The sequence below is a fragment of the Peromyscus maniculatus genome, chromosome 1 (assembly GCF_049852395.1).
Source record: "Peromyscus maniculatus bairdii isolate BWxNUB_F1_BW_parent chromosome 1, HU_Pman_BW_mat_3.1, whole genome shotgun sequence".
Lineage (NCBI taxonomy): Eukaryota > Metazoa > Chordata > Mammalia > Rodentia > Cricetidae > Peromyscus > Peromyscus maniculatus.
The window spans coordinates 27,080,363-27,224,541 of record NC_134852.1 but is presented as its reverse complement, the minus strand read 5'-3'; the positions used below and the strand labels follow the sequence as shown (position 1 = coordinate 27,224,541).

Below are 144,179 nucleotides of genomic sequence, written 5' to 3'. Positions count from 1 at the left end.
AGAAGGGAAAATTCAACCCAAAGAAGCTAAACACATCCATGAAAAATCAAGCAATAGATAATCCCACACCAACATACACCACAGAAGAAACAAGCTGGTGTAGCTATCCTAATATCTAGAGAAAAAGGATGTTTCAAAAGAGAAGAAGTCTTGTGGCAATGCCTCAGTGGTCCAGGTAACTACCAGAACTCAGAAAAGTTGGTTGAACTTGGGATTGACTGGGAGGCCAAAGATTTAAAAATCAGAGGATTCTCTCAAGACACAAGTTGTGTGATAATAGTGTGTTTTGTGTGTGTGAATGAGAATTTGTATGAGCATATTTACCTACATTACCTTTTCAGGATGTTGAGAAAGATGCATCACAAGCACAGTCTGGAGGCTGGGGGCTAGATGGTTTTGAGGAAGAGGTCTTGGTGGACTCTTTCATAGAGCAAAGGGAAGCAATGCCTTCTTGGAAATGAGCTAAGTTTTAATCTAGTCTTTAATCTTTAAGATTAGAAGTCAAAAACAAAAATATTAAGGAAAGGAAAACCTAATTGATCTTTGAAGTATTGTTATGTGGAATTGAGTGGGACTTTTGAGGCCTTTCTTCCAGAAAACAAGGACTTGGTTGTCAGGCCTATATTAGGCCTAAACCTTGGTGTCATGTAGTTGTACTTAAATCATTTCAATGGAAAGTGTCTTAGTGATTGGAATTTCTACTGCAGTTTAGAGTTCTTCCATTTGAAAAATGTGATATTTGCATGGGATTGTTTGAATCTTGTTTTCTAGTCCCTCTCCATCACCACCCTCATAGTCTGAAGGTAGATTTTTCTCTTGATAAAGGAACAAAAAAGGTGAACATCTTGTTTGTAAACAGGTATCTAGTAACTAGTGGTAAACTTGAAACAGTAGAATTCTTTAAAGCCTAATTCTAGGTAGCCTTAAGAAAATGTATCTTAATTATTTTTGAACCTGTATTCACCTTGTTTTTTTCAAATATCTTAAGTTATATTTTCTCTTTCAGAGCTGCTTCTTATTTGGGGCTACTTTTTTTTATTAATTGAGGCATAATTCATAAAAGGGTATATTGTTTTGATGAGACTTTTTACAACTGTGGCTGGATGTCTTTCTTTAGTCTTCCAAGAAGGGCCATTTTACTTTTTTAGAGTTAATTTTTAAAGTCATGAGGTCAACAACTTGGACTACTATGCATGTAAGTGCTAATGCAAATTAAAGCCCAAGTTGACCTCTAGCTGCAGGTCATTCTATGTTGACAGTGAGAGAACACTTTGCCTGTTAGGATACTGTTACTCGTGGACTGAAATGCTGAAGAAACCCCTTCCCCTATTTTGTTTTTTGCAAAAATCAAGGTATATTCTAGGGTTTCCTGGTTGATCTCAACAGATAAACTGAGATGATAGTCTTAGTTCAGAAATGATCTGAATGTAGATTTACAGTCTACGTGTACAGCTGGCTAAGTGAGATCGCTTTCACAGTTCTTCATGTATCCCATTGGCTCCCCATTAGTCACTGAACTCTTAAAACTGGTATTGTAACATTATCACAATGATTTGCACCAATTTTATAAACTTTACAGTGCAATATGTGTTCCTTTTCTGAGGCAAACCAAAGTATATTTCTCAAGGTTCTGCTGCTATCAGCAGCGTTGATGGAGGATTCTTTATACATTTGTAATAGATAGAAATAAACCCGAAAAAAAGAAGAAAAAAAAAGTGGTGGAGGAAAAGGTGAACACTGCAAGAATACTCAAAAGGGCTGAGAGTTGCAAAAGCCAAGAATGGCTTTGCATAGTAAATGGAATAGAACAGTTCTGAACTATAGCTTACTTTTCCTGGTTTGGTCTGACAGAATGATTGAATGCTTTTGTACAAAAATCAGAGCCTTAAAAACAAGGGTTTGGTGAGATTGTAAAATGGTGTGCCACTTTGGCAAAACAGTTTGGTGGTTGGTCAAAATGCAAAACATTGTTACTCTGTTACTCAACAATTCTACCCTTAGGAATATATCCTCAAACTACTGAAAATGTGCACCTATGAAACATGTACATGAAGGTTTACAGCAGTGTGTTGCTAATAGTAAAAAAGTTAAAACAACTCAAATAGCTATCAAATACTGGAGAGAAATAAAATGTGGCTTATTCATACAATGGAATATTATTAAGACATAAAAATGAGTGAGAAACTGACAGATTAAGTGACTTTGGTGAACCTTCATAATTTCATTTGTAGATCTTTCCGTTTCTAATTTATAAATACATTTGGGGTTATAAATTATAAATGTAATGCCTCCTGTCAACATTGTATACTCCTATTTGATGATTTCTGTGTCAAACATTATATGGAAATGTTTCCAAGTATTTTCTGTATTAACTGTGAATGAATAGAACAAAATAAATTGCCTGTGATAAAAAAAAAAGAAAAAAAGAAATCACTGTCACCTCCAAATTAAAAAAAAAAATTAATGCTGTATAGATGTACCTACAAAGCATGCTGATGGAGGAAATTTCTTGAGGTTCCCCAGATATCTCTAGCTTGTCAGGTGACACCCACTAACCAGCACACCTGTTATGCAATATTGGCCATCAGGTCATTTTTAGAAAGTTCTTGTTTCTAGTTTTTGGAGGTTGGATCGTCAGTTTCTACTTGAACTTCAAGACAGCTGTCTATATGGTTAATGTGTCTAAGAGAAGCGGTGTTAACATGTAAGTTCAAAGGTAGTTCTGTTGTAAACACTACCTTGTTCCTTCACATTCCTAAATCATTCCTATATTTACTCTTCATCCTTAAGGAACCAGTGGCTCATATCAGTCATCATGAAACATATGAGTAGCATGGCTCATGTTGTGGTCCTGCTGGACCACTGAGCTGAAAGGAAGCCTGTTCCTGGTATCCTGTCTGAGGTTTCTATTTACATGTCAAGTCTGTAGGACAGACTGTGAGGCTTCCCAGTAAAGTGCAATGGAACTCTCATTACCAACTATCTGTAGCAAAGTGCAATGGAACTCTCATTACCAACTATCTGTAGGATGGCCTTAGACAGCAAAGCCTTGAAGAGCTTTGGTCCAAGCTAAGCAGTTGAGGACAGTACATCTGGAGGGACACAGCACTTCATCCTACAAGTCAGTCTTTGCTCTGTCTACCATCAAGCTCTGTAGCTCAGCTCACACATGAAAAGTCTGTGTTCGTCCCCTACTGCAAGGAGTCCCCACTACCTCTGATCTCTTAGATCTTCTTGCACCTGACTATGATTCATTTTCTTATTTATTTTCTTGTGATTCTGGTTGGCAGGGAGGTTAGTGACTAACACCCATGGAAACATGTCTTTGCAAGGGTCAGAGGTCCCACACAGGGCTATCTCCTCTCTGTTGTCTGCACAGCACTGTTTGACCTAACTACAATAATCAACTCCAGCCCAGTGGAGAGAAAGAACATGGTAGCTTTAACACCTAGATCTGAGATTCAGGATATATCCCACCCTGTGGTAGATAAACCCACAGACAAGTGTTTCTTTCAGCATCCTCCAAGAAGCTTCTTTTTGCACTGGTGGAGGCCACCAATGGAACCCAAAACTTGTCCAAATGTGGAGAACAATGAAACACCACAGCGTCCCCAGCCCAAATTGATCTTTGAATATAATGTAATCCTCTTGTTTTAGGCTCAGGTCACATCTCTGAAGAAGAGGTGGTGAAATTTAAGAGTCAGAGAACCATGTCATGTCATGTGAGATTGTGTCTTCTATATATGACAGGGAAGCTGCATCCAAGAAATGTCAACCATGTGTCCATCTAAACAGACCTGAAAATGACAACACCAATTAAAATGGCAGCATGGATAGAGATGGTCCCTCCTCTGAATGAAGAGCTGTAGGCAATTAAGTATTGAGTATTGAGAGAGGGAGATTAAGTATTTCCAGGGATGATCCTCTAGTGTGTCATCCAATCCCAGTTGTTCTGATGTAAACACATATAGAGATGAACAACACTAAATGCCCAGATGATGTTCTTTACATATTTATATAGAGACACATATGTAGTTGCTTTGGGATATATTTCTGTGTGCTGTGAATATGTATTTGTAGTTGATATTAAGCCTCTCAATGATTATTTTAAAAGTGACTGTGGGACTAGGTGGGACAGAATAGCCTATATTTACAAATGGCAACCCACATGGGGCAGGAATTCCCACATAAGACCAAAGAAAGCTTTAAAAATGTTCTAGAACACATAAATGGAGCAACAACAACAACCCCCCCAAAAAACCCAGCTTCCTAGTCTCTTATGCAGGCCACAGTACAGAGATGCTGCAGCATTTTAGCTTCAGCATAACATGACAGATTCCTGCCTACGTACACAGAGGTGTCTCCAAACCATGCAGCATGCTGCATGGTGGATTTATCATTTACTCATACAGACAAAAAAAAGGTTTGTGGGCCAGCTTCATGCTACCTGATGGCATCATGGACCTCAGAGTTAGGGGGAATAAGTGCAACTCTCCTGGATACCTCTGCCATGTTAGGAAGCTGAGCAGGGCAGAGCCAATAGCCAAAGCCACAACTTTGGTCCTTGCCTCCTTAGCAGTTTAAAGCAGTGATAAGAAAAAGATTATAGATATACAATAAAACAGATTCAGAAGGAAACATCCTCTCAATGGGTCACCTTATTTTAAAAAATGTGTGCAGACTTGAGAGAAAAAAGAGAAAGCATAGAAAGTCATAAAAAGATATATACTTTTAAAATAATAAAATAAATTCATTAAAAAGGAAATAAAATAATATAAAAAGCTACATAAAGATGGAAAATACATAGACAGTTTAGATTCTGTATATTATTATGATGTCTTGGGATTTTTAACTGCTATGAGGCATTTAGTTGTAGAGGCTGCTGGATTAAACCAACCTGTACATTTTGGAAAAATCTTGTTTGCAATGTTTAAGTCAGAAGATATGTTACTTTGAAAAAAGAGGTTCTGTTTTTGTTTACACAGGAAATGAGAAACTATAGATTTATTATGGATTAAGAAAAAATCAGATTTTATTTGGGAAGACCCCATGAAATCTTAAATACAGACATGAGAAAATAAACCTAAAGTAACTATAAGACATGTAACATATATTTTACCTGCCTCAATATAATACAAAAATTATCTTTGACTGGTTTGTATACAATACAGTTTATATTTATATTGATGCAGATACATATGCTACCTTTAGAAGTTTCTATATTTTCAGAACAAGTGGACCGGACACCAATAAAACAGATGTCCCAGATGATCCAACAATTCAATACACCTCACTTACAGTTTCTTCTGAGTTCTGCATCCAAAGCAGTTTCAATGCTTCTGGCTGAGATCGCCCAGCAGCACAAAATACCCCACTCAGGACTTTACCATAATTGTAAATTTTCTCAGGATCCCCATAAGATTACCAACACCAGCCGGGCAGTGGTGGTGCACGCCTTTAATCCCAGCACTCGGGAGGCAGAGCCAGGCGGATCTCTGTGAGTTCGAGGCCAGCCTGGGCTACCAAGTGAGTCCCAGGAAAGGTGCAAAGCTACACAGAGAAACCCTGTCTCGAAAAACCAAAAAAAAAAAAAAAAAAAAAAAAAAAAAAAATTACCAACACCCACAATCAGGAGGAAGGAGTCATGGGAACTACACCCAAATTCCCAAAGTATTGTTTATGAATGCTTGTTTTCATTGAAGGGGGGGTTGGTTATAAATGGTTAATGGTCACAGTCAGTATCTTTCTAAAGAAGAAAAGGGGATATGATATAGAAATGATGGGTAAAAGAGTAGATTATCATGATTTAAGAAAGGGTAGACTATTGAATCTACTTTAATCTTAAAAACAACTGTTAATCTCAAAATATTTTACATTGGTATGGATTTTAGTTTATTGACATAAATTTAAAGTCAATTTTGTTATACTGTCTGTATATTTCTACTTTTTTTAAGATACTATACCTATGCAGTTTTAATATATATAATCTAAAGTTCTAATATTTGAAAACTATTATTATACACTATTTAAGATATTCAAGAAATATCAGTAGTTAGTTGTCTATCATCATCAAATTTATAGATAGTTAAGTATGTTTTCAGAATCATATAGAGATATATTTTAGATAGATGGTCTTCAAATACTTCAAAGACCTATAGAATATGGCATTTAAAGTGAAAACCAGGCCGGGCGCTGGGGGCACATGCCTTTAATCCCAGCACTTGGGAGGCAGAGGCAGGAGGATCTGTGAGTTCGAGGCCAGACTGGCCTCCAAAGTGAGTTCCAGGAAAGGTGCAAAGCTACACAGAGAAACCCTGCCTTGAAAAACCAAAAAAAAAAAAAAAAATGAAAACCAGAGACATAAGCCCAACCTGCCCAGATTAGGAACAGGTAAGGCCCCATCTCTGGACTGGGCAGACCAGTTCCCTAGCCCCTAGGCCCTGGGGGCACATCCTGTACCCCTCCCCCAAGCCACTGGAGCCCCAGAGTTGGGCTAGCTGACCGTTCCTCTGCCCCCCTCACCAATAAAACAGTCCCCTGTGACACTAATGAAAACCAGACATAAGACCAATCTGCCTAGATTGGGAATAGGTAAGGCCCCATCTCTGAACTGATAACACCAGGTCTCTAGTCCCAAGCCCTGGGGGCACATCCTGTACCCCTTCCCCCACTTCATTGGAGCCCCAGAGAGTGGCCAGCTGCCCTTTCTGCAGCCCCCTCATCAAGAAAACAGCCCCCAGGAACACAAGTGAAAACTGGAGACATAAGCACACCCTACACCAATTGAGAACATGTAACCAAACGTCATAAACAATGACAATATCCAAAACTTATTAAACACCAAAAACCTCCCATCCAACCTCTTGGGAATGTGGGTGTCATTTTCTTAAAATTACTTCCTGCTTTCTGGGGGTGAAGGCATCTTTAAGGGATCCTGAAAAGAAAAGTTTTTGGGTTAATTGTCAAGTCCTGTATCATTTGTCCAGTCACTGCATAATGAGAAAGTGCAGGGCTTGTTTCTAGTCCTTGTTTAAGTAGTCTGTCAGGCTGGATCATCTCAGCTTGCCATCTCAAAATTGTTCTGAGTAGTTTGTAGTCCAAAGTCAATCTTTCCATGGTGTTAATAGATTTATCATAGTCTGTGTGGAATCGTCATTGTGGGATCCCATCAGCTTTTTGAAGATTTCAAAGTTGCTGTTAAGCATGGTCATGATTCCCTGCAGACTTTTCTTTTTGTCTACTCTGTGGTTTGGAGTAATCACAGTCTGATAAATGTCTGTCTCTCAGAACCATGAACATTCTTCCCTAGAAGAGAAAATCATGACAGCAATTTCTCCCCACCATTTGCCTTGCCAAACTTTTCCAAACTGACCTTTGTTGATGCTTTCTTGTAACATGATGGTCCTGGCAATTCTCTGAACAAGAAGCAGCAAACCCTTCGTCCCAGGTAGCAGCATCACCGCAGTCACCAACAGGATGAGAAGCAGCCAGCAACTGGGAGCGGCAGTGGCTGCATCCATGATTCCACTGCCACCTTTGTGGTTGAGCCCCAGACAAAGCTTCTCCTTAGCCAGATTCCTAGGCCAGCTTCAAACTCAGGATCCTCATGCCTCTGCCTCCTTCAGTAAATCCAGCCAGTGTGCTTCACCAAACTGGCTCAAAGTAACTCGGGTCTGAGCAGGGGCCCACAAGGCCACAGGCAAGCAGCTTTTTTGTGAATTCATACTATGAACGTTCGGAGTCAGATGTAGCAGAAATCGTAGGTCTTATTAATAAAATCAAACCTGAGGCCAGTTATTGGGGTGAACACTGGAAGATCAGAGAGACAGAACAAGCCACAGCTAACTTCACCTTGCCTGTTCCTCAGCTGATCTTGTGTCCTCAGACTGGAAACCTCTGAGTCCTCATATCTGAATGGATCTCAGCTGAACTGGTGCTAGAAGCCTAAAAGATTAACCAGCCAAATGTTTGTACTTTCTAGTCTTCACGCCTTATATATCTTTCTGGTTTTGCCATCACTCCCTGGGATTAAAGGCTCACTTCTTGAGATTAAAGGCATGTGTCACCATGCCTGGCTCTTTCCAATGTGGCCTTGAACTCACCACCATGTAGGAAGAACCACTTCTATCTGTATCTTGAGGCAAGAAGACTCACTCCTTTATGCTGGGTGTTGAGGCAGGAAAACACATTTTTAATTGGGTCATACTTTCTGCTGAAAGCTTGTAAAGACACACTAAAGATAAAGTCTTTGTGCTTTGCCTTCTTGCTCTTACCTTCCTAGCATGTTTGCCTGCTTGTTCACCTTCACTGGCATTAGAGCCTACTCCTTTTGGATTTCAGCATCTACTGAAGACCAGCTGAGACATCCAGCTTCATTGACTGAGCATCCTTTGGATGTATGGAATTTCTGTTCATAGCCATCCATTGTTGGATTAGCAGGAATACAGACAGCCTGTACATTATTCTAATAATTACACACACACACACACACACACACACACACACACACACACACACACACACACACACACTGAGAGAGAGTCTCATTCCCTTTGTTCTAGTGTGGGAATGTGTGGTAACCACCTCTCGTTGTCTTTATAGTGTCTCGCTCTCTGTGTCTCTGTGTTGCTAAGTATCTGTCTCTTATTCTCATTCTTTCTCAGTCTCATTCTCTCCATCTCGTTCTCTGTCTCTCCCTATGTGTTTGTGTAGAAGAATTTCTAAAATTGTCTTATTATATAAAACCACCCAGCCAATACAGGAGTGAAAGCCTTAGATCAGGAAAATAGGGAAAGCCACCAGAAAACCTTACCTCACCAACTCTGCAGATTCCAAATGCAAGTTACTTCCTGTTTGCCCATGCCTTTATAGCCTTGCTTTTCTGCCCTCTCATTGGCCCTCTTAGTCCAGTTCCCTCACTTCCAATTCCTACACAGCTCAGTCACCCTCTGTCTGTCTGTACAGACCTCTAGGTCTCTATAGTTGGTACTGGGAATAAAGGCGTGTGTCACCATGCTTGGCCCTGTTCCCTACCTTGAACACACAGAAACCCTGCCTGCTAAGTGATAGGATTAAGGATGTGCATTCTCTGACTTCTATGTTTACTATAGTGGCTGGCTTTCCTCTGATCTCAAGGCAAACTTAATTAAAGCACAAATAAAATATCACCACATTTCCCCTTTTTTGTCTAACTAAAATTAAGAAAATTAATAACTAATATGAGAAAAATTATATACAATAAGTACAATAACTATATATAATATGTACAAGCAAAATATAAATCAACAATGTGTAGTCCATTTGCAATTGACAAATTCAGAGAAACTGCTTCTTTATCTTTCTTATTTTGTTGAGTCCAAAATGTACCTAATTCACTTTCTATTCTATCTTGTATTACCAATAGAAAAGCATCTTATGGTGTCTTTGAAATCTATAAACTTACACCTCCTTAGTGAAATTCTTTTCTGAAATTTCTTAACAAGGAAAACTGTAACCATAAATATCTCATCTTCAACTCCCTCAGAGACCTGAGAAGGAAATAATATTAACTAGTAAAACAAGAAGTGCAAACAAGTGACTTCTAAAAAATGAGTTACTGCAAAAACAGCCAACTGCCTGGACAGTCACCTGAGGTTTCTATGCACCTTGGAGCATCATCTTTGGCCTACAGGTTTAGCATGTCTGACAGACTCATTTGTGAAGTGGGATGTACACAAGGCCTACAGCTCGATCTCACATTGGGTTTGAGTATTCCATGTACCAGATAAACGTGAATTCTGCCAGTGTCTTGTCATGATTCGGGATTTCAAATTCTGGAAATTGCTGGTGTATTTGGAATTAAGCTTCCCTGGCTTGTGGGTGACTTCATCTCCTTTATTAAACGCCAGTCTACCATTGAGAGGTTAGACTCCATCAGCCTAGTTCCTCTTTCAATAATAAATATTTCAGCTACTGTTCCACTAAACACCAGAAGCCATCGGTCCACTGCCTGTTTAGATGTCTTCAAAGAAAGGGACACTGTACCTTTTCCAGATTGCAAAGCCACTTCAGCAATGGTGCCACATTGTCCTGGCCTCAGGGGACACCTGGTGCCAAATCTGCATCCACTCTTATCTTGGCAAGGATTGGTAATCCTTTGTTTTGTTTACTGTTTGTCCATTTTGGATAGCATACTATCAGCAGTCAATGCAAGGGCACTTACTTGCACAAGGGCTAACATTTGCAATAATGAAAGTTATCTCTTTATACAGCTTTTTCAATGGCCATATCTTCTCTGAAGTAGACTGTTGCTGCTAGGAACAGAAATGTCTCACAGTCATTATAAAAGAAATAAAATCTGTGTTACCAAAACATTTTAAATGCTTTATTCTGTAGATCTCCAAAGGGTTTGAAGATGACCTGTCTATCGAAAATTTATCACTGCTTGGCCTTGAAAACATACCTAATATGATTGCAAGTTTGATTGTAATGTCTAACTACTATCTTTCCTTTCTTTATATTCTGATATTTGGTAATAATAACATCCAAGGATTGGCAAACTGCATTACATTGTTAAAGAAACTGTATAGCTACAATATCCTGACAAGATTGGAAATATATGTAGAGCATTTTCTTCTAACAATATAAATATATATATACATATATATACATATATATATATATATATATATATATATATATATATATATATATATAATTTGTATACAATATATAAAATCCAATCCAATGTATTTAAAACTAGTAGTTGGCTTTTAAAAGTAGATTCAATAATATAACTTTTTGTCTATATCATATCTATATCCTGTACTTTTTTCTTTTCAGAGTAGATTCAATAATCTACCCTTTATCCTATCATTTCTATATCTTTTTTTCAGAGTAGATTCAATAATCTATCTTATCTATATCCTCTTTTTTCTTTTTTTTCAAATAAGAATCTAAAATATAATCTTCTTTATTTAACCTCTTTCTTGGCCATTAACAATAACAACTTATAACCAACCATCCTAAACAATGACAACTATCCCAAACCCAAAACACATTGAAAAACCAAAAAGCACCCATCCCATCTATTGGGTATATGGGCGTTGTGTTCTTGAAATTACATTCTGCTGTCTTTGGCAAAGACATCTTTAGAGGATGATGAAAAGACAAATTTGGGGTTAATTGTCAAGTTCTGGAGTGGTAGATGTATCATTTGTGGTCCAGTCTCTGTATAATGCAAAAGTGCAGGGCGCCTTATCTCAAGTCTTTGTTCAAATAGTCTGTGAGGCTGGATCATCTCAGCTAGCCATCTCGAAATTGTTCTGAACAGCAGCTTGTAGTCCAAAGCTAATCTTTGGGTGATGTCAGCTTAGTGGTATTATTATTGTCCATGTGGACCCTTCATAGTAGGGCTCCATCATCTTTTTGGAGACTTCAAATTTGCTGTTAGACCTGGACATGATTCCATACATAAAACTGATAGAAACATCAACACACAAAAAAACATGTATAGGCAACTAAATGAAGCATTTTTATCACTAGAATTAGTTCATACACTATATGACAATTAATAACATAACAAAGGCTTAATATAGACATATGTATATGTATATATATAAATCTTATATTTTTGTTGTAAAATTCATACCGTAGTAAAAGTATAAAGAATCGAAATTGAACCAAAGATTTAAGATTAATGGCAATAAAATAGTTCCTTAATTTTTTGGTTTTCTACTGTCCCATATCAGATGGCTCTTTTTCCTGACATGATACACAGATTTTGCATTTTCCTTTTACCAACATGCTTGGGTTTAGAGAAGGAGAGAGCCATTCTCCATTCTAAAAACAGCTTTAATTTTTAATTGAATTGGGGCTACATAAAGTGCATTTGTGTGAAATGTATGTAGAGAAAAGCAGAAATAATTATTTAGGAAGACTTATGAAATTTTATATGTGATATACTAATAGGCCAATTTACTCCTTTTCTTGGGACATTTTTTTTCTAGAGGATATGTTTTATTTGTCCAGTGTTCTTCAGATTCCTCAGTCTTCATTCTCCTGAAAGACAAAAACAAAAACCCTGCTGGACTCATAGGAGAAGCTTGCCATGGCCAGCTGCTTCACTGTCCAAAATATGTGTGATATATCACCAGATCCCATGGGGAAGTACAGCTCAGACTACAAAATCCATCACCTCCACAGCACCAGCTGCCAAAATTAAAACAACAGCATAATAAATCAATTATGTTCTCCCCCTACAGTTTTGCTTGCTTTATTCTGGTTCTGGCTAACTCTTCTTTTTAACAGAATTGTATGAATTCAGAATATGCAATCTGTGCTTGAGAGCTACCCTAGAAAGGCTCCATGGTACAGTGGGTCCCCAAACACCCAGGGAAGTTGAAAGCCTGACAATCCAGACTTTCTATAGGATTACATCCATGTCCTAGCAGTGTTCTCTGGTAATTACCCTACATTTAGGAAGGTTCCACTGAGTTCCCAGAGACCAGAAATAGATACAGTGTGGGACTCAGAGCTCCTTGATGTAGGGATGGGTATGGAGAACAAGGCTATCTTAGGGTGTGGTCCTCCTGAGTTCCAGGCTCTCAAGACATCCTTTGCTTAATTGCTGCATTACACTTCAGAGGAATCTATTTCCACAAATGAAGGAAACAGTTTAGGAATTGTTTGGCTCTCAAGTCTTGAGGAATGTCTGGTAAAGGCACTTTCTCTGTGGTCAAACAAGAGTTGTGTGCATGGTGCCACTATCCATTGTTAAGAATTTGTGTGAGACTTCACCTGATTCTCCTTGTATGTTCATGTGTATGAACATGTGTTGGGTAATCCTTTGGTCTAGAGTGTGTGTGTGTGTGTGTGTGTGTGTGTGTGTGTGTGTGTGTGTGTCTGTGTTTCAGTTTGGTTCTATCAATTTTTTTTCCTTTAATGAACAGTTTCCCTCTCACGTAGTTGAGATTAATCAAAATCAAGGGACCAAAAAAATTGATTGATTTTTTTTTCCTGTATTGACAGTTAAGTAGTGTTGGAGCCAGACTTACAGGAAAGCCATGAGAATGGCTGAGCTGATTGAATCTGTACTTATTTGTGTCCTCTAGGCTTAGAGAGTCTCAACAAGACAGGACTAACTGGAGCGAGATGAGATGTAGGTGTTGTGCCCGAATCCTCAGACCCCAGAGCAAGACCACCACAGAGCCGATATCCAATGTGAAACACACAGGGGTTAAACAATTACAAGCAAGCCAGGGCTTGGTCTGTGTCCAACTCTCTGACACAGGGGCTGGAAGGAGGACATCCCTGAGCTCTCAGAATGGGGGTTTTTAAAGGGAAAAATTGCAAGCAGGGTGGTAAAAGGCTTTGTGTCATAGGACTAGGTCAGGGTGTGTAACCTTTGAGCTCTCTGGTTGGAGTCCAGAGGAATTTTCCAACAACGTTTATCAGAAGGACATTTGGAGTCTGCAGATGTTGTTTATCACGATTGGTTTTTGCGAGTGCTCTGCCAGGGAGGCTGGCTGGCCTAGAACATAATGGTACCCAACAGGTTGGCAAGAGTTTCCATCTAAAACCTGAGAAAAAAGATTCTAAAATGGAGCTAAAAACAGCTTCCTAGTTGTCCCTCTCAAGTTAGTGGCAGCTTGTGGGTTTGAGGTACTCCATGGGGGTTTCGTGGCATGCAGGCTTGACCTATGCTATGTTACACAGAGGTGCCTCCAAGCTGTGCACTATGCTGTGTATTGGATATAGTTTCTGCTAGTTTAGAAGAAGAAGAAGAAGAAGAAGAAGAAGAAGAAGAAGAAGAAGAAGAAGAAGAAGAAGAAGAAGAAGAAGAGGTTTCTGGCCTACATGCTGCTTTGATAGAAGCATAGAACCACTGTTTCTAAGAGTTGATGGTGGGTCCCACAGCTGGTGGTAAATGTACCACAGCCATGTTGGGAAGCTGAGGTGGGCAGAGCCACCAGCCAAAGCTGCCATTTGAGTCCTAGTAATGCTGAAGTTTAAAAACATTAGATTCACAATAAGACATATTTAGATGAAACAAGACTTTAAATGCATTACGAGGTGTGTAAAAATGTACGTGGCTTGAAAGAGAGATCAGAAGGAACATAAACAGTTATATAAAGAAATAGTTCTTAAAAATAAAGTCTTTAAAGAGACAATAAAGGTAGTATAAAAAAGCCACATGAACATGGATATTACACAGAGAATCTGGATTGTGTTGTCTTTAGGACTTTTAAATTCAGAAAAAAACATTTGATAGTAAAAGCTGTTGAGTTAAACCAATATGTACATTTTAAAGGTACCTTGACTCCAAAATTTGAATATAAGAATATGTTGCTTTGGAAAGGAGGCTCTGCTTTTGTTTCCACAGAAAGCAAGAGGCTATGGATTTATTCCAGATTAAGATTCATCAAGTTTGACCAGCCAATAACCCCTGAAACATCCCCAATGACACCATGGCCCAGATGATCTGACATCCAGACCCCCTCAGCCTCTAGGTCTGGAATAAAGGAATGTGTCTTCCTTCCTTAAAAGTCCCTATTTTCAAATAGGAGATTTCCCTACTTTCATCTTAATAATTTCTGACAGTTGTGCTCTCCATTTTGTAGTTTTGTAAATTCCAGATAGAGTCAAGTTGAGAACCAAGTTTAGCCATCACAAGTGTGTTTTATTTCTTCTCATGGTTAGTCTTCCATCAATGAGGGATCATGTCACATTTTCACAGCTACTATTTACTCTTGTATGTTGTTACAATACTTGCTGCTATAAACACCATCAAGGAAGGGGTGTTTTACTTAACTTGTCAGAGGTCTTAGTTTTCACAAGATGGATGGCAGGTAAAGAGCTCTTACATGGTGAGTGGGAAGCAGAACCAGGAGCCTCTGAAGGTGGCTTTCTTCTTCCCTGCTTTTGATTGCATCCAGACCCACAGTTCCAGGATGACTCCAGGAAACTTTAGTGGTGGTCTTTCCCTGCATCTCAAATAATCCTACTTGGAAATATTCTTCCAGATCCTTCTAAGTACATTAAGATAAACACATCAGAAAGAATAGGTCCCACTGACCAAAATGAAATCAAGATTACACATGTAATTTAAACAGATCATGAAAGGCTAATAAAAGAGCATAATCACTAAAAGGCTGCCCACAAAAAAAATCCCAGGACCAGAGAGTTTGAGGGAAGCAGTATCTGAAACTCTGACCCCAACCTCATATAAAGAAGAGTCACTGCTATTACTAGTTAGCCACCACCAAAATTTCTTAAGAGGAACCAGAAAGAAATCAGAGAAAGAAACACAGCAAAAAAAAACCACTTCAAAAGAGCCTCAAATAATATAAAATATCTTATGGAAAACAATAACAAAGCAAGTGAAAGACTTGTATAATCAAAACTTCAAGTCTTTGAGGAAGAAAGTGAAGAAGATATCAGAAAATGAAAAAAATCTCCCGTGCTCCTTGGTCAGTAGGATTAATATCTTAAAATAGCAGTCTACAGATTCAAAGCATTCTGCTTCAAAATCTCAACACAATTTTTTAAAGATCATTCTCACCTTCATATGAAAATACAAAAAGCCATTTGAGTCATAACATTGGTTAAGTCCCTTATTTCTCTGTTAAGTTTCGATTTAGCAAATCTGTCGAGTGGTGAGAGTGGGGTGTTGGAGTCTCCCACTATTGATGTGTGGGCTTTATGTGTGATTTAAACTTTACTAGTGTTTTTTTAACATATGGGGTGCCCTTGTGTTTGGAACAAAAATGTTCAGAATTGAAACTTTATCTTGGTTCATCTATGCTGTGATGCATATGTAATGTCCTTACATATGCATCTTTTGAATGATTTTAGATTGAAGTCTATTTTGTTGAACATTAGGATAGCTACACCAGCTTGCTTCTTAAGACCATTGAATTGGAAAGACTTCTCCTAGCCAGATCTGGTAGGTTTCTACCACATCTTCAAAAAAGAGATAATACCAATACTCTTTAAATTGTTCCACACAATAGAAACAGAAGGAATGTTACCAAACTCCTTCTATGAGGCTACAATTACCTGGATTTCCAAGCCAAACAAAGATGCACTACAAACCAAGAGAACTACAGACCAATCTCCCTCATGAACATTGATGCAAAAATATTCAATAAAATATCAACAAACAGACTCCAAGAATACATCAAAACAATTATCCACTATGATCAAGTAAGCTTCATCCCAGAGATGCAAGGGTGGTACTACATACAAAAGTCTATCGATGTAATACACCATATAAACAAACTGAAAGAAAAAAAAATCTTCATGATCATCTCAGTAGATGCTGAAAAGGCCTTTGACAAAATCCAACACCCCTCCATGATAAAGGTCTTGGAGAGATCAGGAATACAGGCAACATACCTAAGCATAACAAAGGCAATTTACAGCAAGCCAACAGCCAACATCAAAGAAAATGGAGAGAACCTCAAAGTGATTCCACTAAAATCAGGAACAAGACAAGGCTGTCCATTCTCCTCATAATTATTCATTATAGTACTTGAAGTTCTAGCCAGAGCAATAAGACAACAAAAGGAGATCAAGGGGATACAAATTGGAAAGGAAGAAGTCAAGCTTTTACTATTTGCAGATGACATGATAGCATACATAAATGACCCCAAAAATTCAACCAAGGAACTCATACAGCTTATAAACAACTTCAGTAATGTAGCAGGATACTAGATTAATTTAAAATAATCAGTAGTCCTCCTATATTCAAATGACAAATGGGCTGAGAAAGGAATCAGAGAAACATCACCCTTTACATGATATTAAATACCTTGGGGTAACACTAACCAAGCAAGTGAAGGAACTATAGGACAAGTCCTTGAAAAAAGAAATTGAAGAAGATGTCAAAAAATGGAAAGATCTCCCATGCTCATGGATAGGCAGGATTAACATAGTAAAAATGGCAATCTTACCAAAAGCAATTTACAGATTCCATGCAATCCCCATCAAAATTCCAACACAATTCTTCACTGACCTGGAAAGAACAATACCCAACTTCATATTTAAAAACAAAAAACTCAGGATAGCCAAAAGAATCCTATACAATAAAACTACCTCCTGCATTTTTGGGGGTGTAAAAATCCCACTTCTTCTATATTCCTGGTTATGCCCTCAACCCTGAAATTAAGGAGAAAACCTATTATGACAGAAAATAAAGCGTATTTAATTTGACTCAAAATAAATTGATTGGTGGTTTACTTTCTTTCAGTGGGAATATCACTACTCACCCTGATCGCCATTCCCTTTTTCATGTAATCAGTAAAATGCTCCCCACATCTTTCTCTGTCCAGTTCATCATGTCTGTAGGGACTCACTAAGCTTATAGTACTTGACAATACCTTCAGTGTTTCAATCCACTCAGCAATTCCCAGCCTGTGGCTCTGATGCTGCTCTTCCTTAAATCCAGGATAAATCAATCAACTGGTTTTGACCTCTGAAAGTTTGGTTCCTCATTGAAGAATGTTTGTCAGGTGCCTAACTAGTAGCCTCAGTGACTCTTCTTTATGTGTTTAGGATCAGGAGAGCAGGTGGAGCATTTATTTCAGGTAGGTGGTTCTCTGGGGGACATGGCACAGACAAAAGGATTCAGGTCCCCAACAGGAGAAGGCATAAGTCTTATGCAGCAGGGATGTCCATTCAACAGAGAAAGCCAATGGTCAATACAGCACAACAAGACTGACAATAACACTTAGAAAGTTTTGGACACACACATACACACACACACACACACACACACACACACACACACACACACGAAAGAGAGAGAGAGAGAGAGAGAGAGAGAGAGAGAGAGAGAGAGAGAGAGAGAGAGAGAGAGAGAGACTGCTTGAACATGGACTTAAGACAATAGAAAGTCTTTTTTAGCCAGCTGGCAACCACATGAGATTTTCTGGATTCTCATGCAGCAACCAGCCTTTCTCAGGGTGGGCTTTTAAGCACAAAACCATATTCTGGGTTGAGAATCTTCAGTTAACAAGAACATTTATCCAGAAGTCGCACTACAGAAGCCATAATGTTACTGTATTTCAAGCAAGATTTAAACATTTAGAGATATTCCCAGACTATGGACTTAGGTGGATTAAGCCTTCTTTTTAGTTGTGGCTGGGTTTTGCTGTGTTTTACAGAAATGCTGACTTTTTCACCTTGAATACTACTTCTGTCATGGAGACAGTTGTACTTAGGTGTGGGGCCTGCTATTGCCTGGGCCCTGTTAACAGGAGGGTCTGTGCACCATAGGCATATATGGTGGCCTCAGAGGTCAGAAGAGGCTGTCGGATCCCCTGGTAACTATATAACTGGAGTTACCAACTGTTGTCAGGTACCCTTGAATGCAGTAAATTGGATGGCAGTCTTCTGGAAAGGTATCCAGCAACGTTTACTGCTGAACCATTTCTCTATCCCATATCAGTTACTTTCTTAAAGAGGATGGAACTGAACTGATCTGAAATACTAGGTCATAACCTCATACTTTGGCATCTGAAATGTTTTAGCAGGAATTCAAGAGGTAATCATAATTTCATTTCTACATCTTTCTTCTGTTTTTGATGTCTTTCCACTCTACATGTCTGGCTCTTTTTGAATTTATTCCATGGACCAAGTGAGCTTTAGACTGACATCAGACTACTCTGATCAGTGCCATAGACTATCACATCATGCCTGGTTCATGAATTTCTATTTAATCACCAGTAACCACACTGGTAGTCTTAGACAAATGATATTGAATGGTTGCCTTTAACATAAATATAATGACTAGCAAGATCTTTTACTTGTCTCAATATTAACTAATTTGACTCAAATGTTTTGAGTTGAATTAAATAAGCATTATTTCCTGCCGTAATAGGTTTTCTACTTAATCCTTGGACTGAGAGAATAGCTAGGACAATGGAGAAATGGGGTTTTTATAACTCCAAAAATGCAAGGGTAAGAGTTTTCTGGGGGATGGGGAGAGTGTTTTAGTGTAAAACCCCGAGAAGTGGAAATAACAGCTGTGTAGGAATGGACACCATCCCTATTTTATCTAAGATGAATCACAATAAAATATACACTTGTGGTGGTTATTCTTGCTTCCCAATTTAAGAAGACATAGAATTAACTAAAACCCTAACATGGAGGGCAAAACAGTGAGAAGTGTTATGCTTCAGTTGAAGTGGGTAGATGTAGCTAGAGTTTTCCAGCCTTGCCCACAGTCAGGACAAATCTTTGTCAACCACCAGTCCCAAAGCCGCTCAGACCCAACCAAGTAAACACAGAGACTTATATTGCATACAAACTGTATGGCCGTGGCAGGCTTCTTGCTAACTGTTCTTATAGCTTAAATTAATCCATTTCCATAAATCTATACCTTGCCACGTGGCTGGTGGCTTACCGGCATCTTCACATGCTGCTGGTCATGGCGGCGGCTGCAGTGTATCTCTGCCTCAGCCTTCTGCTTCCCAGAATTCTCCTCTCTCCTTGTCCCACCTACTTCCTGCCTTGCCACTGGCCAACCAGTGTTTTATTTATTGACCAATCAGAGCAATTTGACATATAGACCGTCCCACAGCACTTCCCCTTTCTTTTTTTTTAAAAGGAAGGTTTTAACTTTTACACATCTCCAAAGTCAGCTTGGTATATTTGGGAATTTGGGCGTAGCTTCTCTTACTACTTCCTGCTGGAGGGGGGCGCTGTATCTTATAGGGACAAAAAGAAAATTTTAGTATCATGGAGTAGTCCGTGACTTGAAACGATTCTCGATGTTGGATCATCTGGGCCATGGTGTCATCGAAGACCTTTCAGGTGGTCTTGGCTGGTCAAACCTGATGTATCTTAATCTGGAACAAATCCATAGCCTCTGGCTTTCTGTGGAAACAAAAGCAGAGCCTCCTTTCCAAAGCAACATATCCTTACATCCAAATTTTGAAGTTAATGTACCTTTAAAATACACATTTTGGCATAACTCAACAGCTTTTGCAATCAAATGTTTCTCTTCAGTTACGAATATCAAAGAGAACATAATCCAGATTCTCTCTGTGGTAGCCATCTTTATGTGGCTTATGTTTTATATTACCTTGAGCCTATTGCTTTAAACTGCAGCCTTCTAAGCCTGAAACGGCGCTGTGGCTGCTGGCTCCTCCCATTTCAGCTTCCCAACATGGCGGTGGTACGTTTTCCGCCAGCTCTGGGAGCCATCGTGGGTCTGTGCTTTTATCCAAGCAGCTTGTAGCCCAGAAACCTTTTTGTTTTGTACTAGTAAAGGCTAAATCCACCACGCAGCTTAATGTGCCACTTGCAGAGGCCTTATTCCCGCCATACTGCAGATCGAGCTCGCACGCTAGGAACCTGACAGTAGCTCAAACCGGCAGGCTGCCACTCATTTGAGAGAGACAATTAGGAAGCTGTTTTTTGCTCCATTTTAGAATCTTTTCTCGGGTTTTAGGTAGAAACTTTTGCCCCACGTTGGGTGCCAGATGTTGATGTAACCAACTGTCTTATTAAATAAGAAACACAGAAACAATGTAAAAGAGAAAGCCAAGAGGTCAGAGCTCAGAGCTAAAATCTCACCCTTCCTCCTCTGTGTCCCAGCTTCTGGAAAAGAGAGCTATTTCCTGTGTGTAACTCGATTTTCCAGTCATTCTGCCTTCTCATTGGTTGTAAACCCAAACACGTGACTGCCTCGTCACTGTCTGAATGTACAGCCCCCTAGGTCTTAAAGGCATATGTCTCCAATGCTGGCTGTATCCCTGAACACACAGAGATCTATGGGATTAAAGGCGTGTGCCACCACCGCCACACTCTGTCTATGGCTCTAATAGCTCTGACCCCCGGGTAACTTTATTTATTAACATACAATCAAAATCACATTTCAGTACAATTAGAATACCACCACATTTCCCCTTTTCTATTTTAATAAAAAAAAGTGCTGTGGGACAGTCTATATGTCAAATTGCTCTGATTGGTCAATAAATAAAACACTGGTTGGCCAGTGGCCAGGCAGGAAGTAGGTGGGACAAGGAGAGAGGAGAATTCTGGGATTAAAGGCTTGAGTCACCATGCTTGGCTGTTTCCAATGTGGCCTTGAACTCACAGAGATCCAGAGGGATTAATATGGATATGATAAGATAAAAAGGGAATCTACTTTTAAAAAGGAACTGCTTGTTTTAAATAAGATAAGTAATGAAAATTTTTTGGTCTGAGTTTATCAGATGTTACTGGACTGGACATTGTTAATATATATAATGGAGTTTTTATCTGAATCTGTCAAATGTTAATGGACTAGACATCATTAATGTAATTTTTGGCTGTATATATTGTATATACTTATTGGATAGTTTTTCTTGTATTAGTTATAAGCTTTCTTTAATTTTAGACAAAAAGAGAGGAAATGTGGTGGTATTGTGTTCCCCAAAATATTGTTTACCTTAATAAACTTATCTGGGGTCAGAGAACAGAAAAACCACTAGTTAGGCAGTGATAGCACATGCCTTTAATCCTAGCATTCCAGAGACAGAAATCCCTCTGGATCTCTGTGAGTTCAAGGCCACATTGGAAACAGCCAAGCATGGTGACTCACGCCTTTAATCCCAGAAAGCCAGCCTTTAATCACAGAGAGTGGTGGTAGAAAGAAGAAAGATATATAAGGCGTGAGGACCAGAAACTAGCAGCATTTGGCTGGTTAAGTATTCAGGCTTTTAAGCAGCAGTTCAGCTGACAGTTCAGCTGAGAGCCATTGGGGTGAGGACACAGAAGCATTCAGTCTGAGGAAACAGGACCAGTGGAGGAATTGGCAAGGTGAGATAGCTGTGGCTTGTTCTGTCTCTCTGATCTACCAGCATTGACCCCAATAACTGGCCTCAGGTTTGATTTTATTAATAAGAACTTTTAAGATTCATGCTACAGGTAGATCCACTTCAAGTACATACTTTGAATGTAGAAAGACTCAAACATTTAATCTGGATCTCAGGGCCTGAAGACACCCACCTTTAATCCAGATCTTGAGGATAGAAGACACACCCTAAATTGGGCCACACCCTCTGCTGCAAGCCTATAAAAGGACATGGAAGCAGGAAACCCTTGCTATTTGATTGCTTGCCCTCAACTTGCAGCAAGTCCATCCCTCCCCTGGTGTTAGATACTATTTGCAACACCAGCACATACTGAAGACCAGTGGACACATCCAACCTCCTGGACTGAGTAAGTACTGGAATTTTGGACTTTCCCTTCACAGCTAGCCAATGTGAGATTAGCAGGACTGCAGCCCTAAGTCATTCTAATAAATCCCCTTCCTTTATACACAGAGAGATTGCTTGTATATGTTCTGTTACTCTAGAGACCATAGTATAACATTTTTTGATATGAGTGATAGAATTTTCCAGATTTTTAAACAGCTGTGTATAATTGTCAAAATCAGTTACCTATCAACCTAAGATTCAATCTAGACCAAAAATGGACTGATGTAAGAGCCCCAAGTAAGCCTAGACTGTCTTCTCTGAAACTAGTATTAAAATCTGTATAGAAAATTTCAGAGATCCAAGTTTCTAGCCCCATCAAAAAGGGAATAGACGAAAAACAAAAACTTAACATGTAATTCATGTCTATTATTGCGTCTCACAAGGTGAAGAGAAAACAATTGCTAGTTCTTCATTTTGGATCCAGTTGAACCTTCAAACTACCTGGAGGAGAAATGGCAGGAGATGGGACAGCCCAGAGATGGGACCACACACATATCAGCCTTCAGAATTTCTCCTACATGTGGACCATCAACAACTTGCGTTTTCTTGTGGAGGAAAGGACAGAAGTCATTAGAAGCCCAACTTTCTCAAGAGAAGCCAATGGCAAATGGTCTTTGACAGTAAACCCGAATGGAGTTGATGAAGTAAGTGCGGATTACCTGTCAGTTAACCTAGTTTTGCTCAGCTGTCTAAAGAGTCATGTTTGGGCAAAGTTCCAGTTCTGGATCATAACTGCCGAAGGAGAGAAAACACAAACTATGAGGAGCCCAAGAGCCATTAGGTTTGTGCCAGGCCGTGCCTGTGGATTCAAAAAGTACATCCTTCGAGATTTCCTCTTTTCAAATGCTCCTCGTCTTCTCCCAGATGACAAGCTCAGGCTGCTCTGCACTGTGAGTGTGGTCCAGGACTCCTTCAGAATCTCTGACCAGAACAGGAATCCAGGGATTCAAGTTCCCCCATGCACATTGGCAGATGAGCTAGGAGAGCTGTGGGAGAATTCCCAATTCACAGACTGCTGCCTGGTGGTATCTGGCCAGGAATTCCGGGCTCACAAGGCCATCTTAGCAGCTCGCTCTCCAGTTTTCAGAGCCATGTTTCAACATGACATGGAAGAGAGCAGAAAGAACCGCGTTGAGATCCCTGACCTGGAGCCACAAGTCTTCAAGGCAATGATGGGCTTCATTTACACTGGGAAGGTACCAGACCTGGACAGCATGGCAGATGCATTGCTAGCAGCTGCAGACAAGTATGGCCTGGAGCGTTTGAAGGTGATGTGTGAGGATGCCCTCTGCAGGGACCTCTCTGTGGAGAATGCTGCCCACACTCTCTTCCTGGCTGACCTCCACAGCTCAGGGCAGCTGAAAACCCAGGCACTGGATTTCATTACAGCTCATGCTTCTGAGGTCTCTGAGACCTCAGGCTGGAAGGCAATGGTGGGCTCATATCCCCATTTAGTGGCTGAAGCATACCGTTCCTTGGCTTCTGCTCATCTCCCTTTCTTGGAGCCCCCTTTCAAACGCTTGAAGGAATCCTAGTACCTGGTCAGCCTTGTCCTACACTTGTCTCCCAGAAGCAGCAGCTAAATGTTGTTACCAATGACATCTGTCTAGGCTATGGGATGTGTGGAACATTTCCAGTGGAACTGGGGAAAGACAGCATGGTGGCTCAGGGAAACTAGAATGAGTTGTCAGGTTAAGGGAAGGGAAGTGCTGAACTATGTGGTATACTACGCCGTTACTGTCCTGGTTTGATTTTTGTCAATGAGTTGGAAACTGGAAGTTAATTTAGTTGCTGGTCCCAAACACATTACAACAGGGTTTCTTTGGAGAAACCTGTTTGGATTGGACTGAGCAGAACTTATGGTCAAGGACTCTGGAAAGGAGAAAATAAACATGAATGTTTGCTTACAAGGGAAGTGGAAGAGAATGAAGACATTTTTTCTCCTAACTCAGTGTATGGGACTAAAGAGATGAGTCAGTTGCAAAAGCAATTTTTGCTCTTGCAGAGGACCCTTGTTCAGTCCTCCTCTTGTCTCCATCGTCACATCCATCTCTGTAAACAATATATACCCAAATAAAAAAGCAAATGAATAAAAATGTTAAAATCAGTTTGTGGATTCCAGTGGTGTTTCTTGTTAGAAGATGACCATTTTAGTCCAACCACCTGTGCTCAGCTGTGGAAGTTTATACAGTGTCTTCAATGACACACACACACACACACACACACACACACACACACACACAAATCAATGAGACAATACCTAATGAAATCCTGATACACTCAGAGATTGTTGTCTAGTTCAGTGGATATCACTTGGGATTTCTCCAACAGCTGTTGGGAGCAGATACTGAGATCCACAGCCAAACATTAAGCAGAACTCAGTGAACCTCAAGGAAGAGGGGAAGACAGGATTGTAGGAGACATCAAAGACACAAGGGGAACAGAACTCACAGTGTCAACTAAATAGGGCTCATAGGGGCTCAGAGCCTGAAGAGGCCATCACAGAGCATGCATGCATCTGTACGTAGTCCTTTGTGTACACACTGTGGTTGTTGATCTCAGGGGTTTTGTGGGAGTCCTAACAGGGTGAGTGTAGGGAAGTCTCTGACCTGTTTGTCTGAACCTGAAAACCTTTTCTTCCTTCTGGGTTGGCTTCTCTAGCCTTGATATGAGGGGTTTTGTGGTGGTATTGTGTTCCCCAAAATATTGTGCACCCTAAAAATATTATTTGGGGTCAGAAACAGAACAGCCACAATATTGAACATAGAGAATAGGCAGTGGTAGCACACGCCTTTAATCCTAGCATTGCAGAGGCAGAAATTCATGTGTTCAAGGATACAGCCAAGCATGGTGACTCACACCTTTAATCCCAGAAATCGAGACTTTAATCACAGGGAGTGATGGTAGAAAGCAGAAAGGTATATAAGGAGTAAAGACCAGAAACTAGAAGGTTTTGGCTGGTTAAGCTTTTAGGCTTTTGAGCAACAGTTCAGCTGAGATTCATTCTGGATGAGGACTCAGAGTCTTCCAGTTTGAGGAAACAGGATCAGCTGAGGAACTGGCGAGGTGAGGAAGCTGTGGCTTGTTCTGTCTCTCTGATCTTCCAGCATTCACCCCAATAACTAGCCTCAGGCTTGATTTTATTAATAAGATCTCTAAGAATCATGCTATAGGTTTTTGCCCACTATTATTACATTTTGTTTTGTTGTATTCAATTGATATCCCCAAACGACCTGTGCTTTTCTGTAGGAAAATACAGGAGTAGTACATCTCTGTGAAGTGGAGGGAGGGAAGACTGTGGTTATTTGGGACTGTATGAGACAAGAAAAAATACAAACAAAGAAGGAAATAAAGAAAAATTGGAAAGACATTTGGGGAAGAAGTATTTGGACAGATCTTCAAATCAGCAAAGAATGTGAAAATCCCTGTCCCTTGTTTGTGCTGATAAAAGATACCTTTATCAGAGGAGGATGAAGTCAATAATCAAGTAGATAAGATGACCCACTATGAAGACAGTCAGACTCTTTAACTAGCCATCCTCATTATTGCCCAATGGGCCCAAGTTCAAAGTAGCTATTGCATCAGAGATGGGGTTTATGAATGGAATTAACAACCTGGGTATCCACTCATCAAGAGTGACCTGGTTACAGCTGCTGCTGAATGCCAGCCAGGTCTTCCAACAACAGAGACCAACACAGAGCACCAGAAATGTCACCATGTCCTGGTCTGACCAGCCAACAAGGCCATGAAAAGGATGAATACATTGGACTACTTTCTCTGTGGAATGGACAACACTATGTCCATCCTGGAGTAGATACTTATTCTAGTTATATATTTGCATTTCCCGCCTGTAATGATTTTACCAAAACTACCACTCAAGGTCTAACTGCCTTCTCAACTATCATGGTGTTCCACACAGTATAGCTTTTGACCAAGATACTAAATTCTCAGACAGGGAGGTGCAACTCTGGCCCACAATCATGCATTCCACTGGTTGTACCAGGTTCACAGACTTCCTGGAGCAGCTGTTATGAACTTTGGAAGAGAAAGTTACAGAGCCAATGAAGTGGCCACAACCTGGAGGTTTGGTGTAGGATTAGTCAGGAGGCAGGTTTCTCCATAGTCCAGATCCAGGGGTCCAGGCACCAGGTGGTAGAAAAGGAAATAGTTCCAATCATTATCACTCCTATTGTCCCTTTGGGAAAAATTTTCTTCCTGTTCCCATGACCTTAAGTTCTTCTGGCCTGGAAGTTTTGATTCTTGTGTGATTGGTGATGTGGGTCAATGCTCCTGTTTTTAATAACCCCCTCTATTTTACCAAGACCACCATGGCTTAAAGATAGATTTCAACAACATCAAAATTTACAGAAAGCCTACAATTTCATGGAAACTGAATAATGCTCAAATGAATCACCAATGGATCAAGGAAGAAATAAAGAAATTAAGGACTTTCTAGAATTAAATGAAAATGTGCCCTTAATTAGCAGGAAGTAGTATAGAACACTATGATCAAACTACCAAAGTATTCTTTATAAATATTTGTTTTCATTTAAGGGGTTACAAATTGTTATTGGTCATAGTTTTAAAAAAAGGCTAAATAAAGGAGTTAAATTCAGAGATCTCTTTCTAAAAGAAGAAAGGAGGATATGATATAGAAATCATAGGATAAAAGGGTAGATTATTGAATCTACTTTAATTCAAAGAACCAACAATTAATCTTAGATATTTTACATTAGTATGAATTTTTGTTTATTTATGCAAATTTGATGTTAATTTTGTTATACTGTGTGTATATTTCTACTCTCATTTAAGGTATTATGTTTTCTGCAGTTCATTTAAAAATATAATGTACAGTTAAGAAATACCAATTAATAGTCATGTATAATAATCAAACTTTTAGTCATGTTAGGTTTTCTAGATATACAAACATATATTTCAATTACATAGGTAATCTTCAAACACTTCAAAATCTACAGAATATGGCATTTGAAATGTTTTAAGAATTTAGACTTTTCTGGACAGTGAGACACGTCTGCTCTTGGCAGTACCAATTACTTCAAAGAGGTTGCTGGGCATCATTAAGAAACTCATTATGAAGTTCATTTACAATGTGGAAAAGACTACCCATTGGGGCAAGAAACTGCTCTTGCCTGGACAGCTTGACAGTATGTTGTATGAACTGCAGAACACAGAGAAAAGTGACTGATGAACTTTGCCATTAGGCAGAACAGTCCTTGAAATTTCCTGCTTCACTGAAAAGTATGCCAGAGACTCTAGGCCTGTGAGCTGAAGATAGATTACCCAACATTGCATAAGAACTTTGGGTGACCTTCTAGGCAGTCAGATGTCTCTGTTATTTCTAGAATTTTGAAAGTTGCATACAATGTGCTTCCTATTTATTCAGATAATATTATATCCTTCTGAGGTCTATGATGGAGTTGAAGACTAGATAGTTATAATTATAGTTTTTCTTGGTTAGGATAAAAGGTAAATTAGATATGAAACTTGAGACTCACAAATATAGGATAAATGATAGAATATTTTCTTTAATTTTGTCAAATACAAATAGACTAGATATTGTAAGAGTAATTCTTGTTGGATAACTGTTTTGTTATATGTAATTTTACTATGATACAATGAAAAAGTTTCCTTTTGATTAGACAGAAAAGGGGAAGAGCTGTGGGATGGTCTTTCTGTATGCTGTGAATATGTGTTGCTACCATTGGTTAAGTAAGAAGCTGCTATGCCCAATGGCAAGGCAAAATAGAGCCAGGTATGGAATCCAAGCATAGAGACAAGGAGAAAAATGGTGGAGTCAAAGGGATGCTGACCACGACCATGGAAGCAAGATGTAATGGAACACAGGTAATACCACAAAGACACAGGGCAAAACAGCTTAATTTGAATGGGTTGAGTTAAGTTGTAAGAGGTAGCTAGCAAGAAGCTGAGCCATAGGCCATTTGGTTTGTAATTAATATAAGTCTCTGTGTATTTACTTGGGACCTAGTGGCTGAAAGAATGGGCAGGATACAGGAAAACTTCTGGTTACATTCCTATTTTCTGTAAAACTTGAAATTGACCAGGTTTTGACACACTTTTTGAAATTTGCCATTTTCCACACTCTCTCCTCTGTTCCAGCCAATCATGGTATACTCTACCTACTGCCTCTCAGACGTTCTGAGTCACTCCTGTCTCTTCCTCCTTGGGCAATCACAAGTTCAAGTCTTTTACTTACTGTTTCTAGAAAACCCCCAAATTACCCTGACCTTCATCCTTGCCCTAAAACCTGCAATCCCCCTTTCTGTCGCTTCTTCCTCTGGTACTCCCTCTCACTCTTGCCCAGAGGCTCTGGAGGCTTTATGCTTATCCCGGTCTAGTCTCTTACATTAACCCCTCACAAATGCCCAACTCTCCATCTTTGTTGATGGAAGCTCTCTTATAGACAGATAGGAAACTGCCAGGCAGGACATGCAGTGGTCACTTCTATTAAAACAGTTGAAGCGACCCACCCGCCAATGGGAACCTCTTCACAAAAGGCCAAATTATTGACCTTCAATAGAGCACTCCAAGAAGCCAAGGGTCAATGGGCTAACATATATACCAATTCTAAACATGCCTTTTTAATAGACCATATCCATCTGCTCTTTGGAGAGAAAGGGACTTTCTCACTACCAAGGGTACTCCCATAGTTAATAGTCCCCTTATAACCAAGTTTTGGAGGCCCTCTACCACTGCAGAAATAGAATCCACTGCTGAGGACATCAGCAGTAGCCTTAGGCAATGCCAAAGCAAACTAAGTAGCCCAGGGCCTGGCCTTTAGCATCTCTGGATCAACAGAACATATTTTGTTTTTGGTACCCTCCTATCAGCCCTGTTGTCAACCAGAGGAGACTGATGAACTCCTGAAAAAAATGGGGCCATGCAGAAAAGAATGGATGGTTTTACTTAAATAACTGTCTCATCCTTCCCCAGGACCAGGCACTGGTCATCATTTATTTTTTTCATTTTTTTTATTAAGAAATTTTCTTCGAGACAGGGTTTCTCTTGTGTAGCTTTGCGCCTTTCCTGGAACTCACTTGGTAGCCCAGGCTGGCCTCGAACTCACAGAGATCCGTCTGCCTCTGCCTCCTGAGTACTGGGATTAAAGGCGTGTGCCACCACTGCCTGGCCCGACATCACCCATATTTAAGCTTATATTTCACAGGTTCACTCCTCCTGCCAGAGTTGTGGTGAGGCCAACCCCCAGGTGCCCCTCCAGATATGTCATCATCTGCCCCAGCTTCGAGGACACCAATGGGGTGACAATTGGTAGATTAATTTCAGCCCCATGCCCACTCATAAAAAACTCCATTATTTCCTAACTCTTGTTGACATCTTCACAGGATAGATAGAAGTCTTCTCTACATCCAGGGAAACAGCAGATGTGGCTCAAATACTCCTGGACCACATCATCCCTTGATTTGGCCTGCCAAGACCATACATATGGACAATGGGACAGCCTTCCCTTCTAGGGTCATGGAGCTCATGTTGGAAACTCTCAACATTTCCTGGAAGCTCCACATCGCCTACCATCCACAATCTTCAGGAAAGGTTAAGAGGGCCAATGGACTCATCAAACAACCCCTCACCAAAGCTCTCCATTGAACTTAGGTTATCTTGGCCCTCCCATCTCCTCATTGCCCTTACCTGCCTCTGAGCCATCCCATGCTCTCTTACAGGCCTAAGCCCTTTGAGATCCTTTTATGGAAGGTCCTTCTTCCTCAGTCACCTACCTTCCAGCCCAAACTCCTTCACTGGCTGGGTGCCTCCCCTACCTCTCCCTTCTGAGGTCCCTTCTCCATTCACATGCTGATAGCTATCTCCCTGCCCCCACACCAATAGAATTAACTGCCCCCTGAACCTGCCCCACTCTCCCTGGGGGACCAAGTACTCCTCAAACACCTAGTACTTAAGTTTCTGGAGCCCAGATGGACAGAACCCTAACCGTGATCCTCAGCGCCCCTTTGACTGCCAAGCTCCTCGGCACTAAAGCTGGTATATCTCTCCAGGCTCAAGCGGACACCTATTCAGCATACATGATCTGTCCAGCAGCTGGGACTCCCTACCCTCCAGTTTCCCAAGATATCCCAATAAAGGGCCTATCTGCTCTTCTGCCTTGTGCATTTGACTTTGTCAGTACAACCAGGAATCTTTCTGGCAGTCATAGGGCAGGTTTTAATAATATATTTTTTCCCTAGCAACTTGACTTCTCTGCTCCCTCAAGAAACAGATGCCTGAGGGCTCCAGGATGCCAGTTAAGCAGATGCATCTTCACCCACACCTTCCAGTGACTGTGAGCCCTACTGTGTACTCAAACTGACTATTGAACCCACTTTTTATAGAACAATGTATCCATCACCATTACTGTCCTTGGACTTCCCACATAATCAACTTTTACAACCTAAACTAGTACATAACTGTAATCTTGTTATGTTCTCTTCTATGCCCCCATCCAGAACAATGCATGTGTATCATTTGCAGAAAATAGCAAACATAGAAGTTGAAAACACTCTTCTTCAATGAATATCCACCAAAACTGTTGAACACAGTAGCATTGCTGGGTAAACAATGGAGTTTATAATACTGTTTGTTGTCTGGGTGAGTTGGGGTCAGTTGAAGTTATTGGCTTAATTTCTTGTAAGACTCCACGAATGATTTCTGTAAAGTATCCCACTCCTTCCCCATGTGATTCTTCCTGAGAAGTCAATAAAAGAGAGCACAACAAAAGGGACAGACACTCACATTCACACAGGGACAGCCGCAGGGACAGACAGACACTGACAGACATAGGGACAGGCACAGACTCTGTTAAAAAACAGAGACAGGGACAGACAGACTTCTTCAGACAGGGACAGACTCAGAGTCATGTACCAGACAGATGAGGGAAGACAGGGAGCATGAAGTAGAAAATCCAAACCTGGACTTGTTTTTGGTTGAAGGACTCCAAGTGGAAGTGCGTGTCTTTCTTTCCTTAACACAGCACTGATGCACTATTGTAATCTGAGTTAATGGCTGATGCGTTGAGTCCATATAGCAGGCTCTCTATTGTTGTTTTGTTCAAACTACATGGCATCAAGCTGCCTTCTAAATACTCAGGCTTATACCTGTCCATTAGGGCAACTATCATCCCTCATCAGAGACATTTATTTATGCAGTGGGCTGTGGTGAATGCGCAGACTCACACCTGGCCAAACTTTAAAGAATGCAAAACTATGAAGTGCTCAGACCTCAACAGGATGTCTGAGTCACACACTCCAAGGATCAGGGACTACTTTGGAAGAGGGAGGCAGAGGTTGTAGATGATTTCTGTGTAAGGGTGTCCAGGACACTATGATCTTCATACAGTGAGGGGCTCATAAGGCCCCTCCCCTCAGTGAGGGACTTTGTGCAGTGAATGTATGCTGGGGGATGGGATGTCATCAAATTAAAGGAAAAGGAAATGCAGGTATGCAACCACACTAGAACTCTATGGATGTTAAGGACAATATGGCACTTTGGGGGGTGTTTTTACTTGTGTTTGAGCAGTTTGAATATGTAAACCTCAACAAGGCTGGTTTGTGACTTGGAAAATCCATTAAGATTCATTGATACCTGTTATGTCCAAAGAAAACTCCAGTTCCCAAAATTCTAAGGGCAGCCCCAACCTGGACTTTAGGAGGATTTCTGGAAGGTAGCTAGAAGCCAAGATTCCTCAAAAACTTGTGAAGCTCTACCCAAAGATGTCATTTCTCTTATGACTGGCAGTAGAGAAAATGGCTGTCTGTGGTACGTATTACCATAATGAGGCACATGCTAGCCTCCAGGCTCCTTCAGCGTCACAAGTACTTGTTATGCATTTCAAAGTCTATGCTAGTGTCCTAGGTCCTCTTCCCTCCTCCCCTCCCCTAAACTCCCTCTAGTTCACATGCATCCCTTCTCACAGCTTCTCAGTGTCTTTGTGTCTCTGTCTCCTCCTATCTCCATGTTCCTCTCCTTCTCTCTCTCTGTCTCCTCCTCTGTTTCTTTCTCTCTCTCTTCCTCTCTGATCTGTTTCTGTCTATCATTAGCCAGGTCCAGTTAGCTGACTATGTACAACCATCTTCTTCTGCTTTGGACATTCCAGATGACTCTATCTGTTCTATCTCTGTATCTATAATAAAATCCTCCCCCTTAAACACATAACTGAGAGGTCAGGTGATCAGTTTGTACAATACCAAGAAACAGCTTAAAATATTTGCATAATGCATTTTAATGGGAAATATTACAAACACTTACAGAATTCAATATATACTGTGTCACCTTTCAGATAAATATTTACATTTACAATTTCTATTTTTTATGAAATCTTCCTGACAGATTGATACTTGATGTGTTCTTCTTTTAAAGAATTAATGTTCTGCTTCAGCAGCAACTACAAAGAAAAGCAAGAATTATCAGTTGCATAAAGAACAACCCTGGTGACATGGTCAGGATCAGCAGGAGCAGTGGCATCATCAGTATAATCTTATATAGTGACATTAGTATCATTGTGTTGGAGAAGGTGTGAGAATGTAGAGCCTTATTTTGTTGGTTTTATTCTCAGATGTGGCTTCTTTTGGAGTGTTTGTTTCCAAGAAGATGCCCTCCTCATAAGTCACAGTGTATGGAAACAAAAATAGAAACTAATATTTAACAGTTATATTTCTCTGCTTAGCCATTCAGAAAACACAAGATTCACATTAGGAGTGAAAGTAATTCCCTCATTCTAGAATAGGAGACAACCATGTACCTACCAACTTTACTTGGGCAGTTTTATTGGACTAAACGGTTATTTTTTTTTTTTTATTTTTTTTCAACTGTTATTTTTATGTGATGTATTTTCAATATTATTGGAAAAAAAGAATCATTTTTTTTCTGGTGCTAGGAAATGCCTAAAAGTTCATTATAAAGCATGAAATTTATTAATCATATATACTAGTGCCAAAGATTATGAGATTTCGAGTCCAAAAATCTTCAAATATTTTAAACAATTTCTGTGGTCTAACTTACATTTCTCATTCTTTTAGTTGCTGGGAGCTCTTTGGAACACTCGGTGAATTTGGTTGAGGGGCCCCCAGCTGGAACAGACCCTCTGAATAGGTGAGACAGTTGATTGGCTTGATGAGTTTGGGAGGCAACAAGGCAGTGGGACCAAGTACTGTGCTCATTGCATGAGCAAAAAACCTTGAGTCTTAGTTCTTTATACTCATTGTGGATAACCGTTCCAAACCATGACTGCTGTTTCAGGAGTGTGGGTGCACAGATTCACATCTGACCAACACAGCATTGAGACATTTCAGACAGAATCCACTCCCCCCAAAAAAAAGAAAAGAAGTAGGGGGGGGGGAAGGAATAGTGTCTGATAATAGCATTTAACCTTCACTAAAAAATACTAACATGATCACAGATTTCACTGTGATAAATTAAGTTGAAACTTTTCAAAGTAAACAACATTAATGTGGTTTCCCTAACTAGTAGAAAATCACCAATCAAATCAGATTTCGAATGATGAACTGTTGTTTTTAAATGGGAGCTGAGCCTTACGCACACTGTTCTCTTGTTTTGTTTTGTTTTGTTTTGTTTTGTTTTGTTTTGTTTTGTTTTGTTTGGTTTTGTTTTGTTTTGTTTTGTTTTGTCTTGGTTGGAACAGTCCCTTTGCCAGCTCAGGCTATGTGCCTCTGAGTTGAAGCCAATCTTCCTCCTCTCATTTTAGTATTCCTTACTTAAAGAATTGTCACTCTCAAGAACAGGACTAAGATTGTAAAAAACAGGACACATTACCTATTTGACTCAACCTGGTCCTCCATTGAAAACTGGGCCATCTCTTGTTTTCCTTTAGAAGCCATTTTAATTGCTGTCAACCCACACTGTAAAGAAAAGAATTACACTTTATATATCAACATGCTTCTCAACTGAAAATTTATCAGAGAATCTGTAAAGAATCAGTCACAAAGGACAGATTTTCCTTCATCCCTTGCTGCAAGTTCACACACACACAGCTGGACCCTTCCTTTGGACACACCATTGCCCTGTCCAACATTGCCTGTGAGCACCCCTCCTCTCCAGAACTCTCCACAAACACTCACTGGTTCCAAGCTTCTTACCTCCATGGAGATGTGACTCTATTGCCTCAACCCCATTATGTGGCATCTAGGTTTGGTGTGCCTTTGTTCGGTAAGAGAGCTCAAGTGGCCTCTCTGGAGCAGTTTGTTAACCTATTTTTCCAAACTATGTCTTCCCTAAACTGTGAATTATTATCTCCCAACCTGAACAGCATTTCCTATACACATAGAAAATTTGAACAAATTAAATAAAAAATGTCTTCTTGGTATGTCTTCTTCAATGATCAATTTCCAAACTTGCCTGTGTGCCAGTGACCTTTCTCATTTTCCACTCCAGCCTTATCTCTGAGAATCAAGCCCCATCAGTAACTTTGTAATTGCAACAGACTTCTGTTTATTCTACAGATATTTATCTTTAAAACTAATTCATTTTTATTGTGTATGTATGGGAATTGTGTGGGGGTCTTTTTCCTTGGTTTAATTTTAAAATTAAGCCCAATTCTGAAACCAAGTAGGCTGTGTGCTGTGTTACTTTTAACTATGTATAAAAATATAAAAAACATATTTGGAGAAAAATGTTTCACTCTGAACAGATTCATTGAGACTGCTTGATCTTTGGCATGTGATGGGTGGACCTGAGTGTCATTGCTGGGTATATACTGGGGATGTCGTTGAATGCTGTTTACCTTGGTTTTTGCTTCAATATCTGCATTGTAGTCAAGCGGTTTGCTGTCAATTCTTGTGTTTCCTGGGATGATCCCTCGTCACTATTCTTGCAAGGAGAATGCACTGCTGACACTCGAGTATGTGTGAGTGTGTGTGTTTGTGTACGTGTGTGTGTGTGTGTGTGTGTGTGCGTGTGTGTGTGTGTATGAATACTAAAATATTTACAGTGAATGTATAAATCAGAGGGCCAGTGAGAGGGCTAAGGTGATAAAGGCACTTGCCAGGATGACTGACAATTGGAATTTGATCCCTGAGACTGAAATGGTGAGAGGAGAGAAATGACTGCTATAAATTATCCTTTGACCTCCACACTTCTGCTATGGCACACAGGTTTCTTGCCTTCCCTCATCCACCAAATAACTCAGGACCAGGGTGTCCTTGAATTGACAAAGACCAGCTTGCCTCTGCTTCATGAGTGCAGGGATTAAAGGTGGGCATCACCATGCCCAGCCTGCTATTGATGTTCTTCCTGCCTATATGTTCTCTGGGTTTCAATGTGTCAAACTGGCAGGCTGATGAGGACTGTTGTCTAGGGAGTAGCAGACATGTTGATGCTGGCTACTTATAACAACTTATGATATCTTGGCTTACACTCTGATCATCTGCATTACAATCATATTCATTCTGGGGTCTGGAAAGATGGCTCAGTAGTATAAACACTTATTGCTTTTGTTTCATTCTTGTAAAACCCTTGTTACTCTTGCAGAGGGCCTGGGTTTGATTCACAGCACCCACTTCTTGTCTGACAACCATGCAGAACTGCAATTCCCGGGGATCAAATGCCCTCTTGGATGTCTGTGGGCAGCACACACACACAAGGTGCACAGAGAGAATGTATGCAAAACTTTAAAACACATAAAATAAATCAATTTAAAATATACAGGTATGTTGGCTACATTCATGTTGACATGAGCTACCCGAGTCTCCATTATTTATACTCTTCATTTCTATGAGATCTTCTCTCGGTGTTGCAAGTTGCTCAACTTTTGATTTTTTTTCTCCATAGTCTAATTTACTATCACTTACCCATTAAAACAGTGATTTTCAACCTGTGGGTCAGACCCATTTGGTAATCATAGGACTCTTATTCACAGAGGTCACCTAAGACCTTCTGAAAATACAGATATTGACCTTATGAGACATAACCTTAGCAAAATTACACTTATGAAGTAGCAACGAAAATAATTTTATGGTGAGGGTCACCACAACATGAAGAACTGCATGAAATGGTCACAGCATTAGGAAGGGTGAGAACTACTGTCTTAGAAGGTCATTAGGTTGGGTGTTCCCAGAAGTGAGGGTAGAAAGGACGTGAAGGACATGTTCCAGGCTGGGTTCTTCTTCTCTGACACTATTTGCAATAATGTAGACATAGGAACACAGAAGCATCATTCCTCTCACAAGCAAATATGTTAGTTTTCAAATTAGTGGGAATTACCACTAAGTATTTTTTTTTTTTTATTTTAAAGCTATCAGTTATTACCTCTCCCAGAGAAAGGAGGTTGACTTCAGTTTTAAACTTCTTTAATGCCCAGGTCTTGCTATCATCAGAAAGATGTTTTTCTGTTTTCTGCAATGGAAAGGTAGAGGATTAACTTTCTTGGTTTGGGTCTGAAATTAATTCTTTTGTTTTGGAGTGCACAATTGTGAAACTACTTTATTCCTTAGCAGGTACTGAAAATTGAAACATGGAAAGTAGAAACTCTCACTGAAAAGTGAAATATCTTCAAATATGCTCATGTATTTACAAATTACTACAACCTCATCAAGAACTAAAAGGTAGCCGGGCGGTCGTGGCTCACGCCTTTATTCCCAGCACTCGGGAGACAGAGCCAGTCCGATATCTGTGAGTTCGAGGTCAGCCTGGGCTACCAAGTGAGTTCCGGGTCAGCCTGGGCTACCAAGTGAGTTGCAGGAAAGGTGATAAGCTACACAGAGAAACCCTGTCTCAGAAAAACCAAGAAGAAAAAGAAAAAAAAATAAAACCAAAAACCAAAACGTAATTATGCTAGCCTAGAGTAAGAGAAATCATGAGCTGAGAAACTTGGTCTTGCCCTGTTGCTGAGATTAAACTGAATTCCCTAGGTTTTAGACTTTCTGATCTTATATGACATGATTATTAATTTTAATTTGGCCTCTTCCCTCTGTGTTTCTCTATCATGGTGGGGAGGCAAAAGTACATGTTATTTTCCATTTAGAAATAAACTCTGATGTAATTACTAGTGTCTTCCATATCATAGTACCTAGGAAACTGCTTTTGTCCATTGATTGACATTCAAAAGCCATAAATATGCAACTTCTGATTCACACAAACCCTCACTCTAGTGCTCCTGGTACAAGCAAACAAGTTTCCTAACCTCCAGCAGCTCAAGGTGATGATGTCGCTTTAATATGAATAGATAAGTATCTAATTACAACCCTCCAGTATTTTAAATGTTTGCATGTGGCACAAAGAATGTAAGGTTATGTTATTTTAAAACACAGAACAAAAAATCCGGAAGTTAGAGTGGTACTATATGGTAATTGAATCTTCCCTTCTACAACTGCTGGTAAGTGGGGCAAGGATTCCTATTCTGTAACTAGGGGAAGTTGTCAACATACTCGTAGGGATTCAAATAGAAAACATGCTGTAATCTCTTCATAATGAAAAGTTTTGATGAGCCAATTACACGTGGCTAAATTTGCACTATTTCCTGCTAGTGTCAATACAGAAGCAAAGAGAGAAAGAGAGGAGAGGCTCTCATATGTGATCCTGAAGTAGGAGTGTCCATGGGAAGATAGAAGCTACCTGCCTTTATGCCAAAGGTAAAAGCACCTGGACGATTCCTAGATCACTGAAACAACTGGACCCATTAAAATGTATGCAGGTGTGTTACCACAGTCGTGTTTTCAAATCACTCTAAGGTGTATTTATTTCTGCACAACATCCTTGGTCAAACATGAAACATCTAATCCGTGAGGACTGACCTTTGTCTTCTTATCACTGTCTTTCCAGTCCATTCCTTTATTGGCTCACCACTCCCTACCAGGACTTATTGCTCACTTACAGTTGATCAAGTGATGGTTCACACCAACAAAATATTTTTCTCTGGCCATATTTTCATACAAAACTGAGGTAGGTAGACTACTGCTGCATTTTAACAACATTCATAAGAAAATGAATTTCACAAAGGATCACTTTACCATAGGGAGAGATGGAGTTCCATTATCCTCTGGGACAGGTGTGAGAGCATCACGTTTTTCAGGAAGCCTTTAGGATAAAAACATGCAATAATGGGTGGATTTGGTCCTTTGACCGACTCTGTTGAAAGATTGGTTACCTGCATATTAAGCAGCAATTTTGCATTACGGATTTCAACATACACCCAAATTTTACAGTTTTGTGTTGCTTTTGTGAATTTCAACTTAACTCAATCTATAAAACATTCAGTGAAGACTCACTCTTAGTTCTATTTAAAACTCAAAATCAAAACTGTCAGTGGCCTGGTAGAGGCCTCAGTCAATAAGAGTGCTTGATGCCCACACATAACAAACTGAGTTTGAATGATCATCAACCGCATAAAAAGCTGGGCATGGACACATGCACTTGTAACCCAGTCTTTGGGTGGAAGAGACAGGGTATCATTTGGGCTTGTTGGCTGCTAGAGCTGCTCCAGGTTCAGTCAGAGACCTTATGTCAAGTGGGTAAGTGAGAGAATGACACAAGAAACCAATATCCTCCTCTTCTCTTCATGTCGCACACAGACATAGGCAAACCAGGCAACACACATCTATGCACACTAGAGACAGGATGGTGGTTTTTGCACACACTTTGTTCTGATGGTTGCAGTAACTAACTGATGGCTTTGTGGTTGTGTGCTCTAGCACTGAATGCTCCTATTTCATTCTTTTCCCTCTACCTCTAAAGTACCACGGCCTCTTTTCTGTCAAGAAACTTTTAGGCATTTCATTGAGTCTAATCGTCTCTCCCAGGATAGTTTGGTAGAAAATGAAATACACTCTATCTCTAAGCAACAAGCTGCCAACAATCTCAGAAGTCACTCCTTTTTTGGTGCTTTGAAGCTGCTTTTTCCACCACCCCCACCCCCACACAGACAGGCACACAGGGACAAGGAAGTGGGGTTCTTCTACATCCTTTGTTCTATTTGATGCAGTAGGTATATTTTATAGTTGTATATGTACATGAACAGTTCCTTTATTACTCCTGGTTCATCCCTCCTGTCCTGATCCTATAGCACAAATTCCCTTCTCTGTTCTCTGTTATCTAAGAGATAGACTTGGTGCAACAGGAGAGCAACCCTTGCCTTTACTCTCACAAGCCAACATATGGTTGACAGGTTATAGGTGGCCTTGTATTTGTTGTTGTTGTTACCTGTTTGCTAGTAGAAGCCAGACCATCACCAAATGTTGCCTTGGACTGTTAAGTAACAGCCTGTTCTAAAACTCATGGGAGGGGAGCACAGTCTCTCTGTCTCCTGTCCTTCCTGGCTATGTCTAAGCTCTAGGTGCCTGGGGTTTGTAGTTGGAGAACTCTGATGCAATAGCTGTGTTTTTCTTGCTTCCATGTTGCGCTTCACCCAGTTGAGTGAACCTTCTCTACAGAACCATGTCTGAAGCCTACTGCTGATGGGATCCCCAGCAGAGCCAAAAACTTTGAGTCATAGTTGTTTATACTCATTGTGGATAACTGTGCCTAACCATGACTGATGTTTCAGGAGTGTGGGTGCACAGATTCACATCTGACCAACACAGCATTGAGACATTTCAGACAGAATCCACTCCCCCCAAAAAAAAGAAAAGAAGTAGCGATTAAAAAAAAAAGAATAGTGTCTGGTAATAGCATTTAACCTTCACTAAAAAATACTAAAATGATCACAAATTTCACTGTGATAAATTAAGTTGAAACTTTTCAAAGTAAACAACATTAATGTGGTTTCCCTAACTAGTAGAAAATCACCAATCAAATCAGATTTCGAATGATGAACTGTTGTTTTTAAATGGGAGCTGAGCCCTACTCACACTGTTCTCTTGTTTTGTTTTGTTTTGTTTTGTTTTGTTTTGTTTTGTTTTGTTTTGTCTTGGTTGGAACAGTCCCTTTGCCAGCTCAGGCTATGTGCCTCTGAGTTGAAGCCAATCTTCCTCCTCTCATTTTAGTATTCCTTACTTAAAGAATTGTCACTCTCAAGAACAGGACTAAGATTGTAAAAAACAGGACACATTACCTATTTGACTCAACCTGGTCCTCCATTGAAAACTGGGCCATCTCTTGTTTTCCTTTAGAAGCCATTTTAATTGCTGTCAACCCACACTGTAAAGAAAAGAATTACACTTTATATATCAACATGCTTCTCAACTGAAAATTTATCAGAGAATCTGTAAAGAATCAGTCACAAAGGACAGATTTTCCTTCATCCCTTGCTGCAAGTTCACACACACACAGCTGGACCCTTCCTTTGGACACACCATTGCCCTGTCCAACATTGCCTGTGAGCACCCCTCCTCTCCAGAACTCTCCACAAACACTCACTGGTTCCAAGCTTCTTAGCTCCATGGAGATGTGACTCTATTGCCCCAACCCCATTATGTGGCATCTAGGTTTGGTGTGCCTTTGTTCGGTAAGAGAGCTCAAGTGGCCTCTCTGGAGCAGTTTGTTAACCTATTTTTCCAAACTATGTCTTCCCTAAACTGTGAATTATTATCTCCCAACCTGAACAGCATTTCCTATACACATAGAAAATTTGAACAAATTAAATAAAAAATGTCTTCTTGGTATGTCTTCTTCAATGATCAATTTCCAAACTTGCCTGTGTGCCAGTGACCTTTCTCATTTTCCACTCCAGCCTTATCTCTGAGAATCAAGCCTCATCAGTAACTTCGTAATTGCAACAGACTTCTGTTTATTCTACAGATATTTATCTTTAAAACTAATTCATTTTTATTGTGTATGTATGGGAATTGTGTGGGGGTCTTTTTCCTTGGTTTAATTTTAAAATTAAGCCCAATTCTGAAACCAAGTAGGCTGTGTGCTGTGTTACTTTTAACTATGTATAAAAATATAAAAAACATATTTGGAGAAAAATGTTTCACTCTGAACAGATTCATTGAGACTGCTTGATCTTTGGCATGTGATGGGTGGACCTGAGTGTCATTGCTGGGTATATACTGGGGATGTCGTTGAATGCTGTTTACCTTGGTTTTTGCTTCAATATCTGCATTGTAGTCAAGCGGTTTGCTGTCAATTCTTGTGTTTCCTGGGATGATCCCTCGTCACTATTCTTGCAAGGAGAATGCACTGCTGACACTCGAGTATGTGTGAGTGTGTGTGTTTGTGTACGTGTGTGTGTGTGTGTGTGTGTGTGTGTGTGTGTGTGTGTATGAATACTAAAATATTTACAGTGAATGTATAAATCAGAGGGCCAGTGAGAGGGCTAAGGTGATAAAGGCACTTGCCAGGATGACTGACAATTGGAATTTGATCCCTGAGACTGAAATGGTGAGAGGAGAGAAATGACTGCTATAAATTATCCATTGACCTCCACACTTCTGCTATGGCACACAGGTTTCTTGCCTTCCCTCATCCACCAAATAACTCAGGACCAGGGTGTCCTCGAATTGACAAAGACCAGCTTGCCTCTACTTCATGAGTGCAGGGATTAAAGGTGGGCATCACCATGCCCAGCCTGCTATTGATGTTCTTCCTGCCTATATGTTCTCTGGGTTTCAATGTGTCAAACTGGCAGGCTGATGAGGACTGTTGTCTAGGGAGTAGCAGACATGTTGATGCTGGCTACTTATAACAACTTATGATATCTTGGCTTACACTCTGATCATCTGCATTACAATTATATTCATTCTGGGGTCTGGAAAGATGGCTCAGTAGTATAAACACTTATTGCTTTTGTTTCATTCTTGTAAAACCCTTGTTACTCTTGCAGAGGGCCTGGGTTTGATTCACAGCACCCACTTCTTGTCTGACAACCATGCAGAACTGCAATTCCCGGGGATCAAATGCCCTCTTGGATGTCTGTGGGCAGCACACACACACAAGGTGCACAGAGAGAATGTATGCAAAACTTTAAAACACATAAAATAAATCAATTTAAAATATACAGGTATGTTGGGTACATTCATGTTGACATGTGCTACCCGAGTCTCCATTATTTATACTCTTCATTTCTATGAGATCTTCTCTCGGTGTTGCAAGTTGCTCAACTTTTGATTTTTTTTCTCCATAGTCTAATTTACTATCACTTACCCATTAAAACAGTGATTTTCAACCTGTGGGTCAGACCCATTTGGTAATCATAGGACTCTTATTCATAGAGGTCACCTAAGACCTTCTGAAAATACAGATATTGACCTTATGAGACATAACCTTAGCAAAATTACACTTATGAAGTAGCAACGAAAATAATTTTATGGTGAGGGTCACCACAACATGAAGAACTGCATGAAATGGTCACAGCATTAGGAAGGGTGAGAACTACTGTCTTAGAAGGTCATTAGGTTGGGTGTTCCCAGAAGTGAGGGTAGAAAGGACGTGAAGGACATGTTCCAGGCTGGGTTCTTCTTCTCTGACACTATTTGCAATAATGTAGACATAGGAACACAGAAGCATCATTCCTCTCACAAGCAAATATGTTAGTTTTCAAATTAGTGGGAATTACCACTAAGTATTTTTTTTTTTTATTTTAAAGCTATCAGTTATTACCTCTCCCAGAGAAAGGAGGTTGACTTCAGTTTTAAACTTCTTTAATGCCCAGGTCTTGCTATCATCAGAAAGATGTTTTTCTGTTTTCTGCAATGGAAAGGTAGAGGATTAACTTTCTTGGTTTGGGTCTGAAATTAATTCTTTTGTTTTGGAGTGCACAATTGTGAAACTACTTTATTCCTTAGCAGGTACTGAAAATTGAAACATGGAAAGTAGAAACTCTCACTGAAAAGTGAAATATCTTCAAATATGCTCATGTATTTACAAATTACTACAACCTCATCAAGAACTAAAAGGTAGCCGGGCGGTCGTGGCTCACGCCTTTATTCCCAGCACTCGGGAGACAGAGCCAGTCCGATATCTGTGAGTTCGAGGTCAGCCTGGGCTACCAAGTGAGTTCCGGGTCAGCCTGGGCTACCAAGTGAGTTGCAGGAAAGGTGATAAGCTACACAGAGAAACCCTGTCTCAGAAAACCCAAGAAGAAAAAGAAAAAAAAATAAAACCAAAAACCAAAACGTAATTATGCTAGCCTAGAGTAAGAGAAATCATGAGCTGAGAAACTTGGTCTTGCCCTGTTGCTGAGATTAAACTGAATTCCCTAGGTTTTAGACTTTCTGATCTTATATGACATGATTATTAATTTTAATTTGGCCTCTTCCCTCTGTGTTTCTCTATCATGGTGGGGAGGCAAAAGTACATGTTATTTTCCATTTAGAAATAAACTCTGATGTAATTACTAGTGTCTTCCATATCATAGTACCTAGGAAACTGCTTTTGTCCATTGATTGACATTCAAAAGCCATAAATATGCAACTTCTGATTCACACAAACCCTCACTCTAGTGCTCCTGGTACAAGCAAACAAGTTTCCTAACCTCCAGCAGCTCAAGGTGATGATGTCGCTTTAATATGAATAGATAAGTATCTAATTACAACCCTCCAGTATTTTAAATGTTTGCATGTGGCACAAAGAATGTAAGGTTATGTTATTTTAAAACACAGAACAAAAAATCCGGAAGTTAGAGTGGTACTATATGGTAATTGAATCTTCCCTTCTACAACTGCTGGTAAGTGGGGCAAGGATTCCTATTCTGTAACTAGGGGAAGTTGTCAACATACTCGTAGGGATTCAAATAGAAAACATGCTGTAATCTCTTCATAATGAAAAGTTTTGATGAGCCAATTACACGTGGCTAAATTTGCACTATTTCCTGCTAGTGTCAATACAGAAGCAAAGAGAGAAAGAGAGGAGAGGCTCTCATATGTGATCCTGAAGTAGGAGTGTCCATGGGAAGATAGAAGCTACCTGCCTTTATGCCAAAGGTAAAAGCACCTGGACGATTCCTAGATCACTGAAACAACTGGACCCATTAAAATGTATGCAGGTGTGTTACCACAGTCGTGTTTTCAAATCACTCTAAGGTGTATTTATTTCTGCACAACATCCTTGGTCAAACATGAAACATCTAATCCGTGAGGACTGACCTTTGTCTTCTTATCACTGTCTTTCCAGTCCATTCCTTTATTGGCTCACCACTCCCTACCAGGACTTATTGCTCACTTACAGTTGATCAAGTGATGGTTCACACCAACAAAATATTTTTCTCTGGCCATATTTTCATACAAAACTGAGGTAGGTAGACTACTGCTGCATTTTAACAACATTCATAAGAAAATGAATTTCACAAAGGATCACTTTACCATAGGGAGAGATGGAGTTCCATTATCCTCTGGGACAGGTGTGAGAGCATCACGTTTTTCAGGAAGCCTTTAGGATAAAAACATGCAATAATGGGTGGATTTGGTCCTTTGACCGACTCTGTTGTAAGATTGGTTACCTGCATATTAAGCAGCAATTTTGCATTACGGATTTCAACATACACCCAAATTTTACAGTTTTGTGTTGCTTTTGTGAATTTCAACTTAACTCAATCTATAAAACATTCAGTGAAGACTCACTCTTAGTTCTATTTAAAACTCAAAATCAAAACTGTCAGTGGCCTGGTAGAGGCCTCAGTCAATAAGAGTGCTTGATGCCCACACATAACAAACTGAGTTTGAATGATCATCAACCGCATAAAAAGCTGGGCATGGACACATGCACTTGTAACCCAGTCTTTGGGTGGAAGAGACAGGGTATCATTTGGGCTTGTTGGCTGCTAGAGCTGCTCCAGGTTCAGTCAGAGACCTTATGTCAAGTGGGTAAGTGAGAGAATGACACAAGAAACCAATATCCTCCTCTTCTCTTCATGTCGCACACAGACATAGGCAAACCAGGCAACACACATCTATGCACACTAGAGACAGGATGGTGGTTTTTGCACACACTTTGTTCTGATGGTTGCAGTAACTAACTGATGGCTTTGTGGTTGTGTGCTCTAGCACTGAATGCTCCTATTTCATTCTTTTCCCTCTACCTCTAAAGTACCACGGCCTCTTTTCTGTCAAGAAACTTTTAGGCATTTCATTGAGTCTAATCATCTCTCCCAGGATAGTTTGGTAGAAAATGAAATACACTCTATCTCTAAGCAACAAGCTGCCAACAATCTCAGAAGTCACTCCTTTTTTGGTGCTTTGAAGCTGCTTTTTCCACCACCCCCACCCCCACACAGACAGGCACACAGGGACAAGGAAGTGGGGTTCTTCTACATCCTTTGTTCTATTTGATGCAGTAGGTATATTTTATAGTTGTATATGTACATGAACAGTTCCTTTATTACTCCTGGTTCATCCCTCCTGTCCTGATCCTATAGCACAAATTCCCTTCTCTGTTCTCTGTTATCTAAGAGATAGACTTGGTGCAACAGGAGAGCAACCCTTGCCTTTACTCTCACAAGCCAACATATGGTTGACAGGTTATAGGTGGCCTTGTATTTGTTGTTGTTGTTACCTGTTTGCTAGTAGAAGCCAGACCATCACCAAATGTTGCCTTGGACTGTTAAGTAACAGCCTGTTCTAAAACTCATGGGAGGGGAGCACAGTCTCTCTGTCTCCTGTCCTTCCTGGCTATGTCTAAGCTCTAGGTGCCTGGGGTTTGTAGTTGGAGAACTCTGATGCAATAGCTGTGTTTTTCTTGCTTCCATGTTGCGCTTCACCCAGTTGAGTGAACCTTCTCTACAGAACCATGTCTGAAGCCTACTGCTGATGGGATCCCCAGCAGAGCCAAAAACTTTGAGTCATAGTTGTTTATACTCATTGTGGATAACTGTGCCTAACCATGACTGATGTTTCAGGAGTGTGGGTGCACAGATTCACATCTGACCAACACAGCATTGAGACATTTCAGACAGAATCCACTCCCCCCAAAAAAAAGAAAAGAAGTAGCGATTAAAAAAAAAAGAATAGTGTCTGGTAATAGCATTTAACCTTCACTAAAAAATACTAAAATGATCACAAATTTCACTGTGATAAATTAAGTTGAAACTTTTCAAAGTAAACAACATTAATGTGGTTTCCCTAACTAGTAGAAAATCACCAATCAAATCAGATTTCGAATGATGAACTGTTGTTTTTAAATGGGAGCTGAGCCCTACTCACACTGTTCTCTTGTTTTGTTTTGTTTTGTTTTGTTTTGTTTTGTTTTGTTTTGTTTTGTTTTGTCTTGGTTGGAACAGTCCCTTTGCCAGCTCAGGCTATGTGCCTCTGAGTTGAAGCCAATCTTCCTCCTCTCATTTTAGTATTCCTTACTTAAAGAATTGTCACTCTCAAGAACAGGACTAAGATTGTAAAAAACAGGACACATTACCTATTTGACTCAACCTGGTCCTCCATTGAAAACTGGGCCATCTCTTGTTTTCCTTTAGAAGCCATTTTAATTGCTGTCAACCCACACTGTAAAGAAAAGAATTACACTTTATATATCAACATGCTTCTCAACTGAAAATTTATCAGAGAATCTGTAAAGAATCAGTCACAAAGGACAGATTTTCCTTCATCCCTTGCTGCAAGTTCACACACACACAGCTGGACCCTTCCTTTGGACACACCATTGCCCTGTCCAACATTGCCTGTGAGCACCCCTCCTCTCCAGAACTCTCCACAAACACTCACTGGTTCCAAGCTTCTTAGCTCCATGGAGATGTGACTCTATTGCCCCAACCCCATTATGTGGCATCTAGGTTTGGTGTGCCTTTGTTCGGTAAGAGAGCTCAAGTGGCCTCTCTGGAGCAGTTTGTTAACCTATTTTTCCAAACTATGTCTTCCCTAAACTGTGAATTATTATCTCCCAACCTGAACAGCATTTCCTATACACATAGAAAATTTGAACAAATTAAATAAAAAATGTCTTCTTGGTATGTCTTCTTCAATGATCAATTTCCAAACTTGCCTGTGTGCCAGTGACCTTTCTCATTTTCCACTCCAGCCTTATCTCTGAGAATCAAGCCCCATCAGTAACTTTGTAATTGCAACAGACTTCTGTTTATTCTACAGATATTTATCTTTAAAACTAATTCATTTTTATTGTGTATGTATGGGAATTGTGTGGGGGTCTTTTTCCTTGGTTTAATTTTAAAATTAAGCCCAATTCTGAAACCAAGTAGGCTGTGTGCTGTGTTACTTTTAACTATGTATAAAAATATAAAAAACATATTTGGAGAAAAATGTTTCACTCTGAACAGATTCATTGAGACTGCTTGATCTTTGGCATGTGATGGGTGGACCTGAGTGTCATTGCTGGGTATATACTGGGGATGTCGTTGAATGCTGTTTACCTTGGTTTTTGCTTCAATATCTGCATTGTAGTCAAGCGGTTTGCTGTCAATTCTTGTGTTTCCTGGGATGATCCCTCGTCACTATTCTTGCAAGGAGAATGCACTGCTGACACTCGAGTATGTGTGAGTGTGTGTGTTTGTGTACGTGTGTGTGTGTGTGTGTGTGTGTGTGTATGAATACTAAAATATTTACAGTGAATGTATAAATCAGAGGGCCAGTGAGAGGGCTAAGGTGATAAAGGCACTTGCCAGGATGACTGACAATTGGAATTTGATCCCTGAGACTGAAATGGTGAGAGGAGAGAAATGACTGCTATAAATTATCCTTTGACCTCCACACTTCTGCTATGGCACACAGGTTTCTTGCCTTCCCTCATCCACCAAATAACTCAGGACCAGGGTGTCCTCGAATTGACAAAGACCAGCTTGCCTCTGCTTCATGAGTGCAGGGATTAAAGGTGGGCATCACCATGCCCAGCCTGCTATTGATGTTCTTCCTGCCTATATGTTCTCTGGGTTTCAATGTGTCAAACTGGCAGGCTGATGAGGACTGTTGTCTAGGGAGTAGCAGACATGTTGATGCTGGCTACTTATAACAACTTATGATATCTTGGCTTACACTCTGATCATCTGCATTACAATCATATTCATTCTGGGGTCTGGAAAGATGGCTCAGTAGTATAAACACTTATTGCTCTTGTTTTATTCTTATAAAACCCTTGTTACTCTTGCGGAGGGCCTGGGTTTGATTCACAGCACCCACTTCTTGTCTGACAACCATGCAGAACTGCAATTCCCGGGGATCAAATGCCCTCTTGGATGTCTGTGGGCAGCACACACACACAAGGTGCACAGAGAGAATGTATGCAAAACTTTAAAACACATAAAATAAATCAATTTAAAATATACAGGTATGTTGGGTACATTCATGTTGACATGAGCTACCCGAGTCTCCATTATTTATACTCTTCATTTCTATGAGATCTTCTCTCGGTGTTGCAAGTTGCTCAACTTTTGATTTTTTTTCTCCATAGTCTAATTTACTATCACTTACCCCTTAAAACAGTGATTTTCAACATGTGGGTCAGACCCATTTGGTAATCATAGGACTCTTATTCACAGAGGTTACCTAAGACCTTCTGAAAATACAGATATTGACCTTATGAGACATAACCTTAGCAAAATTACACTTATGAAGTAGCAACGAAAATAATTTTATGGTGAGGGTCACCACAACATGAAGAACTGCATGAAATGGTCACAGCATTAGGAAGGGTGAGAACTACTGTCTTAGAAGGTCATTAGGTTGGGTGTTCCCAGAAGTGATGGTAGAAAGGACGTGAAGGACATGTTCCAGGCTGGGTTCTTCTTCTCTGACACTATTTGCAATAATGTAGACATAGGAACACAGAAGCATCATTCCTCTCACAAGCAAATATGTTAGTTTTCAAATTAGTGGGAATTACCACTAAGTATTTTTTTTTTTTTATTTTAAAGCTATCAGTTATTACCTCTCCCAGAGAAAGGAGGTTGACTTCAGTTTTAAACTTCTTTAATGCCCAGGTCTTGCTATCATCAGAAAGATGTTTTTCTGTTTTCTGCAATGGAAAGGTAGAGGATTAACTTTCTTGGTTTGGGTCTGAAATTAATTCTTTTGTTTTGGAGTGCACAATTGTGAAACTACTTTATTCCTTAGCAGGTACTGAAAATTGAAACATGGAAAGTAGAAACTCTCACTGAAAAGTGAAATATCTTCAAATATGCTCATGTATTTACAAATTACTACAACCTCATCAAGAACTAAAAGGTAGCCGGGCGGTCGTGGCTCACGCCTTTATTCCCAGCACTCGGGAGACAGAGCCAGTCCAATATCTGTGAGTTCGAGGTCAGCCTGGGCTACCAAGTGAGTTGCAGGAAAGGTGATAAGCTACACAGAGAAACCCTGTCTCAGAAAAACCAAGAAGACAAAGAAAAAAAAAAACCAAAACGTAATTATGCTAGCCTAGATTAAGAGAAAATCATGAACTGAGAAACTTGGTCTTGCCCTGTTGCTGAAATTAAACTGAATTCCCTTGGTTTTAGAGTTTCTGATCTTATATGACATGATTATTAATTTTAATTTGGCCTCTTCCCTCAGTGTTTCTCTATCATGGTGGGGAGGCAAAAGTACATGTTATTTTCCATTTAGAAATAAACTCTGATGTAATTACTAGTGTCTTCCATATCATAGTTCCTAGGAAACTGCTTTTGTCCATTGATTGACATTCAAAAGCCATAAATATGCAACTTCTGATTCACACAAACCCTCACTCTAGTGCTCCTGGTACAAGCAAACAAGTTTCCTAACCTCCAGCAGCTCAAGGTGATGATGTCGCTTTAATATGAATAGATAAGTATCTAATTACAACCCTCCAGTATTTTAAATGTTTGCATGTGGCACAAAGAATGTAAGGTTATGTTATTTTAAAACACAGAACAAAAAATCCGGAAGTTAGAGTGGTACTATATGGTAATTGAATCTTCCCTTCTACAACTGCTGGTAATTGGGGCAAGGATTCCTATTCTGTAACTAGGGGAAGTTGTCAACATACTCGTAGGGATTCAAATAGAAAACATGCTGTAATCTCTTCATAATGAAAAGTTTTGATGAGCCAATTACACGTGGCTAAATTTGCACTATTTCCTGCTAGTGTCAATACAGAAGCAAAGAGAGAAAGAGAGGAGAGGCTCTCATATGTGATCCTGAAGTAGGAGTGTCCATGGGAAGATAGAAGCTACCTGCCTTTATGCCAAAGGTAAAAGCACCTGGACGATTCCTAGATCACTGAAACAACTGGACCCATTAAAATGTATGCAGGTGTGTTACCACAGTCGTGTTTTCAAATCACTCTAAGGTGTATTTATTTCTGCACAACATCCTTGGTCAAACATGAAACATCTAATCCGTGAGGACTGACCTTTGTCTTCTTATCACTGTCTTTCCAGTCCATTCCTTTATTGGCTCACCACTCCCTACCAGGACTTATTGCTCACTTACAGTTGATCAAGTGATGGTTCACACCAACAAAATATTTTTCTCTGGCCATATTTTCATACAAAACTGAGGTAGGTAGACTACTGCTGCATTTTAACAACATTCATAAGAAAATGAATTTCACAAAGGATCACTTTACCATAGGGAGAGATGGAGTTCCATTATCCTCTGGGACAGGTGTGAGAGCATCACGTTTTTCAGGAAGCCTTTAGGATAAAAACATGCAATAATGGGTGGATTTGGTCCTTTGACCGACTCTGTTGAAAGATTGGTTACCTGCATATTAAGCAGCAATTTTGCATTACGGATTTCAACATACACCCAAATTTTACAGTTTTGTGTTGCTTTTGTGAATTTCAACTTAACTCAATCTATAAAACATTCAGTGAAGACTCACTCTTAGTTCTATTTAAAAATCAAAATCAAAACAGTCAGTGGCCTGGTAGAGGCCTCAGTCAATAAGAGTGCTTGATGCCCACACATAACAAACTGAGTTTGAATGATCATCAACCGCATAACAAGCTGGGCATGGACACATGCACTTGTAACCCAGTCTTTGGGTGGAAGAGACAGGGTATCATTTGGGCTTGTTGGCTGCTAGAGCTGCTCCAGGTTCAGTCAGAGACCTTATGTCAAGTGGGTAAGTGAGAGAATGACACAAGAAACCAATATCCTCCTCTTCTCTTCATGTCGCACACAGACATAGGCAAACCAGGCAACACACATCTATGCACACTAGAGACAGGATGGTGGTTTTTGCACACACTTTGTTCTGATGGTTGCAGTAACTAACTGATGGCTTTGTGGTTGTGTGCTCTAGCACTGAATGCTCCTATTTCATTCTTTTCCCTCTACCTCTAAAGTACCACGGCCTCTTTTCTGTCAAGAAACTTTTAGGCATTTCATTGAGTCTAATCATCTCTCCCAGGATAGTTTGGTAGAAAATGAAATACACTCTATCTCTAAGCAACAAGCTGCCAACAATCTCAGAAGTCACTCCTTTTTTGGTGCTTTGAAGCTGCTTTTTCCACCACACCCACCCCCACACAGACAGGCACACAGGGACAAGGAAGTGGGGTTCTTCTACATCCTTTGTTCTATTTGATGCAGTAGGTATATTTTATAGTTGTATATGTACATGAACAGTTCCTTTATTACTCCTGGTTCATCCCTCCTGTCCTGATCCTATAGCACAAATTCCCTTCTCTGTTCTCTGTTATCTAAGAGATAGACTTGGTGCAACAGGAGAGCAACCCTTGCCTTTACTCTCACAAGCCAACATATGGTTGACAGGTTATAGGTGGCCTTGTATTTGTTGTTGTTGTTACCTGTTTGCTAGTAGAAGCCAGACCATCACCAAATGTTGCCTTGGACTGTTAAGTAACAGCCTGTTCTAAAACTCATGGGAGGGGAGCACAGTCTCTCTGTCTCCTGTCCTTCCTGGCTATGTCTAAGCTCTAGGTGCCTGGGGTTTGTAGTTGGAGAACTCTGATGCAATAGCTGTGTTTTTCTTGCTTCCATGTTGCACTTCACCCAGTTGAGTGAACCTTCTCTACAGAACCATGTCTGAAGCCTACTGCTGATGGGATCCCCAGCAGAGCCAAAAACTTTGAGTCATAGTTGTTTATACTCATTGTGGGTAACTGTGCCTAACCATGACTGATGTTTCAGGAGTGTGGGTGCACAGATTCACATCTGACCAACACAGCATTGAGACATTTCAGACAGAATCCACTCCCCCCCAAAAAAAGAAAAGAAGTAGCGATTAAAAAAAAAAAAAAAAAGAATAGTGTCTGGTAATAGCATTTAACCTTCACTAAAAAATACTAAAATGATCACAAATTTCACTGTGATAAATTAAGTTGAAACTTTTCAAAGTAAACAACATTAATGTGGTTTCCCTAACTAGTTAAAAATCACCAATCAAATCAGATTTCGAATGATGAACTGTTGTTTTTAAATGGGAGCTGAGCCCTACGCACACTGTTCTCTTGTTTGTTTTTCTTTGTTTTTTTTTGTTTTGTTTTGTTTTGTTTTGTTTTGTTTTGTTTTGTTTTGTTTTGTCTTGGTTGGAACAGTCCCTTTGCCAGCTCAGGCTATGTGCCTCTGAGTTGACGCCAATCTTCCTCCTCTCATTTTAGTATTCCTTACTTAAAGAATTGTCACTCTCAAGAACAGGACTAAGATTGTAAAAAACAGGACACATTACCTATTTGACTCAACCTGGTCCTCCATTGAAAACTGGGCCATCTCTTGTTTTCCTTTAGAAGCCATTTTAATTGCTGTCAACCCACACTGTAAAGAAAAAAATTACACTTTATATATCAACATGCTTCTCAACTGAAAATTTATCAGAGAATCTGTAAAGAATCAGTCACAAAGGACAGATTTTCCTTCATCCCTTGCTGCAAGTTCACACACACACAGCTGGACCCTTCCTTTGGACACACCATTGCCCTGTCCAACATTGCCTGTGAGCACCCCTCCTCTCCAGAACTCTCCACAAACACTCACTGGTTCCAAGCTTCTTAGCTCCATGGAGATGTGACTCTATTGCCCCAACCCCATTATGTGGCATCTAGGTTTGGTGTGCCTTTGTTCGGTAAGAGAGCTCAAGTGGCCTCTCTGGAGCAGTTTGTTAACCTATTTTTCCAAACTATGTCTTCCCTAAACTGTGAATTATTATCTCCCAACCTGAACAGCATTTCCTATACACATAGAAAATTTGAACAAATTAAATAAAAAATGTCTTCTTGGTATGTCTTCTTCAATGATCAATTTCCAAACTTGCCTGTGTGCCAGTGACCTTTCTCATTTTCCACTCCAGCCTTATCTCTGAGAATCAAGCCCCATCAGTAACTTTGTAATTGCAACAGACTTCTGTTTATTCTACAGATATTTATCTTTAAAACTAATTCATTTTTATTGTGTATGTATGGGAATTGTGTGGGGGTCTTTTTCCTTGGTTTAATTTTAAAATTAAGCCCAATTCTGAAACCAAGTAGGCTGTGTGCTGTGTTACTTTTAACTATGTATAAAAATATAAAAAACATATTTGGAGAAAAATGTTTCACTCTGAACAGATTCATTGAGACTGCTTGATCTTTGGCATGTGATGGGTGGACCTGAGTGTCATTGCTGGGTATATACTGGGGATGTCGTTGAATGCTGTTTACCTTGGTTTTTGCTTCAATATCTGCATTGTAGTCAAGCGGTTTGCTGTCAATTCTTGTGTTTCCTGGGATGATCCCTCGTCACTATTCTTGCAAGGAGAATGCACTGCTGACACTCGAGTATGTGTGAGTGTGTGTGTTTGTGTACGTGTGTGTGTGTGTGTGTGTGTGTGTGTGTGTGTATGAATACTAAAATATTTACAGTGAATGTATAAATCAGAGGGCCAGTGAGAGGGCTAAGGTGATAAAGGCACTTGCCAGGATGACTGACAATTGGAATTTGATCCCTGAGACTGAAATGGTGAGAGGAGAGAACTGACTGCTATAAATTATCCTTTGACCTCCACACTTCTGCTATGGCACACAGGTTTCTTGCCTTCCCTCATCCACCAAATAACTCAGGACCAGGGTGTCCTCGAATTGACAAAGACCAGCTTGCCTCTGCTTCATGAGTGCAGGGATTAAAGGTGGGCATCACCATGCCCAGCCTGCTATTGATGTTCTTCCTGCCTATATGTTCTCTGGGTTTCAATGTGTCAAACTGGCAGGCTGATGAGGACTGTTGTCTAGGGAGTAGCAGACATGTTGATGCTGGCTACTTATAACAACTTATGATATCTTGGCTTACACTCTGATCATCTGCATTACAATCATATTCATTCTGGGGTCTGGAAAGATGGCTCAGTAGTATAAACACTTATTGCTTTTGTTTCATTCTTGTAAAACCCTTGTTACTCTTGCAGAGGGCCTGGGTTTGATTCACAGCACCCACTTCTTGTCTGACAACCATGCAGAACTGCAATTCCCGGGGATCAAATGCCCTCTTGGATGTCTGTGGGCAGCACACACACACAAGGTGCACAGAGAGAATGTATGCAAAACTTTAAAACACATAAAATAAATCAATTTAAAATATACAGGTATGTTGGGTACATTCATGTTGACATGAGCTACCCGAGTCTCCATTATTTATACTCTTCATTTCTATGAGATCTTCTCTCGGTGTTGCAAGTTGCTCAACTTTTGATTTTTTTTCTCCATAGTCTAATTTACTATCACTTACCCCTTAAAACAGTGATTTTCAACCTGTGGGTCAGACCCATTTGGTAATCATAGGACTCTTATTCACAGAGGTTACCTAAGACCTTCTGAAAATACAGATATTGACCTTATGAGACATAACCTTAGCAAAATTACACTTATGAAGTAGCAACGAAAATAATTTTATGGTGAGGGTCACCACAACATGAAGAACTGCATGAAATGGTCACAGCATTAGGAAGGGTGAGAACTACTGTCTTAGAAGGTCATTAGGTTGGGTGTTCCCAGAAGTGAGGGTAGAAAGGACGTGAAGGACATGTTCCAGGCTGGGTTCTTCTTCTCTGACACTATTTGCAATAATGTAGACATAGGACCACAGAAGCATCATTCCTCTCACAAGCAAATATGTTAGTTTTCAAATTAGTGGGAATTACCACTAAGTATTTTTTTTTTATTTTAAAGCTATCAGTTATTACCTCTCCCAGAGAAAGGAGGTTGACTTCAGTTTTAAACTTCTTTAATGCCCAGGTCTTGCTATCATCAGAAAGATGTTTTTCTGTTTTCTGCAATGGAAAGGTAGAGGATTAACTTTCTTGGTTTGGGTCTGAAATTAATTCTTTTGTTTTGGAGTGCACAATTGTGAAACTACTTTATTCCTTAGCAGGTACTGAAAATTGAAACATGGAAAGTAGAAACTCTCACTGAAAAGTGAAATATCTTCAAATATGCTCATGTATTTACAAATTACTACAACCTCATCAAGAACTAAAAGGTAGCCGGGCGGTCGTGGCTCACTCCTTTATTCCCAGCACTCAGGAGACAGAGCCAGTCCGATATCTGTGAGTTCGAGGTCAGCCTGGGCTACCAAGTGAGTTGCAGGAAAGGTGATAAGCTACACAGAGAAACCCTGTCTCAGAAAAACCAAGAAGACAAAGAAAAAAAAAAACCAAAACGTAATTATGCTAGCCTAGATTAAGAGAAAATCATGAACTGAGAAACTTGGTCTTGCCCTGTTGCTGAGATTAAACTGAATTCCCTTGGTTTTAGAGTTTCTGATCTTATATGACATGATTATTAATTTTAATTTGGCCTCTTCCCTCACTGTTTCTCTATCATGGTGGGGAGGCAAAAGTACATGTTATTTTCCATTTAGAAATAAACTCTGATGTAATTACTAGTGTCTTCCATATCATAGTTCCTAGGAAACTGTTTTTGTCCATTGATTGACATTCAAAAGCCATAAATATGCAACTTCTGATTCACACAAACCCTCACTCTAGTGCTCCTGGTACAAGCAAACAAGTTTCCTAACCTCCAGCAGCTCAAGGTGATGATGTCGCTTTAATATGAATAGATAAGTATCTAATTACAACCCTCCAGTATTTTAAATGTTTGCATGTGGCACAAAGAATGTAAGGTTATGTTATTTTAAAACACAGAACAAAAAATCCGGAAGTTAGAGTGGTACTATATGGTAATTGAATCTTCCCTTCTACAACTGCTGGTAATTGGGGCAAGGATTCCTATTCTGTAACTAGGGGAAGTTGTCAACATACTCGTAGGGATTCAAATAGAAAACATGCTGTAATCTCTTCATAATGAAAAGTTTTGATGAGCCAATTACACGTGGCTAAATTTGCACTATTTCCTGCTAGTGTCAATACAGAAGCAAAGAGAGAAAGAGAGGAGAGGCTCTCATATGTGATCCTGAAGTAGGAGTGTCCATGGGAAGATAGAAGCTACCTGCCTTTATGCCAAAGGTAAAAGCACCTGGACGATTCCTAGATCACTGAAACAACTGGACCCATTAAAATGTATGCAGGTGTGTTACCACAGTCGTGTTTTCAAATCACTCTAAGGTGTATTTATTTCTGCACAACATCCTTGGTCAAACATGAAACATCTAATCCGTGAGGACTGACCTTTGTCTTCTTATCACTGTCTTTCCAGTCCATTCCTTTATTGGCTCACCACTCCCTACCAGGACTTATTGCTCACTTACAGTTGATCAAGTGATGGTTCACACCAACAAAATATTTTTCTCTGGCCATATTTTCATACAAAACTGAGGTAGGTAGACTACTGCTGCATTTTAACAACATTCATAAGAAAATGAATTTCACAAAGGATCACTTTACCATAGGGAGAGATGGAGTTCCATTATCCTCTGGGACAGGTGTGAGAGCATCACGTTTTTCAGGAAGCCTTTAGGATAAAAACATGCAATAATGGGTGGATTTGGTCCTTTGACCGACTCTGTTGAAAGATTGGTTACCTGCATATTAAGCAGCAATTTTGCATTACGGATTTCAACATACACCCAAATTTTACAGTTTTGTGTTGCTTTTGTGAATTTCAACTTAACTCAATCTATAAAACATTCAGTGAAGACTCACTCTTAGTTCTATTTAAAACTCAAAATCAAAACTGTCAGTGGCCTGGTAGAGGCCTCAGTCAATAAGAGTGCTTGATGCCCACACATAACAAACTGAGTTTGAATGATCATCAACCGCATAACAAGCTGGGCATGGACACATGCACTTGTAACCCAGTCTTTGGGTGGAAGAGACAGGGTATCATTTGGGCTTGTTGGCTGCTAGAGCTGCTCCAGGTTCAGTCAGAGACCTTATGTCAAGTGGGTAAGTGAGAGAATGACACAAGAAACCAATATCCTCCTCTTCTCTTCATGTCGCACACAGACATAGGCAAACCAGGCAACACACATCTATGCACACTAGAGACAGGATGGTGGTTTTTGCACACACTTTGTTCTGATGGTTGCAGTAACTAACTGATGGCTTTGTGGTTGTGTGCTCTAGCACTGAATGCTCCTATTTCATTCTTTTCCCTCTACCTCTAAAGTACCACGGCCTCTTTTCTGTCAAGAAACTTTTAGGCATTTCATTGAGTCTAATCGTCTCTCCCAGGATAGTTTGGTAGAAAATGAAATACACTCTATCTCTAAGCAACAAGCTGCCAACAATCTCAGAAGTCACTCCTTTTTTGGTGCTTTGAAGCTGCTTTTTCCACCACCCCCACCCCCACACAGACAGGCACACAGGGACAAGGAAGTGGGGTTCTTCTACATCCTTTGTTCTATTTGATGCAGTAGGTATATTTTATAGTTGTATATGTACATGAACAGTTCCTTTATTACTCCTGGTTCATCCCTCCTGTCCTGATCCTATAGCACAAATTCCCTTCTCTGTTCTCTGTTATCTAAGAGATAGACTTGGTGCAACAGGAGAGCAACCCTTGCCTTTACTCTCACAAGCCAACATATGGTTGACAGGTTATAGGTGGCCTTGTATTTGTTGTTGTTGTTACCTGTTTGCTAGTAGAAGCCAGACCATCACCAAATGTTGCCTTGGACTGTTAAGTAACAGCCTGTTCTAAAACTCATGGGAGGGGAGCACAGTCTCTCTGTCTCCTGTCCTTCCTGGCTATGTCTAAGCTCTAGGTGCCTGGGGTTTGTAGTTGGAGAACTCTGATGCAATAGCTGTGTTTTTCTTGCTTCCATGTTGCGCTTCACCCAGTTGAGTGAACCTTCTCTACAGAACCATGTCTGAAGCCTACTGCTGATGGGATCCCCAGCAGAGCCAAAAACTTTGAGTCATAGTTGTTTATACTCATTGTGGGTAACTGTGCCTAACCATGACTGATGTTTCAGGAGTGTGGGTGCACAGATTCACATCTGACCAACACAGCATTGAGACATTTCAGACAGAATCCACTCCCCCCCAAAAAAAGAAAAGAAGTAGCGATTAAAAAAAAAAAAAAAAAGAATAGTGTCTGGTAATAGCATTTAACCTTCACTAAAAAATACTAAAATGATCACAAATTTCACTGTGATAAATTAAGTTGAAACTTTTCAAAGTAAACAACATTAATGTGGTTTCCCTAACTAGTTGAAAATCACCAATCAAATCAGATTTCGAATGATGAACTGTTGTTTTTAAATGGGAGCTGAGCCCTACGCACACTGTTCTCTTGTTTGTTTTTCTTTGTTTTTTTTTTTGTTTTGTTTTGTTTTGTTTTGTTTTGTTTTGTTTTGTTTTGTTTTGTTTTGTTTTGTTTTGTCTTGGTTGGAACAGTCCCTTTGCCAGCTCAGGCTATGTGCCTCTGAGTTGACGCCAATCTTCCTCCTCTCATTTTAGTATTCCTTACTTAAAGAATTGTCACTCTCAAGAACAGGACTAAGATTGTAAAAAACAGGACACATTACCTATTTGACTCAACCTGGTCCTCCATTGAAAACTGGGCCATCTCTTGTTTTCCTTTAGAAGCCATTTTAATTGCTGTCAACCCACACTGTAAAGAAAAAAATTACACTTTATATATCAACATGCTTCTCAACTGAAAATTTATCAGAGAATCTGTAAAGAATCAGTCACAAAGGACAGATTTTCCTTCATCCCTTGCTGCAAGTTCACACACACACAGCTGGACCCTTCCTTTGGACACACCATTGCCCTGTCCAACATTGCCTGTGAGCACCCCTCCTCTCCAGAACTCTCCACAAACACTCACTGGTTCCAAGCTTCTTAGCTCCATGGAGATGTGACTCTATTGCCCCAACCCCATTATGTGGCATCTAGGTTTGGTGTGCCTTTGTTCGGTAAGAGAGCTCAAGTGGCCTCTCTGGAGCAGTTTGTTAACCTATTTTTCCAAACTATGTCTTCCCTAAACTGTGAATTATTATCTCCCAACCTGAACAGCATTTCCTATACACATAGAAAATTTGAACAAATTAAATAAAAAATGTCTTCTTGGTATGTCTTCTTCAATGATCAATTTCCAAACTTGCCTGTGTGCCAGTGACCTTTCTCATTTTCCACTCCAGCCTTATCTCTGAGAATCAAGCCCCATCAGTAACTTTGTAATTGCAACAGACTTCTGTTTATTCTACAGATATTTATCTTTAAAACTAATTCATTTTTATTGTGTATGTATGGGAATTGTGTGGGGGTCTTTTTCCTTGGTTTAATTTTAAAATTAAGCCCAATTCTGAAACCAAGTAGGCTGTGTGCTGTGTTACTTTTAACTATGTATAAAAATATAAAAAACATATTTGGAGAAAAATGTTTCACTCTGAACAGATTCATTGAGACTGCTTGATCTTTGGCATGTGATGGGTGGACCTGAGTGTCATTGCTGGGTATATACTGGGGATGTCGTTGAATGCTGTTTACCTTGGTTTTTGCTTCAATATCTGCATTGTAGTCAAGCGGTTTGCTGTCAATTCTTGTGTTTCCTGGGATGATCCCTCGTCACTATTCTTGCAAGGAGAATGCACTGCTGACACTCGAGTATGTGTGAGTGTGTGTGTTTGTGTACGTGTGTGTGTGTGTGTGTGTGTGTGTGTATGAATACTAAAATATTTACAGTGAATGTATAAATCAGAGGGCCAGTGAGAGGGCTAAGGTGATAAAGGCACTTGCCAGGATGAATGACAATTGGAATTTGATCCCTGAGACTGAAATGGTGAGAGGAGAGAACTGACTGCTATAAATTATCCTTTGACCTCCACACTTCTGCTATGGCACACAGGTTTCTTGTCTTCCCTCATCCACCAAATAACTCAGGACCAGGATGTCCTCGAATTGACAAAGACCAGCTTGCCTCTGCTTCATGAGTGCAGGGATTAAAGGTGGGCATCACCATGCCCAGCCTGCTATTGATGTTCTTCCTGCCTATATGTTCTCTGGGTTTCAATGTGTCAAACTGGCAGGCTGATGAGGACTGTTGTCTAGGGAGTAGCAGACATGATGATGCTGGCTACTTATAACAACTTATGATATCTTGGCTTACACTCTGATCATCTGCATTACAATCATATTCATTCTGGGGTCTGGAAAGATGGCTCAGTAGTATAAACACTTATTGCTTTTGTTTCATTCTTATAAAACCCTTGTTACTCTTGCAGAGGGCCTGGGTTTGATTCACAGCACCCACTTCTTGTCTGACAACCATGCAGAACTGCAATTCCCGGGGATCAAATGCCCTCTTGGATGTCTGTGGGCAGCACACACACACAAGGTGCACAGAGAGAATGTATGCAAAATTTTAAAACACATAAAATAAATCAATTTAAAATATACAGGTATGTTGGGTACATTCATGTTGACATGAGCTACCCGAGTCTCCATTATTTATACTCTTCATTTCTATGAGATCTTCTCTTGGTGTTGCAAGATGCTCAACTTTTGATTTTTTTTCTCCATAGTCTAATTTACTATCACTTACCCATTAAAACAGTGATTTTCAACCTGTGGGTCAGACCCATTTGGTAATCATAGGACTCTTATTCACAGAGGTCACCTAAGACCTTCTGAAAATACAGATATTGACCTTATGAGACATAACCTTAGCAAAATTACACTTATGAAGTAGCAACGAAAATAATTTTATGGTGAGGGTCACCACAACATGAGGAACTGCATGAAATGGTCACAGCATTAGAAAGGATGAGAACTGCAGCCTTTGAAGGTCATTAGTTCGGGTGTTCCCAGAAGTGAGGGTTTAAAGGAGGTGAAGGACATGTTCCAGGCTGGGTTCTTCTTCTCTGACACTATTTGCAATAATGTAGACATAGGAACACAGAAGCATCATTCCTCTCACAAGCAAATATGTTAGTTTTCAAATTAGTGGGAATTACCACTAAGTATTTTTTTTTTATTTTAAAGCTCTCAGTTATTACCTCTCCCAGAGAAAGGAGGTTGACTTCAGTTTTAAACTTCTTTAATGCCCAGGTCTTGCTATCATCAGAAAGATGTTTTTCTGTTTTCTGCAATGGAAAGGTAGAGGATTAACTTTCTTGGTTTGGGTCTGAAATTAATTCTTTTGTTTTGGAGTGCACAATTGTGAAACTACTTTATTCCTTAGCAGGTACTGAAAATTGAAACATGGAAAGTAGAAACTCTCACTGAAAAGTGAAATATCTTCAAATATGCTCATGTATTTACAAATTACTACAACCTCATCAAGAACTAAAAGGTAGCCGGGCGGTCGTGGCTCACTCCTTTATTCCCAGCACTCGGGAGACAGAGCCAGTCCGATATCTGTGAGTTCGAGGTCAGCCTGGGCTACCAAGTGAGTTCCGGGTCAGCCTGGGCCACCAAGTGAGTTCCAGGAAAGGTGATAAGCTACACAGAGAAACCCTGTCTCAGAAAAACTAAGAAGAAAAAGAAAAAAAAAAAAACCAAAAACCAAAACGTAATTATGCTAGCCTAGATTAAGAGAAAATCATGAACTGAGAAACTTGGTCTTGCCCTGTTGCTGAGATTAAACTGAATTCCCTTGGTTTTAGAGTTTTTGATCTTATATGACATGATTATTAATTTTAATTTGGCCTCTTCCCTCACTGTTTCTCTATCATGGTGGGGAGGCAAAAGTACATGTTATTTTCCATTTAGAAATAAACTCTGATGTAATTACTAGTGTCTTCCATATCATAGTACCTAGGAAACTGCTTTTGTCCATTGATTGACATTCAAAAGCCATAAATATGCAACTTCTGATTCACACAAACCCTCACTCTAGTGCTCCTGGTACAAGCAAACAAGTTTCCTAACCTCCAGCAGCTCAAGGTGATGATGTCGCTTTAATATGAATAGATAAGTATCTAATTACAACCCTCCAGTATTTTAAATGTTTGCATGTGGCACAAAGAATGTAAGGTTATGTTGTTTTAAAACACAGAACAAAAAATCCGGAAGTTAGAGTGGTACTATATGGTAATTGAATCTTCCCTTCTACAACTGCTGGTAAGTGGGGCAAGGATTCCTATTATGTAACTAGGGGAAGTTGTCAACATACTTGTAGGGATTCAAATAGAAAACATGCTGTAATCTCTTCATAATGAAAAGTTTTGATGAGCCAATTACACGTGGCTAAATTTGCACTATTTCCTGCTAGTGTCAATACAGAAGCAAAGAGAGAAAGAGAGGAGAGGCTCTCATATGTGATCCTGAAGTAGGAGTGTCCATGGGAAGATAGAAGCTACCTGCCTTTATGCCAAAGGTAAAAGCACCTGGACGATTCCTAGATCACTGAAACAACTGGACCCATTAAAATGTATGCAGGTGTGTTACCACAGTCGTGTTTTCAAATCACTCTAAGGTGTATTTATTTCTGCACAACATCCTTGGTCAAACATGAAACATCTAATCCATGAGGACTGACCTTTGTCTTCTTATCACTGTCTTTCCAGTCCATTCCTTTATGGGGTCACCACTCCCTACAAGGACTTATTGCTCACTTACAATTTATCAAGTGATGGTTCACACCAACAAAATATTTTTCTCTGGCCATATTTTCATACAAAACTGAGGTAGGTAGACTACTGCTGCATTTTAACAACATTCATAAGAAAATGAATTTCACAAAGGATCACTTTACCATAGGAAGGGATGGAGTTCCATTATCCTCTGGGACAGGTGTGAGAGCATCACATTTTTCAGGGAGCCTTTAGGACAAAAACATGCAATAATGGGTGGATTTGGTCCTTTGACCGACTCTGTTGAAAGATTGGTTACCTGCATATTAAGCAACATTTTGCATTACGTATTTCAACATACAACCGAATTTTACAGTTTTTTGTTGCTTTTGTGAATTTCAACTTAACTCAATCTATAAAACATTCAGTGAAGACTCACTCTTAGTTCTATTTAAAAATCAAAATCAAAACAGTCAGTGGCCTGGTAGAGGCCTCAGTCAATAAGAGTGCTTGATGCCCACACATAACAAACTGAGTTTGAATGATCATCAACCGCATAAAAAGCTGGGCATGGACACATGCACTTGTAACCCAGTCTTTGGGTGGAAGAGACAGGGTATCATTTGGGCTTGTTGGCTGCTAGAGCTGCTCCAGGTTCAGTCAGAGACCTTATGTCAAGTGGGTAAGTGAGAGAATGACAGAAGAAGCCAATATCCTCCTCTTCTCTTCATGTCTGCACTCAGACATATGCAAAATGTACAACATACAATACACACACACACACACACACACACACACACACACACACACACACACATCTGGAAACACTAGAGGGAGGATGGTGGTTTTTCCACACACGTTTTTCTGATGATTGCAGTAACTGATGACTTTCTTGTTGCTCAAAGCACTTAAAGCTCTTATTTCATTCTTCTTCTTCTACCCCTAAAGCACCATGGCCTCTTCTCTGTCAAGAAAATTTTTAGGCATTTTAGGCATATCATTGTGTGTCATGCTCTCTCCCAAGAAATTGGTTTGGTAGAATGTGAAGTATACTCTATCTTGAAGCACCCAGCTCCAACCAATTCAGACTTTACTACATTTTTGGTGCTTCGAAATGCTTTTTGATAGTCCATTCACAAGCATATTATGAAACTGTGACAGGACTATTCTTATATTCTACAAGTGTTTCTGTTTAATGCTTAGTCTTTATGAGGCAGTGGAGAGCAACACTGTCCCCTCAGTTCTACTCCATCCAAACTACACTGAAGATCTCCACGTTTCAGGGCTTATGGTTTATAAGTTCTGGGGCAACCACTTTTTTTTCCTACCTGACACATCCCTTGGGCTTCACCCCAGTTGTGGAACTCATTGAGGGGACTATTAACCTTCTGTACAGAAGCATATCAATAAGGCCACTCTGAGGCGATCTTCAGCAAAGCCTGGGAGAGTCTTGAACCTTGCCAGTTTACTCACACTCTCTCCAGCAGACAGCTCACCCAAATGTAACAGTGAACCAAATTAATGCCCTGCAAACTAATATTGTTACACATATGTGCATGGCATGTGATGTGCAGTGTATTTGTATGTATGTGTGATTTCAGGTACATACATGCCAGTGTGCTGGTGTGGTGACTGGAATACACACATGAGCGTTGACACTCACCTTCAACCTTATTTTTGTGACTGGGTCTCTCATTAACAAATCCAAACCCCAGGCTATTTATTCATGAAACTTCAGGGGATTCTCTGTCTCCACCTCCAATCTCACCATGAGCTCCCCAGGATTATAGATGCACACAAGACCATCAAGCCTCATGTGGATTCTGGGCATCCAAACTCCCATTCTCACATATGCACAGTAAGCACCTTATCCACTGAAACATTTCCCTAGCCATGGCTTATTAACAGCATTTCATACTGTATCAGAGGTATAATCAGTCATTTCAGTATGAGTGCTCCACAAATAATTATTCAGCTTTGATTAACAAAAAAATAAAGAAGCTGAAATTGTCTTACACAGAGGAAAACATGGTTACAGTTTCTGAATTTTATATTCTCTAATTACTCAGTGTATTTTAAAATGCAGACTCTCTTACCACAGTGAAGGTCTTTCTTTAACTCTTCCAGTAACTGCAAAAGAAAAAGGCAAAATATGGTAGAAGCAACTGCAGAAAATATGGGTATTAAATGTCAAGGCCAATATTTTATTACTACTTGACACCAATTCTGTATACCCTTTAAAGTGGATATTGATTGATAAACAATAAATACATGGAGAACTCTTAATTCCCACTTCCTTGTATATTCAAATACAGAAGATGAATTTATCACAAGTTACTACTTAAAATAAACTGTTGTGTGAAATTCCTTTGACCTTGAGTACTATCAGACAGAGAAACTGGCATCTTAACCAGAATCAACATCACAAACTGAAGTGTTAAAGGGATAGCACAGTGTTGCTGCTGCTGGATTAGTCTTTGGACTAGTGGTGCTAGGAGAACTGTTAGTGAGTACACACATCCTGTATAGAAGTGAAAAGAGATTTTTCAAGGATTCAGTTGAACTTGTTCCATTGAAGATGAAAATTCCAGACACAAGGAAGCTCAGTCTACAGTGACTGCTCTTTGCAGCACAGCAGAACATAAGAAACACAAACAGACCAAGGACAACGACCTTTGCAAAGAATTTCCAGCTGCCAGTGTGGCCAAATATATACACACAGAGGTCAGTGTGTATACTCTCCTCAACTGCTTCCGAGGAGGATGCTGAAGCCTCTGGGTTCCAGCTCTGGTCTCTTGCTCATGTTCAGTGCAAAGAAGTTCACTCTCAGCTGCTATCGCCTTCCATGGTAAGAGCCATTGGAAAGACTTCTGCAGTAGTTATGCACCTGGACTCTACCTCCAGGAAGAGAAGCATAGAAGAAACGTGGGGCCAGAGCACCAATTCCAAGGGAGTAGAACCTCACAGTCTCCCAGGAAAAATAGACGCCAGGAAATTATCAAAGTGAGAGGTGAAATTAATAAAATAGAAACTAAGAGAATAATACAAAAAATTAATGAAACAAAGAGTTGGTTCTTTGAGAAAATCAACAAGATAGACAAGCCCTTATCCAAACTAATCAAAAGACAGAGAGAGAGAATCCAAATCAACAAAATCAGAAATGAAAGGGGGGACATAACAACAGACATTGAGGAAATCCAGGGAATTATCAGGTCATATTTCAAAAACCTCTACTCCACAAAACTGCAAGACCTAAAAGAAATGAACAATTTTCTGGATAGGTACCACATACCTAAGTTAAAACAAGACCAGATAAACTATTTAAATAGTCCAATAACCCCTAAGGAAATAGAAACAGTCATTAAAAGTCTCCCGACCAAAAAAAAAGCCCAGGACCAGATGGTTTCAGCGCAGAATTCTACCAGATTTTCAAAGAAGAGTTAATTCCAATACTCTCTAAATTTTCCACATAATAGAAACAGAAGGAACATTACCAAACTCCTTCTGTGAGGAAACAATTTTATTTGTTTCCACATTTAAAACTTGTAGCGAGTCAAGCTTTCACTCTATGCTAACAGTTTGCCCTCTACAAAGGAATAAAAACAATTCTTATTTCTTTTTTTCAGTTACAGTATGTAAAACTGGAGTGTAAACATCTTAGCATTGCCCATGGCTGAGGCAGAGCATTTGTCCCACCAACAAATGTGCTGAGATTGTGGCTCTATGGTAGAGCCTATGCTTGGCATGTGGGAGGCCTGCATCAACCCTCCTCACCACAAAGAAAATTCCAATGCTGAAATAATGAAGAAACTCACCCACATTACAATAATACTGACTCTTTTTACCTCACCACTTATGTGAAGAGGGTCATTCCGATTCCTCTACACTGTTCACTTGTTGCTGTGCTTTCCCAAGGCAAGGCAGCTGTGGAAGTGTCCATGGTGACAGTTGCTGAAAGCCCAAACCCTGTAGTGTTTCTCCCTCTTAGAATCTCATCCAGACTTGATGGACCAGTCAGTGCCGTCTACTACAGAACAGTGTTCTTTTCTCAGCCTCCCTCCCACTCTGGCAAATTTTTCTGGAAATAATGTCTTGTAGCATAAAAACCAAGAAGCAACATATACTACACTAACTGACAAAACTAAAGGGAAGAGGTGTTGGCAGTGTAGCCAATAGGGAGAGCACCAGCCTAGAATGCTTCTAATGGTAGTGTTGGATCCCCAGCACTGTGTCTAGAACTCAAAATCCATTCATGGTTTAAAAAGTTATTGATAAGCCTATTATTTCTTATGGCAAGGTATATTTACATTAAATGGAGGCAAATTAAAGATAAATATAAAACCATATGTGAATTGTCTAATATGTCTAAATTGAGAAATTATAGGAAGGAAAAAACCAGAAAAAGTTATATTTAGTCCCAAAAAACTTAATGAAAGTAACTGAATACTGTATTTTTTGTTTTCTTTTTACATGATCACATTTTATTGACCCTGATGTATATAAAATATGTAACATAAATACAGTGTATTTATTTTAAAAAATGAAAGAAAAATCCATTTTATAACATGTCACATGACTGTCACATGACTATAGATAACACATACTGCGGACTAGGTTAAAAAACTTTATGTAACATAAATACAGTGTATTTATTATAAAAAAATGAAAGAAAAATCCATTTTATAACATGTCACATGGCTGTCACATGACTATAGATAACACATACTGCGGACTAGGTTAGAAATCTTTTTTGTTTGTTTGTTTGTTTGTTTAAGACAGGGTATCTCTGTGTAGTTTTGGTGCCTGTCCTGGATCTCGCTCTGTAGACCAGGCTGGCCTTGAACTCACATAGATCCGCCTGGATCTGCCTCCTGAGTGCTGGGATTAAAGGCTTGCGCCACCACTGCCCAGCTTAGAAACCTTTTTATTTATATAAAGATACTAAATGCATCAGAGACTCATGTAAAATAAACATGTTTCAGATGATATAATTTGAGATTTGAAATTTCTCATAAACTATTAGTTAAATAATTCTGAATTCCAAACCATTAAAGGCATGTTCAAAAAGGATATAACTACATTTATATCTCATATCCTTAGTTCCTTCTTTGAAAGAACAAAGCATTTTTTTTTTGCAATTAGGGTAATAGCAGTGGATTATTCACCTTCAATCTTACCTGAATGGATTGGAACAGATGTCTTCAGTATTGATTTTAACGGTTGTGATGGTCTTTCTCCACTGTGGCATATTTTAAAAAGTGATATTTTAATATCCATATAAAAACATTTACCAAATTCTTTGAATTATTTGTTGCTTAATTTCCTAATATACATTGCATTTGAGATTTACCCACACCTTTTAATTTGTCTTTCAAGCGGTTAATTATTTGGTGACACTTTCCTTACAACTTAGTCTCATGTGAAAGAAAGGGAGAATTTAGTCCACAAAAATTAGCCCAATAAAAACACACATAGAGGCACACACACACACACACACACACACACACACGAAAGAAAACACTAGTTCCTCCCCAGCCCTTTTTTATGGCTACAGTAACTCATGGTTTTATATTCATGTGCTCAGTGTAATTAGTGATTTCATTTGTCATGTCATTCTGTGCACTTAGAGTACCACAGCACCTTCTCTGTCACCATACTTTGTGGAATTTTCACTGACTGTGATGTTATCTCTCAAGAGGTTGGTTTGTGGACCACGGAATAGATTCCTTCTTCTGCTAGTTAATCTTACAAGCTACCATGGCCTTGGGTATATTCAAGCTGTTCCTTAGCAGCCCATTCATGAGTGAATCCTGAAACCACAATCTGCTGTTTCTATGCCAAACAAGCAATTCTATGAACTTACCAAGATAATAACATGAGCTAACAACAATAAAACTTACTGGATAATTTCAGGTTTTTTACTGTGGAACTGTTTAGAAGTCCCAGTAGAATGTAACATGTGGTTTTTGCAAGGTGTGTCTTTAAACAGTTGTAGCTACTGGAACATTATGAATCTGCACTTTGGACATTAGCTGTGACAATTGGGGATCTTTTAACTTGGAGTAAACAAGCTATTCAATAATGTGTAGGAAATGTTTTATTGATACATAGCCCCACTAAAGAAGATGACATAATTGCCCTCTAGTATGGAAGGAATCAATCAAAAGGAACAGAGAACTGGCTTGAAATACAACCTTTAAATGTCTGCAAAACCCAAGTGTCTGAGACAGCAGATCATCAACAGGAATGGGCTTTCAACTCTATGTTCATGTCCAACCGATAGGGAAGACAAAACCCCCTTTAGAGAGAGATAAATAACAGTCATCTGTGGTGTGGCTCTCTACGTTGAGATCATCTCTTGAGATTCAGAGATTTCATTGCTGGGCACTCTGGAAGACAGAAGGCCTGGGGTCTTCCGCCGTCCGGGAAAGGGTGCTACACCTGACAAAAAGTGCCTCTGCACATGGAGATGGTGTCCAAAGAGGAAAGTAATTTGTGGGCTCCATGTAATACTTTCTGAAAACTCAGAATGATCCCCAATTCTGTAAGCTCTCAGAAAAGATAAAGGCCTCAAACTAGACCTCCTAATGAAGGTCTAGTTCAAAAGTTGATTTCAGAAAGGTTTTGAAAAGGTAAGGGGTATCAAATGGACATCAGTGTGTATGGATAACACAAGGAGCCTCATTTTCTAATACACAGAGTTGCTACTTGGGAAATGCTGGTTGAGTATAAACCTCATGGCCATATGAACTAAAAAGAACAACTTTTTAGTCTAAAATATAGTGATAATACTGTGGGTACTGTAACACAAAGCAAAAATTCAGTATATAAAATTGTGTCTATCTGAGAGTACATCCAAGAAATAACTTAGTTATTTTTGGATTTCCCTAGGATTAGTGTATTGTTAAACCTTACCTGCAAAGAGGCCGTGGGTCAGTATTATAATGTATTTCTAAAAATAAAAACAAAATGCATTTTATTTCAACTCTAGAAAAATATAGCATATAAAAATGATTAGACTCATTGTTAGCATCAATTTCTTCAAGACCAATCTAGAGATTATTCTAGAGAAAATATTCATCTCTAGGCAATTACTTCAGGTAGAATTCTTCCATTTTCTGTATATTTCACATCAAAGAAGACATAAATTCATCAAGCATAATACCTAAAAATAAACACCCATACACAACTGTGATGATCTTAATGAGCTCTCTCAGACTGATGGGGAGCAGCATCCTTACCAGTAAAAGTATCACCAATTGACTGTGTCACAAAATAGCTTCTTGGGGTTCTTGTTTGACTTTGGGCTAATGATACTAGAAAAAATGTCTAGACTGGGTGTGGTGGCACCCAACTTTAATCCCAGCATTTGAGAGGCAAAGGCAGGTGGATCCTTATGACTTCCAGGACCAGGACAGCCAGAATGTAATAGTGAGATTGTGTCTCAAAAATAAAACAACAAACAAAATAGAGAGCCAAAAAGGAAAAAATATCTATGAGCCTATACATACTTTTTCTTCAGGAAAACAAAGTATCTTGTTCAGCTTTTTAGTTGGAACTGTTCATGTTAGGATGCAAATTCCTACCACTAGGACTAGATGTTGGCTACTGTCCTTTGTATCATAATGAAACCTCACAGAAAGAAACAGAAGATGGACAAAGATCTTCAAGGAGCAGCATGAGTGAGGACAACATCCTTACTCTCCTCAACCCTCTGAGAGAAGAAGCTCCTCAGATCTAGTTGTGTTCTCAGCCTTATGTGCAGCTTCAAGGATGCCCATGAAAACATCCATCATCTCTCCTGAAAAGAATGATTTGAAAGATCCCTCCCTTGGTAGTAATGCATCCTGAGCTCTGCCTCAGGTGAGAGGGCAGCAGAGAAGCACCTGTGGGGCTGGAGCAGCAGATTCCGTGGGTCATCTTCTGACATGGAGTCATTGTGCATGTTTACATACATGAACTATAAACTCACTCATGCCCTCACTGTACACCTGCACTTTGCTTTTATTTTAATAAAACTTTCATTTTTTGGTCTTGTTTAAATTGAGAGAAACTTAGTGCATCTTCTTTGCATTCCCCATGACTTAGGAAGGGCATTTGTCCCACCAACTAGTGGGCTGCAATTGTGGCTCAGTAGTAAAGCCTATGCTTATCAGGCAGGAGCCCTCAGTCAGTCCTCACCACCACAAATGACAGGAAAGGCAAATTTCATACTAAAGTGATACAAAATGTTGCCTGCATTACAATAATATCGACTCTCTTCATCTTACCTCTAGAGAGAAGAAGGTCATTTGGATTCAGTACCTAGTGTGATTGTCAATTGCAAGTTAGGTATAAAAGACAGCATGAAACAGTTGCTGATGCACAAACTCAGCATAGTGCCCCTTCCATTGCAACAGAGTCTCTCTAGACTCCATGGAAGAGCAGCTAATTCTCTGAAATATAGAACAATGTCATTTTCTCAACTCTCTTTTTGTGTCTATTGTTTTTTTCTGGAAACCATGTGTTGCAGCAGGTAAGTGATGTATCATCTTACTCAGATCTATTTAACAAAAACTAAAGGGAAAAAGTACTAGAGGTAGAGTTAATAGGTAGGGTGCTTGCCTAGAATGCTCACAAAGCCTTGTGTTCAACCCCTACCACCCCAGAAAACTAAAACCATCAACCAACAAAACAAACAAAAAAGAAAAGAAAAGAAACAAAAGAAAAGAAAAGAAAGAAGGAAAGGGAAAGAAAAGAAAAACATGTCAGGATTGACAAGTTTTCCTAAAATGTATTACATTCACTATAGCACAACACTTCCATCCTAAAACAGGAGATTACTAAAAAAAAAAAAAAAAAAAAAAAAAAAAAAAAAAAAAAAAAAAAAAAAAAAAAAAAAAAAAAAACAACAACAGGGGGTAGGTGAAAACTCTCTAAATCGAGAAAGAAATTGCAAAGAAATTTAAAAAGTCAGACGGTTTTAATTACATCATTAGGTCAGAAATTAATTAATGAAAGTGATTGATTATTGAAGTTTTGTTTGTGCACAATTGCATGTTAGTGGTACTGAACTATGGAACCGTGTGAGGTAGAAAACACAAGGCATTTTTTGTTATAAAAACAAAAGGAAAAGCCATATTTCCGACATTCCAATTTACTACAATGTGACATGGAGGACATGTGCCAGGTTCATAAGTTTTATTCTCATTTATCCAAAAACAGTACATGGATCAATATTAAAATCAAATAAGCAACGTTTTGACAATATATTTTCACAGTTAAAAGTACTGAGAAATAATTCCTTAATTCTCACTTTCCCAAATATTAGGAAATGAATATGAAAACCGTGTAAACGCATTTATACTTGATTTCCTTAACTCCTTTTGGGGAGCTAAAATCCTTACTCTTACTTATTTTATTCAGGGTTGACAGGACCAGATAGAGTAGTTCACTACACAAATCTTACCTTGATTGAACTTGACGCGCTTTTTCTTATTGTGTTTTGCCCTCTCTGAAGATGCGTGTTCACTGTGACATATGTTTAAAAGTGATCATTATTTTATTGTTTGTATGAAGAACACTTAGCATGTTTTCCAAATTCTTTATTTTTAAGTTCCTAAGATACCTTACATTAGATATTTACAAATAACATTTTATTTTTTGAAACAAGATCTCGCTCTGGAGCCCAGCTGACTTTACACCTACTATATGAACTATGTTGGCCTTGAAATAACAGAGATCTCTCTGTCTCCTGCCTCCCAAGTTGTGGAATTAAAGGCATGAGAAAACAGGCCTAGCCAAATGACTTTGAATTTATTCTTCAGCACTTGATTATGATTAGTGACTGCTGTCCTTCTACCTTTTCTCTTTTGCAAAAACTCGGGCCCCAATTAAATCACCACCACCACACAGGCATGCACACAGGGACAGGGAGAGGGGGTTCTTCCACATTCTTTGTTCTAATGGTGGCAGTAAGTAAGTATATTTTATAGTTCCATATGTACATGACCAGTTCAATTATTACTCCTAGTTCATCCCTCCTCTCCTGAACCTACAGCACACAGTCCCTTCTCTGTTCTCTGTAGCAGGAATCTTAACAGGCGTTAGTAATAAAATCAAACCTGAGGCCAGTTATTAGGGTGAAAGCTGGAAGATCAGAGAAGCAGAACAAACCACAGCCACCTCAACTTGCCAATTCCTCAGCTGATTCTTTTTCCTCAGACTGGAAGCCTCTGAGTCCTCATCCGAATGGATCTCAGCTGAACTGCTGCACAAAAGCCTGAAGCTTAACCAGCTAAAAGCTTCTAGTTTCTGGTCCTCACGCCTTATATACCTTTCTGCTTTCTGCCATCACTCCTTGGGATTAAAGGCTGACTTTCTGGGATTAAAGGCGTGAGTCACCATGCTTGGCTGTATCCTTGAACACATGGATTTCTGCCTCTAGAATGCTAGGATTAAAGACGTGGGCTACCACTGCCTATCCTCTATGTTTAATGTTGTGGCTGTTCTCTTCTCTGACCCCAGATAAGTTTATTAGTGGGCACAATATTTTCGGGAATACAATACCACCACAGTTCTCCCAAGAGATGGATTTGGTGGAACAGGACAGCAACTCTTGCCTTTACTCTCACAAGCCAACATATGGTTGACAGGTTATAGGTGGCCTTGTATTTGTTGTTGTTGTTGTTACCTGTGTGCTAGTAGATGCCAAATCATCACCAAATGTTGCCGTGTAATGTAAAGTCACAGCCTGTTTCAAAACTCATGGGAGGGGAGCACAGTCTCTCTGTCTCCTTTCCTTCCTGGCTAAGGCTAAGATCTAGGTACCTGGGGTTTTTAGTTCGTGAACTCTGATGCAATAGCTGTGCTTTTCTTGCGTCCATGTTGGGCTCACCCAGTTGTGTGAACCTTCTCTACAGAAACATGTCCAAAGGTACTGCTGATGGGATCCCCAGCAGAGCCAACCTTGATTCTTATTTCTTTATACTCATTGTGGACAACTGTCCCTAACCATGACTGCTGTTTCAGGAGTGTGGGTTCACAGATTCACATCTGACCAACACAGTTTCAAGACATTTCAGACAGGACAAAAAAAATGAATGGAATGGGGTAATAGCATCTAACTGTCATGATTGTTCAAAAGCCATTTAAAGCAGAGTGAGTGATCAAAGAGACAACATGATTTTCAAAAACTATGTTAAACATAAACATTTTAAAGGAAAATATATAAGAAACAATGAAAATACTAAAATGATGACAAATTTCACTGTTAAAAATAATTAAAGGTGAAACTCTTCAAAGTAAACATTAATGTGGTTTCCTTAACTAATAGAAAATCACCAATCAAATCAGATTTTGAATGATGAACTGTTGTTTTTAAATGGGAAGCTGAGCCCTGATGCACACTCTTCTTTTGTTTCAGTTGGAACAGTCCCTTTTTCTAGCTCCCACTCACTATGTGCCTCTGAGTTGAACCCAATCTTCCTCCTATCACTTTAGTATTCCTTACTTAAAGAATTGTCACTCTCAAGAACAGGACTAAGATTGTAAACAAGAAGAAACATTACCTATATGACTGAAGCTCCAAAGGTTCATTTGCTCCATTCAGTATTAAGAATTGTGCCATTTCCTCTTGTTGTTCAAATAATGCTATTTTCAATGGTGTCAAGCCATACTGTAAAAAAAAATTACACTTTATAAATCAACATGCTTCTCAACTGAAAATTTATCACAGATTCTGCAAACAATCAGTCACAAAGGACAGATTTTCCTTCATCCCTTGCTGCACATTGACACACACACACACCGCTGGCCTCTTCCTGTTGACACACCATTGCCCTGTCCAACACTGCCTGTGAGTACCCCTCTTTCCAGAACTCTCCACAAACACTCACTGGTTCCAAGATTCTTAGCTCCATGGAGATGTGACTCCATTGCCCCAACCCCATCATGTGGCATCTAGGTTTGGTGTGCCTTTGTTCAATGAGTGATACAAGTGGCCTCTCTGGAGCACTTGGTTAATCTGTTTTTCCAAATTATTTCTTCCCTAAACTGAGAATTACTATCTGTTTATTCTACAGACATTTTCTTTAAAATTAATTTATTTTTAGTGTGTGTGTGTGTGTGTGTGTGTGTGTGTGTGTGTGTGTAGTATGTGTGGGCCCAAATCCTTTATCTGTTTAAAGGATTTTAAAATTAAGCCCTATTCTAAAACAAAATAGGCTGTGCTGTGCTCCTTTAAACTACGTATAAAAATATAAAAAACATATTTGGAGAAATGTTTTACTCTGAACAGATTCATTGACACTGCTTGAGCTTTGGCATGTGATCGGTGAATCTGAGTGTCATTGCTCGAAGCATACTGGGGATGTCGTTGAATGATGTTTACCTCGGTTTTTGCTTCTATGTCTGACTTGAAATCCAAAAGTGTTCTTACAGTTGACTTGTTGCCCCTTGAAACAGCGTGGTGCAGGGCTGTGTTCCCATTGGAATCACGCAGGTGGGGATCTGCACCCTCAAAGAGTAATATGGACATACACTCCACGTTGTCCCTCTGTGTGGCCTGTGGGTATTGTATAAAGAAAGAGATATTCAGTTCAAGAAAGTCAAGATAGATATTTCTAAAATTTCATTGAATATTAACCCTTAGATCAGACAAATTGCTTAGGTTATGAATATTATCCCTCTGTTTTTGAGACAGGTCTTCTTAAGAACGCCAGGCTTGCCTAAACTCATAATCTCCCCACCAAAGTTTTTCAAGTGGTAGAATTTCAGGGCTATGCCACAACACCTAGATATTGAAGTATCTCATTAGTACTAGTTGGTTATTGTTGTAGTGAGGGTGGTTGCTTGTTCATTTGTTTTGCTAACTTGACACAGTCTGAAGACTCCTGGAAAGACGGATCCTTGTTTGAGGAATTACCTCTATCAGATTGGACTGTGGGAAAGTCTGTGGAACATTTTCTTGATTGAGGCTCATGTGGGAGGGTACATCTTCCTATAGGTGGTGGCACAACTGGGCAGGTAGTCCAGAGTAGTATAAGAAAGCTGAGCAAGCCTTGGAAAAAGCCATGGAAAAGCAGCATTCCCCCCATGATCTCTGTTTCTGTTCCTGCCTCTGGTTCCTGATTTGAGCTCCTGCCCTGCTTTCCCTTCATGATGGACTGGACTTTGATGTGGAATTGTAGGCCAAATAAACATTTCCTCTTCCAAGTTGGTTTTGGTCAGTGTTTTATCACAGCAACAAAAAAACAAACAAGAACAAGATCTAATCCAATTTATACCCAAACTGCTGTCCTATAGCTACCTTAATCAAAGGTGTGCAGCCTTCATCATCCCGGACATCTATTAAGGCCTTTTTGCTTAACAGCAGTTTTACCACGTCTGGGTGGTTGTGGGCACACGCGTAATGGAGTGACGTCCTACAAATTGAGAGGACATTTTAGGAAATTACAGATTATCATAGAAGGCACATTCAACTCTAAATACTAGATAGCAAACTTCATTTCCTTCTAATGTAAGAGAAGTAACTGGGATTTTATTATGTACTTATTTTTCTACTCAAGTGTTCATTTGATATGCTAGGGATACAGTGCATGGCCGTCCCATTTCAGGTAAGTGCTCTAGCACAAGTTTCATCCTTCCTCAGAGTAGCCCGTCTGCATAACAGAACACCCAATAGATTTAACTCAGCTTGGATTTAAATCCTACTCTAATTGCTGTTATAAACTAGGTATATATTATTATTATCCAGTAGGTAGGATTGCAGGCCAGTGCTGCTGTGCCTATCTTGCTCTTTATTTTACATTTTAGCATCACTGACATCTCTACCACTTACAATTCATGATACTTTATGACTATAATTGGCAATATTATGTTATATATTAGGCTTTCTATGTGCTCCATAACTCAATTTCCCCCATTCACAGGATAGAGGTTCAACACTGTAGCTATCTTACATCGTGCTACTGTGATGCTTCAATTCATGTCTTCAAGAGGATGGACAAGTGCTTCTAGCACCTGACAGTCAGTGTTTGGCTGTGGTGATATTTTATTTGTACTGAAATGTTATTTTAATTTTATGTTAATAAATAAAGTTGCCCTGGGGTCAGAGCTATTAGAGCCATAGTGAGAGCGTGGTGGTTAGAAGAGCTAGGTAGATTTCTGTGTGTTCAGGGATACAGCCAGTATTGGAGACATACGCCTTTAAGACCTGGAGGGCGGTACTTACAGGCAGTGATGAGGCAGTCATGTGGTTGGGTTTACAACCAATGAGAAGGCAGAACAGAAAGATTATTTAAACAGGGACACAGGAAGTACCTCCCTCTCTCGGGGAAGCTAGGAGCACTGCAGGAGGTAAGATTTTATCTCTGAGCTCTGACCTCTCGGCTTTTCTCTTTTACCTTGGCTCTGTGTCTCTTATTTTAATAATACGATTGGTTACATCTACATCTGGCGCCCAACGTGACAAGAATCCATTAAAAACTGCTTGGGGCCGGCTCCCTAGCCGGAGCAGCCGGCTCCCTAGCCCCAGCCCAGGTCTGCTTGGGCTCAGGCCGGACTGTGAGCTGCTTGCTTAAAGCCAGTGCTACAAACAGCTCAGGCCTGCCCTGCTAAACAGGGCCCCTGGCTGTAAAGCCAAGCCTTGACTCGGCTCAGAGGGAACAAGTGGCTGGCTTTAAGCTTTAGCCGGCTACCCCTTCGCTTTCACTTTCACTTTCACTTTCACTTTCGCTTTTGCTTTCTCTCTTGCTTTCTCTCTGTCTCTCTGTTTCTCTCTCTCTCTCTCTCTCTCTCTCTCTCTCTCTCTCTCTCTCTCTCTGGATTTACACCTAGGACTCTAGGTGGCTGTTTTGAAATTCGCTCGGATTTCTACTGTTCTACACAGATTTGGTAAGTCATAAAGGAAACTATTTAAAAGACAAATTTTTTCCACATTTAAAAAAATGGGTTTCCTGTGTACATTGGAAGAAAATTGGGTTTTGTTTGAAATTTTAGGCAGTCTGACAATGGAACAACTATATGAAAAGATTAGTATTATGGGAATTATGCAGTTAATCACCATGCTTATTCTCATTTTACTATTTAAAAAGATAGTCGATTTAAGTGCCAGGATAACAGCTTTAGAAAAACCTGTTAATTTTAACAGTGAAGTTGGTTCAAGTTTGGATCATAAGGTTACAGAAAGAAAGCCTGTTTTCACACAATCATCCTTAATTTATCCTGTAACCGTACAGCAGATGCCTGATCAAATGGCTACACAAAATATCTGGGCTCCAATTGAACTGATGGATTTTAAAAGGTTTAAGGAGGCAATAGTATCTTATGGCATGCATTCCCCATATGTAAAGCAAATGTTAAACTCTTGGTCAACATATAATAGGATTATACCACAGGACTGGCGGGACCTTGCACAAGCTGTTCTGGAACCCAGCCAGAGAATTCAATTTCTGACTTGGTTTAAGGAGGAAGCTAGAAACGTAGAAACACAATGGAGGGATAAAGGAATACAAGTTTGTCAGGATCAGCTTATTGGAGAAGGCCAATATGCTTCAATACAAACACAATGTTTATATGATGTTCAAACCGTAATTTTATGTCGAATGGCAGCCTTGAATGCATGGGACAGAGTTGATGAACCAGGAAAAAAACATGAGTCATTCACAAAGGTTATGCAAGGCCCTAAAGAATCTTTCACAGATTTTTTAGAAAGACTGGCTTCAGCAGTAAACAGAATGGTCTCAGGATCAGAAGCTAGTAAGGCAATAATTGAAGCTTTGGCATTTGAGAATGCGAATGCAGCATGCAAAAGAATAATCAGGCCGTTAAGGGCAAGATCTGCACCTTTGGAAGATTGGATTAGAGAAACAATTAATGTTGAGGTTGATGAGCATGATACGTGGGTAGGAGAAGTAATTTCAAAAGGTTTGAGGAGTGTTAGATGTTTTGGGTGTGGAAAGCAAGGACATTTTAAAAGGGACTGTAAACAGGTCAATCCTAGAAGCAATGTTTCTTCAAGGAACAATGGCAACAGAATGCCCCTTCCTTCTGGAGTATGCAGAAGGTGTGGTAAGGGAAAACACTGGACCAATGAATGTAGATCAACAAAGGACAGACAGGGTAATCCTTTGCCTCAGTTTTCGGGAAACTCCCGGAGGGGCCTCATGCAGGCCCCCATAGCAAAACCAGTTCAAACCTTTCCTGCAGCTGTAGAGGAAATCCCTGCTCTGAGCGATTAAATAACCAAATGACTATTGGAATAAATCAGGCTGGTCAGGATGATGAAAAAGAGAGAATAGAAAATTCAGGAGAAAACATAAAGAAAATTTTTTGGCAAACTTCTATTAATGAACAGAGACCAAAATTAACGATAAAAATAAATGGTGTTTTGTTGTCTGGTCTGGTAGACACAGGTGCGGACATTACCATAATTGCACCAGAATTTTGGCATCCAGCTTGGCCTCTTCAGGAGGTAAACGTTCAACTGTTAGGAATTGGGACATTATCTGGAGTGAAACAGAGTGCAAGATGGCTGGAATGTATAGGTCCAGAAGGACAGAGAGGAAAATTAAAACCATATGTCGCTAACATAGCTATGAACCTGTGGGGTCGAGACTTGTTGCAACAATGGAATACTCAGATTAAAATCCCTCCAATCTCAGAAACAAATCATAAACTAGCACATGTTTCTGAGAGAAATATTAGAAGGCATTATTTTGAGTGGTCACCAGCCATCCATATTATACAAGAACAGGGCACAACAACTGATAATCTTCCAAAAATACCAACAGCTCTACCTTTAAAATGGTTAACAGACAAGCCTGTATGGGTTCAGCAATGGCCTTTAACAACAGAGAAACTCCAGGCTTTAGAAGAGCTGGTAGAAGAACAGTTAAATGCTCAGCATATTGAACAGTCAACCAGCCCTTGGAATTCTCCTGTATTTGTTATTAAAAAGAAATCTGGTAAATGGAGAATGGTAACAGACCTTAGAGCAATTAACAAAGTAATTCAGCCGATGGGCTCTCTACAATCTGGAATTCCTTTGCCTACTCTGTTACCAAAAGGATGGCCTCTCATAGTTATTGATTTAAAAGACTGTTTCTTTTCAATACCCTTACAAGAAAAGGACAAAGAAAGATTTGCTTTCACAGTGCCTACTTATAATAATTCTCAACCTGTTAAAAGATTTCAATGGAGGGTCCTCCCACAGGGAATGTTAAATAGCCCAACTCTGTGCCAATATTTTGTACAACAGCCATTGGAAGTGATACGTAAAAAATTTCCTAAATCTATAATTTATCATTATATGGATGATATTTTACTAGCTGACTCAAATGCAGATACTTTAGAAAGAATGTTTGAAGAAGTAAAGAAAATTTTGCCTTGCTGGGGATTACAAATTGCTCCTGAAAAAATACAAATAGGAGATTCTATTAATTATTTAGGATATAAAATAGAGCTACAAAAAATTAGACCCCAAAAGGTGCAAATTAGGAGAGATAGACTACAGACTCTTAATGACTTTCAAAGATTATTTGGAGATATTTCTCATCTACGAACTATTGTTGGGGTAAAAAATGATGAACTGACTAATTTGTTCAAAACCTTAGAAGGTGACAAGGACTTAAATAGTCCAAGAGAATTATCACCTGAAGCTAAAAAAGAATTGGCCTTGGTAGAAAAGAAAGTACATGAAGGGCACGTGGATCGTATTGATCCAAAGCTGGATTGCATTTTGGTTATTTTACCCTCTAGGCATTCCCCTACTGGAATATTAATGCAGAGGGAAGATATTATATTGGAATGGATATTTTTACCAAATAAACCAAATAAAAAATTAAAAACTTATGGGGAAAAAATCTCTGACTTGATTTGGAAAGGAAAATTGAGACTTCGTCAATTAGCAGGAATAGACCCAGCAGAAATTGTCGTACCTTTAACTAAGGAGGACATTGAAAAATTATGGACAGAAAGTGAACCTTGGCAAAGAGCTTGCAGTAATTTTTTGGGAGAAATTAACAGCAAATATCCCAAAAGCAACAGAATTGATTTTATAAAGAGAGCTGATTGGATCTTGCCTCGAATTGTACAGCAAAAACCCATATCTGGAGTTCGTACATTTTATACAGATGCCAACAAACAAGGAAAGGCAGGTTACAAATCAGAAAATTTAAGTAAAGTGGTACAAAGTCCTTATAATTCAGTGCAAAAATCAGAATTGTATGCTATTCTGTTGGTATTAATGGATTTTTCAGAACCTCTCAACATAGTAACTGACTCTCAGTATGCTGAAAGAGTGGTATTACATATTGAGACTGCAGAATTTATCCCTGATGCTTCAGAATTAACTTCACTATTTATTCAATTACAAGATACAATCAGGAAAAGGAGTCATCCTTTATATATAACTCACATCCGATCTCATACTGGTCTGCCAGGCCCTCTAGCACAAGGCAATGATGAGATTGATAAATTATTGATAGGAAATGTGCTGGAGGCCTCAGAATTTCATAAAAAACATCATGTCAATAGTAAAGGTTTAAAAAAGGATTTTCCCATAACCTGGCAACAAGCCAAAGAAATAGTAAAGAAATGTCCTACTTGTTCCTTCTATAATCAAACGCCATTACCAGCAGGATGTAACCCAAAGGGTACTCAGAGAAATGAAATCTGGCAGATGGATGTGTTTCTCTTTGCAGAATTTGGAAATCTGAAATATGTACACCACACTATCGATACTTATTCAGGATTTCAATGGGCAACTGCTCTGAGTTCTGAAAAAGCTGATTCTGTAATCACTCATTTGCTAGAAGTTATGGCCATCATGGGTATACCTGCACAAATTAAAACTGACAATGCTCCATCATATGTCTCTGTTAAAATGAAACAGTTTTTTGCTTATTACAAAATAAAGCATATTACAGGTATACCACATAATCCTACAGGTCAAGCAGTTATAGAAAGATCAAACAGAACTCTAAAGGATATGCTAAATAAACAGAAAGGAGTAACAAAAACCCCCAGAAATAGACTGCATAATGCTCTATTAACTTTGAATTTTCTGAATGCCAATGAGAAAGGAACAACAGCTGCAGAGAGACATTGGGTAATAGAAAAAACTACAGAATTAAATCAGCCTATATACTTTAAGGATGTGCTGACCTCAGAATGGAAGCCAGGGTATGTATTACGTTGGGGACGAGGTTTTGCTTTTGTTTCTACAGGAGAAGATAAGCTGTGGGTACCATCAAAATTGATAAAGGTTCGATTTGAACAAGAAAAACCTCTGAATTAGAGGAGGTGATAGTTCATCAACCAGCATGAACATCCAATTTAAACTAACTTGTACCTGTAACATATGTCTTTTCATTTAATCAGATAATAACTTGCCAAAAAGGAACATCCCCAAAATTAGTCTTGGGGGAAGGTTTTTGTTTTTGTCTTTTAGGAGAATGAAGGTTAAGGAATCTGAAGGACACAAGACAAATGAGACAACTGAAGAAAAGGGACAAATCATCTATCCCAGGAAACAGAGTATATGGGAGTATATGGCATATGGGTATATATTATCTAAAAAAATTTTATGTCTTCTTAAATGTTTGTTTCTGCTTTTCTCTAAAGATTTAACACTATTGGTTTTCTAATAGTCCCAGTTCAATTAAAATTTAAAGCTGACTTTGGAGTTGGAGAATGGCTCTCTCCTTCTTTAAACTCAAGCATGTTGTTAAAATGAAAATACAAACTCCCTGTATCATGACAGAATAAAAGAGCCGTTTTCTGCTATGGGACAGGACAAAAGCCAAATTAATTAAGGGACTATTCTATTACTAATCTCAACTCTTTGATTCTATTCTGATTCTTTAAACTTTTCTTAAAGTATAAATTTTATATCAAAATTTACAAGATTAATATATATATACATTTTAAACTTTGTTAAGATATGAATGGTCATATAGAGTACTAACTAATTCTAGAAAAAAGGCTTCAGTTAGCTGCATATATATGTCTTTGTGTTCGAGTCTCTTATCAGTTTTCTGCAGGAAATCACGGCCAGGCCTAACATCAACTGAAGTCTCCGGAAAGAAGATGGGGCCCCACAACAACAACAACAACAACAACAACAACAACAACAACAATTCCACGTGGACAATAATAATATCACTAAGCTGACAAACATCATCTACAGATCAGCTTTGAACTACAAGGTGCTCAGAACAATTTTGAGATGACTAGCTGAGATGATCCAGTCTCAAAGACTACTTGAATAAGGACTTGAGATAAACCCTGAACTTTGGCTTTATACACAGACTGGATAATAATGAAGGATATAGTTACCTTTCCTAGAATTTGACAATTAACCTAAATTTTTCTTTCAGGATAAAGATAACTTCACCCATACCCAGCAGGAAGCAATTTTAAGAATATGACACCCACATTGCCAAAGAAGTGGTGTGGGGCGGGTGGTTTTTTGGTTCTTTTAATGGGTTTTGGGTCTGGGATAATTTTCAATTGTTTAGGGGGGTTGGTTACAAGTTGTTGTCAAGGGTTAGGAAAAAGGCTAAGCAAAGGAGATTAGATTTAAGGTTCTTGTTTAAAAAAAAAAAAAAAGAAAGAAAAGAAAAAGACAATTACTAGTTTTAAATACTTTACATTATTACCAACTATTAGGATATAAAGAAATGAAAGTTAGTAGTTAGACATTACAATAGAAATTGTAGTCATATTAGATATGTTTTAAAAATTGAGCAGATATATTTTAGACAGGTCATCTTCAAACCCTTCAGAGATCTAATGAATATGGCATTTAAAATATTTTAATAACTTAGAAATTTTTCTTTTTTGAGACATGTCAGCTCCTGGCAGTACCAGTCTACTTCAGAGAAAATATGGGCATTGAAGAAACTGCATATGGAGTTAATTTTCATTGTGGCAAAAGTTAGCCACTGGACAACAAAGTATCCTCAAATCAACAGGACAAAATGGACAGACAGAACACGAAACAAAGGACTACCGATTCCTGCCAAAACAAGTATGGTTATGGCTTTATCAGAAGGCATCTTCTGAGGCCAGGACAATATGGCACCATCCCTGAAGTGGCCTTCACAATCTGGAAAAGGTACAGTGCCCTTTTCTTTGAAGGCAGCTGAACAGGCAGTGGGCCGATGGCTTCTGTTGTGCAATGGAACAGCAACTGAAAGCTCACGCCTCTCAATAGTAGACTGGCATTTAATAGAGGGATGTGGAGAAGGGGATGCTTAGATGAAGCCATATATACACAGCCAAGAAGAATGGACAGCTGAATTCAAAAACCATCAACAATTTCCAGAATTTAAAATCCTGAATCATGACATGACACTAGTGGAATTCAGGTGTTTCTGGTACATGGACTGCTCTCACCCAATGTGAGGTTGAACTGTTGACCTTGTGTACAACCTACTTCACAAATGAGTCTGTCAGATACCATAAGCCTATAGGCTGAAGATGATGCCCCAACACTGTGGAGAAACCTCAGGTGACTGTCCAGGCAGCTGGCTGTTTCTGTCGACTCACAAAATTTTTGGAAGTTGCTTTTGTGCACTTCCTGTTTTTATTTTTGTTAGCTAATATTATTTCCTTCTTGGGTCTCTGAGGGAGTTGAAGATTAGTTAGTTATAGTTGAAGATTAATTAGGATAGAAAGTGAATTAGATACATTTTGGACTTACTAAAATAGGATAGATAAGGGAATTATTTTCTCTGATTTGTCAAATACAAATGGACTAGACATCGTTTAGGTATTTGTTACTTGTATATATTGTATATAGTTATTGTACTTTTGTATATAGTTTTTCTTTTGTTAGTTATAACCTTTTGCCTTTTTTCTTTTTATTAAAATAGAAAAGGGGAAATGTGGTGATATTTTATTTGTACTGAAATGTTATTTTAATTTTATGTTAATAAATAAAGTTGCCCTGGGGTCAGAGCTATTAGAGCCATAGTGAGAGCGTGGTGGTTAGAAGAGCTAGGTAGATTTCTGTGTGTTCAGGGATACAGCCAGTATTGGAGACATACGCCTTTAAGACCTGGAGGGCGGTACTTACAGGCAGTGATGAGGCAGTCATGTGGTTGGGTTTACAACCAATGAGAAGGCAGAACAGAAAGATTATTTAAACAGGGACACAGGAAGTACCTCCCTCTCTCGGGGAAGCTAGGAGCACTGCAGGAGGTAAGATTTTATCTCTGAGCTCTGACCTCTCGGCTTTTCTCTTTTACCTTGGCTCTGTGTCTCTTATTTTAATAATACGATTGGTTACATCTACATTTGGCGGATACAATAATGATTAGTCTTCCTACTGATAACAAACACAATATTTCAATGAAGAGAAATAACAGAATTCTACTTAATGTGCAGACACAAAATTTTTTTATTCAAATATATTTCCAAATTTTAAAACTATATTCCCCAAGATGACCTTGAACTTGGTAATTCTCCCAGTAGGTAGGATTGCAGGTCAGTGCCACTGTGCCGACCTTACTCTTTATTTTACATTTTAGCATCGCTAAAATCTATGCCATGATATTTTATGACTATAATTGGCAATATTTTTAACTTTGATACTATACAACATAAAAGCTTATCATGTAGTTCACTGTGCCTTACATTAAATGAAATATGATACGATCTACAGGCCCATGGGTGGCGCATGCCAGTAGGATTTGCTAAAGGAGGCAGAGGCAGGAGGATCCAAGTAACAGCACCAAATGAAAGGATCAATGGCACTGGTGGTGCAGCTGATTACCAGTGGAAAAGTCACAAGCCAGGGCCACAACTACCAGAGTTACAGAGAGCTTTATTGGAAGGAGGAAGGGGATAGGAAAGAGGATAGCCAGGTCTAGAGGGGGGGGGGGAGAGAGAGAGAGAGAGAGAGAGAGAGAGAGAGAGAGAGAGAGAGAGAGATGGCAGGAGGAGAGTGGAGAACAGAGCGAGAGCAAAGAAGCAGCATGGGGTCTACATCTGGCGTTTTAAGGCATGCACATAGTCACCAATGTCTCGACGACATAAGACACAAGACCCCAAGCTGCACATGTAGAGGAGTGAGGGCAGGATGCTAACAACAATATTTTTAACTTTGCTACTATACAAAATAAAAGGTTATCATGCATTCCACTGTAGCTTACATTAAGTGAAATATGATACAATCTACAGACCCATGGCAATTCTACAGGCCACTTGTATCTATGTAAATTTTAGCACTTAAGACTATGAAAGCCGGGCGGTGGTGGCGCACGCCTTTAATCCCAGCACTCGGGAGGCAGAGCCAGGCAGATCTCTGTGAGTTCGAGGCCAGCCTGGGCTACCAAGTGAGTCCCAGGAAAGGCGCAAAGCTACACAGAGAAACCCTGTCTCGAAAAATAAAAAAAAAAAGACTATGAAAGGCAAACAGGTTTAAAATAGCAGTAACAACAAACAAAAATCTAAATCCTCAGTTATCAGTACTTTGAATTTTTTTTTCATTTCTCAATACCCAAAAGTAATATTTCTATATTGCTGCCAACAGGGACACAGTCTAGTCTTCAGAAAATAGAGTGCCCATGATAATTCAGACACCAAATGGTAGCAAAGCAGGCCATTGTGCTTTGCCTTGCACCCCCAGTGTGTCCATGGACTCACACCAAAATTGGGCAAATGTCTCTATAAGGAGATAACCCATTGCATCATAGCTCCCTTGCTTTGATTTTCAAAAAGCTTTAAACCAAAAGAAACTAGAGATTCAAATGAGCATGGTTCATTGTATTCAATATTTAAATTTATAGAATGTAAGGAAAGCTAACTGGGCAGAGAAACAAAGATTTTAAGAATGAGAGAATCTTGAGATGTAGTAGAATGTGTTTTCTGTATAGTAGATAATAACTAAGTTCCATGTGGGGAATAAATGGATTGACAGAATGGACAAATACAGTTGAAAATTCAATGTTTTTAAAGAATGCGTTTGTTAAGCAAAGAATACTTTGAAAATACACTTTATTTTCATTATTTGTAGAAAGCTCTCATTTAGAAGACTAAATAACCACTCAGAACTACAGAAATTATCAAGAAGCATATGCGCTATGGCTATGGAAATTCTACTGTTGAGTGTCACTGGTTCCCCTTTAGAACACAGTGTGAAATAAGAAATAGGAAAGAAGGGCTGGGGTGGCTGGAAGAGCTCAGTTGGTAAAGCACTTGCCATGCAAGCCTGAGGGCCTGAGTTCAGAACCCCCAGCACCTTGACAATCTAGTAGAGATTTGGGTGAGAGAAACAGCCTCAAAAAATGAGGTGTAGGGACCACAAGGTGGTTCATCAGGTGGTGGGACCTGCCAGCAGACATGATGGCCTGGGTTCAACCCCCAGAACCCACAATATGGCAGAACACACAACTCTCAAATATAGCTTTCTTCTGACCTTCATACACTTACCTGCAGATATGTGGGGTACATGTGCACACACACACACACACACACACACACACACACACACACACACCTACAATTTTTTAATAAGGTGAAAAGCAATTGAGGAAGATAATGTCAACCTGTAGCCTTCACATATATATAAACACACACACACACACACATACACACACACCATGTACACATAGTTCTAGTTAAAAATGTCCTTATAAGATCCCTCAGCAAACATGGGTCCCAATGATGTAAGATTTCTTGGTGATTCTTTCTTTGGCTCAAAGTTGACATTTTATGTGAAAATTTATCTCATGTTACCATTTTCTGTGTTGTATATAACATAGTACTAAAAACATAGACATTAACGGCTGGAGAGATGGCTTGGTGTTTACAAGCTCCAGTTTCACCTGTAGAGGACCTGAGTTAGATTTCTAGCACCCACGGCTGTCGGTAACTCCAGTTCCAGGAGACCCAACACCTTCTGATGCACGTAGTGCTTTGGAAATACATGCAGGCAAAAAGATTATATACATAAATCTAAAACAAATTTAAATATACACATAAAAATAAAATGTATGTAGTTTCATTAGCTAAATCGCTTTAAAGCGCCCAATAAAGTGCTCTAAAAGAGACAATGTAAAAGGATTTGTAAATTAACTGAAATTCTTTCTTTTGCTTCTCTTAAAGAAGGCCTGTGCTGTCCTTCCAAGGTGTGCTGGTCCCAGATGCCTAGAAGCCTAAAGCAGGCACAAACCCCACTGGGCTCAGTCCTGGAAGGTGTGTTTCTCCTTAGTTGGCCCTGACTGTCGCCAACACTTCCTGTCCCTCCTGGCCCTTTCTCTTCCCCGGGCCCCATTACCTGCGCCTTGTGTCCTGTTCATTCACATAGTGTTGGTGGCAGTCGATAAATCGCTCTATTGATGTCACGTCCCCCACGCTGGCCGCCCTTTGGAGTTCCCCGACAGGGTCGTACCCGATGGAGTAGAGGGTAAATTTCGGTTGTCGTTTCCGACACGAGCACCCATGACCCAGGCATGAGGGCCACAGGCGGCTGTACCAGCGAGCCCTCTTTGGGGCTTGAATAGCAGGGGCATCGTAGTCTATGTCCTCCTGCATGTTGAGCCTTAAGGCTCCGCAGGCCCTCCCCGCCCTCCCTGCCCTACCCACCCTCCCCTTTAGCCACCCACTCCCTCCCAAACCCTAAAGTAAAAAATAGAACACTGGTACACTAAAAATTTGAAATTCGGTTAAAGTCTCGCCACTGACACACAGGACCGTCCTGCTAGCGCAGGTCCTTGGTTCAGTGTGAGCAAAACTCTGCTTCACCCTTAGCAACACAGCTGCCCTGGCATTGTGATGTGCTGTGAGCACACAATGGTGCTCAGCAGCTGTGAACCGTGAGCGCGTGCTCCGCCCATGCCCATGTCAGACTCCAGTGGCAAAAGCCTACCATGCCCAGCCCCTGTGCAAAGCACTGTCAAACGGAATTTTGGGGTAGAGCTACCTGCAGGGCCTCCATAGCAAAACACTGGGGAATGGGTTGGGTCCTTACAGTCCTGCAGCCATGAGAAAATACCTCCCTAAGACTGGCCTGATGGAGCTAGAAAAAAATTCATCCTGATGGGGCCAAGCCAGACCCAAAAAGACAAATATTGGTTTTTGGTTTTTTTTTTTCTTTTTCTTTTTCTTTTTTTTTTTTTTTTTTGTCTTTCGAGACAGGGTTTCTCTGTGTAGCTTTCATCATTTCCTAGAACTCACTCTGTAGCACAGGCTGGCCTCAAACTCACAAAGATCTGCTTGCCTCTGACTCCCCAGTGCTGGAATTAAAGGCATGTGCCACCACTGCCCGGCTTGGTTTGTTTGTTTGTTTGTTTGTTTGTTTGTTTGTTTTTGTTTTGTTTTCTTTAAAGGTTCTGCAATGGGAACTACAATCTGAATAACCACAGATGTTTGGTACCTGGTAAAGGACCAGAAGGGAGGAGAGTATCTCTCAAGGAAGGGGAAAGTGTATAGTGTTATGAAGATATAAATGAACACTAGATTAGAAGGATTTAATGAGAGAAGGATGGGATAGAAAGTTAAAGGAGAAATATGGGCAGGGACAGTCAACACTGCAAACCCTTTGAATAACTATATGGAAACTGACTACCCCAGAAGCTTACCATACATATGTGAAAGGGATCTAAATGGGCTCAAAACATAACAGGTTTGACAAGGCTCCAATTAGACATCTTATGCCACCATCTTAAACCTCCTGTGCCAGGAACAGGGTACAGCCTCTTGAGTCCCTAACCAAAGGGACCCACAGAATCCCCAAATAGCACAGGCTATTTCCAAGGCTGTTGGGGGCTCTGCAAAGCTGATGTTAAGGTCTTGTTTCTGAAGGTAACATTTCTATCATTGAACACTGAGAAGTTGAACTGATGTCTAACTAGATTCTTCACCCACTAACCAGAGTTCATGGTACTGGAAGGCAGTTTGTGCACTACTGGAGGAGAAAGGTAATCCTCAATATCTCTCAGCTACAAACCATGTGACCCACAACAGCACCCACATGGAAGCTCACAACCATCTGTAAATGCAGTTCTAGGGGATCCAGCACCCTCTTGTATCTTCACAGGCACCAGACATGCGCACAGTGTACTACATACATGTAGGCAAAACATAATACACATGAACTAAGTGTAATCTTTAGATAATAATGTAAGACACTTATGTAGTAGGTTCTCTCTATTAAAGCATACAATCCAGCAGGGTTTTCTTAGTATGTTCTTAATATTATGCAACCATCACCCTATTTGATTTTAAAATATTTTTGTTATTTGAAAAGAAACCATTTATTTATTAGTAGTTATTCTTGGTTCCTCCAGACCCCATCCCCTATCAGCTACCAATCTAACTTTCTGCTTCAGTTTTCTCATTCTGGGTGTTTAAAAGAAATCAAGCCATCTCATCGAGAACTGTCCTATGCTTCTGTCATTTTGCTTCTTTCACTGAGTTTAATGTGTGTCATGTTTTTTCATGTTGTAGGATGTAGCAGTACTCTACCCCTTTTCATGGCTAGACACTTGACCATTGTATTAACACTGCACACTTTGTTCACCCATTCATCAAGCCGTAGGTATTTGGGGTTTCTACCTTTTCTCTATTATAAATGCTGTGCATACTCTGGTGCTAGTGGCTGCATCATTTTATGGCTACAGTTCCAGCAGTAATGTAGCAGGTTCCTGTACCTCGGTTCCTTTACACTCTCACATGTGCCCCAGCACCTGTACATGCTAGACAAGTGCTCTACCCCTCACCTATATCCTCAGCATGCAACATGTACATTTCAATTTTTCTTTTTTCCCCATTATTTTACAATGATTACATATTGAAGTGACAATTACATTAAATGAAAGTAAAATACTAGCAAAATTAATTTCACTTGCTTAGTTTTACATTTACCGTAATTTATAAAGATATTTAAAATTCAGAATATGCAGCCAGAAGTGGTGGTACATTTCCTGTAATCCTAGCACGCAGCGGGTAGAGGCAGGAGCATCATCTGTTCAAGACCATCTTCACTTAAATTTGAGATTTATCCCAGTCAGGGATACATGCATTTAGAAAGCATTTTGTGTTCATAAATAACAAGGAATTTGCAGGGTGCATGTAAGATGGAAAAAGTGATTTAGGAATCCACTAAGAATGTTATATTGCAAGGGAACTAAAACAATTTTGAAGTGTGTTGAGTGTTAATTACAGATTCTCTTTTTTTTGTTTTTTGTTTTGTTTTGTTTTTTCAAGACAAGGTTTCTCTGTGTAGCTTTGTGCCTTTCCTGGAACTCGCTATGTAGACCAGGCTGGCCTCGAACTTACAGAGATCCGGCTGGCTCTGCCTCCTGAGTGCTGGGATTTTTTTTTTTTTAGTCTTCCTTTTTTTGGTTTGTTTGTTTGTTTGTTTTGTTTTGTTTTTTTATTTTATATATTTTTTTATTTTACAATACTATTCAGTTCTAAATAATAGCCACAGATTCCCTTGTTCTCTCCCTTCCTGCCCCCTTCCCCTTCCCCCCCAGCCCAACCCCAATTCCCACCTGCTCCAGATCAAGGTCTCCCCTGCGGACTGGGATCAACCTGATAGACTCAGTCCAGGCAGGTCCAGTCCCCTCCTCCCAGATTGAGCCAAGCGTCCCTGCATAAGTCCCAGGTTTCAAACAGCTAACTCATGCAACGAGCCCAGGGCCTGGTACCACTGCCTAGATGCCTCCCAAACAGATCAAGCCAATCAACTGTCTCACCTGTTCAGAGGGCCTGATCCAGTTGGGGGCCCCTCAGCCTTTGGTTCATAGTTCATGTGTTTCCATTCATTTGTTTATTTGTCCCTGTGCTTTATCCAACCTTGGTTTCAACAATTCTCACTCATATAAACCCTCCTCTTTCTCACTAATTAGACTCCCAGCGCTCCACCAGGGGCCTAGCCATGGATGTCTGCATCCAGATTCCTCAGTCCTTGGATGGGGTTTATGGCACACCTATTAGGGTGTTTGGCCATCCCATCACCAGAGTAGGTCACTCCCAGCTGTCTCTCGACCATTGCCAGCAGTCTTTTGTGGGGGTATCTTTGTGGATTTCTGTGGGCCTCTTTTGCTCTTTGTTTCTTCCTTTTCTCATGTGGTCTTCATTTACCATGGTCTCCTATTCCTTGTTCTCCCTCTCTTTTCTTGATCCAGCTAGGATCTCCCACTCTCTTTCCCTCGACTCTCGCCCTTCATTGCTCCCACTCATGTCCAGGCTTTTCATTTAGATCTCATCCATTTCTCCATGTCTTTCTTGGGGTCCCATTTGCCAGGTAGCCTCACTGGTGATGTGAGTAGCAGTCCAGTCATTCTTGTTCCACATCTAGCATCTTCCTATGAGTGAGTACATACCATATTTGTCTTTCTGAGTCTGGGTTACCTCACTCAGGATGATTTTCTCTAGATCCATCCATTTGTCTGCAAACCTCATGATGTCATTGTTTTTCTCTGAAGAGTAGTATTCCATTGTGTATATGTGCCACAATTTATTTATCCATTCTTCAGTTGAAGGGCATCTAGGTTGTTTCCAGGTTTTGGCTATTACAAACAATGCTGATATGAACATAGCTAAGCAAGTTCTCTTGTGGTATGATTGAGCATTTCTTGGGTATATGCCCAGGAGTGGTATAGCTGGATCTTGGGGGAGATTGATTCCCAATTTCTAAGAAACTGCCATATTGATTTCCAAAGTGGTTGTACAATCTTGCATTCCCTCCAACAGTGGAGGAGAGTTCCCCTAGTTCCACATCCTCTCCAGCATAAAGTGTCTTCAGTGTTTTTGATCTTAGAGCCATTCTGACTGGTATAAGGTAGTATCTCAGAGTTGTTTTGATTTGCATTTCCCTGATGATTAGGGATGTTGAACAATTCCTTAAATGTCTTTAAGCCATTTGAGTTTCCTCTGTTGAGAATTCTCTCTTTAGTTCTATAGCCCATTTCTTAATTGGACTGTTGGTCGTTTTAATGTCTAATTTCTTGAGTTCCTTATATATTCTGGATATCAGTCCTCTGTCAGATGTGGGGTTGGTGAACATCTTTTCCCATTCTGTAGGCTGTTGCTTTGCCTTGTTGACCGTATCCTTTGCTCTACAAAAGCTTCTCAGTTTCAAGAGGCCCCATTGATTGATTGTTTCTCTCAGTGCCTGTGCTACTGGTGTTATATTTAGGAAGCGATCTCCGATGCCAATGCGTTCAAGACCACTTCTTACTTGCTCTTCTAGCAGGTTCAGAGTAGCTGGATTTATGTTGAGGTCCTTGATCCACTTGGACTTAAGTTTTGTGCACAGTGACAGATATGGATCTATTTGCAGTCTTCTACATGTTGATATCCAGTTATGCCAGCATCATTTGTTGAAGATGCTTTCTTTGTTCCATTGTACACTTTTGGCTTCTTTGTCAAAAATTTTATGTTTATATGTGTGTGGGTTAATGTCAGGGTCTTCAATTCGATTCCATTGGTCCCCATGTCGGTTTTTATGCCAATACCAAGCTGTTTTTATCACTGTAGCTCTATAGTAGAGCTTGAAGTCAGGGATTGTGATGCCTCCAGAGGTTGTTTTATTGTACAGGATTCTTTTGGCTATCCTGGGTTTTTTGTTTTTCCATATGAAGTTGATTATTATTCTTTCCAGGTCTGTGAAGAATTGTGTTGGTATTTTGATGGGGATTGCATTGAATCTGCAGATTGCTTTTGGTAAAATTGCCATTTCTACTATGTTGGTCCTGCCTATCCATGAACATGGGAGATCTTTCCATTTTCTGACAAGTTCTTCAATTTCTTTTTTCAGGGACTTAAAGTTCTTGTCATATAGGTCCTTCACTTGCTTGGTTAGTGTTACTCCAAGGTATTTTATGTCATTTTTGGCTGTTGTAAAGGGTGATGTATCTCTGATTTCCTTCTCAGCTTCTTTGTCCATTGTATATAGGAGGGCTACTGATATTTTTTGAGTTGATTTTGTATCCTGCTATGTTCCTGAAGGTGTTTATAAGCTTTATCAGTTCCTGGGTGGAATCTTTGGGGTCACTCAAGTATACTATTATGTCATCTGCAAATAGGGAAAGCTTGACTTCTTCCTTTCCAATTTGTATCCCCTTAATCTCCTTATGTTGTCTTATTGCTCTGGCTAGAACTTCAAGTACTATATTGAATAAGTATGGGGAGAGTGGACAGCCTTGCCTCGTTCCTGATTTTAGTGGTATTGCTTTGAGTTTCTCTCCATTTAATTTGATGTTGGCTGTTGGCTTGCTGTAAATTGCCTTTATGAAGTTTAGGTATGTTCCCTGTATTCCGGATTGTTCCAAGACTTTTATCATGAAGGGGTGTTGGATTTTGTCAAATGCCTTTTCTGCATCTAGTGAGATGATCAGGTGGTTTTTTTTCTTTGAGTTTGTTTATATGGTGTATTACATTGATGGACTTTCATATGTTGAACCGTCCTTGCATCCCTGGGATGTAGCCTACTTGATCATGGTGGATAATTGTGTTGATGTGTTCTTGGAGTCTATTTGCCAGTATTTTATTGAGTATTTTTGCATCAATGTTCATGAGGGAGATCGGTCTGTAGTTCTCTTTCTTTGTTGTATCCTTGTTTGGTTTAGGAATCAGGGTAATTGTAGCCTCATAGAAGAAGTTTGGTAATGTTACTTCTGTTTCTATTATGTGGAAAAATATAGAGAGAATTGGTATTAACTCTTCTTTGAAGATCTGGTTGAATTCGGCGCTGAAACCATTTGGTCCTGGGCTTTTTTTGGTTGGGAGACTTTTAATGACTGTTTCTATTTCCTTAGGGGTTATTGGACTATTTAAATAGTTCATCTGGTCTTGATTTAACTTAGGTATGTGGTACCTATCTAGAAAATTGTCCATTTCTTTTAGGTTTTGCAGTTTTGTGGAGTAGAGGTTTTTGAAATATGACCTGATAATTCTCTGGATTTCCTCAATGTCTGTTGTTATTGTCCCCCTTTTCATTTCTGATTTTGTTAATTTGGATTCTCTCTCTCTGTCTTTTGGTTAGTTTGGATAAGGGCTTGTCTATCTTGTTGATTTTCTCAAAGAACCAACTCTGTTTCATTAATTTTTTGTATTATTCTCTTAGTTTCTAATTTATTAATTTCACCTCTCACTTTGATAATTTCCTGGCGTCTATTCTTCCTGGGAGACTTTGCATCTTCTTGTTCTAGAGCTTTCAGGTGTGCTGTTAAGTCACTAGTGTGAGATTTCTCCAACTTCTTTATGTGAGCATTTAGTGCTATGAATTTCCCTCTTAGCACTGCTTTCATAGTGTCCCATAAGTTTGGGTGTGTGGTGTCTTCATTTTTGCTGATCTCTAGGAAATCTTTAATTGCTTTCTTTATTTCTTCCTTAACCCATTGGTGATTCAGTTGAGCATTATTCAGTTTCTATGAGATTGTAGGTTTTCTGTAGTTTTTGTTGTTGAAATCTAACTTTAAACCATGGTGGTCTGATAAAACACAGGAGGTTATTCCAATTGTTTTGTATCTGTTAAGACTTGCTTTGTAGTCAAGTATGTGGTCGATTTTAGAGAAAGTTCCATGGGGTGCTGAGAAGGTATATTCTTTTTTGTTAGGATGGAATGTTCTGTAGATATCAATTAAGTCCATTTGAGTCATAACATCAGTTAAGTCCTTTATTTCTCTGTTAAGTTTCGATTTGGGTGATCTGTCCAGTGGTGAAAGTGGGGTGTTGAGATCTCCCACTATTAATGTGTGGGGTTTTATTTGTGGTTTAAGCTTTTAGTAATGTGCCCTTGTGTTTGGGGCATAAATGTTCAGAATTGAAACTTCATCTTGGTGGCTCTTTCCTGTGATGAGTATGTAATGCCCTTCTTGATCTCTTTTGATTGATTTTAGTTTGAAGTCTATTTTGTTGGATATCAGGATGGCTACACTCGTTTCTTAAGACCATTTGATTGGAAAGTCTTTTCCCAGCCTTTTATACTTAGGTAGTGTCTATCTTTGAATTTGAGATGTGTTTCTTGTATGCAGCAGAAAAATGGGTCCTGCTTTCGTATCCATTCTGTAAGCCTGTGTCTTTTTATAGGTGAATTAATCTGTTGATATTAAGAGATATTAATGACCAGTGATTGTTCATCCCTGTTATTTTTGGTGGTAGTTTATGTGTACTCCTCTTCTTTGGGGTTTACTGCTATGGCTTTATCTATTGCCTGGGTTTTCGAGTGTGTATATGACTTCCTTAGGTTGGAATTTTCCTTCTAGTGCTTTCTGTAGGGCTGGGTTTGTGGATAAGTATTGTGTAAATCTGGCTTTGACTGGAAATGTTTTGTTCATTCCATCTATGATGATTGAAAGTTTTGCTGGGTATATTAGTCTGGGCTGACATCTATGGGCTCTTAGTGTCTGCATTACATCTGTCCAGGTCCTTCTGGCTTTCAAAGTCTCCATTGAGAAATCGGGTGTCATTCTGATGGGTTTACCTTTATAGGTCACTTGGCCTTTTTCCTTTGCTGCTCTTAATATTCTTTCTTTATTCTGTACATTTAGTTGTTTAATTATTATGTGTTGAGGGGACTTTTTCTGGGGTCTAGTCTGTTTGGTGTTCTATAGGCTCCTTGTATCTTCATCGGCATTTCCTTCTTTATATATATATTTTTTATTTTACAATACCATTCAGTTCTACATATCAGCCATGGGTTCCCCTATTTCCCCCCCACACCCCCTCCCCTTACCCCCAGCCCACCCTCCATTCCCACCTCCTCCAGGACAAGTCCTCCCCCGAGGATTGCGATCAATTTGGTAGACTCAGTCCAGGGAGGTCCAGCCCCTTCCTCCCAGACTGAGCCAAGTGTCCCTGCATAAGTTCCAGGTTTCAAACAGCCAACTCATGCAATGAGTGAGCACAGGACTTGATCACACTACCTAGTTGCCTTCCAAACAGATCAAGCCAATCAACTGTCTCACCTATTCAGAGGGCCTGATCCAGTTGGGGGCCCCTCAGCCTTTGGTTCAGAGTTTATGTGTTTCCATTCATTTGGCTATTTTTTTAATAATTGAATAAAACTGAAATTTATTATATGCCACAGTCATCCTAGGGACCTCCATGATATATATATAGCCTCTATGGTTCTAAGGGTTGTGGTCTGATTGTTCTTTATTTTATATCTAGAATCCACCTATGAGTGAGTACATACCATAACTGTCTTTCTGGGTTTGGGTTACCTCACTCAGAATGATTTTTTCTAGTTCCATCCATTTGCCTGCAAATTTCATGCTTTCATTGTTTTTCTCTGCTGAGTAGTACTCCATTTTGTATATGTACCACATTTTTTTCCATCCATTCTTCCGTTGATGGGCATCTAGGTTGTTTCCAGGTTCTGGCTATTACAAATAGTGCTGCTATGAACATAGCTGAGCATGTATCTTTATGGTATGTATCAGCATTCTTTGGGTATATGCCCAAGAGTGGGATGGCTGGGTCTTGAGGTAGTTCGATTCCTAATTTTCTGAGAAACCGCCATACTGATTTCGACAGTGGTTGTACAAGTTTACATTCCCACCAACAGTGGAGGAGTGTTCCCTTTGCTCCACATCCACTCCAACATTGGTTGTCATTGGTGTTTTTGATTGTAGCCATTCTAACAGGTGTAAGGTGGTATGTCAGAGTCGTTTTGATTTGCATTTCTCTGATGATTAAGGATGTTGAGCATTTCTTTAAATGTCTTTCAGCCATTTGTAGTTCTTGTTTTGTGAATTCTCTGTTTAGCTCTTTAGCCCATTTTTTAATTGGACTGTTCAGTACTTTGATGTCTAGTTTCTTGAGTTTTTTATATATTGTGGAGATCAATCCTCTGTCAGATGTGGGGTTGGTGAAGATCTTTTCCCAATCTGTTGGCTGTCTTTTAGTCTTATTGACTGTGTCTTTTGCCCTGCAAAAGCTTCTCAGTTTCGAGAGGTCCCATTTATTAATTGCTGTGTTCAGGGTCTGTGCTATTGGTGTTTTATTTAGGAAATGGTCTCCGGTGCCAATGCGTTCAAGAGTGCTTCCTATTTTCTTTTCTATTAAGTTTAGAGTAACTGGATTTATGTTTAGGTCTTTGATCCACTTGGACTTGAGTTTTGTGCATGGTGACAGATATGGATCTATTTGTAATCTTTTGCATATTGAGATCCAGTTATGACAGCACCATTTGTTGAAGATACTTTCTTTGTTCCATTGTATAGTTTTGGCTCCTTTGTCAAAAACCAGGTGTTCATATGTGCATGGATTAATGTCACGGTCTTCAATTCGATTCCATTGGTCCGTATGTCGGTTTTTATACCAGTACCAAGCTGTTTTTATTACTATAGCTCTATAGTAGAGTATGAGGTCAGGGATGGTAATGCCTCCAAGATTTGCTTTATCGTATTGGATTCTTTTAGCTATCCTGGGTCTTTTGTTTTTCCATATAAAGTTGAGTATTTTTCTTTCCAAGTCTGTGAAGAATTGTGTTGGGATTTTGATGGGGATTGCATTGAATCTGTAGATTGCTTTTGGTAAGATTGCCATTTTTACTATGTTAATCCTACCTATCCATGAGCATGGGAGATCCTTCCATTTTCTGATATCTTCTTCAATTTCTTTCTTTAGAGATTTAAAGTTCTTATCAAAAAGGTCTTTCACTTGTTTAGTTAGTGTTATCCCAAGGTATTTTATATTATTTGTGGCTATTGTAAAGGGTGATGTTTCTCTGACTTCTTTCTCAGCCCTTTTATCATTTGTGTATAGGAGGGCTACGGATTTTTTTGAGTTGATCTTGTATCCTGCCACTTTACTGAAGGAATTTATCAGCTGTAGGAGTTCCCTGGTAGAGTTTTTGGGGTCACTTATGTATACTATCATATCATCTGCAAATAGTGAAAGTTTGACTTCTTCCTTGCCAATTTGTATCCCTTTGATCTCCTTTTGTTGTCTTATTGCTCCAGCTAGAACTTCTAGTACTATATTGAATAAATATGGGGAGAGTGGACAGCCTTGTCTTGTTCCTGAATTTAGTGGTATCGCTTTGAGTTTCTCTCCATTTAATTTGATGTTTGCTGTTGGCTTGCTATAAATTGCTTTTATTATGTTTAGAAATGTTCCTTGTATTCCTAATCTTTCTAAGACCTTTATCATGAAGGGGTGTTGGATTTTGTCAAAGGCTTTTTCAGCATCTAAGGAGATGATCATGTGGTTTTTTCTTTCAGTTTGTTTAGATGGTGTATTACATTGACTGATTTTCGTATGTTGAACCATTCTTGCATCCCTGGGATGAATCCTACTTGGTCGTGATGGATGATTGTTTTGATGTATTCTTGGATTTGATTTACCAATATTTTGTTGAGTATTTTTGCATCAATGTTCATGAGGGAGATTGGTCTGTAGTTCTCTTTCTTTGTTGCATCTTTGTGTGGTTTGGGTATCAGGGTAATTGTAGCCTCATAAAAAGAGTTTGGTAGTGTTCCTTCTGTTTCTATTGTGTGGAACACTTGAAGGGGATTGGTATTAGTTCTTCTTTGAAAGTCTGGTAGAATTCTGCACTGAAACCATCTGGTCCTGGGCTTTTTTTGGTTGGGAGACTTTTGATGACTGTTTCTATTTCTTTAGGGGTTATTGGTCTATTTGAATGGTTTATCTGGTCTTGATTTAATTTTGGTATGTGGTATTTATCCAGAAAATTGTCCATTTTTCCTGGTTTTCCATTTTTGTGGAGTACAGGTTTTTGAAGTATGATCTGATGATTCTCTGGATTTCCTCATTGTCTGTTGTTATGTCTCCCTTTTCATTTCTGATTTTGTGAATTTGGGTGCTCTCTCTTTGCCTTTTGGTTAATTTGGCTAGTGGTTTTTCTATCTTGTTGATTTTTTCAAAGAACCAACTCTTTGTTTCATTGATTTTTTTGTATTGTACTCTTGTTTTCTATTTCGTTGATTTCAGCCCTCAATTTAATTATTTCCTGGCGTCTATTTCTCCTGGGTGAGTTTGTTTCTTTTTGTTATAGAGCTTTCAGTTGTGCTGTTAATTCATTGGTATAGGATTGCTCCATCTTCTTTATGTGTGCATTTAGAGCTATGAATTTTCCTCTTAGCACTGCTTTCATAGTGTCCCATAAGTTTGGGTATGTTGTACTTTCATTTTCATTGAATTCTAGGAACTCTTTAATTTCTGTCTTTATTTCTTCCTTGACCCATTGATGTTTCAGGTGGGCATTATTCAGTTTCCATGAGTTTGTGGGTTTTCTATCATTTTTGTTGCTATTGAGGTCTAACTTTAAGGCATGGTGGTCTGATAAGATACAGGAGGTTATTCCAATTTTTTGTATCTGTTGAGATTTGTTTTGTGTCCAAGCATGTGGTCAATTTTTGAGAAGGTTCCATGGGGTGCTGAGAAGAAGGTATATTCTTTTGTGTTAGGATGGAATATTCTGTAGATATCTATTAGGTCCATTTGAGTCATAACATCTGTTAGGTTCTTTATTTCTTTGTTAAGCTTCAGTCTGCTAGATCTATCTTTTGGTGAGAGTGGTGTGTTAAAATCTCCCACTACTAATGTGTGGGGTTTGATGTGCGTTTTAAACTTTAGTAGTGTTTCTTTTATGAATGTGGGTGCTTTTGTATTTGGAGCATAAATGTTTAGAATCAAGACTTCATCTTGGTGGATTTTTCCTGTGATGAATATGTAATGTCCATCCTGGTCTCTTTTGATTGATTTTAGTTTGAAGTCTATTTTATTAGATATTAGGATAGCTACACCAGCTTGTTTCTTAGGTCCATTTGCTTGGAAAACCTTTTCCCAGCCCTTTACTTGGAGGTAGTGTCTGTCTTTGGAATTAAGGTATGTTTCTTTTATGCAGCAAATGGATGGGTCCTGTTTTCTTATCCATTCTGTTAGCCTGTGTCTTTTTATAGGTGAGTTGAGACCATTGATATTGATGGATATTAATGACCAGTGATTGTTAATTCCTGGTTTTTTTTTTTTTTTTTTTTTTTTGGTTTTTCGAGACAGGGTTTCTCTGTGTAGCTTTGCGCCTTTCCTGGAGCTCACTTGGTAGCCCAGGCTGGCCTCGAACTCACAGAGATCCGCCTGGCTCTGCCTCCCGAGTGCTGGGATTAAAGGCGTGTGCCACCACCACCCGGCCTGTTATTTTTTTTGGTTGTGTTGTGTTGTCCTTCTGTGGTGTTTGTTGGTGTGGGATTATCTATTGCTTGATTTTTCATGGATGTGTTTAGCTTCTTTGGGTTGAATTTTCCCTTCTAGTGCTTTCTGTAGGGCTGGGTTTGTGGACAGGTATTGATTAAATCTGGTTTTATCCTGGAATATTTTGTTTACTCCGCCTATGGTGATTGAGAGTTTTGCTGGGTATAATAGTCTGGGTTGGCATCCGTGGTCTCTTAGTGTCTGCATGAGGTTTGTCCATGATCATCTAGCTTTCATAGTCTCTATTGAGTAGTCTGGTGTTATTCTGATGGGTTTGCCTTTATATGTTACTTGGTCTTTTTCCTTTGTGGCTCTTAATATTTTTTCTTTGTTCTGTGTGTATAGTGTTTTGATTATTATGTGGCGAGGGGACTTTTTTTTTGGATCCAGCCTATTCGGTGTTCTGTAAGCTTCTTGTATCTTCATAGGTATTTCTTTCTTTAGGTTAGGAAAGTTTTCTTCTATGATTTTGTTGAATATATTTTCTGTGCCTTTGAGTTGGTATTCTTCTCCTTCTTCTATCCCTATTATTCTTAGGTTTGGTCTTTTCATGGTGTCCCAAATTTCCTGGACATTTTGTGTTACGACTTTTTTGTCTTTAGTGTTTTCTTTGACTGACAAATCTATTTTCTCTATCGTGTCTTCAGTGTCAGAGATTCTCTGTTCCATCTCTTGCAATCGGTTGGTTATGCTTGTTTCTGTAGTTCCTGTTCGTTTAGTTAGGATTTCTATTTCCAGTGTTCCCTCACCCTGTGTTTTCTTTATTGTCTCAAATTCATTTTTCAGATCTTCGAATGTTTCTTTCATCTGTTTAATTGCTTTTTCTTGACTTGATTTAATTTCTTCACATTTTTTGTTCGTTTTTTCTTCCATTTCTTTAAGGGAGTTTTTTATTTCCTCTTTAATGGAGTTTTTCATTTCCTCCTTAAGGGAAGTTTTTATTTCCTCTTTAAGGTAGTTTTTCATTTCCTCTTTAAGGAAAGCTTTTATTTCCTCTTTGAGGGAATGTTTTATTTCTTCTTTAAGGGCTTCTATCATCTTCTTAAAGTCATTTTTAGGGTTGATTTCTTCTGTTTCTTCTGTCATGGTATGTTTAGGTCTTGCAGGTGTAGAATCACTAGGTTCTGATGTTGCCATATAGGTCTTTATGTTGTTTCCTGTATTTTTGCACTGGCGTCTACTCATCTCTTCCTCTGTGCAGTGCAGGTGGTGTCTGTGTCTGAGAGTGCCTCTCTTGTTCTAATTTTTAGTCTTGGTTTAGTAGGGGTTCTTGGTTAAATTGGTGCTATTGGGCTATTTCTTCAGGGGCAGCAGATTTCAATCAGTGAATTATATACTTATGATTCTGGTGATCTGGTTTGGTGGCTGGGTAGCACCTTCTTTTGTGTTCCCAGGTCATGTTTTGTTCATTTGTCAAGTCCTCAACTGATCTTGTTTCTTCAAACTTTAAACTGTAGGCATCTGAATCCTCTCCCAGATGGGTTTCAACTGAGCATGGTAGTCTCACCAACACCTACAAGTTGTTGGGTTTCACAGGATTAGCAGCTGGGCCCTGGGTTGTCCTCAGACAGAATGTTCAGATTCGTTCTGGTTCCAACCCTCGGAGATAGCTTCTTCCCCAGGTGTTGGGGTTAGGGGCGTCCCTGTTCCAAGCTGTGTCTGCTTGTCTCCGTCCCTGGGACTGTCTACCCCTGCAGTCCACCGCTGGTCCTGTATGTCCCTGTCAGCCACTGCTGCCAGGCCCATCTACCTCTGCGGGCCGCCTCCGCGGGCCTACCTGCGTCTGCTTGTCTCCACCTCCAGGCCCATCTGCATGAATCTTAATTAGTCTTATTAATAAAAACCTGGAGTCAGATATCAGGGTAAGTGCTGAAAGATCAGAGGGACAAAGGAACAAGCCACAGCCACCTCTTACCTTACCAACTCCTCAGCTGAAAGAATTGAGCTCCTTTCTCTGCCCAGCCATATCACTTCCTCAGCATTTCCTTCTTTAAGTTGGGAAAGTTTTCTTCTATAATTTTGTTGAATATATTTTCTGGGCCTTTGAGTTGGTATTCTTCACCTTCTTCTATCCCTATAATTCGTAGGTTTGGTCTTTTCATGGTGTCCCAAATTTCTTGGACATTTTGGTTTATGACTTTGTTGGCTTTAGTATTTTCTTTGACTGATCAACCTATTTCTTCTACTGTATCTTCAATGCCAGAGATCCTCTCTTCCATCACTTGCATTCTGTTGGTTATACTTGCATCTGAAGTTCCCGATCTTTTACTCAGATTTTCCATTTCCAGCATTCCCTCTGTTTGTGTCTTCTTCATTTTTTCTATTTCCCTTTTCAGGTCTTGGAATGTTTCCTTTATTTGTTTCATTGCCTTTTCATGATTTTCTTTTAGTACTTTATTGTTTTCTTCCAGGACTTTATTGTTTTCTTCCAGGACTTTATTGTTTTCTTCCAGGACTTTATTGATTTCTTCTAGGACTTTATTGTTTTCTTCTAATTTGTTTGCCCTTTCCTCTAGTTGTTTACAGCATTCTTCCCATTTTTTGGTCTTTTCCTCTACACAAGCCTCTACCTTCTTCATGATGTTATTCATAAGGCTTTTTTCTTCTGCTTCTTCCAATTTTTGATGTTCAGGTCTAGATGTTGGAGTCGGGCTAGGTTCTGGTGATGCTGTATTGCTCTTCATTTTCTTGTATGTACTTCTGCCTTGACATCTGCCCATCTCCTTGTGGTTCTTTCTTGGTCTTATCAGTGCAATTGGTTCAGACAGAGCTGACAGATTCAGGAAGTCTCTCTCTCTTGTCCAGATGGGAGCTCTTTTGTCCAAATGGGAACTCTGGGGCAGGATGGAAGCTCTTATCTGGACAGGAAGTCTGGGGCAGGATGGGAGCTTTTTTCCAGACAGGCAGTCCAGGGTAGGATGGGCGCTCTTGTCCAGAAGGAAAGTCCAGGGCAGGATGTGTGCTCTTGTCCAGAAGGGAAGTCCAGGTCAGGATGTGAGCTCTTGTCCAGAAGGGAAGCCCTGGGCAGGATGGGAGCCCTCTCTGGTGCAGAAGGGAAGTCCAGGGCAGGAAGGGAGCTGGGGGCCGGTCTCTAAGTCTCAGGAAGTGGCTGGGGTCTCTGGCAGATGGGCGTGGGGACAGGGCATGGAAATTGCAGGGGCTGCCAGGGGGCTTGGAGAAGGGGATCCTTCCCTGTGGGGTTAGAAGGGGACCTGCCCGGTGGCCAGAACCTGGGGCCAAGTTGGGCAGGTCTTCCCCGGAGTGGCTGGTGCCCAGGGATGGAGTCCAGGCTGGGCCCGGATACTCACCTCTGGTCCACAAGGGTGTTTTTGGTTTTTTTTTTTTTAAGGGTTTCTCTGTTTAGCATTGAAGCCTTTCCTCGAAATATAGCCCAGGCTGGCTTCGAACTCACAGAGATCTGCCTGCCTCTGCCTCCTGAGTGCTGGGATTAAAGGCGTGCACCACTACTGTGTGCCCCCCCCCACTTGTTAACCACCTCCTCCCATTTATCTATCCAGAGGCTGATTTTTCCCTCTTCTTGGCTTCAAACTGAGCATGAGAGTATAACGAGATGTCTGAAAGACCCTCCCTATGCAAAAAGTAAATCAGGCAAAGAATTTGTATGTGTGGCAAGCCTATTTTCTGAGGCCCTCACACTGTCTCCCTGCCCTCTCACAACCCTTTCCAGGAAAAGATCAAACATCACCATTCACAGCTTCTTAACAAGTATTTAGTTTGGTGATCTGTACCATCATGGGCATTTTTGTTCTCTATTTAATCTCAATGGCCACAGTGAAAGGTGGAGAGTGGAGCCCTGGGAGGAGGCAAAGAATCTATGGGACCTCAAGTTTACAACCCAGACCCAACACTCTGGTTCCATCCCAGTTTTGACCACAACTCCTGTTTCTGTTTCTCTAAGAAATATCACTGTGGTCCTTCTTTTCCGTCTTCTAATTGACACAGTGTGAAAAAGGTGACCGGGTTTGATGGGCTCGCAGGGGTCAAGAAGACCCACTTTTATCCTAGGATCCACTGTCCACTGCTGACCCCATTACTTATAGATCTGATGCTCCTATCTGGGTTAAGCAATGACCTTTAAATGTTAAAATAATAATAATAATAATAATAATAATAATAATAATAATAATAATAATTATACCTGCTACCTATCTTGTAGAGGAAAAAAATGAAATATTGGGATTTAAAGCCCCAACAGCCCTTAAATCACCCCAATGTTATTTTATTTTTTATTTAGGAAAATCAGACTTATAGACTACTACAAGACCTCAACAAATTAAATAAAGTTCATTGAAACCAAGGAGAATCTCATAGCCTGGCTTACCATCTCTACCGGCCATCTCTGTATGTACATAAATATCACAATACATTTATTGTGGCCATCTCTGTATGTACATATATATCACAATACATTTATTGCATGGATGATATTATATTTATATCAAACTATAGAACTTATAAGTCTATAGATTGACAGATAGGTCTACAGGATATCCTTATACTTTCTTATGCCTGACTAACAGTTATAAATTCTCTCCCTGTGGAATCTTAACCACAAGGCCTACATCCTTATGATTTATGGCCATGTTACAAAGGTAATACAATATTTTTTTCACTGCTTTTCAATCTTAGACATGCCTAAAGCTCATACTTGGACAGAGGCCTTATATATACTCCAAGAGCTCCTAAGAATTGGTGCTTATCTTCTCATATCTCCTACTAAAGGCATTCCTTATTACCCCTAGACCAAGTCACAAACTTGCATCTAAGCCTCTAGGATCATGTTAGTGATATTTTCCAAGGTCCTGATGTTTTCATTATGTCAAATAGAGAATATGCTTACATGTTTCACAGAGCACTGACCCACCTTTATGAATCCTGGATCGCCTAGCCATGCCATATACTAGGCCTCTGCAGGACAGAGGTGCTCTATAGCGCCTTTAATTACTGACTGTTAATTATTTAGATTCTTAACATTGAGCTTTAACTTTATGAACAAAGTAATACAATTTTAGGTGATGAGCTCTGTTCATCGTTGGTATCAAACTTATAGGAATAAAATTATAAATAGTAATTCCATCCCAGATGTATTTTATCAATTCTGATCCAAAAATAAACAAGATCCAATGTGTGTGTGTGTGTATGTGTGTGTGTGTGTGTGTGTGTGTGTGTGTGTGTGTGTGTGTAATTTCAGATTTAATTCTCAGACTATACTTCTGTTTTTGTTAAGGTTCCAAGGATTCATAATTTTGCTCTGACAAAATTTACCACTGTTATGTTCCTAATATGCCTAAAGATTTTTTGTCTTTTAAGAAGGTTCTTATAAGCTTCAGGAGATCAAAATTCACCAATGCTCACAAGCCAAGAAGGGCCACTAATAAGCCAAGACAGACCAGGCAAAATGTCACCTGACTTATATAAATTTTCTTTTTCTTCTATAGGGAGGGGGTAACCTCACCTCCCCTGACCTAGAATCTGCTAACCATGCATTTAATATTCCATAGGTATACCTACAAGAAAAAGTTTCCTCTTTAAAACTCCTCAACTGCATGTCTTACCATTGACACTTATGTTTACTCCCAGCAGAAATTCTAATCACCTAAAGAGTTACAGGTTGTCATCCTCTGGACCAAGACATTCTGTCTAGCTGCAGGTCTGCACCCCATCCTCCAGCCCACATGGATGTGCTGTCCAGCTCAGCCCTGCACCCCGCCTTCCAGCCCACAGGACAGAAAATGCTGCTATACATGTGCCACAGAGCCTGAAACAGCCTGCGCTTCCTGGGTTTCCACTGCATTCTAGCCCTCAAGACTCACAGCTTCACCCCCATATCAGCAGGGAATAACCATGAGAGACTTCTATAGCCCCTTTGTTACCCCTTTTTCTGAGCTGAACTCTCCAGCCCAGGGACTGAACTACCCTTAAACAATATTCTATTACTATTATATTACTATTATATTACTAATTGTATAAATTCTGCCCATGATCCTGAAATGTATGTGCTACCAGATATTTATTTCCCCATGTACTTTCACAATTCTTTTATATGTATGTCTTACTATGTATACCCTGACACAGGTTACTACTGTCCTCTTATAACTTATGGTTTAATATTGAATTGATTACAAATTTAAATTAGGTAAACTTCAGCAGCAGCCTTGGTCCCATAGGTGATTCAGGTAACTTTATCTAACTATACCTCCTTAAAATACAGTTTAAACAAATTTATACTTGAGACTAATAGATAGAGTCAATGTTCAAGACTAATCATTTCTTTTTGATAAGTCAGAATCATAGTATTTAGACATATTTAACCTTATTATGATATACCAACTAATGATAGATTTTTATGTTATTCCTCTGCACCCCTTATTGGGATAGAGTTATTTTAATTATATACAAATATACCTATTAGATGGTTAAACTAATTCTCAGCTTGCCATTTATATAGATTATTGATTATAAATGTATTTTATAGATTATAAGTATATATTAACGATACAAATATTGATCATATATCAATATTTACTGGCCGCTACTTATTATTTATTCCAGTCATATACAAAATCAATATTCCTCCACATCATTCATTGCCCTAGAGAGAATTAAATTCCCCCCCCCTTTTTTTTAATTCAGAGCTGAGGACCGAACCCAGGGCCATGTGCTTGCTAGCTAAGTACTCTACCACTGAGCTAAATCTCCAACCCCAACTTCCCTTTTTTACTATACAAGAAAACGGGAACTCTTGTGGGCCACAAGAATATATCATAGAGATTCAGCTGTGTATTAAAGCTGAACTTTGACTGGCCAAGGGTCAAATGGATAGGCATGCCTTCAGTTCTACCATGCTAGAGGCAGAAGACAGGGATTTCATTGCTTCCAGGACAGCCTTGACTATCTAATCAGTTCCAGGTCAGCTAGATCTACATAGTGAGTTCCTCTCTCAAAAATACAAGCAAAAATAAAATGAATGGGAACACAAACAGGCAAGGGAATGGAAATGTGGAATCATACTCACTACTGGTGGGAATGTCAACTGCTGCAAAAGAGTGAATTCATTTTGGAGGTTTCAAACCACATTGTTTGTTACCTACCACAGTTCAACTGAGTTTTCACTCACAGCTCCTAATGTCTCTCACACAGAGACTTACACACACAGGGTTACTGATACATTATTCACAAGAGTCAGTTAGTAGAAAAAGCCCAGAATCAAAATGAACAGTTTCAAGGTAAAAATGACAACCATGAACCTAGTATTCAAACCAAAATAGTGAAAATGACATTGAGTGAATAACCAATGAAAAAGTGAAATCCTCCATGTTTTCTTAGGACAAATCCCATATTTCGTTTTGTCAATGTGCTTGTGGTGATAGTCCATGACTCTATACAGAAGAGTATGTGATGGGAACAAGGTCTCACAATGGAATTAAAATTAAAAATAGTGAGTATTAGAGGACTGGCAATGGTTGCATCATCAAAGGCAGGGGACACACATTTGACCTTCAGGAGTGAAGTGTACAGAGGAAGCACATGGTAACCAGGCTGTGGCCTTGAAGCAGAAGGACATCACTGTGTTCTTCATATAGCTAATGGAAGGCAAGAGTGCACAGTTTAATGACAGTGTCTCAAACTCATAGCTCAGGAAAAAAAGACTACCATCCTGATAAAGGCTAGGGTAAGACTGTGTATCCTCAGGATAAATACAGGAAATTATTTCCAACATGAACACAGTTATAATCTCTGATCAGTCACTTCCTGAAAGAAGGAGGTAGAGGCTCTAAAAGTTTCCACTATTGCATATTGATATTGGTAGAAATTACTCCCTGCGTATGACCAAACTTCCTTTAATTCTAGATGGCAGATGCAGGACATATATTTACAATGTTTTTCAGACCCTCTTAGAGAACTGAGTAATCATGTCATGGTGCAGTCTATCTTGCAAATAAATACCATGCTTTTCTTAATGTGGCCATATTACTGTCAATCCAGTTAGAGCCATTCCCAGCATTATCCAAGTAGACCATAGATGTTTCACTGAGGTAAAGTGTACTTTTCTGAGTTCCCAATACTTACACAGGAGGATCAAGCACAATCCCTACATTTGAGAGCCGAACTCTGATCTTAACTGCTGTTTTGTCTTCAGACTGGAACGGAAGTAGGGCTATCTGATGCTGCACCTAGAGACCCAGTGTATTTAGGAGGAGTGTGAAGAACTGAACAAAATGAAGTCACATAGGCTGGATCTCTGTGCCCTAACCTGGTTTTCAGACAATAAGGTAGAAGTGGAGAGAAAACAAAAGGGGGAGGTGGTGGTGTTTGTGGCCTACTTGGAAAAGTGGTTATAGCACCCTGGGTACAGTGCTTGTAGCTGAGTAATTTTTGTGCTTCTAGCTCAGTGGGCGGAGAATGTTTGTCTCAATGAGGAGAGTGTCTGTAGTTCTGTAGCAAGAGCACCTGCAGCTTCCGTGGATACAGTGCTTAGAGCTAACTGGGTCTGTTGCTTGGAGCTCACTGTGGTCAGTGCTGGAAGTTGAGTTATTACAGTGGTTGTAGCTTGATGGGTAACTGCTTTAAAGAGCTCACATTCCAGCTGAGGAAAAAAAAAAAGCACTCCAAGAAATAATCAAGATACAAAGTAGACTGCAGGCTTATACTTCATATCACTGCTCATCAGTGAAGGAAGTCAGGACAGGAACTCAACTCAAACGGGGCAGGAGCTGATCCCTAGGCCATAGAGTGGTGGTTCACAACCTGTGAGTCATGAACCTTCTGGGGTGCTGTTGAGGTCCCCTTTCATAGGGTGACACGTCAGATATCATGCATATTGGATATTTACATTACAATTCATATCAGTATCAAAATTAAAGTTATGAGTAGTGACAGAAGTAATTTTCTGGTTGGGGTCACCACAACTTGAGCCACTGTATTACTGGGCCCCAGTATTAGAGAAGTTGAGCACCATTTCCAGGGAGGAATGCTGCTGACTGGTTTGGTACCCAAGTCTTGCTCAATCTGCTTTCTTATAGAATCTAGTACTTCCATCCCTGGTACAGTACCACCCACAAGGAGCTAGAACCTCCCAAATAAATCCCCAATTAAGAAAATGCTCTACAAGCATGCCTACAACATGATCTTATGGAGGCATCTTCTTAACTGAAGTTCCCTCTTCTCAGATGACTTAAGCTTGTGTGACACAAAAATCCAGCATAGTCACTATTGCCTGGGTCCCTGCTGTGAAGGCTGAAGTTGAATCAGCATTGCAGGCACCAGCACCTGGATTCAGGCTGCTAGGGCTTCCAGGGACTGATTTAGCCACAGTCTAGAGTGGGAACAAGAGTGGAGTGTGAGGAACACAGGGAACTTTCTGCCCAGCTGGATCTTCATGGCCCCATTTACCCTGCCCTTGACTGGAAACTTCTCTTTTACCGTGGAGCAGCTAAGACCCAGAGAGGACCACGTGTTAAGTCTAAGTCTCTCTTCTCTCTTGCAGGAAGCTAGGTCATTCCTGCGCCTTTTATCTTTTAATTTCAATGTCTTTAGCTAGGACTGAGCCTCCCAGAGGTTTTCATGTGGAATAGTAGGGGAGAGGGTACAGACCTGTGGTATCAAACAGGTCTAAGAGGAACACCAAGAAAGTATACTGGTGGGGCTGGGTAGGAGGCTGTGGTAGAGTGACAGGAGCCATGAGCCATAAGCCTAAGCGACCCTTGACACACAAGCTGCCATATTTAGGCTTCTCTCCTCTTTTCTTAGATCTAGGCCTTGCTTAAGTCTCCATTGCACCAGAACCTCTTGTCACAGATACCAGAACCTCTTCTCAGCTATCAGGTGAATGAGCTGCAGTTAGGCAACTAGGCAGTTAGACGAGACTAGATAGATAACCCTCAGAACAACATTTCCTGCTGGCCGAACAGCCCATAATCAAGTCCCTTCCTGCTTGCAACCCCCATAATTAAGTCCCTTCCTGCTTGCAATCCCCATAATTAAGTCCCTTCCTGCTCTCAACCCCCTTTGCCTACCTATATATGCCTTATGAGAAAAATAAAATTTTGGAGCTTGATCAGACGTCCTGTCTTGCTCTCAATCTTTGTGTCTCTTCTCCCTCTCATTCACCAGCCCTCCCTTTAGGTCCCCGTTGAAGACCCCGCTGGCCGGGACAGTAGACACCTGACATGTCACACCTGAGTTCTATCTCTAGCAGGGTAAGAAGGAGAAAAACAAACAAACATACAAAAAGTACTAAGGATACTATCCTTTTCAAATCTTGACACAACTTATGTGTAACCTTAAATATAATATTTTATTTTTAGACATAAAAATTAGTACTTTATTGCTTTTATTTCAGTGGACAGGGTCTCACTATAAAGCTCTGGCTGTCTTGGAATTCATTTTGTAGAACAGGCTGGTTTCGAGTTCACTGAGATCCACCTGCCTCTGCTCCTCATATGCCTGTGCCACCATGTCCAGCTAAGATTTTTAAAGTTATTTTTAAATTGTGTATAAATGTGTGTGCGAGTGTGTGCATGTGAGAGCAAGTGTCCACAGATGGCACTAATGCCCAAAGGACATCAGATGCCCTGGAGCTTGAGTTACAGGTAGCTGTGAGCTGCTTGGTGTGGATGTTGGGACCTGAACCTCGGTCTTCTGCAAGGGCAGTACTCATTCTAGATAACTGAAACATCTCTCCAGGCCATGTGTACAGTTCTGATTTGTGTTATCAGGCAGGGGTGTGAGTACATGTACATGCACACATATCTACACAGAAGAAAAGTTCTATTCCAATATTTGGGAGTTGGGATGCACCTCAGTTGTTAGCACTGCTTGCCTCAAGAAACCCTGAGTTTGATCCAGGGCATCTCCTATGTCAAGTATGGTAGTACACAGCTATAATCCCAGCACTTGGGGTGAAAACAGGAAAATCAGAAGTTCAAGGTCATTCTTGAAAGTAGTGAGTTTGAAGCCAGCATGAGATACAGGAAAATTTGTCTCAAAAAAAAGAAGGAAAAAAAATTAAGTATCTTAGAGGCACCACCACTGCACCCCTGGCTATCAGCACCCTCAAAGGTAACCAGGCCCAGAAGTTGTTTCCAGTTTCCAAGGGTCTCTGAGGACCAAGCTGAGCTGGGCCATTCTTGGGCCTGACAAGGATAGCTGCTGACTGCCAAGTTTCCAGGCTGACAGCCTTGTGCCTCTTTCCCTGATATTGCTGTAAAACGCAGGAGAATGCTACTACCTGTCTTTGGTCTTTAAGCATGACTCCTGGCTCATCATCTTCATGTCCCTCTTTGAATACTCCAAACCCCTGCAGGCCACTGCATGTCTTAGACACCAACTAAGGGAATCATGACATCAGGCAGCATTTAATGAAGAGACCCAGGGGTGTCCCTAAGTATAATGAGAGATGACAATATGGGAGCCATTTAGCCTCCAAGCTGCAAGCTTCTAGTGAGGGGCACAATGCATAGGCTGTGGGTTTCAGGGGCAGTCAGTGAAAGGGCTTCCCTGTGATATTTGTCTGCCTGCCTAAAATAAAGATGGGGTGAGGCTTAAGGCCTGACTGCTGTATCATGTGATCTGATGTTCACTCTCTGTCCTTTCTTCTGTAACTGGTCTCTGTGTCTCTGTTCCTTGTCAGTTTACTGCCTTTTTTTATACTGACATAAACCAGGTCCCTTCAAAGGCCCTCTGATTAAACAAACACTCTTTCCTCTCCCCAGTTCCATGTGCGGTCCTTGGCCTAATTCCTAGACTGGACAGAAGGCTGGCACCCTGGGTCTAGAAGTTGATCATGACCCTAGTGTGGGCCTGGACATATGGGGAGTGAAGGGACACTAGCCCACTCGAGCATGTGGCTCTGGCAGCCTTGCCCTTCTCCCCAATTCCCTCTGCCTTGCTAAAAACGACTAGATTACACTCCTAAAGCTAGCCACTATTACCCTACTTGGCACTCCTACTGAGGTGACTATCAATGCCCAGCTTTCTAAAACCCAGTGGTCAAAAGCCCCCTTCGGTTCATCTAATTAACATGCCCTATTAAAATGCACATCCTAGATCTTGACCTGCCTTTTTTTTTCTTTTTCTTTTCTTTTTTTTCTTTTTTGGTTTTTCGAGACAGGGTTTCTCTGTGTAGCTTTTCATCTTTCCTGGAACTCACTCTGTAGCCCAGGCTGGCCTCAAACTCTCAGAGATCTGCCTGGCTCTGCCTCCCAAGTGCTGGGATTAAAGGCATGTGCTACCACCGCCTGGCTTTATCTTTTTTTTTCCCCATTTTTTTCTTAAGAAATTACACATGCAAGGTCATTTGCTGCTGTTTTTCTGCCTGAGCCAGAAAGCAGCCACTTTAGCTTTACTTCCCTGCTTAATAAAGCATCTCCCTGTGAAAACAGTGTTTGGATGTGGTTTTTGCCTAATCCAGGGTCCAGGTGGAAGCCCCTACTATGTGGGGTGGGGTGGGGTCTCTTCAGGAGAATGGAGCCTTTTGTTCAGAGAGGAGCTGCAGTGCCCCCTGCTGGGACCACACAGGAGGGACAGGCTTGGAGTAAAGACATCCAGATTGTGACCCTGATATATAAAGGCTATTTTTTTTCCTGCCCATTTTTTGTTTTATGAGACAAGATGTACTTGGGTATGACCTTAAACTGTTCTCCTGAACTTCACTTCTTTTTTTATAACATTTCTGAAGCCTTTATTTACAAAAGCTTTAAAAACAAATAATACCCTTTGTTTGCAAATAATGTTTAGTTTAAAAAGGACCACCCAGTTCCAGCATTTTAGTATCAAGAATATTGAATGTACAAGGGAAATGAACTATGTTGCTAACATTTGGAGACTTGCTAATATTACTGACTGAAGTGTAGCTAACACACATTACAACTTATAGTCTATCAGTTCAGGGTAGAGTTAATGATCACCAAAATCTTCCAACACATGCTCTGGTCTGGTCACATATTCTGCATGGCTAAATATTTCATGGTCTCTTGTCAATATATATAAAATAGATTGCAAAGATATACACAAAAATTAAACCAGCATTACACTCCTTAGGTAATACCATCATGTCCTAGACCCAGGTATCAAATCCAGTGCTCTGTGCATGCTAGGCAAGCACTCAGGTAACTGAACCACATCCCAGCTTTTCTTTTTTCTTTTTGGCTTGAGACAGGGTTTCTCTGTGTAGTTTTGGTGCCTCTCCTGGATCTCGCGCTGTAGACCAGGCTGGCCTCGAACTCACAGAGATCTGCCTGTCTCTGCCTCCTGAGTGCTCAGATTAAAGGCGTAAGCCACCACTGCCAGGCAGCTTTTCTTACTTATTTGAAAATACTGGAAATGAAATCAGTTTTGGATCTTTCCCTTGTACTCACTGTTTCATTCCCCTCCCCAACAAATGCTGTTTTCAGCTCGGGGAATGAATTCTGCCAAACTGGCCCACACAACACCTCGCTCCTGGCCATACTCCCCCATCCCAGGAAGAAAAAGGCTGGAGTCCCTGTTCTCCTTTACCTTAGCACCAGGCCCTGCCACGACAGTATTGGAAGAAATCACAGTAGTGCCAGTGTGGCTCCTTCCTTCACAGACAGCCAGAGAAAAGCTTCCAGCTCACACACACCGGTTCCCGCTGCTCCTCAGAAGTCCGGGGGTGGAGAGCTGCAGTTGGTCCACTGGATGCCACTCTTTTAATGCAGAGGAATCTGAGGCAGGGCCAGAGAGGAGACTCTAGTTAAAATGGAGGTCCTGGTGCATGTGGGAGAGTTTTCTTCAGTCACTCCCCATGCAGCTAAGATTTTGTGTGAGAGTCAGTCCACCACACACTCTGTCCTACTGTCAAGCCATGACAGACTGCCCCTGGTCACTCTTGAGATTCCTTCTCAAGAGCCTCACAGTGATATGATTATCTGTTGTCTCAAAGGCTCCCATCATCCGGGCAACCTATGCAAGGAACCTGGAAAGTCCCCAGCTGCTCAAGGCTGTCTGTGGTGCAAGCTTGTGGTAAGACTCCCTGGAGCGTTTAGATCAGCACCTCACAGGGTGGGGACACAGCCTTTCCTGTCCAGGTGGCCTCTCCCACTGGGAGCCTACACTGTACACAGCCATTTTTGCTGTCCCCTTCTGTCGGCAGCAGTAAGTTTGCTGCCTTCATTTTAAATGCCCTTTTTTGTCCTATCCCAGTTAAGTTGTTTGTGTGAAAAATGTGCAGTTGGGTTCGGGAGGGTGCTGGGGATCAGTTCCCCTGTGGTTTTTCCTGTTTGGAAAGCATTGTCCACCTTGCATCTGGATACAGAGTAGCCATTCCTTGACTCTGGCTGTTAGAGGGGTATATAAACCCATGTTGGTACGAATAAAGAGAGCTGCTTCCCTGACAAACTGAAACTGGGTATCTAGAGTGCTGTTTAACCTCAGCGTCCCTCACCAGATTTCCTGCTCCAGATTCGCGGGCTGCAGCACCCTTCTAGATGTGGCATCTGGGTCTTAAGCATCTGCTCACTGGTCATCTGCTCTGTACCTGAGCTTGGCCTAGTAAGGCTGGCCGGGTCACCTGTCCTGAAAACCTTTCCCAAGGTACTTGTTTGGGGGAGGGATACAGAGGTTGACAGGAATGCTTGAACCCACCGCACTTTTCCTTTCTAGATCTTTCCTGAGCTCCCAGGGGAGGAGGAGGAGAAATGGGGAAAGGGCAGGAACAGAAAGATTCTTAGGTTCCTCCTCTCCCAAGAGCTCAAGATTGTTGTGGAAGCTTCTGGGTGAAGGGTTCACAACACGGTTGCATTTACCAGGCGAACACTTCCGCCTAGCCAATTCCAGTCAGGCCAGACACCTCCGCCTAGCAAGTTCTGGCCAAGGCATCTCGAGTGACCAGAATCCATGACGTTACATGGCTATGTAAGTGCACAACGTGACCATGTGATCTATGAACACGCATGGAATAGTGACGTGACCTGGCCATGCCCCCAGCCGGTTTTTAAAGCGGAGCGCCATATTCCCAGTTCTCTCTCTTCTCTCCACGCACGTGTCTCTCCCACAGGCCTGCGCACTCTGTTCCTTTAACTCTAATAAACTCTTATAAGCGGATTCTGTCGTGTTTCGTGACATTTCCTTGCAGGGTAAGAACACAACGCAGCTAAATAACTAACACTGGGTCCCCACAGCAGTGACTAGATGCTGGGTGGTGGAAAGGTGTACAGTAACACCTCCTCCCTTGTGGTTCCTGCCCAGGCATGCTCTGCAGTGACTGGGCTGGCTGGAGAGCTTCCATCACTGTTTCACTTGTGTTGGGCCTATGCAAGTCTTCACAGAGAGCATCATGCTGGAGCTTTTACCCCACTGGCTCTTTGTCCTGATTTAATTGCCCTCTGAACACCTCCACTCCTGTGCTCTGGGGTTCCTGTTCCCTTCTGGGTGGCACTGTACAACTGTTTCATCAACTTATGCTCCTGGGGAAAAGCACAGAGAAATGGCTGCTGTTCCTCTTAGTTTTTTCTTCCCCCAAATGATGAAAAAGGTCTGTTTAACAATCTACCCACTTATAAGTACATGGGTGCTGTGTAAAGTTCTTAATCTAGTTAGCTGGATTTTTCCCCCAAGATGTACCGGCAGGTGTTGGGTTTCTGAGCCATCTAGCTGAGCTCTAACAAACAGTTCAGAGTCTGACTTTCCATTGGTTGAAAACCATTCTTTGAATATTTTCCACTCTTGATTTCCCTTCTCACTGAAGTTTCAACGACTTTTTAAAAATGTCTATTCTCATCTCTTGGGACTTAAAGCAGTATTAACTTTGCCTCTGTATAAGGCCACTTAATTGAAACAGGTGAACATTAATATTTTACAAGGTGTAGCCATTGTGGTTCATGGTATTACATGGCCTTTTCATTAATGGATGCCAGAGGAAGAGGTGGAGAACTTTGCATTTCACTCACCTCGTGTCCCTCATCATCAAGGAAAATTTCTTATAGGAGTTGTTTTTTTTTTTTTTTTTTTTTTTTTTTTTTTTTTTTTTTTTTGGTTTTTCGATACAGGGTTTCTCTGTATAGCTTTGTGCCTCTCCTGGATCTAGCTCTGTAGATTAGGCTGGCCTTGAACTCACAAAGATCCACCTGCCTCTGCCTCCCAAGTGCTGGGATTAAAGGCCAATAGAGGGAAATGTGGCTGCGCCAGCAAGTCCAGGTGCAGAGAGTTTTTTATAGGGAAAAACTGCAAGTCAGGGCTTACATGCTTTGGCATCTTGGGATTGGGTAGTAGGGATATGGGGCAAGGTGATTTTGTAAACAATTGGTCTAGATTTTCAGCGCAAAGCCACATTTGAAACCATTGGGTTAGACTTTTGGCTGGGGAACTACAACCTGCTGAACAGGATTATCTGGGCTGCTCAGCAGGATTATCTAGATATCTTCAAGGACCATAAACCACAGACAGGATGTCTGCAGGAGGATACTGCTCTGTATCTGTTAGAGTTGTCATGGCACATTCCTGAGGTCCTTCCGGAACTGAGTACAGCAGGTGGTCTGAGATGGTGGCCCTGCCCTAAGGTGGAGTCTGTATTGCCATCACAATTCATTTTTTTCTTGTTCTTCCTCTAACTTAGGACTACACTAGCAGAGGAGCATGTTGTTTGAGTCCCAGTTGTATCAGCTGTGGCTCCAGCTTCCAGGTAGGAAGAGGTAGAAGGCCTGTCCAGCCTTCAGGCAGTACACTGCTGTGGCTTCCTGAGATTTTCAGGTTATCAAAAGCCAAAAAGAAGGGTGCTTAGAAAGAGAATGAAGAGAAACTGAGATAGTGTCATGAGATGCTGCAGCAGGATCCCAGGAAAGCTGCTAGGCAGGCAGCACTCTTCCCACCAGAGCTGAAGACCAGCAGGGGACTCAGTCAGACTTCCCAGGCAGTGTGTGGTCTGAGGATGGCCAAGCTCCAAAGTTTGAGACAAGCTCTCCTAAAAACCATGCAGTGTACATAGGCTAGGAGTGGCTTAGAGGAAAAATCCATTTTCCTACTTTTTGTGGCTGTTTTACAGGTGTAAAGGATCTCATTATGTAGCTCTGCCTGTCAGGAAATTCACTGAGTAGACAAGGCTGACCTCAGACTCACATAGTCCTGCTGGCATTTACCTCCTGGATGCTGTGATTAAAGTCATGTGCATCTTGGCCCAACTGAATTCCTCCCCTCCAAGTGCTCTACCACTGAGCTAAATCCCCACCCCACCCCGTAATATTTTTATGTATGGAAAACTTCAGTTTTGCCTCTTTTTTTTTTTTTCGAGACAGGGTTTCTCTGTGTAGCTTTTCACCTTTCCTGGAACTCACTTGGTAGCCCAGGTTGGCCTTGAACTCACAGAGATCCTCCTGGTTCTGCTTCCTGAGTGCTGGGATTAACGGCGTGCGCCACCACCGCCCAGCCAGTTTTGCCTCTTAACAAAACCAAATATGTATGCTGTTATGAATTATTATGAGGTGGGGCCCCCCATGGGTATCCCGTGCACAGGGAACCATGCTGGCATGCTGGACAGATGCAGCGCAGCGGTGGCCGGCGGGCATGGCATCAGGGTGGCCCTTGGACATTGACAACCCAGAGGCTGCATCCATGTGGAAATGGTTTATTATAAAGATGCAGAGAGACAGAGGAGAGAGGGAAGGAGGAGGGGGAAGAGGAAGGGAAAGAGAGTGAGAAGGATATGGAGAGGTGCAGGGCGGGGAGAGAAGAGAAAGAAATGGGTGGAGTTATCCCTTAATAAGAGACTTCTATGTCAGGATGCAGGGCGGTCCCAAGGGGCAGGGTCAGAATATTAACATATGCCCTCCCCCCAAAAAAAAAAACCTAACACCTAGAAATGGGAGGTATACATGTATAGTTGCACATATGTGGTGAAGTTGACTGTGGACACATGCTGAGGCATGGCTCTCGGGTTTCTCACAGGCCTCACCATTCCCTTTCTTTTATCTGGTAGCTTCAGTGATTCACTCCTGTTTGGCAGTTCATGTTTGGGCTCCTGGGGCCTGACCTGTTAAAGAAACAATCTGACTGGGGCAAAATCAGCTCATGGTGCCTCAGTTGGTAAGAAGCAGCTCTGTTCTATCTCCGAAGGTTTTTTGTTTTGTTTTCTTTTGTTTTGTTTTTTTATAGAGGTGATCTCATGTAGCTTAGGCTGGCCTTGACCTTTCTGCACAGATGAAAACAATCTTTACTTTTTGACCCTCCTGACTCCATTTCCCCAGTGATGGAATAGCAGGTATATGCCACCTTATGTGGGGCTGGGAATTGAACCCAAGGCCCCTTATAGGCAAGGGAAGTACCCTGTCAACTGAGTCACATCTTAACAGTGGTCAGGGTCGGTTCCCTAGTGAAAGTACCCCTGTTATGGATGGGAGGCCATGCGGTGCAGAGCACATATCTCTTACATTCTCACCCTGGTCCTGGGGTGCCTCATTTTCCATATTCAGCAGCAGGGAGTCAGCAGCAGCCTCCCAAACAGTGGAAGTGATGCTGTTGAGGCCTCGGTCAGTTGCCAGGTACACAGGTGTGCATTCATTGAGCATGGGGTCATCTGCCTAGGGACAGCTTGGACCAGGAACTGCACCATGCTGTGCTCCTGAGCTTCCACAGCCAGGTGCAGTGCAGTCCATCCCCTGGGCCTCCTGGATAGGAATATGGATGTCAGCTATGAAGTTCAGAGGCCATACACTGAGCCTGTGCCCTGGAGATGGAGTTTCAACAGATTTGACATTGTCAGGGGACTTGTGGCTGGACCAGAAGGAGTCAGGTTGTGGACCAGGTGGCATCCTGGCTGCATTCTGAAGCAGTGACTCTATGAATGGTTGGTTCTTCTGCAATGTGGTGACTTGAAGACAGAAAAGGCCTGGGGTGGACTAGGGCAAGGAGAGTTGTTGGTCATGTACTGGTCATTTCTTCAAGGACCACCCTACCCTTCAGCCTCAAGGGACCACTGCCAACACAATTCCTCTAATCCCAAGACTATAAAAACACAACCTCCCAACACCACCCTCAGATCTGAGAAGAAAGGAACTTAAATGTTCCACCTTTCCAGCCATGTTATTGAAACTTTCATGTTTCAAGGATCAGGCTGCTGAATGGCAGTCCCCAACATACCCACTCTTCCAATGTACATTACCAACCTTGCCAGCTCTAAACTCTACCTGTCTTCCAGGCCCAGCTAGACTTCTTACATAAGCTGGCTGGTTCTCTTCATGGCCCCGATCTCTACACAGGGATTACTCCTTCCTGTATGCCCCATGACTTTAGTTTTACTCTGTTATCTCCCATATGGTCTGGATCTCCTTCTTTTCTCTAACCCTGTTTATAATGGAGATTTAGATTCCAACTTTGCAATCTAAAATCCAATTTAGATTTCATCCTTTGTCTCTTTCAAGTTTCTGTTCAAAGGTTCCTGACTCCAAGGCCTTCCCTGAACATTACTCCAGAGAAGTAGTTTTGGAGCTTGGAATTTTCTGGCTGAATCAGTTTCTCACAGTTTGAGGAGTGGGTGGTAAAGGTAGCAGAGAAGCAAAAGACTTATACCTGACAGCTACCTCAAGATATCACTTTAAAGGATAATGCTGCATCACCTACAAAAAGAGCATTTTGAACTAAAGGAAACACAAGATAAATATACGTTAAAGATCCAGAAACTAATCAATAGTAGAATCAATGCAGAATCCAGTGCCTTTTATCAAGGGGATAAAAGAAAAACTTGTAACAGGAGACAACATGATCTTGTTTGCTATGCTCAGGCAACTTTCCCTCTGGTAAACTACTGTCTTAGGGGTGAAACATTTTTGGTTCATTTGTTTTGTTTTGTTTGGAAAATACTATTATACTACCCCTTGTATTGATTATAAAGGCTAATATGGGACAGGATATATTATGCTCATTTTCCTCAGTAAATTTTTGCAATTGGTTGGTCATCAGAATTAAGAGAGCTTTTTTCCCCCTTAGAATTGTGTTGTTGTTGTTTTTTTCTTACTTTTCTTATTCTTTTTAATTTTATATGTATGACTGGTTTTTTGTTTGTTTGTTTTTCCTTTTATTTTCTTTTACAATACCATTCAGTTCTACATATCAGCCATGGATTCCCTTGTTCTCCCTCCTCCTGCCCCCTCCCCTTCCCCCCAGCCCATCCCCCATTCCGACCTCCTCCAGGGCAAAGTTTCCCCAGAGGACTGAGATCGGCCTGGTAGACTCAGTCCAGGCAGGTCCAGTCCCCTCCTCCCAGACTGAGCCAAGTGTCCCTGCATAAGCCCCAGGTCTCAAACAGCCAACTCACGCAATGAGCACAGGACCGGGTACCACTGCCTAGATGTCTCCCAAACAGATCAAGCCAATCAACTGTCTCACCTATTCAGAGGGCCTGATCCAGTTGGGGGCCCCTCAGCCTTTGGTTCATAGTTCATGTGTTTCCATTCATTTGGATATTTGTCCCTGTGCTTTATTCAACCTTGGTTTCAACAATTCTCACTCATATAAACCCTCCTCTTTCTTGCTAATTAGACTCCTGACGATCCACCCGGAGCCTAGCCATGGATCTCTGCATGCAGATCCCTCAGTCGTTGGATGGGGTTTCTGGCATGACTATTAGGGTGTTTGGCCATCCCATCACCAGAGTAGGTCAGTTCCGGCTGTCTCTCGACCATTGCCAGCAGTCTATTGAGAACAGAGAACAGAGACTCACTGGGGGTTCTAACTGATGTACTTCCTTTAAGCACAGAGGCAGAATAAGGGCAGGGAATATTGTGTTCCTTCAAAGGATTGTAATTTACATAATCACTTGTCTCACCAGCAGCTTTTACCCTCATCTCAGATCTCCTCAGCAGTAGCATTTCTGTTAAAATAGGTAACACGAGTTCTCTAGAATGCTAGCAACTATGTCTAATACCTTTTGAGCTTTCTTTAATGCCAGATAAGCTTACTCCCCTTGGGGTACATGTGGGAAACAGATGAAGTTCTCATTGAATGTGTATAGTTGACACAGGCATGGTCATACCAAGGATTTCAATGTCATACCCATGGGGATGGCAAAGTCTTCCCCTGTTCAGTCTTGAAGAAAAGCAAAAGCCGCCCTGAGGACCTATTATCAATGTTGACTGTATGTAAAACTTAGAATCTCAGCTTCCTTTCCCAGGCCAACTATAATCTGGCTTACCTTCCCTACAAAGACCTTGGACTAGGATATTACCTGCAGCTGGGGCAAACCCTGAAAGTAGGTTGGAAAGCAAGTATGTCCACTATGGTTCCTCCTATGAAGGAAGAGCAGAAACCAGTAAGAGAAAGCAATAGCAACTCAGTGCTGGCCCTCTGACATTTACCCTATTGTTCAAGGGAAGTTTGAGATAAGACTGCATCCTCTGCAGAAATGCTTGTCTATTTGCTCAGATAGAATCATCTTAGTCTCTTTCTGTAGTAGTATTTAACCTTTGTGACAACTTGTTTGCAGCTTGGGTGGCATGAAAGGGAGCTGACAGAAAAAGCCTTTCTACTAATATTTTCAGGGTATATCACCATGGTGCAGCAAAATAAACATTATCCTGTAATACTCTGTAATCGAGTCAGCAGGATCATACTGGAGGTTAAGTGTGCAACTCTGTTGACATCTATGAACTCCAATGTTTGCAATATAAAAATAGTTCCAAAAAACATTTTCATAGTCACTTAGAAACAAGAATTCTCACCCAAAAAAATGCATTAGAGGTTCATAAGTTTCTTAATTGGATTATGCTAGCTTATATGATGTCTACAAATCTGTGTTTGTATTTCTATATGAATCTTCTATAATTGATTTGCTAATTATGTTGATTAGTATTTTTCCTACTGCACGCGGTACTGCTAAACTAATTTTCTTCACACTTTTGGGGTTTTCTAGTTGTATATGACCATGCATGTTAAATTATTTCTATTTGTAGGTTTTCACTGGCGAATCAGTATTTTAAAGGTGGATAACAATTGAGTATTAGCATTAGTGTGTGTATGGGTTCCTTTAGGATCAATTTTCAGATGGATCTACACTTTTAGCACTAGTTTTGACAGATGCTATGCATTTTGGGGCTTTTCTAGAATGGACTTTATAGGGTGCATTAATAATGAGGCATTAATTTAACAAAACTGAATAAAGTGTTTTCTCCTTACTATCAATTTTTTGGTGGACAAAAGTTTTGAGGAAAAATTGTGGGTTCATTACATGTTTTATAATATGATTATTCAAGAGATGAAACATGAATATATATTTACTCATAAAAAGAGAAGAACTGAAAAAGAACAAAGTATGGATGTCACTGAAGTCCGTTTTGTTGGATGAATGAGTTTTACTCAATTAGAGGAATATGTGAAAGGAGTTGCTTACAGTAGTAAAAGGGGCTCAGACATTTGCTACCATGAAACACCGTGGGATACAACTTATGAACATTGGACACCCTGAGCCCACTGCACATGTGTAGGCCTATCTACATGATGTAGGGTATCATTTCATCAGAGCTTCTTCTAAGCATCATTTCTGGTCTGAGTTTCTTCGGGAGACTTAAGCATAAGCAGTCTTATCAGTTTTGCAGACTTCCCAATGACATATGAAGATGTTATTTTTGTGTGTGTGTTATTACCTTCCCTTCATGATGAAATGTTACAGTCTCCAGAAAATATTTAAACAACAGTACCTCCCTATTTTTATCAATTTGCATAAATTATGCAGTCTTTGAGATTAAGAGTAAAATGTTTTAATGAATTTTTTCTACATTTAGAATGTTTGCTTAGTGCAAAGTATAGATATTTTCTAAGAGTTGAATATTACATAAAGGTTATTTAAATTCATAATATTTTCTAGGGTCCTTTAAGGACAGAGCTTGGAAAAATCATATACAAAATCATTTACAACAGAAACTTTTCTCCCCAGGATGAATTTTCTGATGGATCCTTAGCTGTGTCTGCTAGCTAAAGCATTAGTAGCATTAGCTACAAGGATTCTCTCTTGTATGATCTCTCTGATGTTTAAGAGTTGAGGCACATATGAATGATTTCACACATTTACTATATTTGTAAGGTTTCTCTCCTATATGAAGTTGCTGATGTATTCTAAACTCTGAAGCACTTGAAAAGGACTTCTTACATTCCCAACATTTGTAAGGTTTTTCTCCTGTATGAATTTTCTCCAGTTTTCGAAGACCTGATCTATAGTTAAATAATTTCTCACATTCACTACATTTGCAAGGTTTCTTTCCTGTATGACTTTTCTCATGTGACTCAAGATTTGTGCTACATGCAAAAGGACTTTACACATTCCTTACATTTGTAAGGTTTCTCACCTGTGTGAGTTCTCTGATGTTTTATATGAGTTGAGCCACATGCAAAGGATTTTTCACATTCCCTACATTTGTAAGGTTTTTCTCCTGTATGAATTCTTTAATGATTTGTAAGGGTTAAACTATTTGTAAATGACTTCTCACATTCACTACATTTGTAAGGTTTCTCTCCTATATGAATCTTCTGATGATATTTAAGAGTAGAACTATATGTAAACGATTTCATGAATCCACTACATTTGTAAGATTTCACTCCTGCATGAATCCTCCGATGATTTTTAAGAGTTGAATTGTGTGTAAATGACTTCTTACACTCACTACATTTGTAAGGTTTCTGTCCTTTATGAGATTTCTGATGTGTTCCAAGATTTAAGCTACATCCAAAAGATTTTTCACATTCACCATATTTGTAAGGCTCCTGTCCTGTATGAATTCTCTGATCGTTTCCTGTAGTATTGCTGGTTTTATAAGGTATGCACCTAGATGATTCATAAAGCATTTTGCCAAGGTCATTATCTTTATAAAACTTCTTTTGGATATTCACATGCTGATAGTACTATTTGATCCTTGATCCATGATGTTCTCATATTTACCACATATGCGATGTTTCTCTGGAAATTCAGACCAAACACAGCTAACAGGAACTGATGAATGAGTTAGAGCTTCAATACTTGAAGTTCCCTCAAGGTAACAAGCATTTACTAAAAGCAGAGCTCTCAGCATAGGCCTTCTGTGTTTTACTATCATTAACTGAACAGTAATAAAAACCACTCTAGTCTCCGTTAAACACAAGGATCACTGAAGGGGCTTCCATCCTCACATGAAATGGATATTTTGAAGAGGCAGGAAAAAATGGGTGATTGAGAAAGCATCATATGTGGATTATTTCTATACAGAGTCATACTGTACAGCTGTGGCTGACTAGGAACTCACTAGGTAACTCAAGGTAGCCTGAAACTCACCAGTTCCTCTTGGTTCAGCCTCCCTAGTGCTAGGATTAAAATCATGTTCACCAGGACTAAAGATACAGACCAGATTTCAAAAATTGATCAATAAAACAAACAAAAAACAACAACATAGTTACCATAGTATTTTCTCTATTTTAAAACTTCTCCATTTTTTAAGTCAGAAAGAGGTGAATAGTTTAATTCAATAGTAAAATAAAAATATTCCAATCACTAACGGTATTTCACTACATTTCCATGCTCTGAATATTCAATATTCTTTGAAGTTTTCAGTTAAAAACTAATTAAGAGGCCTTGAGAGATCACAGTATATAGCATTTGTTGCTTATGCAGAAAAAATGTAAAAGAAGCACCAGGTAAAATTATGTTTATTACCAGAACTTCCCTCATTTCTGGTAGTAGTCATAGAATGTTCATGGAGTTTATTTAAAAATAACACACAAAAAATAGGTAAATATAAACAATGTGCCAGGAATTCTACAAGAAGATCATTCTTACCTACAAAAACCAGATTTCTGTAATTCTCCAACATCACATCAATATATAAAGTCCTCCAAGCAGGATTCAGACATTCCCATTCCTCATGGGAAAAGTCTTCATCCAAATCACTGAATCCCAACAGACCCTGTAATAGAAAATTACCTTTTACCATATGCTTTGGGCAAAATGCTTTCCTATGGAAAGAAAGGTTAGCAATTTCAAGCACTAGCTGCTCTTTTCAGAGGATTCACATTCAATTCCTACTACACACTGAGTTTAACTCCAGTTCCATGGGATCCAATGCTCACTCCTGATCTCTGCAGGCAGGAGGTAGACAGCAGTCATGCAGATAATATAAAGGAAAAAAGAAAGTTAATTTTGAAGATACATTCTAGAATATTCATACTGTTTTTTATTAAAGCTCTGGGAAACCCAGTTCTATTCTGTCTACACATGTGGCAGCTCAATACAGTACCAGATTCCAGAGCCAAGTGTTTTGTGCCAACCTCGGGACTCCATATTCACCAGCAGGCATGTGGTACATATAAAAACATGCTGAAAACATTCACATATGTAAATACATTGTATTTAAAAGAAAGAAATGGAAACCTGTCCATTGCAGCCTCACTTCAGAATCTCCACCTAGGTCATACAGTAACTTTGGGGAAGCAAAACAATAGGGTGGGGGAGCTTTCCTCTCCCCAAAAGAAAAGAGAGCAAAATCATTAACAGAGGCATTCACTGAGGCTAGAAAATTGATGGTTTATGCACAGCTCCAAGACAACTGTTTCTAGAAAAGTCTTACTTTATATTTCACATGATGCAATATCAATATGGGGCCTGCTTTGCTTATAAAATGGTCTGTGGTACAATGTTTGAAAAACAAAATGAAGGACAAAGAGAAATTACTAATCTATTGAAAATATACCATTGACCATTGGAATTGAGAGAATGATAACAGCAAGAGATATCCTGAGACAAATATATTTCAGGTATTCAAATCCTGTGTTCCCAGTCCCCAACTCAAACAGAGACCCCTGCCTGACCAGAGGCCATGCAGGCCACCAAAACTGCAGGTATGCCATCTGCCAGAGGACATTCACTCACTCTGTAGTCGCCTGACCACTCTACTCTCAAGCCCCTCCCATCTTCACCACGGTGTCATGTCCCCACCCACAACACAGACAGAGACCCCCTACTTGATGAGATGTTATGCTGGCCACCAGAAATCTAGATAGGTCACCCACCACAGACCACCTCTACTCTCTCAGTGCCTGCCCAACCTACCCCCAACATTCTTTACCCTCCTCATTACTTTGTCCCAGCTCCTGACTCAGGCAGAGAACCCCTGCTTACCAGAAGCCATGCTTTTACCATAAGACCAAGTAGGCCACATGCCTCATACTCCCCTCATACACTCAGTGCACTCCCCATCCTCAATTCACCCACAACACCTCATCACTATGTCCAAACCTCCAACTCAGGTGAAACCCTGCTTGACCAGATGCCTCCCCAGCCACGAGAAATTCAGCCCTCAACATAAATGAAAGACACATACTCAACCACAGGCCACATCAACCTGGAGACCAGAGATAATACATAAAACAAACAAACAAACAAAAACAACAACAAAAAAAACCTAAAACCAAAAAAACCAAAAAAAAAAAAAACTAAAACAAAACCACCCAATAAACACCCCTCCAACAAAGATAAAATCAGAAACTGACACCTGCACCTATAACCACCACAAACCCAGATGCCTAGATGCCAACCCAAGAGCACAATCCACAACAGTCAAGGCCACATGACCACCAGAGCCCAGCTATCTTACTAAATCAAGTCCTGAATATTCCAACACAACTGAAGCACAAAAAAAATAAAGACATTAAAACCAGGTTTATGCAGGTGATAGAAGTCCTTAAAGAGGACATAAATAAATCCCTTAAAGAAATCAAGAAAAACACAAACAAAAACAGAGAAAATTAATAAATCTCTTAAAGAATGATAACAATAAACAGTTAAAGGAAATGAATAAAATTTTTAAACTTAAAAATGGAAATAGAAACAATAAAGAAAATACAAACTGAAGGAATTCTGGAAATAAAAAAAGGAGTTAAGTAAACAGGAACAAAAGATGCAAGCATCACCAGGAGAATCCAACACATGGATGAAAGGATTCCCATGCAGGGAATGCCCTGGGAAGGGGAAATAGAATAGATTTGGCCAGTGGACTAGGGGCAGGTGGTAACTGAGAAATGATCTACTTCAAGACCCAACTTTAATACTTTTGTGTATATACCCAAAGGATGCTCCATCCTACCACAAGGACACTTGCCCAACTATGCTCATAGCTGCATTATTCACAATAGCCAGAAACTGGTAACTCATGTCCTTCAGTCAAAGAATGTATAAGGAAATGTGGGGTGTTTACACAATGGAGTGTTGACGGGAGCCAAAAGCCTAAGTGATCCTTGACACACATGCCACCACATTTAGGCTTCTCTCCTCTTTTCCTAGATCTAGGCCTTGCTTAAGTCTCCATAGCACCAGAACCTCTTCTCATAAATATCAGAACCTCTTCTCAGAAATCAGGTGACCGCACTGCAGTTAGGCAGTTAGGCAAGAATAGATAATCCTCATAACAACACTCACGGCTGGCAGAACAACCCATGATTCAAGTCCCCTCTCTGCTTGCATCCCCCTTTGCCCCTCCCTATATATGCCTTAAGAGGAAAGTAAGATTTTGGAGCTTGATCAGACATCCTGTCTTGCTCTCATTCATTGTGTCCATTGTCCCTCTTCACTCGCTGGCCGTCCCTTCAGGTCCCTGTTGAAGACCCCACTGGCAGGGGCAGAATATTACTCAGCTGTTGAAAATAATCACATCATGAAATCTACAGGTAAATGGATGCAACTACAAGAAATTATCCTGAGTGAGGTAACCCATTATCGCAAACATGGTATGTACTCACTTAGAAGTTAGCTGTTAATAAAGGTTAAGAATGCTACAACCCACACACCCAGAGAGGATAAGTAACAAATTGGGCTCAAAGCTGGATGTATGGATCTCCCTGAGAAGGGGAAATTGATTTTTCAGATGGATTAGGAGGGATCAAGTGGTAGGGGAGGGGTGGAGGAAGACAGTACAGGGGACAGAGGCTAATGGAATTGGAGAACATTTGGGGGGCTACATGGAACCCTAGTGCAGTGGAAACTTCCACAATACTATGAGAGTAACCCTAGGGAAGACTCCTAGTAATGGAGGAAATAGAGTCTGAACTGGCCATATTCTTTAACCAGACACCTTCCAGTGTTGAGACTGGGACACCAACCCAGCCACAAAACCTTCAACCTACAATCTATCCTGACTGCAAGATATGCAGGGACAATGGAAGTGTAGAACTTTTGGGAGTGGGCAGCCAGTGATTGGTCTAAATTGAGGCCCAGGATACAAAAGAAAGTCCACGCCCAACACTGCCAGGAAGACCAGGAAGCAGAGGCTGGAAAGCCCAGAGACCTGTAATAGAAAACAAACAAACAAACAAAAAAAAAAACATGTGTTCAAATGATCCAAGTGATATTCTGCTATACTCATGGATCAGTGCTAGCCTAATTCTCATCTGAAAAGCTTCTTCTGGCAGCTTATGGGAGCATACAGAGATCCACAGCCAAACATTAGATAGAGAGAGTCCAAATTGGAGATCCCCATGAGGTCCCTCCCCTCAGAGCACAAGGGCTGTTCATTTCTGAAAGGAACCAGAGGAGTACAGAGTGGGAGGTGGGGAAGTGTGGGAAGAAACTGGGAGGAGTGGCAGGAGGGGAACCACAGTTGGTTGGGATGTGTTGTATGTGAGAAAAATATAAATCAGAATTAAAAAGCTGAAAAAGAAAACCAAACAAACACCTAGAGGCACATCATCACTGAATGATATCAAATGCCAATGAGAAAAACCAGTATACTGCAATCTGCATCTCTTCACAGAAACATCAGTTTCATGGCAAGAGCAAGGCAGAGCATTCCATCTCTCATCTGCCCACTCTACACTGCTGAAACATTTAGTATTAGGATTTAGACAGTGAGTCTTTTCTGTGATACAAGGAAATAGTTTCATGTATTTGCATGGCCACATTCAAAATCCTGGTTCTGGAAACCTGACCATCCCTGAAATGTAACCTTTGCAGCACATCAGACTTTCCTTCATCACTAATATATAGGGACACAGATCCATCCTCTGTAGGAACTGTAGGGCAGCAATATATGTCATTGATCGTCATTCACAGTGGACTCTCTTTCACAACTGCAGGTCTTAAGTCTATGAAAAATAGTTGCTTCACAGTAGTAATGGAGAGAATATAAAATAGAACAAGGCTGTGCTATGAAGGTCACATGATTTAACGACATTTTTGATAACCAGAGAAGAAAAAAGGAAAAAAGTCACAGGAAATAAACACATCTGATGAAATTGTCCAAGGCAGAGTACAAAAGGCCTTCCTGACTTCAATATCAAATAATTTTCAAGGAAATATCCAGACACAACACTGACCTGCTGCTCATTTACAGGAGACACAGCCATTCTCCTTGTTGATCTTCTCCGAGTTTCTGTCTCTGGAACAAAGACCAGAACTCTTGTTCACATTTCACATCAACGTTTAAAAAGCACAAACCTACAAATCTGCAACCGTGTTATGTGTGTTATGGACAATGTCATACCACAGGAAAAAATCCAAACACCCAAGTGATACCAGGTCTTGTCAATATTTCTACAGAGAGGAGAGCTTGTGAAATTATACTTGGAGTTCTTAAAGAAAATAACTCTCAGGTGGTGGGAGTCATCACGGCCTTCTTTCTGTTTCTAGGCCTGGCTAGGGGAACAATATTCTTATTAAGGGCAGTTTTGTGACCATATGGCGACAGGACGGTACTGTCTGCCTGCTTCCTGCTCATTGCCTTCTCTGCCGGGGTCAATGAGCAGAGGTCCAAATGTTTGCTTTTCTAGCTGACTTCTGCATTCTTCCGGTCTGTGCTGGGCTCAGATATCTGGGTCCCAGGGAGGGAGCCTCTGCAGATGGACTTGTCAATGGGGGGTCAGAGTGGCAAGGGTGCACAGCTCTGACTGATCTCTGCTTAAGCCAAGCACAAGAAGCTCGTAGGCTGAGAGAGAACTGTCTCTCTGCCTATCACAAGGACAGGGGTGGAGGTGGCAGGCCTGACTGGTGTATGTGATCTGATGATGTTCCTTCTCCCTTCCTTCTTGAATGCCTGTTCTCTGTGACGGAAACTAGACACCTTCGGGGGCTCTCTGATTAAATAAACTTTTCCCCCTCCCCAGCTCCTGTGACCTCCCAATGCTTAACCCCTTGGACAGGCTAGGAGGCTGGCAGACTGGGTCTAGGGGTTGAACATGGCCCTAGTGTGGACCTGGGTATAAGAGGGAGAAGGAACACTTCGGCCTCAGAAGGGCAGAAGTTAAATGACAGACCTAGGCCCAAGACAGCCAGTGTTGCTCTGATTTAGAAAGGCCATTTTTTTTTTCTTTTTTGCTCACTTTTTTTTTAAGACAAGATGTAGCCCACAGTGACCTCGCATTTCATATGTCCCTAAAGATGACCCTGAATGGATCTTGTTATCTTCACCTATCACGTGCTGGTATTGCAGGTATGCACCTCCATATCCTGGATCAGGAGATCAAATCCAGGACTCTGTGAGTGCTAAACAAGCACTCAGCTAACTGAGCTACACTCCAGCCCCTTTCTAATTTCCAAGTACTGGCAATGGAGTTTCCTCTTCACTGTTTATTCCCTCCCCCTCCGCACCCCTCCCCCACAACTCTGTCCACAGTTCCTGGAACAAACTGCCAAACTGGCCAGCACCACCCCTAGCTCCTGGCCGTCCTCCCACATCCCTGTGCAGAAAAAGACTGAGGCCGGGGTTCTCCCTTACCTTGGTACCAGGCCCTGATGGGAAACTACTGGAAGAAATTGAAATATGGCATTGGCTTCTCTTTCAGCCTGGAAAGGGCAGAGATTCTGCCAGTCCAGGCCCCTTTTCCAACCCAGCAGGCCTCCTTCTCAAGGGGGTGGGCCATGGCAGTGGCAACTCTGAGATCCCATTCCTTTAAAACAGAAGGGTCCCAGGCGGATCTCTGTGAATTCGAGGCCAGTCTGGTCTGAGTGAGATCCAGGACAGGCACCAAAACTACACAGAGAAACTCTGTCTTGAAAAACAAAAGAACAAAAACAAAACGACAAACAAAAATAACGAAACAGAAGGATCTACTCCTGGCTGACCTTGGAGTGAACCCGCTGCAAGTCTGCCCCCGTCTGGATCCGCAGCCAGCAAGGCAGTGGTTAGACTGGTGATTGGCAGCCACATGTGGGAGCCACGAACCCTGAAGGTAGACATATTGACCTTCGACTTTCATACACTGTTGCAGGATCCCAAATGTCTGCAAGGTGGCGGATTGCTTTGTGGGTGACTCAGTACAGCCAGAGAGTCTGGCCCTACCACCTGTCCTGGAAGCCTTTCCTAAGGAGCTTGGTTTGGTGGAGCTGTCCATGGGTTGGCAGGGTTCCTTGAGCCCACTTCGCTTTCCTTTTATAGATATTTTCTCTGCTCTCCCAGTGGAAAAGGAGGAAAAACTGAGAGGGGTGGGCCCAGAAAGATTCATAGGCTCCTCCCCACCAGAGAGCTCAGGTTGTTTTGCCCAGATGCATAGTAGTGGGAGGGTGTAGAGTGGGGTGCTCTCCCTGTGTGGCTGCTCCCCATGCATACCCTGCAGTGACTAGGGTGGCTGGGGCCACCATTTACTTGTGTTCAGGCCAATGCACGTGTGCAAAGGAGCAATCATGGAGGAGCTTTTACCTCATAGACTCTTTGTGCTGATTTAGTTGCTCCTTGAACACCTCCACTACTGTGCCCTTGGGTTTTCTTGTCCTGCTGGAGGGAAGAGCAAACTCTTTCAAAGGGCTGATGTTCACGTGGAGCAGCACACAAAAACGCTATTTCTGTTAAAGTTTGTTCTTCACCCAAAAGAAAAATTTCTTTTTTTTTTTTGTTTTGTTTTGTTTTGTTTTGTTTTCCGAGACAGGGTTTCTCTGTGTAGCTTTGTGCCTTTCCTGGAACTCACTTGGTAGCCCAGGCTGGCCTCGAACTCACAAAGATATGCCTGCCTCTGCCTCCCGAGTGCTGGCCCCAAAAGAAAAATTTCTAATTAATGAATTTCTGATTTGTAAGTGAACCAGGGGGTCCCATGGGGGTTCTTAATCTGTTTAAATCTCATTCAGGATTTTTTCCAAGGTGTATCAGCTTCCAACCCACATAGCTGAACTCTAATATATCGTTCAGAAATTCTGACTGTCCATTTATTTAAAAACCATCTTTTGTGAATTTTTCCACTCTTGATTTTTCTTCTTACTGTAGCTGCAAGGTCTTTTTTTTTTTTTTTTAATCGTAGTTCTTCTCACTTGGATCTTCAAATCAGTGTGAACTGTACCTCTAAATATGACTTCATTGTAAGAGATGCACTTTCAGATTTTAAAATGCAAAGGCATTGTGGTCATGGTAATACATGATCCTTCATTCTTATTTGACAGAAGAGGAGGTGGAGACTTTTGCCTTTTAGTCAGAAATTGCTCAGCCTCTGTCCTTCATCTTCAATAGTATCTATTCAAATGGGAATTTTTTTCCTTTGGGAGTTGACTTCTAAGGCTTAGGATGTGGGTATCCTTTTGTGTTTCTCAACCTTTATATAGGGGAAGTGTAATATGAGATGTAGTGGGAGTGATTTGGAGGGATAATTCAGCAGTTGATCTCCAAAATTGTCACAAGTTTGAAAGGGAAGGGACTGTTGGACAAGTGGAATAATGTGGCTGTGCATATGTATTAACAGGCATTGGACAGTATTCCATAAGAGGAGTTGAGAGGCCCTTCCAAGTTGGACAGGAGTAAAGAGCAGAAAAATGAAATCTGCCCCAACCGTCAAGGAGCACAGAAACTGCAGGTGAGGAGCTTTTAGAGCAAAAGATGCTGCTCCGGGGCGCTAATGCTCTACTCTGTACTCTGATACTGACAAAGCATTTTGCACTTGAACCCTTACTTGAAAATCTAAAGAAATTTAGAGTGATGAGAACAGTGACTATGTTTGCAGTTCCTCAGCCCCTGTGCCCTCCTGAGGCAACTGTACCACGGAAGTGTCTAATTGGCCTCCCTTGCCCCTCTGCAGAATCTCCAGCTGGACAGAAAAAGAAACTCTTAGGGGTCTGGGTCAGGTCAAGCATAAGCTTGTCCCTTTCTAGGAGTGAGCCTCATAGATTGCCTCTGTTCCCTCCAGCTGAGCTTCAAGGACAGATCAGACCACAGGCTTCCCCACTTCTAGTTAAAGGGGTCCACAATCCTGCATCTGCTCAGCACTACTGATGCCCACATTCCCATTCAAACTAGCTCCCAACAGTATCAGGCAAGTTGGAAGCTTGGAGCACCATCCCCACCCCCCAACTCTCTGCACCTGGTGTCCTTGCCTGAGCACAGGTATAGGGGAAGACTAGAAATGCATGTTCCCTCAGCTCCATCCACTACCCAGCTTGAGCAGCCATGGGCCCACTGGCTTCTAGCCTTGTCCACTCCCTCCATCACCTCCCTCCCTGGCTTGTCTGGCACAGCTTCTCTTACATGGCTAGGAGATAGGCCAGGCCAGATTTCTACAGGGAACCCCTTTAGTGATGCTCTCCCTCTTCACCAGCCTGCTTGGTCACAGCCATCAGCCTTCACCATTCTGGACACAGTGACAACCATTGCCACTTAGTGGGCCAGACTTGTGAATATCTGAAGCCCAAGGGCTTCCTCTTAGGTCAGGTTCCCCGTTTTCTAACAATGGTGTCTCCTTCCCTGTTTGCCTGGGTCAGTGATCTAGGACCAGTGACTCTGACCTTCAAAGATCTGTATGACCTGCTGCATCTTCCCTCAACCACTTACCCAGCTCTGGAGAGATCTGGTGACCTGATGTAAGTTCTTTTCCCCATTGCTTTGTTCAGTCCTTGCTTATCCTATGTCTTAGTTGATGAGACACCAATCTGAAGCTTCCCTGGAACACCCAAAGAAGGATCTTCAACCTAATTTATTGTCCTCCCTCCTGCTAGTTTTTCCCTTCCCAGCATCCATTACAATTTATAAGTGTTTATGATTTTAATAGCTGTCTCACTCAGAGTAAGCACTTAGAGTATACAAGCAATAGGTGTCAGAAACAATGTTGGTTTATTCTTGTTCTTCCTCTCATTTTAGGACTGCACTGGCCCCACTAGAGAGGCACATTGCTGGGCTCAAATTACAGCATCTGTGACTCCATCTGCAGGTAGGAAGAGGTGGGAGCCCTGTTTTGGGTTCAGTCAATACATAGCAGTGGCTTTCTAGATATTCCCATCTCATCAAATGACAAGTAAGAAAGGCGCTGATATAAATCATCAGAGAGGCTTCCTCCAGTGGCTAATGGGAGCAGATGCAGAGACCCACTGCAGAGGGACCCGCCTTTTGCACATCAAAGACATTGGCAATGAGATGCAGAGTCAGTGAGAAAAAAACACACAGACTACTTTCCCAAGGAATAAGTGCTTCTCATCTGCTCTTTATTTTTAGCCACCCTGTTTATAGTCACCACACCAAGTTGATTACAAATAGGAGGATTTTCCCCATAATCAAATGGTACACAGTTACTATATGATCATCATAAAACCATATTTTTCTGGAACAAGTCAATCTCAGTACATTTCTTAGTCGCATATTTATGTACTTTCTGAGAAACCCACATTCAGTTAAACATTCATTTTTTAGACTTCTCACAAAACCAAGATCCTTGCTGGGCAGTGGTAGCACATGCCTTTAATCGCAGCACTAGGGAGGCAGAGACAGGAGGATCTCTGTGAGTTCCAGGCCAGCCTGGACTACAGAGCAAGATCCAGGACAGGCACCAAAATTATACAGAGAAACCCTGTCTTGAAAAAAAAAAAAAAAAAAAAAACAAAACAAAACCAAGATCCTTTCATCCATGGCTGTTTGCATAGGGAGTGGTTTTTTTGATTGCCAGGAAAACAGGTTACTAGTTTCACTTTTCATATTTTTTAGAGTCCTGTGCAATTATCTTAACTAGGCACTCAATTCTTTGTTTTGTAGTTACATGAAGTCCTTATTGAAACTGTTGTTTCAGATATGATGCCCACTGAAACTCATGAACACATTCATCAAGATTAAATGAACTTGAGCCAGCCTGGCTCCTGAGACCCAATTGTTTTTCTTATTCCCTAACCAAACCCACAATCTATATAGCTCTTCAAGGTAAACTCATGAGTCTTAGCTGTGTGACACTTCCTTGTTCTTATTTTCTATCCTTTGCAGCCCCTGCTTTGTCAAGGCTGGGCAACACTAATCCTACCTTTACCTATGTTAATTTCCCACTCAGATGACCTCTGTCACAGTCCCTCACTATATTTATCAAAAACTCTTAGTCATCAAATCCCATTTACACTAACACTATTATAGTATAAAATCACTGCTTCAGTTAAAGAGTACACATTAAGAGGAAATCATCTTCATAATAATCCATAGGAAACATGCCAAGTAGAGCAGAATATTTCCAATCCCAGTACATTAAAGGCAGTGGAGATCTCCCTACCCCCATTTACATCATGCCAGATACCAGAGAAAAATGGCAGACCAGAGAAATGCAGCAACCATGTAAAGGCACAGCAATAGCAAGAGACAGTCCAGAGCCAAAGCCCTAAGGGCCTTGCCTATGTAAGACTCACCCATCAATGCTTTCCTTCCTGGTGGTCTAATCTCTTGAAACTTAATGGCCACCTGATGTTCCTCTCACATGTCCACCAGCCCCACAGCCAAACATTAGGCAAAGCCTAAACTGGACACCTCCATTGGGATCCTCCTGTTGGAGCTCAGGGAACCCTGAAGAATAGGGAGAGAAGGAAATGTAGGAATCAGATGGGCCGAGAATACTAGGAGGATAACTTGGCCCAAAAAAAACTAAGAATGACTCATAGGGGCTCAGAGAGCCTGAAGCAGCAATAATGAGGTCTGCATGTCCCTTCATTAGGTCCTCTGCATATTAGTTTTGCTTGTTAGCTTAGTATTTTTTGTGAGACTCCTAACACTGGGAGTGGGGATGTCTTTGACCCTATTGTCTGCTCTTGGGATCTTTTGACTGGGTTACCTCACCCAGCCTTGCTATGAGGGTTTGTGCCTAGTCTTATTGAATGTTTTCATGCCATGCTCAGGTGATATCCTTGGGAGGCTCTTTTCTCAAGAAAATCAGAGGAGCAATGGATCTGGTGGAGAGGGGGGCTGGGGGCTGGGAGGAGTAAGCAGATGGGAAACTGTGATCAGGATGCATTGTATGAGAAGAATAAATAAAAATATATGCCAGGGGTGATGGTACCGGCCTTTAATCCCAGAACTCTGTAGCCAGAGTTAAGCAAGTTTCTTTGAGTTTGAGGCCAGGCTGGTCTACAGAGCAAGTTCCAGGATACCCAGAGAAAGATATTTTTATTTTGGTTATGTCTGTTGATAATCCAGCAGATTATGGAATATTCAATGATCAAATAATGGCACTTAATAAATATTTCCTTTTAAAATAAAATCTTCATTTATTTCACAGTTGTATATATTTATGACATATGATATTTTCTAAGCAGGATTTAAATATAATGCTCAAGTCTGGTTGATTTGTCAACATCCACATCATTGCTTTGCGTTTGGAGATTTGAGGTCCTCACCTGTATTGGTTATCCACTATATGTAATAAAGTAGATGATGTACAATGCAGGTCTTTAGATATTGTTGTTCACTCAAATTGTGCTTGCATCATAACTCTCCAGCCTAAGTTTACCCCTCCAGTCTTCACAGTCCCTCCCATGTAGAAATTGCTAGTCTATCCAGAGTGCTGTGTTTCAATGGCAGTTGTATGTATTCTACTGGTCAGGAGACAGAATCTACTATATCAATATCATTTCCTTTGATATCCAGAGAAGTGGACTAGCTGTCATGAACATGCATGGAATGCTCTATCGATATTAATTAAATCCATTTAAGTCATTACATCAGTTAGGTCCCTTATTTCTCTGTTAAATTTTGATCTTGCAGATCTGTCCAGTGGTGAGAGTGGGGTGTTAAAGTCTCCCACTATTAATGTGTGGGGTTTTATATGTGATTTAAGCTTTAGTAATATTTCTTTTACATATGTGGGTACCCTTGTATTTGGGACATAATGTTCAGAATTGAAACTTCATCTTGGTGGATCTTTCCTGTGATAAGTATGTCATATCCTTCTTGATCTCTTTTGATTGATTTTATTTTGAAGTCTATTTTGTTAGATATTAGGATAGCTACACCAGCATTCTTCTTTAGTCCATTTGATTGGAAAGACTTTTCCCAGCCTTTTACTCTGAGGTAGTGTCTATCTTTGAAGTTGAGGTGTATTTCTTGTATGCAGCAGAAAGATGGATCCTGCTTTCATATCCATTCTGATAGACTCTGTCTTTTAATAGGTGAATTAAATCCATTGATATTAAGGGATATTAATGACCAGTGATTGTTGATTCCTGTTATTTTTTGTGGTAGCATGTGTGTACTTCTCTTCTTTCAGGTTTACTGCTGTGGGGTTATCTATTGCGTGTATTTTGTGGGTTTATCTGAATTCCTTAGGTTTGAAATTTTCCTTCCAGTGCTTTCTGTAGGGCTGGATAGGTGTTGTTTAATTCAGATTTTGTCTTGGAATGTCTTGTTCACTCCATCTATAGTGACTGAAAATTTTGTTGGGCATATTAGTCGAGGCTGACATCCATGGTCTCTTAGTGTCTGTATTACATCTGTCCAGGTCTTTCTGGCTTTCAAAGTCTCCATTGAGAAATGGGGTGTTATTCTGATGGGTCTGCCTTTATAAGTCACTTGCCCTTTTTCCTTAGCTGCTGTTAATATTTTTCTTCTTTTTGTATTTTTAGTGGTTTAATTATTATGTGGCGAGGGGACTTTTTTGGGGGTCTGGTCTATTTGGTATTCTGTGAGCTTCTTGTATCTTCATAGGTATTTCCTTCTCTATGTTGGGATAGTTTTCTTCCATGATTTTGTTGAATGTATTTTCTGTGCCTTTGAGTTGGTATTCCTCTCCTTCTATCCCTATTATTTTTAGTTTTGGCCTTTTCATGGTATCCCAGATTTCCTGGACAGTGTGTTTTCTTTGACTGTTGAATCTCTATTCTCTATTGTATCTCCTATACTGGAGATTCTCTCTGTCTCTTCCATCTCTTGTATTCTGTCGATTATACTTGCACCTGTATTTTTGTTCATTTATTCAGATTTTCTATTTTCAGCATTCCCTCAGTTTGTGTCTTCTTCATGGTTTCTATTTCACTTTTCAAATCTTGAGCTGTTTCCTTCACATGTTTAATTGCCTTTTCATGGTTCTCTTGGCTTTCTTTAAGAAATTTATTGATTTCTTCTAATTTTTTGTCTTGTCCTCAATTTCTTTAAGAGAAAAATTCATTTCTTTTTTAAAGACCACTAGTGTCTTCATGAAGTTATTTTTAACTTCACTTTCTTCTGTTTCTTCAACATTGTGATGTTCAGGTCTTGCTTTTGTAGAAGGGCTAGGTTCTTGTCAGGCCATATTGCTTTTTATGTCATTGTACGTATTTAGGCACTGGCATCTATCCATCTCTTCCTCCAATAGGTGCAAAAGGTGCCTGTGTCTGAGCGAGCTGCTATTGGTCCAATTTGTGCTTGCTGTGTCTGTGTCTCAGAAGGCCACTCTGGTCCCATCTTAGCTTTAGTTACATTGGAGCTGCCAGTTTCTGTATCCAGGGAGCTGCTCTTGGTCTTGTCTGGGTTCTTGGTCCAATGAGAGCTGGCAGTTTCTATGTCTCAGGAAGTCACTGGGATAGCAGCGGAATGGGTATGTTTGCAATAGGGTGTATGTCTTGTAGATTGCAGGGTCCAAAGGGGGGGCGTTGATGGATGAGTCTGCCCACAGGAGTCTTCCCTGCTCCTTGGCAACTGGGGCAGTGATGTGTGTGGGGTTCCCAGAGACTGTATGTGTCCCAGGGCCTAGGTCCTAGAGGCAGGACCCTCTAGGTGAGAGATGAGTCATTCACCTATTGGTCCAATCAAAGCTGATGGATTCTGTGTCTGAGGAAGCCACTAGGGTCATAGGGGGATAGGTATTGAGGTAGGGCATGGGTCTTGTTGATTCAAGGTTGAATGGGGGGTATAGGTGAGGGAGCCTGTTGTCAGGAGTCTTCCCTGCTGGCTGGCAACTGGGGTAGAGATGAGTCAGGGTTTCCAGGGACTGGTTCTATCTCAGGGCCTAGCTCCTAGAGCCATATCTAGGATGTGGCTGGGGCTTTCTCCCATGTAAAGAGACTGTACTTTAGGCCAAGTATATTTTTCTTTCTATCACTAACTCATGCCTTCATGCCCCCACCATTTGCTTTCCTGATCACCATGACCCAGAAAGAACATCCAGAGCTTTGAACCATACTCATGTTCTTTTACCCCCAATGCTCCCAGCTCCTGTCGTTTCTCACCTGGTGATTGGCTTCTGCTCTGATTCCAGAGGCAGGTGTAACTATGAAAGGAGGCCTGTTCTGAGTCAGGATGGAACTTAGGTTTCATTAACTCTTTACAATGTCTGTAGTGGATATTAGAGCATCTCTGAACTGAGGATCCAGGAAGTGGGAAAAGTGAAAGCTGGGGTAGATGACCCTAAGCTGTGTCCTGGCTCTGAGTGTCCAGTTTAAAGATTCTGTGAACATCAGCACAAGTGAGGATTGTTGGGAACTGAGAGAGACACTTACTTGGATAATGGGGAACTTCCAAGTAGCATCCTTGTGGAGGAGAAGAACTTAACAGTTTGAAACAGTGTACTAGTTAGCATTAACAGTCACCTTGACAAAGCCCAAAGTCATATTGGTGGAAAAAGTGTCCCAACTGAGTAACTGCAACTTCATGTCTATGGCCCATCTTTATCAAGTTAGGCTGTGGACATGTCTTGATGGAGTATCTTAATTGGCTCAGGAGGGACCAAGCCTCTTTGGGCAGCACCATCCCTATGCAGATGGTCCTTGAATGTATGAGATACAAAGCTAAACATGAGCCAGAGTGTGAGCCTGTGAATGAGCCAGCAATCAGCATGTTTTCTACCTTGACTTCCTTCAGTGCTACACTATGATACAGCCCCAGAAGGAAATGGACAATTTACTCTTTCCTAAACTGCTATGCTCAGGAGAAAAGAATACAACAGTGTATTGGGAAGAGCAGAAGACATGTCAATTTGAATCAGTGTTCTTTGTACTAGAGAACAGACCTTTCAGCAACATGTGGACAAAGAAAAGGAAGGCTTTAGACACCAATGATGGGCCAGAAAGTGCATGTGCAGCCCCTGTATTAGACTCTCGAGAGAAATGTTCTAGGATTTTCCTCTGAAATTTTCTAAGCACAGGGCTCCTTCTGAAGGTGCCTATCCTCTGGATGTACACTATTTCAATTCTTGTCATGGACTTCCTTAGAAAAATCTGAAACCTTGTGTAGATCCAACCTACACTAGAAGGAATTAGGAGTTCTGAAGAGCACAGTGAACCTGATGACAGGCCCTACATCCCACCTGTGCTGAGGGTCTCAGGGCAGTTCACTGTTGACTTGTTGACCATGCCTACTGTAGCCCTAGACGTGAGATTGTCATTCTCCCAGTGATCTCCATGGGGTGATATCAGGACACACCATTAAAAATCAGAAAATTGTTTTCCTGAGCCATGACCTTGCCTAGCCAACTCATTTCTATTTTTGTCTCCACTAATCCAGAGCTTCCTCCCTAGATTCTGTTCAGAACTACTGGCTCCTTCCTTTTTTCTGAGAACACATGGGGAACACTAAAGTCGCCTCTCTTGGCATCTCTCATAGGGCAATACAGGATTACTACCAGGGAATGACCTAGGCAAAGGGCAAAGGGGACCCAGGAAGATCGGGGGTATATGTGCTCACTGAACACACAGCTCAGCCAACACATAATGCTGAAGGTTACTTTGAAGCCCTCCACAGATAGAAGGAGCTAACAGACTTTTCAAGAACACACAGATCGCCTCTACCCCAACACTGAGTACATGGAACTCCTCACACCATGGCTCCTGGAACATTCTCCTGGATCAGGCAATTGACTGGTGGCATTAGTGATACAGGATTTATCTTCATCCCTAGTCATCACTTAGCTAGTCCCTTTGCAGTCTTCAAAGACTGTCCTTTTCCTTCAGGGAGTAAATCTTACCTTCCCAGAGCACTGAGGACACAGGGCAGACCGGATGCTCAGCTAGGTCTCTGTGTCACAAAGACACATAGACAGGATAGAGGCTCCTTCTTACGTGCAGACACAACCAATGCCGCAGGATAGGAGAGGTGATTGATCAAGATTACCAAGGTGAAATTGGATTGGTGCTCCACAATGGAAGTAAGAAAGGTTATGGCTGTTAAGCAGGAAATCCTTTAGGACTACTCTAGATTCCACCTTGTTTTATAATTAAAGACAATGGGAGACTGCAACATGTTAATACAGGCAGATAACAAAAGATACAGACTCACCAGAATGAACATATATGTCACAGCTCCATGAAAAGAGCCAAGGATGTGTAGTTTCATTCTCACTGAATGAGAGTAAAAGCCATGTATTCAAAATTTAGTCAAATTATGTAAGTTTTAATTTCTGCCATAATAGGTTCCTCCCTAAAAGCAGGTTTGAGAAAAGACCAAGGAAAAAAGGGGGCAATGGGGTTTTTATATCCTCCCAAAATAGGGGAAAGGCTTTCCAGGGCTTAGGAGTTCCAGAGGAACTTTGATGATGTAGGTACTTGGTAGAACAACTTAGCTTCTGAGGGTAGAGGTCTAGGGTTAGGGCATGGAACATGTTCAGTTCCAGAATCTTAAGTTTTACAGTAAATAGAAACAAACTTCTTTTGACACCATGAAAAGATGGTTTCTGATATTAAGATGGAGTCAGGCTGGTCCATCAATCATAGGAGAAGGTAATTACAAATACTAGCTAAAGCATGTGAACAATTTCAGAAAGATGGATTAGAGTTGACATGAGTTATTCTGTTGTATTTTTTTAAGAATGTGCTCATACAGATATTTGTGTTTTCTTCTTATTTCTTTATCATAGGATGTATGTAATCAAGAGAATACTAATGATTATTATATTTCAGTTTGAGATACTGAAAGAATATCTCTCAAGGAATCTTGCTACCTCTTCTAAATTAATAATGACTTTGTGGTTTTATGGGGACAGTTTTAGCATGTTTGGTAAAATTGTAACCAGGTTAAATATATATTTCATTTGCAATTACATGTGTGATAAATAAATTATGTTTAGTTATAAGCTAGTTATTGTTTTCATTTAGAAATTAATCACCGCATAAGGATATATGCTTGAGTGACAGGTTGACAAGAGGTAGACTCATAAAGGCTGTTCTTGGTTATCAACTTGACTATATTTGAGATGAACGAAAATCTGAAAATGAAATGCATACCAGTTAGGGATTATTTTTAATTAATTTTAAGTAGGAAGAATCACTTCTAATCTGGTTCTTGAGGCAAGAAGACTCACTCCTTTATTCTGGGTGTTGAGGCAGGAAGACACACTTTCAATTGGGCCATACTTTCTGCTGAAAGCCTGTAAAGAGACACTGCAGATAAAGTCTTTGTGCTTTGCCTTCTTGCTCTTGACTTCCTAGCATGTTTGCCTGCTCGTTCGCCTTCACTGGCATTAGAGCCTACTCCTTTCGATTCCCCATCTACTAAAGACCAGGTGAGTCATCCAGCCTCATGGACTGAGCATCTTTTAGATTTATGGAATTTCTTTTGATAGCCACCCATTGTTGTATTAGCAGGACTACAGGCTGTGCGTCATTCTATTAATCACACACACACACACACACACACACACACACACACACACACACTCAGAGAGAGTCTCATTCCCTTTGACTGTTCTGGTGTGTGAATGTGTGGTAACCACCTCTGGTTCACTTTATAGTGTCTCCCTCTCTGTGTCTCTCAGTTTTGCTCAGTCTCTGTCTCTCATTCTCATTCTTCCTCAGTCCCACTGTCTCTCCATATCTTTCTCTGTCTCTCCCTATGTGTCTGTGTAGATGAATTTCAAAAATGGTTTTATTATATGAAACCACCCAGCCAAATATAGGGGTGAAAGCTTTATATCAGGAAAAGCCACCAGGCAACCATACCTTACCAACTCTTCAGATTCCAAATGTGAGTTACTTCCTGTCTGCCCA

The 144,179-nt window shown here is 40.5% G+C and overlaps 1 protein-coding gene, 1 long non-coding RNA gene and 1 pseudogene across 3 annotated transcripts; 2 read left to right on the top strand and 1 right to left on the bottom strand.

Moving 5' to 3' along the window:
* The first annotated feature begins 22,681 nt into the window (after positions 1-22,681).
* Positions 22,682-23,764, top strand: LOC143272674 (speckle-type POZ protein pseudogene; annotated as a pseudogene).
* Positions 23,765-32,477: 8,713 nt separating this feature from the next.
* On the bottom strand, positions 32,478-131,661 carry LOC143272660 (uncharacterized). Of its 2 annotated transcripts, XM_076568509.1 has the most exons (27): positions 131,396-131,661; positions 130,394-130,455; positions 125,868-125,994; positions 114,620-114,807; positions 76,230-76,344; positions 75,312-75,485; positions 74,491-74,597; positions 72,390-72,451; positions 69,857-69,893; positions 68,119-68,180; positions 65,038-65,071; positions 63,124-63,190; positions 61,424-61,510; positions 58,949-59,034; positions 56,862-56,928; positions 55,200-55,286; positions 52,719-52,804; positions 50,649-50,715; positions 48,987-49,073; positions 46,509-46,594; positions 44,465-44,531; positions 42,765-42,851; positions 40,276-40,361; positions 38,237-38,303; positions 36,537-36,623; positions 34,047-34,132; positions 32,478-32,658 (listed from the first exon to the last, which is right to left on the bottom strand). In XM_076568509.1, the coding sequence occupies exons 6-27, from the start codon at positions 75,456-75,458 to the stop codon at positions 32,649-32,651; spliced, it is 1,659 nt and encodes a 552-aa protein (XP_076424624.1). In that variant the 5' UTR covers positions 75,459-75,485; positions 76,230-76,344; positions 114,620-114,807; positions 125,868-125,994; positions 130,394-130,455; positions 131,396-131,661; the 3' UTR covers positions 32,478-32,648. The 2 variants fall into 2 exon arrangements, with proteins under 2 accessions (XP_076424624.1, XP_076424563.1); XM_076568448.1 differs by lacking the exons at positions 114,620-114,807; positions 125,868-125,994; positions 130,394-130,455; positions 131,396-131,661 and adding an exon at positions 88,209-88,533 and having other exon boundaries at positions 32,484-32,658.
* A 343-nt stretch (positions 131,662-132,004) lies between these two features.
* On the top strand, positions 132,005-137,816 carry LOC143272637 (uncharacterized). Its single transcript, XR_013050271.1, has 4 exons — positions 132,005-132,244; positions 133,739-133,849; positions 134,751-134,849; positions 135,127-137,816. It is a non-coding gene; the product is annotated as an uncharacterized LOC143272637 (long non-coding RNA).
* Positions 137,817-144,179: the final 6,363 nt, after the last annotated feature.

Excerpts from the sequence above, each read along its gene's own strand:
- LOC143272660 (XM_076568448.1), bottom strand. The coding sequence starts at position 88,465 with ATGCAGGAGGACATAGACTACGATGCCCCTGCTATTCAAGCCCCAAAG. Across the intron at positions 44,532-46,508 it reads GACCAGGTTGAGTCAAATAG|GCTTCCTGAAAAACGTGATG; the intron begins GTAATGTGTCCT and ends TTTATCCTAAAG. Across the intron at positions 34,133-36,536 it reads ACCTCCTTTCTCTGGGAGAG|TGTGGGTTGACAGCAATTAA; the intron begins GTAATAACTGAT and ends TTTTCTTTACAG.